The 144,179-nt window shown below is 39.9% G+C and overlaps 3 protein-coding genes and 1 pseudogene across 4 annotated transcripts; all 4 read left to right on the top strand.

Moving 5' to 3' along the window:
* The first annotated feature begins 35,132 nt into the window (after positions 1–35,132).
* Positions 35,133–61,806, top strand: LOC121396599 (B-cell receptor CD22-like). Of its 2 annotated transcripts, XM_041571701.1 has the most exons (14): positions 35,133–35,224; positions 37,125–37,189; positions 39,071–39,439; positions 41,917–42,225; positions 42,664–42,915; positions 44,391–44,645; positions 47,081–47,365; positions 51,046–51,303; positions 52,875–53,132; positions 55,455–55,551; positions 56,526–56,586; positions 58,843–58,964; positions 59,687–59,750; positions 60,453–61,806. In XM_041571701.1, the coding sequence occupies exons 2-14, from the start codon at positions 37,129–37,131 to the stop codon at positions 60,624–60,626; spliced, it is 2,565 nt and encodes an 854-aa protein (XP_041427635.1). In that variant the 5' UTR covers positions 35,133–35,224; positions 37,125–37,128; the 3' UTR covers positions 60,627–61,806. The 2 variants fall into 2 exon arrangements, with proteins under 2 accessions (XP_041427635.1, XP_041427636.1); XM_041571702.1 differs by lacking the exons at positions 42,664–42,915; positions 44,391–44,645.
* Positions 61,807–77,830: 16,024 nt separating this feature from the next.
* LOC121396063 lies at positions 77,831–80,810 on the top strand (annotated as a pseudogene).
* Positions 80,811–95,799: 14,989 nt separating this feature from the next.
* Positions 95,800–96,889, top strand: LOC121396181 (free fatty acid receptor 3-like). The gene has a single exon (XM_041570745.1). The coding sequence runs from the start codon at positions 95,927–95,929 to the stop codon at positions 96,887–96,889; it is 963 nt and encodes a 320-aa protein (XP_041426679.1). The 5' UTR covers positions 95,800–95,926.
* A 41,735-nt stretch (positions 96,890–138,624) lies between these two features.
* Positions 138,625–140,057, top strand: LOC108706101 (free fatty acid receptor 2). Its single transcript, XM_018242755.2, has one exon. The coding sequence runs from the start codon at positions 138,629–138,631 to the stop codon at positions 139,592–139,594; it is 966 nt and encodes a 321-aa protein (XP_018098244.2). The 5' UTR covers positions 138,625–138,628; the 3' UTR covers positions 139,595–140,057.
* The last annotated feature ends 4,122 nt before the right edge of the window (positions 140,058–144,179 follow it).

The following is a 144,179-nucleotide window of genomic DNA, read 5'->3' as shown; positions in this document are numbered from 1 at the left end:
AATTAGAACTTTTAGACAAAAAGCACTCGACGTATAATTAAAAAATACAGGAAAGTATAGGGTCTGGCCAAGAGTGTATCTCAATGTTAAAATGTCCAGGGTCAGTAAACATTTTGTAATGGAGAGTGATTGTGTATAAGAAAGGTTTTATTTGTAATATGGCAGCTTACTGTTTTCCTCAAATACTTAAACATTACTTTTAAAGATCTTCTAGGGCAGTGCTGTGGTACAAAGGGCCAGATTTTTTCTGGCCTACATAAACCAGTGTTGATCACTCCCTGTTTTTAAACCACACCCACTTTAAACCACACCCATGTTACCACAAGACCATGTCCACCAAAAAACCAAATGTTTGGTGCTCACTGCAGGGATATCACTTATCATTCATATGTGAAAAAGTTAAGTCATATTAAGACATACCCTTAAATCCATATGCCTCATCCTCCCCTGTGGATAACACAGCCCCCCCCAGCACATGATTAAACACCTTAGGAGCACCTAACAATAATTCTCAAATGCTAAAAAACACCCAGAACAAATACCAGGTTTATGTTCCACAAGCAGAGCAGGGCACACACAGGCAGAGTATGGCACACACAGGGAGCATAGGGCAGGCAGAGTATTACACAGGTAGCATAGGGCAGGCAGAGTATGACACACACAGGGAGCATCAGGCAGGTAGAGTATGTCACACACAGGGAGCATAGGACAGGCAGAGTATGGCACACACAGGGAGCATAGGACAGGCAGAGTATGGCACACATACAGGGAGTATAGGACAGGCAGAGTATGGCACACACAGGGAGCATAGGACAGGCAGAGTATTACACAGGTAGCATAGGGCAGGCAGAGTATGGCACACACAGGGAGCTATCCTATCAGGATTACTCTAAAATGTACTACATACAGTGACACAATGCCGTTGCCCTTCCAGCAGTTTGTATGAGTGTGAACAGATGAACAACGTGGGCAGTTTCATTCTGAGTCTCAGGTGTGAATAGTACAGGGCTTTACAGGTGTGAACCATACAAGTGTTACAAGTGTGAACAATGCAGGGGGGATTAAATGTGTGAATAGGGGATTACAGTCTGAATTTAAACAATGAAGGGGCCAGTTAATCTCGAGTGTGATACCTTTTAAATTTTACACATGGTAAGGAGACACAGCAGGCAGACTTTGATGTGGAGGGCCACAAAAGAAGGGGCCATTAGCCACCAGTTGGATCTAGGGTATATTTCTATTAAAAGGCAAAAAGAACTTACTTAAAGTGTTTCTCTGAACACTTTTGTATTTACATTAATTTGATAAATGCAACTAATTATAATATTAAAGAAACAGTAACGTCAAAAAATAAAAGTGTTTTAAAGTAATGGAAATATAATGCAGTGTTGCCCTGCACTGGTAAAACTGCTGTGTTTGCTTAAGAAACATTACTATTGTTTATATAAATAAGATGCTGTGTAGCAATGGGGGCAGCCATTCAAAGGAGAAAAAGCTCAAGTTACACAGCAGATAGAAGATAAGCTCTGTCTGTCTAATGGTGTTATCTGTTATCCATTAGTTACCTGTGCCATATAGCCGTTTTTCAATTTCCGCCATTGCTCCACAGCAGCTTGTTTATATGAACAATAGTAGTGTTTCTGAAGCAAACAGATCAGTTTTACCAGAGCAGGGCAACAGTACATGATATTTTCATTACTTTAAAACACTTACATTTTTTGGTGTTACTGTTCCTTTAATGAAATATATTAGACTGTTGGCTCAACAGCTATCTTCAATGGAGTGTGAATGACCATAACAGTCTGAGAACGTTTTAAGTAGTGATGTGAAGAATGGTCCAAAACCCAGGTTGACCCACCAGTTGGGCAAGTTTGGCTTGAAACTTGGCCAAACATTGCAGGTTTAGGTTGGGTGTGGATTGGGGACGTGCACTCTTCCACGGCTCCCAAAGATTCTGTGTCTTGGAAGCAGAGTCACACACACAAGTAGTGTACGGTACAGGTCCTACAATGGCAGCAATTTGCAGGTTAGGGTTCGACGCGGGTTAAGGTGGGGCACGGGTTTAGTTATTCCTGACCTGCACATCACTAGTTCTTAGCACATTATATGCACCCCCTGTATGTCAGTTAGCTCGACGGTTGCAGACTTTCAACAGAGCTGCTGAGCCAAAAGCCTGGTATCCGCAATCTAAAAATGAGAATATTTCAGAAACTGCTAAAAATAGAAAATAAATGTAAATCACAAAAGTGCTCAGAGAAGTTGACATCAAATCATTTTTAGGGGTTTAGGTCCCCTTTAAGGTAACATCATCTGCAATTAAAGCTATTTTATGCTCAGCTCACGGGCTGTGGATAACAAGCCGATTTGCTCATTAGTAATATCCAGAAGAAGCCATTATTATTGATTTTACTATAGGAATTATGCATAGCGAGAACTCCCTGATAACATTGGGGGTGGAGGAGAACGATTACAAGTGTACAGTTCCAGCGCTAAATAATTGTCCAAAAAAGTTTTAGTACCACCCTTTGGCCAAAATATGTAAGTTTAAGCGCCATGTCAAGGGCAGCCAATTAAGATACACTATAAGTTGTGATGAACTAATTTTTTGGCAGGCATGGATTCACAGTGAAATTGTGTATTCCACTATTTGAGAATTTTTTTGTGAAACTGTGGCAAAAATCTGGCGTGAAAAATTTTGCCAAAAAACAAAAAAGTCTCCAGGAAAAAAAATTTGACTCAAAAGCATTTAGACAAAGTCGCCAAGACGAAAAATTTGCTAAGACAAAAAAGTCGGCCATTGACTTTAATGCAATTGGAGTGAAAAAAAATTGTCGCATGTAAAAAAGAAATTTTGACAACCATTGACTTCAATGCATTTTGTGAATTTTTCGCCATTTTGCCAATTTTGATTCGCTCATCTCTACCTTTAAGGAAATCCTTGTTGTTAAGGCAACTAGAATACCAGCAAGTTGTATACAAATATCGTTGTTTAATCTGTAAATTATAGCATTGTGGTATTACTTCTTTTTGTCATTCAGCCTTAAAGGGTTTGTTCGACTTTAAATTAACTGTTAGTATGATATAGAGAGTGATATTCTGAGACAATTATTATTATAAAATATATTATTTGTGGGTTTTGAGTGATTTAACTTTTAATTCAGCAGCTCTCCAGTTGCAGTTTCAACAATCTGGTTGCTAGGATCTAAATTACCCTAGCAACCATACATAGTTACATCGTTAAATTGGGTTGAAAAAAGACAAAGTCCATCAAGTTCAACCCCTCCAAATGAAAACCCAGCCCCATGCACACACCCCTCCCTACTGTCACATAAATGATATATCCCCATATCTATACTAACTATAGAGTTTAGTATCACAATAGCCTTTGTATTATGTCTGTCCAAGAAATCATCCAAGTCCCTCTTATAGTCATTAACTGAATCATCACCCGGCAGTGCATTCCCCAACCTCACTGTCCTGACTGTGATGAACCCCTACTCTGTTCCTTTAAATGAAACTTCTTTTCCTCTAGTCTGAAGGGAGGCCTCTGGTACGTGATTCTCTTTATGGGTAAAAAGGTCCCCTGCTATTTGTCTATAATGTCCTCTAATGTACTTGTAAAGTCTAATCATGTCCCCTCACAAGCGCCTTTTTCCCCCCAGAGAAAACAACCCCAACCTTGTCAGTCTCCCCTCATAATTTAACTCTTCCCTCCCTCTAACCAGTTTAGTTGCACTTAGTCTCTGCACTCTCTCCAGCTCATTATATCCCTCTTAAGGACTGGAGTCCAAAACTGCCCCCATACTCCAGATGAGGCCTCACCAGGGACCTATAAAGAGACACAATTATGTTTCATCCCTTGAGTTAATGCCCTTTTTTATACAAGAACTTTATTTGCTTTAGTAGCCACAGAATGACACTGCCCAGAATTAGACAACTTGTTATCTACAAAGACCCCAAGATCCTTCTCATTTAATGAAACTCCCAACACACTGCCATTTAGTGTAGAACTTGCATTTATATTATTTTTGCCAAAGTGCATAACCTGCATTTATCAACATTGAACCTCATTTCCAGTTTGCTGCCCAGTTTTCCAGTTTAGACAAATCACTGTGCAAAGTGGCAGCATCCTGCATGGAACCTATAGTTCTGCACAATTTAGTCTCATCTGCAAAAATAGAAACAGTACTTTCAATGGCCACCTCCAGGTCATTAATAAACAAGTTGAAAAGCAAGGGACCTAGTACAGAGCCCTGCGGTACTCCACTAACAACACTGGTCCAATTAGAAAATGTTCCATTTACCACCACTCTTTGTAGTCTATCTTTTAGCCAGTTCTCTATCCAGGTACAAATACTATGTTCCAGGCCAACATTCCTTAGTTTAACCAGTAACCTTCTGTGTGGCACTGTATCAAATGCTTTAGCAAAATCTAAGTAAATCACATCCACTGCCATCCCAGAATCTGTTAGTTGATGTGGTCCTGCGATTCAGCAGTTTATCTGCCAGTGTATAGGGGTTTCCGACAGGTTTCCCCAATCGATATCTGGCCAAAAATCGTCCAGATATTGATCGTGGATTTTTGTGGCATTTAAGGACCATATTGGATAGTTGATGTGGTCCTACGACCCGACGGTGCCCATTCTCTTCGTTGTTATCCAATCAGATTAACCCAATATTGCCCCGCTATTGGTGGGCATATCAGGGAATGTATAATGAATGTATATTTTTGTCGTTTTTTTACTTGTTTAGCTGTTTCCTATTGTAGCTGCTTTATAGGACACTCTGTTGGGTTACACTGGGAATATTGAGTTAATGCAAATTCTAATTCGTCTGATATATGTGAATCAATTAAAAGTGTAATATTTTGTTTATAAATTGGCATTGTGTGGAACTGAGATTTTTCTTTGATGGGAAGCAGATCCAGATTTGCCAGTAACTTTATACTAACTTTATTTGACTATATGTAGCACTTGGCCACACCCCCTGCATAAATATATTTTTTATAATGTTTCTAATGCTTTTTGTCTCTTCATTTGAGTTCAGTGTCATTGTTACATAACGTGACAGTAGATCTGTTATGGGTAGATCAGGAGATAGACTTCTCAGAGACAGTCTTATCTGGGCACCACTGTTCTTTCTCACGGTGATGTACTTGCAGCCATATCAGATTTACACCCAGCAGACAGAAGGAAGACGTTTGGGTGCAAACGGGACAAGTGGTTCACCTAATTGGTCAGTAAATCAGTGAGTAGAAGCGACACTCGGAAGGAACTAGACAAAGCAACAAAGACTGATTGACACACCATTTGCCTAAGTTCTACGTGGATGAGAAAGGATCACTTTGAAATCTATGGACAAAAGCTCCAGTGTTATGGTGAGAGACACTCTGTATGCGGGTTCTTGTTACTTGATTGTTACTAGGTTTGGGCGAATTTGACCCGTTTTGTTTCGGCAAAAATTTGCCACCTGCGAAATGTCATAGACGCCCATTGAAGTCTATGGGTGTCAAAATTGTTTTGATGCCCAACGCCATACAAGTCTATGGGCGTCGTTTCCACAGCGAAAGGTAAAAAAATTCGCCCATCCCTAATTGTTACTATAATTGTTACTATAATTGTTACTATAAAGGGACGGGCCATTGTGATAAATTTTGTTCTTGAAATGTTTCGATTCTGAGAAACATTCTGGAGACACCAGACCTTAGTAAGTGGACAAACTATAATAACAATTGCTTGCATGGGATAAAGATCTGATAGAGGGACCTGTTATCCAGAATGCTCGGGACCTGGGGTTTTCCAGAAAAGTGATCTCTCCTAAATTGGATCTTCATACCTTAAGTCTACTAGAAAATCATATAAACATTAAATAAACCCAATAGGCTGGTTTTGCCTCCAATAAGGATTAATTATATCTTAGTTGGGATCAAGTACAAGCGACTGTTTTATTATTACACAGAGAAAGAAAATCATTTAAAAAATTTGGATTTTATGGATAAAATTAAGTCAATGGGAGACAGGCATTCTGTAATTTGGAGCTTTCTGGATAACGGGTTTCCAGATAATGGATCCAATACCTGTATATCTTTCTGTATAGAGTATTGCCTAACTGTGTTTTGTGCACCCAGGGGAGATATATAACTAACAAGTTTTTTTAATCTATTTTTTCTTTTTGTATTGAAGGCTAATATCTTGTGTTCATGGTTACTAGAGTTTTGACTGACACAAAGGGTCTAGGGGTGCAGCGTGGATGGTAAAAATGATTTTTTTAATTGATAGGAAAACATGAAAAAATATAGGAAGGCTGGTATTTTTTTCCAGAAAAGGTGGCAACCCCAATTACTATAAAGTGTAGTGAGTTTTCCCATCATGGAGTTCACCTATTCAAAACACAGCATCAAACACCCTCTTGCAGACAGCAGAAATCTGATAAACCTGCCAAGAAAGGGTGATTTTTTTATGATTCTTGGTTAAAAATGGAGGCCCAATTTTAGGTGAGAGACTCATGAGAATCACCTGTGTGCAAGTTTCAGGAATTCCTATACCAGCAATGGAGGTGTTTGGGGTTCTACCAGCATCTTGACACACCTTGTATTGAGCAGAGATAAAATATGGTAGGGGAAAAAGCCCACAATATAAATATATGCCATAGAAAAGGTTGTTGCTATGTAGGAAGTAGATCGTGTGACTGCTATGGAGCCTAGGAGGTACAGAGAACTCAGTGGGGCACCATTCCTTCTCTTCTATGACATACAAGTAAAGACCCCATATATGGTGGGCACAAGTTGAAAGTTTGATATATATATTTTTTTTATCTGTAATTGAGATAATGAACGCTCGCAAGGCTAGTTATTACTATGAGTGACTTCAATTATCCAGACATTGACTGGGGTAATGGGGTTGCCAAGTGAGAAAAAGCTAGTAGGTTTGTAAATATGCTGATATTTATAGAATTTGTGTGGGTGAGGGGCATTTAGGGAATAGTGATCATAATATGGTCTCCTTTGAGATTCTGTTACAGAAGCAATTCTATAAGGGAGGAACTAAAACACTGAATTTCAGACGTCCAAGCTTTGACAGTATAAGGGCATCTCTGCAACATATTAAGTAGGAAATGCTTATCACAGGGTTAAACACAGAACAAAAATGGGAAATCTTTAAAACGCTGCTTAATAAATATACTTGTCAGTATATTCCCCTTGTAAGCAAGGAACGTCGTTGCAAAACAAAACCGTTGTGGTTCAATAGAAGTGTTGAGGTGGGTAAGAAAAGACATGTTTTAAGACTTTTGAATTAGGTCAGGTACCAATAAATCATGCAAAAAACTTAAATCCATAAGGAAATTGCAGCAAGCAGTAAAAAGAACCCAAAAAAAACTACAGCATGTAAATAGTAAAAAAAAAATGAAGCTGGAAGGGATGGGACACTTGTTGTAAGAGGATAGGTCAGTTGGTTTATAAGAACAGAAATAAAGCAGAAATTCTGAACTGTTATTTTTCATCGGTCTACACAAAAGAGAAATCAAGTAATGAAGGATTACTTCATTTATAAATGATGCAAGGGAAATTTTAAAAGAGACTAGAGCATGTAAAGATAAACAAGAATCCGGGACTGGATGGTATTCATCCCAGGGTACTAAATTTTCTTAGCTCTGTGATTGCCAAACTCTTGCGGTCCGGCATGGTGCAGAAAGACTGATGGACTTTGCTAAAGCATTTGATACAGTGTCACACAGAAGGTTACTGGTTAAATGAAGGAATGTTGGTCTGGAACATCGTATTTGTACCTGGATAGAGAACTGGCTAAAAGATAGACTACAAAGAGTGGTGGTAAATGGAACATTTTCTAATTGGACCAGTGTTGTTAGTGGAGTACCGCAGGGCTCTGTACTAGGTCCCTTGCTTTTCAACTTGTTTATTAATGACCTGGAGGTGCCATTGAAAGTACTGGTTCTATTTTTGCAGATGAGACTAAATTGTGCAGAACTATAGGTTCCATGCAGGATGCTGCCACTTTGCACAGTGATTTGTCTAAACTGGAAAACTGGGCAGCAAACTGGAAAATGAGGTTCAATGTTGATAAATGCAGGTTATGCACTTTGGCAAAAATAATATAAATGCAAGTTATACACTAAATGGCAGTGTGTTGGGAGTTTCCTTAAATGAAAAGGATCTTGGGGTCTTTGTAGATAACAAGTTGTCTAATTCTGGGCAGTGTCATTCTGTGGCTACTAAAGCAAATAAAGTTCTGTCTTGTATAAAAAAGGGCATTAACTCAAGGGATGAAAACATAATTATGTCTCTTTATAGGTCCCTGGTGAGGCCTCATCTGGAGTATGGGGGCAGTTTTGGACTCCAGTCCTTAAGAGGGATATAAATGAGCTGGAGAGAGTGCAGAGACTAAGTGCAACTAAACTGGTTAGAGGGAGGGAAGAGTTAAATTATGAGGGGAGACTGTCAAGGTTGAGGTTGTTTTCTCTGGAAAAAAGGCGCTTGTGAGGGGACATGATTAGACTTTCCAAGTACATAAGAGGACATTATAAAGATCTATTTTTCCATAAAATGCATCATCACCCCCCTCAGACTAGAAGAAAAGAAGTTTCATTTGAAGCAACGTAGGGGGTTCATCACAGTGAGGACAGTGAGGTTGGGGAATGCACTGCCGGGTGATGTTGTGATGCTGATTCAGTTAATGCCTTTAAGAGGGACTTGGATGATTTCTTGGACAAGCAGAATATCCAAGGCTATTGTGATACTAACGTATTGTGATACTAATGTAAGTAGCCTTACACTAGTATGGTTAAAAAAATAAATAATTGACATTGCAGTCAAGCTGAACATTATACTCTCCACCCCATTCTCAACCTTTACAATATCCCTAGAGGATATGTTCCTGCATATCAATGTACAATGATGTGTAATAGAGATAAAGACTATAGAGAACATTGCTCATTACCTAGAGTAGTGTTGTGTGTCGTTTTACATGTAGTAGGACTGGTTGTGTGACATAGCACATGTTTAAGGTCCAGATCATACTAGAAGATGAGGCTTTGATCAGGATGGTGGTCTGTAAAATTCAATGGTGGATACACATATTATTAGTGCTCACCCCCTGGGGTTTAGAAATAAATTAAGTAAATAAACCAGGGTTGGACTACCATACCAGAATTTTCTAATTTTCACCATAGGGCTATGCCACAGCAATACCACTTAGCACTTACTATGTTTAATGTTTGTGAGAGTGGGCCTTCAATTTCAGTTTCTCTTGTGGGCCCTTGTGGTTTCAGTCTGTTAGACTGTTATAGACAACTACATAGCATCTTTATGTTTCCTTCAGAACCATGTATATTTGTTTTGTTTTTTTATAACAGGAGAGAAATAATTCATTTGAAACATTTTGGCCAATGATGATTCATTTTCTTAAGATCTGCTTCCTCCTTCTTTTAAAAGGTAAACAATGATTCCACCTTTATGAAAACAGCATTGTACTATTCACATACAGTAAATCGATCTCATGATATATTATACACTTGATGTAGGAATGTTCTGTGGAATAATTCACCTAGACAAGGGTTACTTGGGAGCACATGTCAACCCTAATTGTATCTTCAATGGACCACAACTATGAGTATTACCAGTTGCATCCCATTAAAAGTGTTTTCCTATACTCATTTTATTTATGAATCCATGAGTAGCCAATTGAAAACCCTGAAAAATGAAGTGAGCTGTGCAGGGGTGAGTTTAACCAAAATGTGCATCTCCTGCTTCCTTGAGCATATCCCGTCTGTTCCTATGCCAACACTATCAGTATTTTAGTAAGCAGCTAAGATATAGATGAATAAGAGGAGTTAATAAGAAGGAATGAGTAGAGTAAAATGTAGGGGAAACAAAAAGGTACTAAAAAAAGTAAGCAGCAAAGACGATGGGAGGAGCAGAAGAAGTAGAATAGAAAGCAGATGAGAAGTATGAATTAAGGATACATTAAAATAAACATCCCAAATGTTTGGGCTGACAGCAATTAAGATTTGAAAGACCTCAATAACAAAAAGGTAACACAACACAATCCAACAAGGCATTCTTCTACTAAATAGCTGCACATTAGTAGTAAACCAACTTCCTTCCTTTTATTACATCTAGAATCACGTGGGCAGCAAGAGGTCTTCTCCTTTCCTGAAAAACTGGAGGCACTGCAGGGCTCATGCGTGGAGATCCCATGTATTTTCAGTTATCCAACCCATCATGTGAGGTGGTATGTTTATGATGAAGACAAGCATCATGTGATTGTTAGCAGCGACAACACCACATCAATTTTATCTCATTACAAACACCGGACATCACTTGTCCAGTCTACAAAACACAGCTGCACTCTGCGCATAGACAATGTAAATGCTGAAGATGGGAAACATTATTATCCAGGAGTAGATAATGTTACAGCATATTATATCAACAGGAGGATGGTTAAAATAGATGTCATAGGTAAGCTTATTGCTCATAAGTTTAAATAAAACTGACTGTAACAACTTACCCTGGTGGTCTAGTGGGAGGGGGCCTGCAGGGATGCCTGCAGCCCCCTCGGCGGGGATGCCCGCCACGCTGTAATGTGTCCTCCAATGACCCTTTCCTGCCTGACTCTGTTTGTACTCTGCCTGCCCCGACCCAACTGAATGACTATGCTTTCTGTCTACGCCTTGTACCACAAACTTCTGCCCAAAGACTTTGCATTACCGTTGTGCCCCTTTGCTTGTTTAGAACCCCTCGCTTTGCACCCCTCTTAATAAGACCTGGCGGCATCCCACAAGCCGAGGTGAAAGGTGGCTGTTAAAGGCAGAAACAAGAGCCGAGAACAGGGTGCTTAACATCGGTTCTGAATTAAGGGTGCCAACCGTGACACTGACATAATCTTTAAAAATTAGACAAATTGCCCTACTGATTGGTGAGGCTTCTTTCATGATATCAATTGAACAGGTGGGCAGTTATTGCACAAGCATTATAGGGTGAACAAATAACCTTGATGCAGATATTTTCAAAGTTAAAAGGAGCAGTTAGCAGTAAGTCCAAATACAGGCACATGTCTGGGCAGGCAGCAATCAAGCAGAGTCAGTAGAACAGGCAAAGGGTCAGGGCAAGCGGCAGCCAAACAGGAATCCACAATAACAGGTCAAGGTCAAAATCAGGGAGTGAGAAATGTATTATTATTATTATTATTATCAACATGTACAGTATTTATATAGCATTTATTTTGCAGCGCTGTAAAGTAAATGTGTTTATACAACTAAGTCATATAAATTACATACACAGAACATATGGAGTTACATACAGTACATCACAACCAATACTGGTACAAAAGGTAAGGAAGGCCCTGTGCAAAAAGAGCTTACCATCTAAAGGAAAGGGAATAAGACACAAGATGTGCAGATCCCTTGTTCTAAACCAAGAACCCTTGTGCCTGACAGTTAAAGGGATACTGTTGAGGGACAACATTTTTTTTTACAAAAAGCATCAGTTAATAGTGCTGCTCCAGCAGAATTCTGAGCTAATTACAGATTTTCTTATATTTAATTATCTTTGAAATTTGGCAATTGCTAGGCATGATGTCAGTTTTCTAAGCACTCCCAACCATGTGACTTGTGCTCTGATAAACTTCAGTCACTCTTTACTGCTGTACTGCAAGTTGGAGTGATGTCACTGATATCACCTCCCCAGCAGTCCATCAGCAGTCTATCAACAGAACAATGGCAGCTAACCAGATAGCAGCTCCATGACACCTATGCTGAAGGATTTATTTGCCTGAACTTCCATGGGCTAATAGCACTGCTGCTACTGTAGTGAATTTTAGCAAGTGTGTGTAAAGGCAAAACTGCCTCACACAAACACAAACAGAGTCACTTGTATGCAAAAGCTCATTTAGATAAGCCACTGTCATTTTGGAACAAAGTGCTTTGAACTGATAAGACAAAAATTTAGTTATTTGGTCATAACAAAAATCGCTTTGCATGGCGGAAGAAGAACACGGCATTCCAAGAAAAACACCTGCTACCGACTGTCACATTTGGTGGAGGTCCCATCATGCTGTGGGGCTGTGTGACTAGTTCAGGGACTACTGGGGCCCTTGTTAAAGTCCAGGGTCGGATAAATTCAACCCAATATCAACAAATTCTTCAGGATAATGATCAAGCATCAGTCACAAAGTTGAAGTTAAGCTGCAGGGGTTGGATATTCCAACAAGACAATGACCCTAAACACACTTGGAAATCTACAAAGACATTTATGCAGAGGGACAAGTACAATATTCTGGAGTTCCCCGATTTGAATATCATGGAAAATCTATGGGATGATTTGAAGCAGACTGTCCATGCTCGGCAGCCATCAAATTTAACTGAACTGGAGAGATTTTGTTTGGACCAATGGTCAGAAATAGCCACATCCAGAATCCAGACACTCATCAAAGGCTATAGGAGGCGTCTAGAGGCTGTTACATTTGCAAAAGGAGCTCAGCTAATTATTGATGTAATATCTCTGTTGAGGTGCCCACATTTATGCACCTGTCTAATTTTGTTATGATGCATATTGTATATTTTCTGTTAATCCAATAAACTTTATGTCTATGCTGAAATACTACTGTTTACATAAGGCAAGTTATATATAAAAAAGGAAGTTGCTACTTTGAAAGCTCAGCCAACGATAAACAAAACTCTAAAGAATTAAGAGGGGTTCCCAATTTTCATATGACTGTATACACAGTATGCACTTGTAATTCATGGTACACTGGCTTCTATGAGCAATAACAACTGGATGCAGTGGGAACTTTAGCCCCATGGACAATAAATACACTGAGAGGCAGTGGGGACTTTATCCCAAAATACATTAATTGCAATCAGAGTAATGGTTTCTGATACCTCAGACCCCCTTACCCTATCAAAAAGTGCTTTCTTCCACCCACAACATTCAGACTTGTGCTTTCCCCCACAAGTAGAGAGCGTTGTTGTGAATTTATTGCATTTTTACTTTTTATTTTATTGCTACATTTAATATCCTTGCAGCACCCTATGGGAGTTTTGGGATTATCCATTCCGCTGGTATACATAGTAACAGGTCCGGACTGAGAATTAAAATAGGCCCTGGCCTCTCAGGTACACAGAGGCCCAATCAGCCTACATAGAGGCCCAAACAGCCCCAACCAGCCCACTAAATAGTGATTTTCTATGGGACCTTATAGCAGCCCCTCTGGCATTTGCCAGAACCCACAGATTGCCAGTCCGGGCCTGCATAGTAACATAGTAAGTTAGGTTGAAAAAAAAGACACACGTCCATCAAGTTCAACCTTTTAACTTTTTTTTTATAACCTGCCTATCTGCCAGTTGATCCAGAGGAAGGAAAAAAACCCATCTGAAGCCTCTCCAATTTGCCTCAGAGGGGAAAAAATTCCTTCCTGACTCCAAAATGGCAATGGGACCAGTCCCTGGATCAACTTGTACTACAAGTAACTAAGGACTCCTCCTGAGGCCAAATGCAGTTGTTATAGGAAAGACAATTTCTAGACTAGACAATTGCAATTAGAATGTCTCATGGTCTGTTTAATGAGACCTAGTCCTGCAACAACCAAGTATAATATAACAGATTTGTAAAAAAAAATATTAATAATAATCGTTCTGTTTATCCTTCTCATTAGTGGTCCTGTAGCCCTACTAGTAGTTCTTCATATTTCATACCCAGGTCTGTTGTTTCAGTCTCTAATAAACCCCCAGCTCTTTTAATTTTTTAAAACTGACTTTACATTTTAAAAAGAAAATACCTCTTAAAACATTTTTCAGATTCCCTTAAGACTTCTCTTCGAAAGCCGAGTGAAATTGTTGAAGGAACAATTGCAGTTGCTAAATGCTATGCAACACACACATGTGCCTCTAGCCCTCCGAAATTCAAGTGGAACAAGGAATCTGATTTAATTGAGAGAGAGACAGACACCCAAAGTCCCATTCAGCCGGAAGTAACAGAAACTTCAATAATAAACATGCATCCTAAAGCTTCGGACGACAGAACGGAAATTCAGTGTACAATTACATACCCCAATGGACAAACAAGCCAGCGATCGTTTCCAATCAGCGTTTATTGTACGTATGGAATTTGAAATAGAATTGTGTGAACAATAATCAGCTTTTGCTTAGGGATAGCATTTGAATGGATATTATTATGTATATATATATTATTTGTAGACTTGGCTTTCTTGAGTGGCACATTTATAAGAGTAAATAAGTAAAATATATCATTTAGTTTTTAAAATGTAAATTTGTTTAATTTTTAATAAATATAAATTATATAAATTAATACAAATGTTAAAAATAGTTTCAGTTCACAGTTTTCCCTTTTGCCAAACTCTAAACTCAAATATCCTTGGAAGCCAAAGTTACTTTTGAGACTTCATTCATTTATAAATAAGAAAGCTGAGCTACCCCATAGGTCAAATATAAAGATGTTTCCTACTGTTGGGCCTATTCATTAAGTTCGAGTGAAGGAATAGAAGAAAAAATACTTTGAATTTCGAAGTCTTTTTTTGGCTACTTCGACTTCGAATCGAATGATTCGAACTAAAAATCTTTCGACTATTTGACCATTTGATAGTCAAAGTAGTCTCTTTAAGAAAAAACTTCTACCCCCTAGTTCGCCATGTAAAAGCTACCGAAATCAATGTTAGCCTATGGGGAAGGTCCCCATAGGCTTGGCTAACTTTTTTTGGTCGAAGGATATTCCTTCGATCGATGGATTAAAATCCATCAAATCGTTCGATTCGAAGGATTTAATCGTTCGATCGATTATTCCTTCGATCATTCGATCGAACTATTTGCGCAAAATCCTTCGACTTCAATATTCGAAGTCGAAGGATTTTAATTCCCCAGTCGAATATCGAGGGTTAATTAACCCTCGATATTCGACCCTTGATACATTTGCATTTGTCAGACTTACAGACCTATAGTTTTCAGGCTGAGAACGGGATGCTTCTTTGAAGAGCAGCACCACATTAGCAATTTGCCAGTTTCTCGCCACCGTGCCAGAATCCTGATAAATTTTTTTAAAGAGGTTTGACTATTCCAGAGTTAAGCTTGTTTAGTACCCTGGAATGAACGCCTGGGACCCTTGTTTACTTTCACATGTCTTTAGATTGTAAGCTCTACGGGGAAGGGACTTCTTTCCTACTGTGTCTCTTTCCACATAGCACTTGAGCTCTGTGTACTGTGTATATTTATTATATTTATTGTGTGACTTTTCCTCCCTGTGTGTACTTTTATATATTGCATTTTGACTTATATTGTACTTTATTGCATTATATGGCACTGCTGCTCCTTAACAGCGATATACAAATACAGTTATATATATATATATATATATACATACATGTTCATGTCTTTTCCTCCTGAATGACCAGGCATTGCCATGCATTATTTATTTAAGTTAATTACATTTCTTGCTAGAAATAAACTGACGCACAATAAAACATACATTATACATGTAAGGACTGGAAGAATGTCCAACCTGCAGCCTTTCAGTTGTTAATGACAATAGCAGTGACATTATTTGTGTTCTGTTCTCATTTTCCTAATACCTAATATATATAAGGACTGAGACAAGAGGGAAGTGTTGGAAGGGTTACTGTCTGCTCTGCTCTCATTTCCCTACAGAAATAGGGATTGGTAACACTAGATAGGTACCTAATATATAGAGACAAGAGGAAAGTGTTGGAAGGGTTACTGTCTGCTCTCTCTCATTTCCCTACAGAAATAGGGATTGGTAGCACTAGATAGGTACCTAATATATAGAGACAAGAGGAAAGTGTTGGAAGGGTTACTGTCTGCTCTGCTCTCATTTCCCTACAGAAATAGGGATTGGTAACACTAGATAGGTACCTAATATATAGAGACAAGAGGAAAGTGTTGGAAGGGTTACTGTCTGCTCTCTCTCATTTCCCTACAGAAATAGGGATTGGTAACACTAGATAGGTACCTAATATATAGAGACAAGAGGAAAGTGTTGGAAGGGTTACTGTCTGCTCTCTCTCATTTCCCTACAGAAATAGGGATTGGTAGCACTAGATAGGTACCTAATATATAGAGACAAGAGGAAAGTGTTGGAAGGGTTACTGTCTGCTCTCTCTCATTTCCCTACAGAAATAGGGATTGGTAGCACTAGATAGGTACCTAATATATAGGGACAGAGGCAAGGGAAACATGATTGAGAGGTTACTGCCTGCTCTGCTCTCATTTCCCTACATACATAGTTTTTGTGGAAAAGCCCAAATGGCCTGTTATTAAATAAAATAGTTCCTTTTTAAGTTAATGATTCTTACATTTCCTTTATTTCAAACAGATCCACCAAAAAACACAACAGCTGTTATTCTCGGAGATTCTAATATACAAGAGGGAGATGACGTTACGTTATTATGTATCAGCAAGGCCAACCCAGATATACATTCCTACCAATGGTCCAAGGGAGTGGAGATTGTGAGGTCAGCAGGTGAAGGACAGAATATTACACTGAAGCATGTGAGATGGTCAATTGAACCCTATTTCTGCACTGCAAAGAATAAGAAAGGACAGGGGCAATCCGCTTTTCTGATCATTCCAGTAAAATGTATGTAGTACAATGATCCTGGGTATGTTAAAGGGTATTTGATGTTTACAATTTGCTTTGGGATTATTTGCTGTTGGCCTCCATTATTATTCACTTTTCTCATAATTGAATTATTTATATATAGTGATGGGCGAATTCGCGGTGAATTTGCGCAATTCGCCGGCAGCGAATAAATTCGCGAAATGCCCGCGAAAATTCGCGTCAAAATTCGGCGGCGTCCAAAATTTTTTTTTCAAAATCGGGCGCCGGCGTCGAAAAAACGGGCGCCGGCGTCGAAAACGGGCGCCGGCGTCAAAAACTAGACGCCGGCGCGATTTCGTGAATTTTTCGGCATTTCGCGAATTTCGCGCGAAATTCGCGAATTTTTCGGCGAAGCGAAACGGCGCAAATTCGCCCATCACTATTTATATATTATAGACAGGCACACATTATTACGTGGAATTCCTGCTTAGAATAGAAAAGGAAAGGATCCACAGCAAAAACAAAATTATTTCAAAAGAGTCAAATTATTGGCTCATCACCAGGAAGCAGAGCCAGGAGCTAAGAAGGTCCAAGAAACAAAGCAACTAAGTGGTTATACCAATGGTAGATGAGTAGTTCACCCAACTATTCTACCTAATAAAGTTTTCCAAGCACGTTATTTCATATACAGGTTTAGGATCCATTATTTGGAAACCCATTATCCAGAAAGCTCTGAATTATGGGAAGGCCAGCTCCCATAGAATACATCAAATAATGCAAAAATTTGAATGATTCATTATTTCCCTGTTCTCTGTTATAATAAAGCAGTACATTGTATGTCATCCAAACTAAAAAATAATTCATCTTAATTGGAGGCAAAGCCAGTCTGTTGAGTTTACTTAATGTTTACATGATTTTCTAGTAGACTTAAAGTGTGAAGATAAAAATTACAGAAATCTTCCGGGAAAACCTCAGTTCCTGACCATTCTAGATAACAGTTCCCATAGCTCTATAAGGAACAACTCTATAAGGACTAAGGACACGGTGATTTTGAGTAGTGTGTCTCCCTTTTTTAAGACTGTTGGGCATGAACACAACTCTTGATATCGTTCCTTCGTCCTTTGAATGGTTTAACTGGCATGATTGGTGATATGAAGTTGAAAATGCCCACTGGCACGTTGTCAAGCAATACTCATGAAATTACACTGGGTGCATTCAGTCAATTCCCATTCACATGAAAAAGATTAGGTGATATTGAGCACCCCCCCAACAACCCAAAGAAACTAGACAAAACTTTGTCCATACCCACCTATACCTTTACGTTCGGCTTTTCCTTCCATGTCCCGTCCATATAATAGTGCAGCTACAACATTCTTAAGGAAGGACCAAGCCCAAGCAGCAATTTACTGCAAAGTGCTTTTATTCACACAAAATGTTTTGGGTTTAGAACCCTTTTTCACTTGAAAAAGGGTTCTAAGGCCTAAACATGTTGTGTGAATAAAAGCACTTTGCAGTAAATTGTTTGGGCTTGGGCTTGGTCCTTCCTTAAGAATGTTGTAGTTAACCCAAAGAAACTACAAGACTCTCAAAATCACTTCATGTGCCACTATCCTAACCTGTTTTGATGCTCAATGGAGCAATGTAACATCTCATGAACCTTATCAGAGAGCTGCATCATCTGAAGATTGAAGAGAAGAAACAGAAGGTCTAAGCAAGGGTCATTAGACAGACTGAGGTCATGAAAGACAGAGTTTATAGAGGGCTATTAAACAGGCCAACCAGCAACCAAATCCAATAAACAGGTTGGGGTCAGTAGGTAGGAACAATCCAGCAAAAGGTCAAGCAGAAGTCAGAAACACAAGAACAAGGAAAAACTGTGTAATTGTGGGAGCCATGAAGGTTCTATGAGGTTTGCAGGAGAAGATGATTGTGTCCATAGTGTCTGTTTAAAAAATAATTTACTGCATAAACAGTAATCCTGATTAAACAGTAATCCTGAAACTGAGATTACCCATCATCTGATATGTTTCTCTCACCCATGAGCTTTTTTTTCAGATGCTGCAAAGGGAGTGCAGATTATTAAATATGAAAACAGAGATGGGACTACTGAACTAAGGTGCCAAGTGTCCAGCAGCAATCCAGATGTTACGCACTTCACATGGTTGAGGGATAATTTTCCTTTAATAACCCAGAATAGCCCAACTCTGTGGCTGAATAACTCTGAGATAAACTCTGGGGAATATGATTGTGTTGCTCACAATCTGATTGGAAATGCTTCCTCTGAGGTCAAAGTTTTTGTCGGAATGAAAGGTTTGTATTTACAGGGGGGACATTTTCGTACTCATTTAGCTCCAACAGCATTTTATTACTAAGTGTCACAATGTGTTACATGGGTTAATGGAAAGTAGTGATGAGCAAAAGTTTTCGGCAAGCTTCCCAGTGGAAATAACACCCAAAAATCCAATGGATGAAAAAAATTGTTGCGCTCAACAAAAAAGATTTGTTGTGCGTCAAAAAACATGTTGTCGTCCATTGACTTCAATGTTTTTTCTCCGTTTCGCAGATTTTCAGCAAAGCAAAACAGGTCAGATTTACCCATCACTATTGGAAAGGCAAATATTTAAAATAACTTTACTTCCTCATTGTATTATTTAGAAGAAATAGATCTTTGTTCTCTTACACTGGACAAGTTTGCCCCACTGTAGTACCAACAAACAATTGGCACTGATTATTGAATTGCATTAAAGGGATACTGTCATGGGAAAAAATTTTTTTTTCAAAATGAATCAGTTAATAGTGCTGCTCCGGCAGAATTCTGCACTGAAATCCATTTCTCAAAAGAGCAAACAGATCTTTTTATATTCAATTTTGAAATATGACATGGGGCTAGACATATTGGCAATTTCCCAGCTGCCCCAAGTCATGTGACTTGTGCTCTGATAACCTTCAATCACTCTTTACTGCTCTACTGCAAGTTGGAGTGATATCACCCCCTCCCTTTCCCCCCAGCAGCCAAACAAAAGAACAATGGGAAGGTAACCAGACAACAGCTCCCTAACACAAGATAACAGCTGCCTGGTAGATCTAAGAACAACACTCAATAGTAAAAACCCATGTCTCACTGAGACACATTCAGTTACATTGAGAAGGAAAAACAGCAGCCTGCCAGAAAGCATTTCTCTCCTAAAGTGCAGGCACAAGTCACATGACCAGGGGCCACTGGGAAATTGACAAAATGTCTAGCCCCATGTCAGATTTCAAAATTGAATATAAAAAAATCTGTTTGCTCTTTTGAGAAATGGATTTCTGTGCAGAATTCTGCTGGAGTAGCACTATTAACTGATGCATTTTGAAAAAAACATGTTTTCTGATGACAGGATCCCTGGGGGGTTGGCTTTTTAAAGGGGAAAAAACATTTTTCCTAGAAAAAACCTTGAATTTGTTAAAGTCTGATGGTGATAAAAGTCTGAATAAAAAAGTACTCCAACTCAGACCTGCCGAGTTCATGTAGAAGTCAATGGCAGACGTCCCGTTGATATCCTGATCTGCTCTGGGTTTTGTTCAATAATCCGAAAATGTTATGGTTTTATGGTGTCAAATCTGAGAAAGTTGCAGTTTTCGACGACAAATCTGAAAAAAAAATTACGATTCGGATTTTTCCACAGTTGTATTGAGTGAAATTTTTGGAAAAATGTATTGATAAATGGGGGAAAAGTCTGTGTGGATTTGGTAGGAGTATTTTTCAGAAAATAGTGAGAACATTTTGGATTTTGATAAATAACCCCCTTAATGTAAGTAAATCTCTAGTTGTAAAGGCTTCAACTACAGGAGGTAATATATTGTACTGTATATAATCAATACTAATACATGAGTATATCCACATGCGGTGCCATGCCACAACACAACAGCATTTCTTTATGGGGCAGCCGGGGAGCAGGTCTGGGCCGACAGAGGCCCATGAGGGCCAAAGCGCACCAGGTTTTTTCCTGGTGTCCCGCCTGCCCAGTCCTACCCTGCTGGCACTGTACATGTGGGGCAGGTTTGCAGATAAAGCACTATGGGAATGGTATACCAACATATGTGATAACCAGCATCAGTGCAATTATCATAAGCAACAAATAACAATTCGTTTTGGGTCAGTCTATTGCAAATTGTCAAATAGATCTGATTGGTTGCCATGGTCATGACTTATGGCAGGAGTATCTTTGTTAGGTGCTGATTATCAAATTGTGTCCAGTGAGTTTTACCTGTACTTGGTTAACACTGTGTTGTGTTATGTTTTGGGTAGCCGAGGATGAGTAAAGTATAACAGTGCTTTATTAGCAGGCTCATGCAGGCATTACACAACACTAACTTTCACTGTCAGGAAGTATTCACAGTATAAGTCTGAGCACAGTGACATCTGCAGGCCATTTGTATAAACACCACATGTTAAGCACAGGTTTTTTCCTGTATTGCATTATTTAGGATGCGTGCCTGTTGTTTGCAGCCTGTTTTCAGTTGCCTCCTACTCTATTAATTGAAACTAAATAGAGATTGGATGGATTTTTCTTGAACAATAATATTACTGTGTTTTTTCTTTGTTTTTTTTTTTCCTGTAGAGACTCCAAATGGCACAGACGCTGGCTCATCCCCCATGTATGGACTCATTGCTCTCCTCCCTATTCTGCTGATTCTGTTCTTTATTTTGAGGTATAGCTTCTATACACACAGAATCATACACACAAATATCTGTCTTTCTAGCCACAAAAACTCACAGATAAAATGATTAGCAGGGCTGGTTCGATTGCGGCTAGGGCAGTATCTGCATCCAGAATCCTGCGCGGCTCCATTTTCTAAAATCAGTTTGCCCCACACTAATCTGCTTTTGACCCACTTATTAGCTTCGTGGACCCGATCTGTGGCCTGACCCACTGCCCTAATACCCACAGCGCTCCCTGCTGAAATGATAAAAGCTACTTATACTGAGACAATTAGAGAAAAAGATCATTAATGACAACAAAATAAAATAGAGACGGAGACGAGAACCATTCTGACAATGTTACCCTCGTTTAGGGGGTTATTTATCAAAATCGGAAATTTGCTGATTTTTTTAAATAAAAAAAGTCCGACCAAACTAAAATCCACTATTTGCCTGTATTCATCAATAAAACAACTTGAAAAAAATCAGATCGGGGAAAAAACGTTGACTTTTTCGGATTAGATGCTGAATTTTTTGTGAAATCGGCTGAAAACAAAACCCAGCACAGACCATAATATCTTCTAATTGCAAATAGGACCTCTGCCATTGACTTCAACAGGACCTTGACAGGTTGAAGATGGAGTATTTTCAGATTCAGATTTCTTCCAGCCTTGGGGTATAATAAATCTTGAAAAATGTAAGGTTTTTTTCCACTAAAAATTTGCATTTTAGCATTCGGACTTAACTGTAAGTTGGATAGATTTAAGTTTAGGATACCCTCACTTTAAATATGAAACACACTCCAAAAGTCTGTTTGGATGCTTTACACAGAATCTTCAGGTCAGTCAAAAGCTTATGGACAAATGGTGCAACTCCAGCCCATCTGATACTCAGATACAATCCCCTGCAAGTGCTGGTTCCTCTAGTTTGGACTCCTCTTACACTCTGGGGTATATTTATTAAAGAGTGAAGTTCGAGATCACCACAGTCTGTTAGAGCGAAATATTGCCTCTCTCTTTTCATTTCTATGGCACTTTTAAAGGAGTACCAAAGTGTGAAGTTTCACTTTCACCCGTTGATAAATACTCTTTTTAAAATCCCATAGAAATGAATAGAGAGGTGTGAACATTCTAGCAGTCTGTGGTGGTCACTCTTTGATACATATTCCCCTCTCTGTCTCTCCAGACACAGTATCTGGTCTCCCTGTGCCAACCTGATCCATGTGGATCTTTCTGCCGCTCCACTCCCAAGCTGTGTCTGCTCCATTGCAGGGAACTGCTGCAGAAGTGGGGTAAGTGCAGGGATTCTGTACTACCTCCTTTAATTGAATTGAGAATGATTTTTGTGGATAACATGCTGTGTTACACTAGGAGGTGTCATTCAGTGGCGACTAACAGATTCACTGTTGCATAAAAAAGTGCATCAACTCAAGGGATGAAAACATAATTATGCCTCTTTATAGGTCCCTGGGGCAGTTTTGGACTCCAGTCCTTAAGAGGGATATAAATGAGCTGGAGAGAGTGCAGAGACTAAGTGCAACTAAATTGGTTAGAGGGATGGAAGACTTAAATTATGAGGGGAGACTGTCAAGGTTGGGGTTGTTCTGTTTGGAGGAGAAAAGGTGCTTGTGAGAGGACATGATTAAACTTTATAAGTACATTGGGACCTTTTTCCCATAAAAAGGATCATCGCACAAGAAGACATCCCTTTACACTAGAGGAACATCAATTTTCTGTTAAAACGGTGTAGGTGGTTCTTCACAGTGGTGGTTCTTCATGGTGAGGACCATGAAGTTGTGGAATACTTCCACCTCCTGACCAGGCAATATCTCCAGGGTTCCCGTTGTGCCCTACGTGAATATGTGCAGCTCCTAAAGAATATCGTGCAGACATCACTCACATCCCAAAACACTGGATATGAAAACGGGCAGACTTTTAAATTGTTCAGCAAAAATGTGTTTATTTTGTGATGAGTAGTGTTGGGCAAATTTGACCCGTTTCGCTTTGCCAAAAATTCGCCACCAGCGAAATGTCGCAGACGCCCATTAAAGTCTATGGGCGTCATTTTATTTTGACGCACGCCACCATACAAGTCTATGGGCATCATTTTTGCGGTGGGGGGAAACAGTGCACTGTAGGGGAACCATGATGCTTAGAAAGGGAGCACTGCCATTGAAAATAAGAATTTCCCACTTGTTGGCGCTAAATAAACGATGATGGTGATATAAATGCTAGGGATTATTTCCAGTGCAGTTGTCTAGAGCTGCATTTGCCACATATTTTGGGACTGAATGTTAACCACATATTGGAAGTTAACCTGAAGGTGCTAAATATTTGACATTGCCAAAAATGTTACAAGTGGCGTATGAATTTTAAAGGGCCGAATTAACACGAAAGGGGCTATTATCCGAATGCCAAAAACTCTTAAAATTCAAATGTTTAGTGGAAAAAAAAAATCTAATTTTTTTAGATTTATTATACCGTTATAATCCGACCTACCAAGGTTGTATATAAGGCAACGGGAGAGGTCCCTATCTTATTTGGAAGTGGTCTGCACTGGAATTAACCCAAAAATCCAACTTTTTCATACTTTTCGGGCAACAATCTGAAAATTGTGGGCTTTTCGAGGAAAAAGCCCGGAAAAAACAAGCAATTTTGGAAAAAACACAGAAAAAAATTGTACGATTTGGATTTTAGATAGATTTTTTTCGTGTTTGTCCCTGATCGGATTAATGCGTTCTGCATTGCATTCAGATTTTTAATTCATGTATTGCTTTATCTACTTTTCTATAGAAGATATAAAATCAAATGGTGTCCGTCAAACCAAGGAAGGAACAGTGAGGTAAGGAAATCTCCCTTTCATTCAGCCATGTGAATCTCAATGTAGAACAAATACTCTGTTATCCTTTTAGGGGTAAAATAAAAAAGAACCATTGGGCTGTGGTGTAAGTCAGAGAAATGTAACAGGAGCCAGGACTACCCTGAACTGTGGTAACGTTTTCAGTTTATTTTAGCTTCCTATAGATCTGCTACGACTCTGACGTGTTTCAAATGAGGGGTGGGTGTGTCCTAATAGTCCTTGGCAGAAACACTGTAGGAGGGGGACAGCCAATCACAGCCCTACAGTCACACAGGTTTCTATTCCCAATCAGGTTAGGCAAGCTGCTGATTGGTTCCTGTCCTGCTGAGTTCTGTCGGCTCCCCTGACCAGCCTGGGAAAGGAGGCAGCAGGAGGCGGAACAGATGTGCGGGACTTGCAGCGTTTTTGCATAAATTTCTAAAAAAATCAACCAAAACCACTATTCTTTAAAATCGCAATACTTCTAAATATTATAGATTAATACTAGTGATGGGCGAATTTGCGCCGTTTCGCTTCGCCGGAAAATTCGCGAAATTCGCGAAACGGCGAAAAATTCGCGAAACGGCGCCGGCGTCTCGTTTTTGCTGCCGGCGCCCGTTTTTGACGCTGGCGTCCGTTTTTTAGAAAAAATTTTTTGACGCCGGCGAATTTTTTCTGCGAATTTTCGCGGGCCTTTCGCGAATTTATTCGCTGGCGGCAAATCGCGCGAATTCGTGCCTGGCGAATAAATTCGACCATCACTAATTAATACACTAGCACATTCTTGTTTTTCACACTTTGGGCTCAATTCAATGTGATAGTCTACATTTTGTGTTTTTTTTAACTTTTCGTGTGTCCGCTATGCAATTCATTGCGCTAATGTCAGGGGCCTATCGGCTCCCACCAGGGAGTAGTCAGTTTCCAGGAGGAAGCTCAGGGAAAAAGGTCCAAGTTCGTGGTATCCTGAAAGGGGTAGGCGAAATCGTAGTCAGGTACAGACAAAGTAATCAATCAGGAAGGCAGCAAGGATCAGAAACAAGGTCAAGCAGGAGTCAGGAAACCAGGAAACTGTAGAATAGGAAGTTAGAGAAACCAGGAACACAAAGCAGGAATTCTTATATTCGGGCTTCGAACCCGTGACCTGGAAGTCTTTTTATTTCAAAGTTCACGCCGGGCGCGTGATGTCAGGATGCTGGCATCAGCCCACGTGGGTCAGGGGCGCCGCCATCTTGCTTTGGACGCCACCTATGTTTTTAGTACTAGTGATGACCGAATCTGTCCCGTTTTGCTTTCGAAATGCATCGAAGTCAATGGGCGTTTTTACGAGTGCTAGTTTTTCTGCGTGCAACAATTTTTCTCGCTCCAAATGCATTAAAGTCAATAGCCGTTTTTTCTTCTGCCAACTTTTTTGTCCAAATGCATTAAAGTCAACCGGTGTTATTTCTTATGGGTGTTTTTTACCGTGGCTAATTCTTTCCGCAGTTTTGCAAAAAAAAATCGCACATGGTGGAAAATTTGCCTTGAATCCATGACTGGCGAATAAATTCGCTCATCGCTATTCACTTCCTAACGGAAGTAGCAGAAAGGCTTACTTTTCACAATTCAATTCAACCCGAAACTTATTGTGTGAAGTCTTTTACAATAACTTCCAGTTTACCTTCCGCCATTTTGAACTGGCTGAAATGGCTACACCGCAGCTTGTTTATATAAACTATAGCTGTTTTTCTGAAGCAAATATATTAGTTTAGCCAGTGCAGGCCAACAGTACATTATATTGTCTTTCCTTTAAAAAAAACTTTTTCTTTTTTTTTCTTTTAAGTCTCACATCAAAAGTCTGGTTGCAGTTGGCAGCTAGAATGATTTACATTTTTGTCATTAAAATGAAGATCTTTAGTCATATTTTAACTTAAACATCTTACGTTTTTATTTTTTTTAGGAAACACAGGTCTCTGAACCCATATATCTTGAGATTAAAGAGAATAAACCCTTTAAAGAATATTCCGATATTAAGGTAACGCCAACAAGCAAAACTTTCAAAAAGCAGCCCTTGGTTGCCATGGGCTACGGGGAAATGTGTCCAGTGTTAGTAAATGAGCAGTTGTGTATTGTAGTCCTGGGAAACCAAACAGTATTAGTGTAAGAAACAAGGTATGTGGTTCCTTATAATAATACTGTGTATTGTAGTGCATTGTACCTGTGAGACCCTTTGATTATAATGTTTGGGTATCCTAGGTTAAAGGAGGTGAACTTTAAAGGGATTTTGTCATGGAAAAACATGTTTTACAAAATGCATTAGTTAATAGAGCTCCTCCAGCAATCATGCATTGAATTAGTTTTTACTAAAGAGCAAACAGATTTTGTTTAATTTTTAAATCTGTCATGGAGCTAGACATATTGTCAATTTCCCAGGTTCCCTCAGTCATGTGACTTGTGCTCTGATAAACTTCAGTCACTCTTTACTGCTACACTACAAGTTGGAGTGGTATCACCCCACCCTCCACCACCCTGCAGCCCTTCAGCAGAACAATGGGAAGATAACCAAGATAACAGCTCGCTGAAACCTGCATTGCTAGATATGCTCCAAGTGGTAGATATTAGAACAGCACTCAATAGTAAAAATCCAAGTCCCGCTAACCCAAGTAGAAGTAACGATGGCCTGCCTGAAAGTAGTTCCGTAGCAAAGTGCTGGCTCTTTCTGAAAGCACATGACCAGGAAAAATGACCTAAGATGGCCCCTACATACCAATATTACAACTAAACTTTTATTGGTTTAAGAATAAAATTTGAAATGTTAGAATGAAATAAGTGCCAGTGAGAGTGAGAGTGTCTTATACAATGAAATCAAGGTAAAGTCCAGTGATTTGATACAAACTATACAAATATGGAACCAGTATATGCAGTATATTATATTAGATGAGCTTACCGCTATATGGTGGGTCCGGGTACACATGCCCCAGACCTTCAGAAAATGGAGCAAACACCAGAAAACATCAGAAGAGGCTGGCACAGGCCTGGACCCAGGGCCGCTATCAGAGGGGGTACAAGTGTCCAGGGCCCGGGCCTTAAGGGGGCCCAGGCAGTGCTGCACTTTTGAAAGAGCCGGGCCCCCCTTTATATCGCCGAAGCCGTGCGGCCATTTCCGAAGTCCCGAACAGCCAAAATGAGGTAGTGCTGAAAAGCCAAACAGCCGAAGTCCCGAAGTGGTAAAAAGACCCAAAGTCACGAAAACAGACAAAATTAAAATCCTGAAGCGGCGAAAAGACCCAAAGTCACGAATGGAGGCGAAATTGAAGTCCTGAAGCCATGAGTTCAATTCTACTGAACACCAATTTGTGTTTACCAAGGACACTTAGTCATAGGCTAAACTTGTCTCCCATTGGCTTCTTCTCTTTTAAATATCCTGTATGTAGTATTCAATGCTCAGCCTATGACTAAGTGTCCTTGGTAGACACAAAACGCGTCAGGCTTGGTTCTTAAATATGGAGAATAAAATGTAAGCTTTTTAACCTTTTTGCAATCTGACTCCGGCTCCACTACTTTGTGGGTCCAGGCCTGTGCCAGCCTCTTCTGATGTTTCTTGATACTTAACAACCCAAACATAAATATGGAACAAGTTTGATAGATTTCAAGTCCAAAATGGATTTCTGTCAAAGGAGCCTTTCCTTTGATTTCAAATTGATTGCTTTGTTTTATTGAGGTGTTAATCTAAATAATATGCAAATTACATACATGGGCAATTAACCCTTGCAGTGATGGGTGAATCGGACCCTTTTCGTTTCTCTGAAAATTTGTGAAACTGGGAAAAATTTGCCAAATGCATTGAAGTCTATGGGAAACGTTGTTTTTGCCATGAGTTAGGAAATGTAGGGGGGAAGGAGGGGAGCCCCAAAAATTTTTTTGATCTTTTTCAGCCTATCACCCATAATAAAGAAAAAACGCCAGTGTTTTTGGGACTTAGAAAAATGTTTAACTTTTTTTGAAGCAATCCCTATCTACTCTATTGCGCTTCGCCTGGTCTGAGGTGGCGAAGAAAGTCTAGCGTAAAAGATAGCGTTCAGAACAATGCGCGCGTTAGTGAATTTGCGTAGTTACGTCCGTTGCGCAAATTTGCCAGGCATAAGGGTGCGAAGTAACACTAGCGAATCTACACCAGCGCCCGTTAGTGAATTTGCGAAGTAACAAAAATGCCCAACGCTAGCAAATTCACGCTAGCCTTAGGCGCTTTGGCGTTTAGTGAATTTGCCCCTCTGGGTGTAAAAAATTTCACTCATCACTAACCCTAATGCTTCTGAAATGTGATGCCTAGGGGTAGATTTATCAAGGGTCGAATTTCGAGTTTATGGGAGTTTCTAAAAACTCCCATCAACTCAAAATTAAAAAAAAAACGACCAATCGAAATTTATTTAAAAAAAAAATCTAATTTTTTACATACGGTTAATTATGATTGATTTGCAAATTTGAATCCGATTTGAATCAAATTCAATCGAATTGGATTCAAGTTTTTTCACAAAAGTCCACCAAATGGCTCCAAATTCATTGTAGGAGGTCCCCCATAGGCTAAACACCAATTCGGAATTTCAAAATTCAAATTTTTTTTAAAATTTGAACCTAATTTGTACTATTCCCTAGTCGAATTACACTAAAATAAACTCGAAATTCGAATTTAAAAATTCTAATTTTCAATTCGACCCTTGATAAATCTGCCCCTAGTGATAATTTTATAGCTATTGGTACAGTTCTTCCCTCTGCTGTATATTACAGTAATGTAGGACTCACCGAGGTTTTCTGTGACCCTATTTCTCACTTATGCCATTAGAATGATGTACCCCTAAATAAAAATGAATAGTTATTCATTTCAATTAATTTTCCCGGGGTTCCCAGTCTACTGACAATCTCTACAAAGCGCTTCATTTACAAGACAATCAACCATATGGCGAAATCAAGGTAAAACAACTGGGCCGGTTTGATATATCCCATCATTTAAAGAATCAGGACAAAATAGTACAATGTCAAGTTTAATAATAAAAATGTAAATTTCACAGACTGTGACTCTGTAAAGGAATAGATATAATTAAAATTATAAATTATAAAATAGATTAAAAGGCAACCAATATTGTATGACCCCTTGGGGGATATCAAAATAATACTCCAAAAACCAAGGTAAACGCCAAATTCATCAAATCTCTATTTGTAGCAATTTGATTAATTTGGCTTTTATCTTAAGAGTAATAAAAAAAAAATTTATAGTAATTAATTTCAATTAATTTTCCCAGGGTTCCCAGTCTACTGACAATCTCTACAGAGCACTTCAATTACAAGACAATCAACCATATGGTGAAATCAAGGTAAAACAACTGGGCCGGTTTCATATTTAACCCTAACCCAACGTGACCGCAACTATTCTGTCCTTGTGTTTTCTTAAACATGCCACTGCTGGAGAATCAACAAATTATTCAGTAGTTGTGGGTAAAACCATGAATTTTTTTTTCAAGCTATTGTGGTTTTCTATTTCTCATGCTCAACTGTGGCTAAATCTACCGCTAAATGTTATGTATCTCATTTTTTTTCACAGTCTGGAATCCCTCCACAAACTGACCCTAAGGGGCCCATTCACTAAGCTCGAGTGAAGGAATAGAGGAAAATAGAGGAAAAATACTTTGAATTTCGAATGTTTTTTTGGCTACTTCGACCATCGAATTGGCTACTTCGACTACGACCTTCGACTTCGAATCGAACGATTCAAAGTAAAAATTGTTCGACTATTCGATAGTCGAAGTACTGTCTCTTTAAAAAAAAACTTCGACCCCCTAGTTCGCCACCTTAAACCTACCGAGGCCAATGTTAGCCTATGCGGAAGGTCCCCATAGGCTTTACAAGGTTTTTTTGATCTAAGGGATTTCATTCGATCGATGGATTAAAATCCTTCGAATCGTTCGATTCGAAGGATTTAATCGTTCGATCAAACTAGTATTCCTTCAATCGTTCGATCAAACGAATTGCGCTAAATCCTTCGACTTCGATATTCGAAATTCTCCATCTCATGGTCTCCCATCAGTCTTAATCATCTCCATCAAATCGGTGGCTTTGGGAGACAGTGTGCACATACCTGTGATGTCACTTCCATCAAGGTCACTTCCAGATCGACTAAATTTTCTGGCTAGGGACGAGCTTGGAAGGTTGCCAGATCTTTTATAGTTAATAAGAATTAATTCGATTTTAATTGCCATCAAGTACAGGTACAATGTTACTGTGAAACAGAAAAAGGTAATCATTTTTAAAAATGATAATAATCGAAGCTATGGGAGATGGCCTTCCCCTAATTCAGAGCTTTCTGGATAACAGGTTTCCAGACGCAAGATGCCATAACCATAGAGAACTTTCAAATGCTCCCTAAAGACCCCACCTGTTTAGAGAAGCATATTCAATGTACAGGCATTTATTTATGTATCATAATCATCAATCTGTTTTTAAATTCCTTTTGTTTCAAATTTACCCATAACCTTTTAGATTGTAAGCTCTTGCAAGTAGGACCCTCTGATCTTATTCTGTAAACTCCTTTTTGTCACATTATTGTAAGATCCCTGTAAGTTATACATTAATGTAAAGTGGTGCATAATTTGCTGGTGCTATATAAATAAATGATGATGATGAAGACACAGATATATATATATATATATATATATATATATATACATATACAACACACTGGGCTAGGTAGAAGAGTCTTGCAGGTCTGATAGAAGAGACTATGGGGGGCATGACTATAGTTGGGGGTCTCTCTGTTTTATCTAAATTTCAATTTACTTATCACTAGCGATAAGCATAATTTCATAAATTTCATAATCCATAAACTCTATATTCTCCATAGACTCCATAGACTTCTTCTGTACTTCAGCAACCACAAAGACCAACTTCAAGCTGCCTCCACATGTCTTCATCTACATCTTATGAACAGATCATTTTTCAGGTTAATTTTTTTGTTTAATGGTTGGTAGGTTCTGTGCTTAAAGTGTTAAACCCAAAAATGGTTCACCAGTGTCCTCCCTGGGGATAAAAATGCAAAATATTATATAAACATTTCTGGTAAAAGAGAAGTATTTCCTCTTAATTGTGTTTAATGCATTGCTGGGTACAACCAGTTGTTATTTCTTTCCAGCTAGTTCTACAGATGTGTGCAGCATGTTGACAATTAATATTTAAAAAAAACTTCTAACAGCATAAAGTCCACATGGGTTACATATAACAACATTAGTTCCAAAGATACATTAACATTCAATACATAATAGGTCATTACCTTTAGAATCAGGTGGTGATTTAGGATGAAGAAAGGCACATCTATCAAATGGGACCTTGACCGACCTAACTGCTAGTTGATCCAGAGGAAGGCAAAAAAAACCCATTTGAAGCCTCTCCAATTTGCCTTAGAGGGGAAAATGTCTTCCTGACTCCAAAATGTCAATGGGACCAGTCCCTGGATCAACTTGTACTATGAGCTATCTCCCATATCCCTGTATTCCCTCACTAAACACCATCCAACCCCTTCTTATACCTATCTAATGTATCAGCCAGTATGACTTCCACATCTTCACAGCTCTCATTGTAAAAAAAATCCCTTCCTGAAAATTTAGGTGGAACTTCCTGTCTTCTAATCTGAATAGATGCTTCAGATGGAAGGACCTACTGGAGAACAAAGCATCAGATATGGGATATATTAGACCAATAAAGGTTAATGACCAGCTATAAAGCAGATCAAGACTTACACTTGACTCACACAAGGCTGGGCCTTTGCCATGTGGAAGGTATGAAGGAAAGGTGTAGTTGAACTACAACTCCCATAGGCTGCTGTGCTATAAATTAAGGACACCAGAGGGTTCTTGCAGCAACAAAACTGAACAAGTTTATTTGTCCAAAACAATAGATCCAGAGGGTTAATACTCACTATTCCACAGAGGCAATGGCAGATAAGATGTTAAAATGCCAGGCAGAGACAGTAAAATGTGGCACCATGTGAAAGCAGGCAGTTTAAGGTGCACCTCTAGGATGGAATGCCCCATTGTGGTCCGGATCCCATACAGTGGAATGATCACGGAGAATAAATCTAAAGCCTGATTCCCTATCCAACTGTGGCTAGAGGTTGGGGAGAGCTACTCACTACTACAATCCTTGTAGGAGCACAGGCTGCTCGTGCTGTTTAACCTCTCTATCTTACTCTCCTAGAGAGTACTATTAAAGAGTTAACCTGTCTCTGGCTAAGCCTCATTCACTGGGACCCTGCCCCCTGACTTATCTCTAGAGGTACTGGCCCCTCTAGGGCAGAACAGCTGGGCCTTGGTGCACCCAGACTCCCTGGAACACATTTAGCTGGGTCAGCAACCAGAAGCCGAAGAGGAAGATCCACCCCTAACCAGGCACTATGTAAGGAAGTGGCCCTAGGCCCGTAGACAAATAACCGAAACAGATAACTAGATACATGGGCATCTGTCCAGCAACTATGGAGATAGGGAAGTGGATTTAAAGCCATGGGGACATATTAAATCTATGGGTCCTACATATATATTTATACATAGCTATCTTATCACCCCTTAAGCGCCTCTTCTCCAGCATGGACAACCCCAACTTGGCCAGTCTTTCCTCATAGCTAAGATTTTCCCTTTACCAGTTTAGTTGCCCTTCTCTGTACCCTCTCTAATACAATAATGTCCTGTTTGAGTGATGGAGACCAAAACTGCACGGCATATTCTAGATGGGGCCTTACCGGTGCTTAATAAAGGCAAGAATGACCCTCTACTGTTGTGAATCACCTTCTGCACTTTGGGCTGCTGACTGGTATTGCTTTCTATAGTCAAATTTACTAATCACAAATATCCGCGGGTACTCAAGGGACTAAATCAGTCCAATTAAGGGTATACAAATAAAAATCTGCCCGGTGTAACTATGTTGAAAGTACAGCAAGATGGCTCAAGAGCAAAGGGAAAGTATTTTCTTAGCTTTTGTTTACCTTTAAAAAAAATTGTTTTTCCTTACTTTTTTATCTTTAAATCATTGATAAGAGCTTTTTCAGCAGAAACAATTGTATAACACCAATAAAAGCAGAGTGACTGGTAACAGAGTTAGTTCTATTATTTATTCAGTCACTACTTCTGTTATTATTTTGGTTGGTAAGAAATCTCGCAACACAGGAATCTCCCTATTTTTACCATGGACCACATAGAGGTTACTAAATCACAGTCCTTATCTGGACCACTCAGGAACATTTTTATGCTTGTGTTGCTTCCCAACTCTTTCTATATTTCAATGTGGCTCATATGTAAAAAATAGTTGGGGACCCCTGGTCTAGAGTGTGGCCTGGGCAGAGTCATGGCATGTCTGTAGTTGGAATGGGCATGGCCTGGGTTAATAGGGGGTATGGTTAAGATGCATCTGGTTTTTAATAAATAAAGTTGCCATCTCTGACTCATAACTTGGGCACCATTTAGATGCTAAGGAATCCCAGGAACTGGCACAGGAGACCTCTGGACTTATCTTATGCCCATAGTTGGCTATAAGAACAGGGTTACCTTACGCCTAATATCGTTATAATCTGCACCTTGCATCTAAAGCAATTGCAAATGATGGACACACTACAGAGTTCAAGCAATGGTCTCCATGGGTACATTTTAAATCTGAGTGAGCTTAAAAATTAATATATAATAAAACTAACTGCAAAAACAAAAGGTATTTTTATGTTAGGAATGCACTGTTACCCTGAGAATAGTCAGTACTGTATTTGATCCAAAGTCAGTATTACATGAGAGATACTCATGTATGAGTAGTTGTGCGTGTAGGAGCCAGATAAAGATCTATGGCACGGAGCAACACATAGTGATGTGATTTATAGTCCAGGCTGCAGAATGAGGAAGAAAAAGAAATATTTGCAGATATACAGCTACGAACAATAGAATTCTACCTGTATCTGAGGATTCAGCACTAACAATGGCCAATGTTCGGATGCCTTCAAAGGCACCTGATCAAAATTTTCCGGCCAGCCCAATTAACGAGACGTCCGATATCCAATATTTCGGCTCTGCTCCCACCATACATAAAACGAATATTGTACAAAAATTTGTTTTGTATGATATTATTGGTGTGTCTATGGCCACCTTTAGTCACATTATCAACATTGTAAGGGCTGGCACAGGCCCAATAGAAAGAAAGGGAATTCTAGGTGTGATATCAGTGCCCAGTGGATTTAAATGACTTTGCAAATTAGTTGGTCTACCTTTCTGCTGGTCACTCTTCCCATGGTAGGTGGTAATTAATCCTGGTATTGACCCATGGCTATGTTACCCTGTATTGTGCCTGACATTTTTAGCCTTTGAAGTGTTGTGCCTTGGGCATTTTTCCTGCCTGAACACATGATACCATGTGTTCCCCAATCAGCACCCTCCTTGGCACCCAGTATCAACAAGTAAAATTTGTTTGTTGAGCTTTGCCAAAATCCACTAAATGGCAAACATTGGCCAAAGTACAGTGGCGCCATTGGGAAGGGGTTCTTAGCTGTGCAATAGATACATTGCCCTACATTATGCGACAACTGTTCTTCATAGAAATAAATGACTATTTTATTTTATTGGTCATTGACCATTTTATTGGCTTTAGTCAGAATATAGTTTAGCAAATACTAAGTACCAAAGTAACATTCACTTGGCACAAAGATGTACTGCAGGCTAGACTACTTGGACGCAACAAACTATCTCCAAAATCATTTCTATGATCTATCATCTCTTTTTGGTTTAGCCCTTTTTTATCTTTTGCAGAAGTCTTAGTTTGACCTCAGGGCCCATCCAATGATATCCCTTATCATTGCTGTAAGCAGCTATGGTGCTGTATTGTATTAATGCACAGACAACCCAAAGTTCGTGTATTTTAATGCATTCTGTTTAGTTGTTATCTTTCTCAGTATCTGACTCCCTTTTCATGCAAAGAAGGGGCAAGTTCTGTTCAGGAAGTTCAGAAAGGAAGACGGGCTTTCTGTTCTGCTTTGTTCACAGCAGAGTGAGTTTGGTGACAACTCTGTGGTTGAAGAAGTTGAGCTCTAATATTTGAGGCGAAGGAAATTTAAGAAGAAGGAATCACTGTAAATGAAGGTAATGGGAATCTTGCAGTGTTGGGATATGTATTGGGAAACAAGCTGTATAGTATATGCGAGTGTGGGGGTGGGATCATGTTTGAAATGTTTCCATCTATTGATTAAGATAGAGACCACCATTCCCCTGTAAGGACTGAATTACTGAGGTCCATATTCAATCCTTGAATCAGGAATGTCAATAACATACTATTTGCTTTATGGAGGTTCAGAATGTTCACCTTTTCTACATATTCAACTGAATGAGCTCATGCCAAAAAGGGTGAATATTTTCCCTATCCCTGGCACCTTTTGAGGCACGGCTGCTGCAATGGCATCTCACTTGGAAATGTTGCTAAGACTTGATAGGCTACAGTGCGAATAACACTATTAACACTAATGTGTGTCTTCTGTGTGTGACTCTTTATGTGACATCTCTAGAGGGAGCAAGTCTGATGAGCATGACAAGGCTGGGGTTTGATTTGTCTTGGGTGAGTGGCTGGATTAGGTAGGTTATTCTTTATAGTGTGCTGGTTAAGGCTTTGGTGTGTAATTCATGTATCTGGACAGGAAACAAAAGTGCAGATAAATAAGATTGACTGCTCAGATCAACCTATGCCAATATGTTTAATAAAGTCATTGAATAGTTTGCCTATAAACAGGGCATTTTATTCCCTCTGTGACATTACCATGCACAGAATATAATACATGGGACTGTAAGGGAAAGCTGGAGACTATTTAAAATCAGGGTGCTGTGACTATGCAGACACGGCCTCCGCTGCACGGGAGAAAGATACATTAGTATCACTGTACAGAGGAAGTCTAATTCACGCTTGAAGAACCAGGCTCTGTGTTCCTCTATTTTGCATTAACTTGTATTATTTTCCACAGCACAAGCCAAGCATGGCAGCACTTTTCATCTTAGCTCCTTCCCTTTTCTCTTTTAGAAAGCAGTTGGGTAACATATACTGCTTTTAAAACCATCACCTGCGTTATATCACATTGCAAGTCAAACAGAAAATCTAATCTGTTTATTTCTCTTAATGAATTTCCATGACTGATTCCAGCCCATCATTTGTGTATTATGTCTACTGACAAATTAATTTCTACTTTTCTCCCCCCTGTCATCCATAACAAGTATCATCCCAACACAACCAGGCTACTTTCAGATCCACCCATAAACCAACCAAACACAAAAAAGCCCCACCTTTTTAAAGGTTTAGACTACCCTAAAGCAAATGGAAAAGGAATGTTGGTAGGTAATTTGTGTGGCGAAACCAGGCTTCATGGTTAGCCTGACATAAATACGGATTCCATTATTGCCACAGGCTATTGTATTCAGCCATTCATTCATGTTTTTGAAACCTCAGATAACTATTTTATAGTCTTACACATTTTAGAAGGTGTTTATCATTCTTTAAAATCCACCAGTCACTCCCGACTTTAAGATAACATTATAATATTACAATTCACAGGGGAGGAAACATTAAGGCATGAGACAAAAGGCCAAGTACTTTTAGATCAATGATCTTATAATTAGGGATGCACCTAATCCACTATTTTGGATTCAGCCGAACCCCCGAATCCTTTGTGAAAGATTCGGCCGAATACCGAACCGAATCCTAATTTGCATATGTAAATTAGGGGTGGGAAGGGGAAAACAGTTTTTACTTCCTTGTTTTGTGACAAAAAGTCACATGCTTTCCCTCCCTGCCCCTAATTTGCATATGAAAATTAGGATTCGGATTCGGTTCGGCCAGGCAGAATCCAAATCCTGGCCAAATCCCGAACTGAATCCTGGATTCTGTGCATCCCTACTTATAATATTCTAAACATTAATTCAAATAATTTCATTACTAGTGCTGGGATTGTTTCTGTTCTGTTTATTAAACATTGATTACCTTTATGTTTCAATACTTTAGGATCATGGATAAAGACCTGTTTTACAATGTGCTGATTAATGGATTGATACTAGTGCTAAATGCAGGTAAGTACAATTAAGTACCATTACACATCATGCACCATAACTGGTACAGATATAGGACCTGTTATCGACAATGTTCGGGACCTCGGGTTTTCTGGATAATCGATCTTTCCATAATTTGGATCTTCATACCTTAAGTCTACTAGAAAATCATGTAAACATTAAATAAACCCAATAGTCTGGTTTTGTCTCCAATAAGGATTAATTATATCTTAGTTGGGATCAAGAACAAGCAACTGTTTTATTATTACACAGAAAAAGGAAATTATTTTTCAAAATTCAAATTAGTTGGATATAATGGAGTCTATGGGAGATGGCCTTACTGTAATTCTGAGCTTTCTGGATAACGGGTTTTGGGATAACGAATCCCATATCTGTATGCTGTGATATGTCTTCATGACCTTCATGATAATACTGTTATTTGCTTTATTTATAGGTTTAGGAATACAGGCATAGGATACATTACCAGAAAGTTCCGAATTATGGGAAGGACATCTCCCATAGACTCCATTTTAAACAAATAATTAACATTTTTAAAATAATTTCCTCTGTAATAATAAGACAGTACAATGTACTTGATTTTAAGTACCAGGGCTCCTTTTTCTTAAACTTGCAGTTCAGTTAGTTCCAATCCTGTAATCAGACCATGGGCCAGATTCAATTCAGTGAGAAAAAGGTTTATCACATGAAAAGTCATGGATAAGATTCAATTTGAGATGCAGTTCAGAAAAACATATCTTGCTGTTTATCATGTGAAAACTCTATTGAAGCAAGAAAATTTCCTGCATTACTCCTCGGCACTTCCTCTGAGGAACTCCTGAGTATCTAGGCAAGAAACGCGTAAGTCCATCGCACCCACTGCACAATAATTGTACCACTGTTTTAATAAAACCGCTTTTAAAGAAAACAATTGGTTCTCGATGGAGGTCCGGAACAGCGCAGAGTAATGCGGGAACTTTTCTTGCTAAAGAAGTATTTAGGCTTGGAGTAGCTGACATCTAGCGAGGGCAGCGTCTGGAAGAGAGGACAGGAAAGCTGGGTAAGACTGCATCTAATTTATTTGTTTATAGAAAACTCTATTGAAGTCTATGGGGAATAAAAGCTGGAACTGAATTAGGAGAAAAGTTATTTCTCCTGGAATTGAATATTGTCCATGACTTTTCATGTAATAAACCATGAGATACCTTGATGTCCAAATGTAGCTTTACTCTTGAGACACGCTCTCCGACACGACTTCTCCTTCTCTTTCTTCTCTCCTCTATTTCCATCATTTCTATGCTGTGCTTAGTTAATGTGAAAATCCATAAATGCATAAATAAAATCAATAAAAAACCCGACTGTCCTCACTGTGAAGGACCACCTATGCTGCCTCCAATGAACGTTCTTTTCCTCTAGTCTAAAGGGGGGCACATCCAGTGAGCTGATCCTTTTAATGGGAAAAAGATCCCCCACTGTCTATAATGCCCTTTAATGTACTTATAAATGTAATCATGTCCCCTCTCAAACAAGACAGTCTCCCCTCATAATTTAACTCTTCCCTCCCTCTAACCAGTTTAGTTGCACTTAGTCTCTGTACTCTCTCCAGCTCATTTATATCCCTCTGATATCACTTTCAGTATTTCCCAACCTAGGAAAACCCACATGATACAGACATATCAACTCTCCAGACCTTTTCAGTAATCAACCTGCTTTACAGTAACAGTCCAGTCACCTGTTTCTTGTGATTTGCACCTGAATGAATGTTAGCATATACTCCCTTGTACTTTACAGAGCTGTGTAATATGTTGGTACATTATATATGCCTGATATAAGAACAATGTTTATGTATAAAAATTGTTGTTCCTTCTGGTACAAAAATCATATCTGCTTTATATTTTCTTGAAGGTTTTTGTCATACAATATGGAAAGATGATCCCGTGTATTTCCCAGAAAAGATTACAGCCTGGAAAGGTTCCTGTGTGCTGATACCATGCTATGAGAAACCTAACAGTCGTATCAAAAACTTTCTATGGTATCAAAACCCAGTGTATGATAATAACCAATCCAAATGGACTGGGACAATTGTTTATCAAATTAAAGATCCAGTGAATGTGGACAGTCATAACATGAGGATTTCCAGGTATCAGGAATCAGGAAAATGTGGAATTGTACTGAAAGATGTGCAGGAAGGAGACATTGGGAAATACAAGCTGAGGATAGAAGATGAAGATAATTTGTGGATGACAAAGAAGAGTGTGTCTCTGAATGTCTCTGGTAAGTACCTTGTACTTGTGTTCAGTCCAATGGAAAGTGATAGGGGACTTATACAGTCCAGTCGTCTGATTGGCTCACAGGTGATTTTATTGCCCCTGCATACTTTGATGTCCCACCCATCTACAGAAAAGGAGCACAGGCAGATCGAACTAAAATGCAGTGCCGTATTGTGTTACAAGAATCACCTGTGAGAAAGAGAGAGAAGCCTTTTCTAATCTTCCTCCTTTCTCATACATCAATATATAGAAGACTTTTGACTGGTGATCACTGGAGTCATTTATCAACAGTGCTCACATGATGTTCTAAGGCAACCAATCCCATTGTAACTTTCATTGTTCTTCCTGCAGAGGGTTGAAAAACAGGTTCTCCGTGATTGGCTGCTATGAGATACTGCTCAGGTGCAAATTTGCCTTTAATTTGACTGCTTAAATTGTTTAAAAAATAGTTTTAAACAACACACACCTTGGTCTCCCGCAGTTGGTTAAGAATTTCCAAATAATTGCAGAATGCCAAGAGGTATCCATTTACCATTGTTAGACATAGTGCCTCTACCCTTCTTTGTACTGAATGAAGCCTGAAAATGCTTTACAATGACAATGAAGTGGGAAGCGTGGTGAATGGGGGTTATTAGATGGGGAGTCTGTTTAGGAGGGGGGCTTAGTTCTCCTTTAAAGCTTCCAACTTCAGTTACAGGAACATATTGAGTCAGATTGATACCAATTAGCTGGGATTCTCATTGGAGGGTTCCTTAGCATTTTTATTTGGAAGAGCTGGGTAAAGGTTTAATTGTATTATATTGTTTTAATCAAACAACCCTGATTTTAGTGGGCTGTGGCTCCCAGAATTCTCTCCCACTCAAATAAACAAGGTGAGTGATAGATTGTTTGCAAGAATACACAGAAAGTCTGTTACACTTATATGGACAAGATATTGTATATTGTGACATGGGTAAAGGGGAATCCCTCATAGATGCATTGGACCCCCATAGTTTATCACTAATCAGCCGTCTAAGGGGCAAATACACTAATCGCGGCGAACGCTAGCGTCAATTCGCTAGCGTTTGGCATTTTCGGTACTTCATAAATTCACTAACGGACGCTGGCGTAATTTCGCTAGTGTAACTTCGCACCCTTACGCCTGGCGAATTTGCGCAATGAACGAAACTACGCAAATTCACTAACATGCGCAGTGTTCTTAACCCTACCTTTTCCGCTAGACTTCCTTCGCCACCTCAGACCAGGCGACGTGCAATAGAGTAGATAGGGATTGCTTCAAAAAAAGGCAAAATTTTTTCTAAGTCCCAAAAAACGCTGGCGTGTTTTCTATATTATGGGTGATAGACTGAAAAAGATCGAAAACATTTTTGGGGCTCCCCTCCTTCCCCCCTACATTTCCTGACTCATGGCACCTTAACTATACAGTGGGCACATGTGTAGGGCAAAATAAAAATTTTATTTGATGTTTTGAAGGTTTTCTAGGCATTTGTAGTGCTGATACGTATTCCTCCATTGTGATTTGAATTTGGCGCCGTATGCAAATTAACCATCGCTAGCGAAACTTCGCTTCGCGAATTAACGCTAGCGCAACTTCGCAAACTTACGCTACCCCTGTGCGCAACTTCGGATTTTAGTGAATTTGCGGAGCGCTGGCGAAAATACGCCTGGCGGAACTTCGAATCTTAGTGAATTTGCCCCTAAATGTGCTGTTTTGCCCTATTCATCTTGCATGGCTGCCCCCATAGCTACAAAGCAGCTTATCTATAAACTGTAATAGGGTTTCTGTGGTGTTACTTGTCCTTTAAAGGAGAAGAAAAGCTACCAAGACAGTTTATTACCAATTGATAAGCCACAACTAGTGTTGGGCAAATTTATTCACCTGGCCCGGAAAATTTGCCGGCGTCAAAAAAAATGGACGCCGGCGCATTATAATTGCAAAAAACGGACGGCGTCAAAAAAGAGACGCTGGCTCCGTTTCGCAAATTCGCCCATCTCTAGCCACAACAGTGCAAACTAGAACACCATTTTTATTCTTTAGAATGCTTTACCATACCTGAATAAACAGCTATCTTTAGGATAGCAGCTGCCATATTAGCTTGCTGTGACATCACTTCCTGCCTGAGTCTCTCCCTGCTCACTTATAGCTCTGAGCTCAGATTACAGCAGGGAAGGGAGGGAGAGAGGAGCAAACTGAGCATGCTCAAGCCCTAGCCCTGGAGGTTTATGCTGAAAACAGGAAGTCTGATACAGAAGCCCATGAGTACACAATAGAAGGAAAGAAATGTGCTGTTTCTTTTGACAGAGGACTCAGAGCAGCATTACTTTGAGGCTTTACTGGTGTATTTATATAGACCTTTCTGATACAGCTTACTTAGTTTTAACTTTTCCTACTCCTTTAATGCCAATGCGTATTTACACTTGTAATGTTCATCTGCCTAAGGGAATACATTCTTTGTCTCAATAATGATTTTTCTTCCATAGATTCTACGCCAGAGTTTATGATCAAACCTGTGGAAGTGGGGAGAGAATCCTGGAAGCTCACATTGTCCTGTTATATTAATTATTACTGCCCTGATGATTCCATAAGACTGTCCTGGGCTGGAGATGTGAAAGGCGACAAGGTGCAAATCATTCCCAAGATCAAGGAATCATTAGATAATAAGGAGACAATAAGAACAGAGACAACACTATCTTTTAACCCAAACTGGACAGATCACAATAAAACAATAGAATGTGTCCTTACCAGAGGGAATAATAAAGTCATTAAGACTGTTGTGTTGAATATACAGTGTAAGTACATTCATATAAATAAGATAAAGGGGTATCAGTAACAAGGGTATCTGCTGTGTAACTTTACTATTTAGCGACTGACACATGCACCTTATTCTTCATACAACTGCACTGTGGCCATTGACTCAAGGGGCTGTAGGAACTCTGGAGCTATCGCCTGGTTCAGAGGTGACAGTAACTCCAGGGGTCTCCTGAATCAATAGGCCAGTGTTTAATTCAGAACAGGAAGCAGGAAGGACTGAGCAGCACCAAGTACAATTATATGGAACGCCTTTTGCTACTGAGAGGCCCAAAACTGTGCTAGTGGTGACAAATGACAACTTATATTTTATTATCAATGACCCAGTGGTTGTTTTGTGTGTTTATTTGAATGTTCCTTGTATGGTTTTCGTGAAATCATTCGATTTACTAGGACTGACTGTAGTGTTTTCCTTTCAGATCCTCCCAAAGGAGTCCGTATACTGCCTGAAACGTCTACTATAACAATAAGAGAAGGGGAAGAAGTACCACTGGAATGCTCTGCAGAAAGCAGTAACCCTCCCATAGTCAGATACTGGTGGTATAAATCTAATAATAAAGTTACAGAGGATAAGTCTCATTACAAGGCCCGTGAGTCAGGAACTTACTATTGTGCGGCTGAAAATGAAATCGACAGAACGCGTTCTACAAGCGTGACTATAAATGTGCAATGTAAGTACCAGGACAGTATATGAACTACAGGCACGAGACCTTTTATCCAGAATGCTTGAGACCTGTTATCCACAATGCTTGGGACCTGGGGTTTTCTGAATAAGGTATTGAAATCATTGAATTACAGAAAGACCACTTATGTTTGCTTAAAATGAAAAACCCAATAGGATTGTTTTGCCTCCAGTAAGGAGGAATGGATCAAGAACAAGGTCCTGTTTTATTTTTACAGAGAAAAAGTTTTTAAAAAATGAAGTTATTTGATTATAGTGGAGTCTATAGGAGATGGCCTTGCCATAATTTGAAGCTTTCTGGATAACGAGTTTCTAGATAATGGACCGGGAGATCGGTATGTTGGCGCATGAGCAGTTGGAGCAATTTGCCGGTTTTCGACAACTGCGCATGCGCCGAAATTGAGGCAGATTGCCGATCTCCCAGTCAGCTTACAGAAGACCCGGAAGATGGATGCCGTGGAGTCCGCTGGCAGAATCTGCGACGAGAGGTAATTATAAAGCATGGGGCATTTCCTGGGGGGGGGCAGTTAGCCTGGGAGGAGGGGGTTCTACGTGGGTTGGGGGGTACAAGGTTTTTACTACAGGGCTTCCTTCTCCTTTAAAGTGCAGCAGTGTTGTGGACCCTCTACATATGCAGTTTTAATTTCTGCTCTGCATTTAGATGGAAAAGTTGACCCAGGAAAAAAACAAGTGGGCCCGACCCTTTTGGGCCCATGCCAGGCCAGATCCCTTCTCCTGAAGACCCCTCTCTACAAAAAAAAATGTTTTTCAGGGCTGAGAACATGCATGTGGTGCCGTTCGCGCATGAGCACCTCCATGCGTGCTCGCCAAGAGGCGCATTGGAATAGGGGGGCTGCAGGGCCCGAGGGAGCCCTGGACAGCAGTCCCGGTGGGCCCCAGACCCCCTGTCTGACCTTGTACAGTATGACATATCTATTTAATGACTGTATTATATCCAGTGTAATGTTTCATGCATAGGTCACGGCACGTTTGACACCTACAGTATCTAATTCAGAAGCAGCACCCGGTACACAGAAAACCCCACCAGTAGCAACTGAGGAGAGACACCCTGTGATGGTGTAGGAGCAGTTAAGTTCATGTTAAATAGACGAGTTAGTGCCCAAACATTTTTTAAAAAAAACATTGTAATAGGACATTCTATCTATAATCTCAACATTGCCTGTACCTCGTACCAGTAAGAACTATAGCTTATCACTTACCAGCTGTAGAAAAAAACATTTGGTATTATTGGTGGTTAAAAGTGAAGGATGAACTTATATTCTATTTCATACACCGTTTTTGAGTAACTTGTGGTATCGCTGCTGGATAAGGCTGAGACCTTAACAACTGCTGTCAGTGATTGCAGAGATAGATCATGATGGAACTACACAAAAACAACAGTATCATTTATGAAATTAAAAAAATTAAAAAGACTGTGTCTGAGAGCTTTTTACCATTTTTCAGATGCTCCAAAGGTAGAACTTAAAATCTCAAGCCAAGAAATAAGGGAAGATTCCGATTATACACTGACCTGCTCAGTTGATGCAAATCCTCAACCTGAAGACATCTCTTGGTATAAAGACCGTGAAAAGATCTCAAGCAAAAACAGCAACACTCTGGAACTCGATAATATAAGAGAGCAGGACTCTGGATCATATGAGTGTGAAGCACGGAATAGTCTTGGAACTAAGAGATCTGCTGTGTATGTGAATGTCATGTGTAAGTATTAACATTAAATATCTATATTGAACTCTGTGCCTATAGCCTGTCCAATGGGATTTTTCCTGGACTCATGAAAGTAACATGATAATTCCCCTGAGTTAGTGATCCCATCCCCAGTGTCCTATCATCTCTAGCAATCAAATTCTTCTGGTCCTGTATTAACTGAGGGTTCAATTCCCAGCTTACATGCAAAAAACACAATGCAGTGACCCATAAAAAACTATCACACATTTGCTTTCATTTTGGAAGACCTTTAAGGGTTGATTGACCAACATTGCTGCTAAATTGTAAGATCACTTACCCTTTAGGACAACTCCTGCTATAGTTAAGAGCTGAGATGCAAACATTTTTATTTACTATGCTTTCCAAAACCAAGAAAGGACGGCACTCCAAGAAAAGCAGGTTTATCACAGGATCCTGCGAACAACAATCGCCTTACGCGTTTTGGGAACAAATCCCTTAGTCATAGGTGATTGTTGTCCGCAGGATCCTGCAATAAACCATCTTTTCTTCAGAGTGCCGTCCTTTCTTGGTTTTGGAAATTGTATGCACAGTGGGGATGCTGTGGACAGAGCACCTGGACCAATGTGGGTGGACAGTTAAGTGAGTTGCTATGCCACCATTTTCAATCTAAATATAATTATGGGCCCCCGGCTCTTGTGGACCCCCAGCTCTTGTGGGCCCCGCCAGCCCTGACCTGCTCAAGGCACTAATCTTCCTGCCGTGACCTCCTTTCTTTGGGTTGGTTGCAGTAAAAACACAGCGCACATGCAAGTGCAGTGCATCGCATCGTGGGGGTGGGCTGGTAGAGGAGAGTTGTGGCAGGGGGCCCTGTTACAGGAGCCTCCAGTCCGACCCTGATCCTTGACCCACTTCAGTATTCGAAAAGGTAAGCAAATGGCGCTCACTGCACTAAAAGAGTCAAAATTCTCATTTAAAAATCAGAATTTCTGGTACCATGAGTGTCTTTTTGACACCTGTATTCGTCTGCTGCACCCCTGGGCATAAGCCCCGAGCAATAGAATTCTTGGAAACCAAAATTAATTCTAAAATCTCACATTCGTCTAGGCCAGTGATCCCCACCCAGTGGCTCGTGAGCAACATGTGACCCCTTGGATGTTGCTCCCAGTGGCCTCAAAACTGGTGCTTATTTTTGAATTTCTGGCTTGGAGGCAAGTTTTAGTTATACAAAAACAATGTATACTGCCAAACAGAGTCTCCTGTAGTTTGCAAGTCCACATAGGGGCTACCTATTGCCAATACCATTTCATATTTCGCACCCCTAGCAACTTCTTGCATGATAAAGCACTGCGTATCTTGACAGCGCTTTATAAATTAATGATGATGATGATGATGTTGCTCTCTAACTTATTTTACATTTAAATGTGGCTCACAGGGAGAAAAGGTTGGGGACCCCTGGTCTAGGCAATAGGATTACTAAGAGACTAACAGACTAAGTAACATGCTATTGCATTTACTGCATTTACATTGCTTTACTGCAATAAAGGTGAAATACTCAATCTGGAGGACATGGCGATAGACATCAAATAAAGCACATTGTACTGGTTATTTATATTATACATTTATTCATGTATAATATAACTATTTATAGGAAGAGTTTAACCTTTTATTAAATGTAATGTGTTATAGTTGAACATATTCCATTCAATTTTTTTCAGTTGGCCTTCTCTTTTTTATTTGGAATGGTTTTTGTATTAGCTTTCCTGTGTGTTTCCAGCCTCCAAAAAAAATAATTTGTCAGGGTCACTGACCCTCTCAATTAAAAAAAACTAGAGAATTTTAAGCTGCTTATCAATCTTTTCAAGCCCTTTCCTATCCATATAATTCTGAAAATATTGGTTGATAACTACCATGACAATAAATCCATAGTTACCAGTTCACAGATGAAATTCTTAGCCTGAGAATGACAAAAGCGACTAAAAAAAAGAAGAATAGCTATAACTTGTCTTGGACTAATGCTCCTAAATCATACTAAAAGTAAATAATAAGGTAAACTGCACCCTTTTTGTATTACATACATAATAAAGGCTTCTGGGTTAACAGTCTACTTATTAGAATGTAGATCCCTTTGTCATTGGAGAGGTTCTTCTCAGCCTATGGTGTCCAGCGACCTCTGACATTAGGGATATGGGAGAGACAAGACCATTGAGAGGAATGTCTGTTCTTTAATTTCTGACCTCAGAAGTTTATTGATTTCTATTGTTTTTATGTTGCAAGAGATAACAAACCCCTTTGGTAAATGTTCAACAAACATCTAATCTGAAATACTGACCAAAACAGAGTAGACCTTTAATATTGGTTTCTCTTCACTTTAACCTTCACTGTCACAAGAAGGACAAACATTTCTTACCTTTGCTATACTGTCGCAAAAGCTGCTGAATAGGGAAACAGTAACAATATATATTTTCTAGATCCTCCAAAGAACCCGGAAGTTGTTCTTCAGCCAAAAAAGACATTCTATGTGGAAGGGAGTAATGTTCAATTAAGATGTAGTATCAACAGCAGTAACCCCGAAGTATCACAGATCACATGGTTTAAGGACGGGAACTCGTGGGCCTATGAGAAAGGAAACAACAAGCCAAATGATTATATTATCATTGATAGAATCAAAGAAGAGCATCGTGGAAGTTACACGTGTAAAGCTGCAAATAAAATAAGTGCTACTTCTTCCAAGCCTGTTTCCATAAATGTCCTCTGTAAGTATATTTGTACTTATATTATTTATAAACTACTGGGTGTGTGGGTCTATATTGAAAGAGCCAAATGGAATAATGCTAAACATTTGCTCCATTGCTGCTAAACATTTGCGCCATTGCTGCTAAACATTTGCGATAGCAGCCTGGTCTGGTTAGGCCGTTGACATTCCTCCACCAGCATTCCCGTCTTTCTCATTTAGGGCCTTCATTCTCAATGTGGCAGGAGAGTGTATTATTATAATAACAATAGCAAGATATTGGTACAATTACCATACCTCCCAACTGTCCCAATTTTGACATCTCAGCCTGCAGTCCCGGATTGTTACTGAAATGTCTGAATTTCTCTTTGATCTCCTGCACTCAACAGCCAGAAAAAGATACAACGTTTCTAAAACTTGATTGGCTTTTGGCAAAGAGCCCAGAATATGTGGCAGGTGCACCTAGATACATGTGTAATAATTTAGGATGAGCAAAGAAGCAATTGTAACAATTAAAGATAAGCAGGTCTCTCTGGGAAACCATGACTTGCAGCTTAAAGGGCAATTCACCTTTATTAGCAAAACTTTATACCGTATATACTCGAGTATAAGCCGAGTTTTTCAGCCCCCAAAATATGCTGAAAAACTCTACCTCAGCTTATACTCGGGTCAAGCGCAAAAACGGTCGCCGGCGTCTAAGAATAGTCACCGCGCCTAAGAATAGTCGCTGGCATCCAAGAATAGTCGCCGAGAATAGTCTCCAAGAATATTCGCCGGCGTCCAAGAATGGTCGCCGGCGTCCAAGAATGGTCGCCGGCTTCCAAAAACAAGACGCCGGCACCTCCAATGGGAGCAGAAACCCTCAATTTTTTGATTGAAACTTACCAGAAGCTGCTGCATTTCTCACCCTCAGCTTATACTCGAGTCAATAAGCTTTCCCAGTTTTTGGAGGTAAAATTAGGTACCTCGGCTTATACTCGGGACGGCTTATACTCGAGTATATACGGTAATAATAAATCACAGCAATGTGCTCAAACTTTCATAACCTGCCAAATTTTGTAAAATGGACATGATAATTAGGGGAGGTCTAGCTGACACCCAACTGCTGCATGAAGAGATAATGAAGAGAAACAGATGCTGAGAGAGGAATAGTGAAGATAAACTTGACGATTTTAAAAACGATGCAGAATATTTAATTGATTGTATTTAGAAAGTTCCTTATTTCAGAATGTTGAAGCTTATATTACATTTTCATTTCCGCAATAGTTCCCTTTTAAAGTCTGACTGGTATAATTTCTAGTGCTCTGTGTGTGTAAGTCCTGTGTGTACCCTACATGTTTGGTGCAACTGCGCTGCAGCTATTGATGTGGGGAGCAGTGGGAACCCTGAAGCTTCGGCCTGGTCAAGAGGTGGTGGTTCCACTACATCAATCGGTGTAGCAGCGTCTGATTTAGAATGGAAGGCAGGGAGGACTGAGTGGGGCCGTCGTTACTATACAGAAGTGCAAAGAGCACAGTTTGACACAAGTTCCTCTAATGAAAGTGGTTTAATGTCACAAGTCACTGCGGGGAAAAGTGCAAACTTACTTGGCTGTAATTCCTTGTGATTACTAACACTAAACACAGCAGTTTGAAATTCCAAAAAAAGTTTTCTTTTTCCCCAGATATCAGCGTGTGTATTCACACTAGTCACGTTATTGCAAGACACTCTTCACAGTTTACACCCTCAGGTTGGATAATTTCACCCAGACAATTACATTTCCTTCCCAATCTATTTTCAGCTCCTAGTGCCTTTCTAGGGTCCAGTCAACACAAACCCCCTCCCACCTTTACAAGACTTAGCCTGGGTCACCAGACTTGCCAGATTTCTTCAATGGGACTTCAACACCTTTCACCAGTTTCTTGAGAAATCCAATAGAGCTTTCCTGTAGCCTAAATATCCACTCCAGCCCTGATTGGTGGGTTTGCTGCTGGGACACTATGCTCCACTTACTCCTATTTGGGACTCAAGCTGCCCATTCTGGCTGTCCTACCTCACCTCACACTACTACAGTGTGTTATTACACAAACTAGGCCCTGAACTTGCTACATTTCCTACCTCTTCCTCTTGGGGCTGGTCAGGTGACTTCCTGAGTAAATCTTCATGACCAAATCTCATCCGAGGTTCCTCTTCTGTACCCTCTCTAGAGTCTGCCCTCTGGAACTTTCATAAAACTCTATTAAAATATTTTTATTCAGTAGCTCCCTCAAGAGACTTATATACTCCAATTACATAACTCTGTCTAATGGCCAAAACTATCTCCTGTTTAGTAGCCAGAACAAGAACTTGGTAGACCAACCAGCCAAACTCACTTATGATCATTCAGAAAGCTCTATTGCACGTGGTCTGACTATAACTCTTTGCCTTTTGTGGAAGGTACAGACACAAACCATTCCTGTCTTTTTAACACCTGCCATTCTGCACTGTGACAGAGTTTCCTGTGGTAAATGGAACATTTTCTAATTGGACCAATGTTTTTAGTGGAGTAAATTTGACTAAATTGGAAAACTGGGCAGCAAACTGGAAAATGAGGTTCAATGTTGATAAATGCAGGTTATGCACTTTGGCAAAAATAATATAAATGCAAGTTATACACTAAATGGCAGTGTGTTGGGAGTTTCCTTAAATGAGAAGGATCTTGGGGTCTTTGTAGATAACACGTGGTCTAATTCTTGGCAGTGTCATTCTGTGGCTACTAAAGCAAATAAAGTTCTGTCTTGTATAAAAAAGGGGATTAACTCAAGGGATGAAACATAATTGTGTCTCTTTATAGGTCCCTGGTGAGGCCTCATCTGGAGTATGGGGGCAGTTTTGGACTCCAGTCCTTAAGAGGGATATAAATGAGCTGGAGAGAGTGCAGAGACTAAGTGCAACTAAACTGGTTAGAGGGAGGGAAGAGTTAAATTATGAGGGGAGACTGACAAGGTTGGGGTTGTTTTCTCTGGAAAAAAGGCGCTTGTGAGGGGACATGATTAGACTTTACAAGTACATTAGAGGACATTATAGACAAATAGCAGGGGACCTTTTTACCCATAAAGAGAATCACGTACCAGAGGCCTCCCCTTCAGACTAGAGGAAAAGAAGTTTCATTTAAAGGAACAGAGTAGGGGGTTCATCACAGTCAGGACAGTGAGGTTGGGGAATGCACTGCCGGGGTTGATGGATTCAGTTAATGACTATAAGAGGGACTTGGATGATTTCTTGGACAGACATAATATCAAAGGCTATTGTGATACTAAACTCTATAGTTAGTATAGATATGGGTATATATCATTTATGTGACAGTAGGGAGGGGTGTGTGTATGGGGCTGGGTTTTCACTTGGAGGGGTTGAACTTGATGGACTTTGGTCTTTTTTCAACCAGATTTTACTATGTAACTATGTTATAAAGGTAGCTACAATCTCAGCAATAAAACAAGGCAGGACTGCTGCTTTTTGAAGAAGGGAAACAAGATACGGAAGACTAGTAAATCACATTGTCAAAATGTCCATTGTGCAATGTCAATGTGACATTTCTAAAGAATGCCCTACAGTGTTTTATATTTAGGAACATTTCACTTGACCATTGCTTTTCCTGATAATCCCCTCAGTGATAAATGTGGACAGATTTGCTTCTTGCCTTGTTCATTCCTGAATTGTAACATTGCATTTCCCTACACACAGATCCCCCCAAGGAGGTAAAAATTAAGCCCCAATCCCCAGTAGTGGAAGGAAATTCTGCATCGTTACACTGCTCAGTAGGAAGGAGTAATCCGACAGTCAGTGAATATCGCTGGTACAAGGACACAGTCCTACAGTCCTACAGAAATAATCAGATTAAGTTTCCAGGAATAAAATGGACGGATTCTGGCAACTATACATGTGAGGCAAGGAACGACATCGGGAATGTCCTGTCTCAACCAGTTCCACTCAATGTCCAGTGTAAGTATAAAAAAAAAACCAATTTAAATTGCACATTTTATTTTGTTTCGAATCCTTGCTTTTCAACTCACTTTTTCTGTCTACCCCTCCTGCTTTCCTCAGCTATGTTGCCCCATTATCCGTCGCTGAAACTCTTTCTATGTTTGCATTGGCCAACTTATTGTATTATAAAAAGCACTACTTAGGTCTCTACTTGGGAATCTACTTATTCAGCCAATAAAGGTGTGCGTGTCCTACTTGTACAGTGCCATGGAGTGTGAACTACTATTTAAAGGGGTGGTTCACCTTAAATTTAACGTTTAGTAAGTTAAAGGATAAGTAAACGTTTAAAATAAGTGAATGTAGAATGGATGAGGGGGGCTATTCTAAGCACTTTTGTCATTTGAATTTATTATTTATTTTGTTTTTATTCCAAGATATTAAGGGATACATGTACTGTTAATATGAATGAATTTTGTTACAACAGCGCCACCTGCTGGTCAGTTTCCCACCAGTCTGACCAGCAAGTAGTCAAGGAAGTTGTCAGGGGAAAGAAAGAGGCTGCTCTGATGTTCTTCCAGTCTGACCACCAAGTAGTCAAGGAAGTTGTCAGGAGAAAGAAAGAGGCTGCTCTGAGAACATCAGAGCAGCCTCTTTCTTTCTCCTGACAACTTCCTTGACTACTTGGTGGTCAGACTGGTGGGAAACTGACCAGCAGGTGGTGCTGTTGTAACAAAATTCATTCATATTAACAGCACATGTATCCCTTAATATCTTGGAATAAAAAGTGCTTAGAATAGCCCCCTCATCAATTTTACATTCACTTGTTTTAAACGTTTACTTATCCTTTAAAGAATGGCCAGTTCTACACAACTCTATAATAATCTTCATTATTTATTTTAAGTAGCCACCTGCTGGTGCGTTTCTAACCAGTCTGACCAGCAAGTAGTCAAGGAAGTTGTCAGGAGAAAGAAAGAGGCTGATGTTCTTCTGCTTAGGAATAAAATTAGAAACCTTTCTCACATCTTTCCTAAGCAGAAGAACATCAGCCTCTTTCTCCTGACAACTTCCTTGACTACTTAGTGGTCAGAATGGGCAGAATGGCGCTGTTGCAACAAAATTCATTTATATTAACAGTACATGTATCTCTTAACATCTTGGATCGGAAAAATAACGAATAAATAATGAATTTACATTAGAATAGCACCCTCATATTTTAAAGGTTTGCTTATCCAATAAATGCCATGTGTGTATGTATCTATACTCTTTAAAACACAGGCCAACAGACAGGTAACTAATACTCTTTTACTTATGACTATTAGGGATGGGCGAATTTGTGCCGTTTCGCTTTGCCGCGAAATTCGCAAAACGGAGAAAAATTCGCAAAACGGTGCCGGCGTCTCGTTTTTGACACCGGCGCCCGTTTTTGACGCCGGTGTCCGTTTTTTTTTTTTAAAAAAAATTTTTGACGCCGGCAAATTTTTGCCTCGAATTTTCATGGGCGTTTCGCGAATTTATTCGCTGGCGGCGAATCACGCAAATTCGCTGTGAATTCGCCCATCACTAATGACTATTCCTGTTCTCTCTTCCAGACGCCCCTGTGAATGTAATGATCTCCTGCACTCCATCCAACCCGGTGCCTGAACACACAAAGGTGACATTGACTTGTAAGGCCCAAGCCTATCCCACAACCATTACTTACGCCATTTACAAAGATGGAGTCCTTCTCCAGAATTCCCATAGTTTGGTTCTGCATGATATTCAGTTAAATAATAAAGGAAAATACCATTGCACGGCAAGAAATATTTTCGGGAGCCGAAAGTCAGATATTATCGACATACATGTTTCATGTAAGTTACTTCTTTTATCTAAATCAGTTTAACTAGATTAAGGAGCGAGTTTTTCCCAAACCACCCTATTTACACTGGGGAAGACACCCAAGGCCAAGGCCATTATGGATTGCTACAAGCAGGTATTTTCCCCCATGGAAGTTTTCCTTAGTAAACTGAGCCAGGAATTTTGGGGGTGTACTGCAGAAAACATAGGTGTCATCTCCAGAACATTGGGAGCCTTGAGAAGACATAATGATGATTTTTAAAAACATGTAAATATACCTTTAATCTGTAAAGCATGTTGGATCAAACAGGTGAAACCTTAACAATAGTGAATATCTACAACCCTTATTGGCTGGCCAATTACTTATATGCTTTGATGCATTCTATAATCATACACTTCTTATTTAAAGGAGTTGTTCACCTTTGAGATAACTTTTAGTATGACGTAGAGAGTGATATTCTGAGGCAATTTGCAATTAGTTTACATTTTTTATTATTTAAGGTTTTTGAGTTATTTAATAACTTTATTCAGCAGCTCTTTGCATTTTAAGCAATCTGGTAGCTAGGGACCGAATTCCCCTAGCAACCATGCATTGATTTGAATAAGAGACTGGAATATGAATAGGAGAGGCCTGAATAGAAAGATGAGGAATAAAAAGTAGCAATAACAATACATTTGTAGCCTTACAGAGCATTTGTTTTTAGATTAGGTCAGCGACACCCAATTGAAAGCTGCAAAGAGAGAAGAAATAGGCAAATAATTTAAAGACTCAATAATAAAAAATAAATAATGAAAACCAATTGAAAAGTTGCTTAGAACTGGCAATTCTATAACATACTTAGGGGCACATTCATCAAGGGTCGAATATTGAGGGTTAATTAACCCTCGATATTCGACTGGGAATGAAAATCCTTTAACTTCGAATATCAAAGTCGAAGGATTTTGCCCAAATACTGCGATCGAACGATCGAAGGAATAGCGATTCGAAGGATTTTAATCCAACAATCGAAGGATTATCCTTCGACCAAAAAAACTTAGCCAAGCCTATGGGGACATTCCCCATAGGCTAACATTGGGTTCGGTAGCATTTAGGTGGCGAACTAGGGGGTCGAAGTTTTTTTTTTAAAGAGACAGTACTTCGACTATCGAATGGTCGAATAGTCGAACGATTTTTAGTTCGAATCATTCGATTCGAAGTCGTAGTCGAAGGTCGAAGTAGCCCATTCGATGGTCGAAGTAGCCAAAAAAACACTTCGAAATTCGAAGTTTTTTTTACTTCGAATCCTTCACTCAAAGTTAATGAATTGGCCCCTAAATGTTACCTTAAAGGAGAACCACCCCTAAGTACTGCAGAAGATATTCGGATTACCGAATAGCCTTTTTTTTTTAAGATACTCCAACGCATTTCCAATTGTTTAAAAATCGCCTTTGCAAAGAAACCCCTCAGTTGCACAGTATTAACGCCTATTGACACAATCTGCAATGGGAACCTTGGAGCTACCACCCTCAACCGAAATAGTCCCACTTGGGTATCATTCCTCAGAAGAGTCCAGATAGATATCATTTGAACTCATATGGAACCACAGCAGAATGTTTGGGTAGTACCTCGCTGAATTTCTATACAAACCCAATCATTTTGTTGGGCACCGGATATATTTTGTGCATGTGCTATTGATTTTCATGCTTATAAAGGATGCACGTGACAACCACATATTACATCAAACAGATGAAACTTTTCCGTTGAATGCAGCTTTCCAGTCCAACTAATATAAACTTACCATAAGCATCCGAGACTCACAGCTACAATGTCTTCACTTCTCCAGTCTTCCCCACTAGGTTTAAGTCTGCCATATGCATTAGTTTGCTCTAGAACAGGGATCCCCAACCTTTTGAAGCCGTGAGCAACATTCAGAAGTAAAAGGAGTTGGGAAGCAACACAAGCATGAAAAATCTTCTTGGGGTGTTAAATAAGGGCTGTGATTGGCCATTTGGTAACCCCTATGTGGATTGTCAACCTACATTGAGGCTCTGTTTGACAGTACATCTGTTTTTTATGCAACCAAAACTTGCCTCCAAGCCTCGAATTCAAATATAAGCAGCTGCTTTGAGGCCACTAGGAGCAACATCCAAGAGGTTGGAGAGCTCACGAGTTACTGGTTGGGGATCACTGCTCTAGAACAATGTCTAATCCATTTGTAACACTGTAGTGTTTTTTTGCACAATGTATTGACTTTAGTTTTAGCCTTTGAGTAAACAGTATAAAACATGTATATGATTTAGCAGGACAGTTTATGCATTTAAAGATTGAAAGTAAAGTACAATATGTTTTCTTGAAGATGGTTTAACCTCGATATTCAAGTATGTAGGAGCTGCCCTTGGGATCTTCTTTTCTCTTCTCGTCTTCATCATTATGGCGATCTACTTCAAAATCTGGTAAGTCTATAGCTTGACTAAATCTAATAGCCAGTGACTAGGATGGACGAAATGTTGTGCCTCGTTTTTCCACGAAAAACAAAAACTACCCATAGACTCTAATATTCACGTAATACTGTGCTGAAATCTTCTTCTGCTTGGGATAGTGCATGAACAGCACATGATTATTTTATAAAATGTCTGTACTATGCAGGGAAAACCTGGGAAGAATGAAGAATATAGTGGCATTACACTAATTTGTGAATAGTTCTGCGGGGGTGGGGTGCCAGCTCAGGGTAACAGATAAGTCACTATATTGACAGGGTGGTGCTTTACCTTTAACCTTTCCTTCTCCTTTAAAGGAGAAGGAAAGGTTAAAACTAAGTAAGCCTTATCAGAAAGGCCCATCTAAATATACCAGTAAACCCTCAAAGTAATGCTTCTCTGAGTCCCCTGTCAAAAGAAACACCACATTTCTTTCCTTCTATTGTGTACTCATGGGCTTCTGTATCAGACTTCCTGTTTTCAGCTTAAACCTCATTGCCCTGGACAAGAGCATGCTCAGTTTGTTCCTCTCCCCCCACCCCTCCCTTCTCTACTGTAATCTGAGCCCAGAGCAGGGAGAGACTCAGGCAGGAAGTGATGTCACACCACGTTAATACTGCAGCTCCTATCCTAAACAAACAGAGAGTTTCTAGAGCTTTTTACTCAGGTATGGTTAAAGCATTCTACAGAATAAATATGGCATTCTAGCTTGCACTATTGCAGCTAATCTATTGGCAATAAAATGCCTCCGTAGCTTTCCTTCTCCTTTAACTAGGAGCAGATGTACAACTAATGGAGGTTTAATACACATGGAACACATGACCACACCTGTTCCCATAATAATAGGAATGTTGTATGAACCAATAATTCTCCATCTGTATGTATTAAATACAGATTTTAAATAGAGATTACAGCTCTGTTATTATTAATATTACTGTCTTTTATTCCAGGAAGAAGGTGTTTCCATTTAGATCTGATGATAGTGAGTCTCATTTCATTGTGATGAAGAAGGTAATGAGCATAAAGCATAGAGTGAGATATTCTACTGGTTAGTCGTACACTGGGTGGCATGTGCTATGTACAGTACTTGGCTCAATTGAAGGTAATTGAAGGCCGATTGAATGCCTTTAGTGTGACTCTGTATGAATTGGTATGTTGTGGTAAGTGTTGTATTGGTGATCTATACAAATGGGTAAGTCATTCAGTTGCAGTATACAGTAGATATTTAGATCACACTTTGACTAGCAATTTGGTTAAAATATCTTAAAATTAGTGATGGGCGAATCTCTCAAGAGAGACAAGACAAGGGACACTTCCTTGAAGATAACAAGGTCCAAATCTTGGATAAAGAAAACCGCTGGTTTGAACGAGGCGTGAAAGAGGCGATTCATGTCAAGGTGGAGAAACCATCCCTGAACAGAGGCGGGGGCCTTCAACACCACCTGTCTGCTACATACAATGTGTTCTAACATCTGTACCCCGCGGTTTCACAACACTTCACACATCCATTCATGCAACTCTCACAAGTAACACCTGTATCTAGGAGTCGCATGACACATTGGATAATCCTATCACAACTACACAGAATCAACAACTCTGTGAGTTTCAGATGTCACCTCTCTGAAGAGTTACAATGGGCCATTGTGATTGGATTAGTGGAAGAGTTTATATGCCGAGAACTTCCCACACCAGTCAGTTGTACTGAAGAAGCTTCTCGGATGAGTAGTGAAACGTCTTCATTGATTACTCAGCAAGTCCAGTTGTTTTTAGATTGACCTATACTAGATATACTATGACCTGGATGAATGAAAATCTTCATAGTCATATTACTTCAACCGTTTTCACCATAACCACATGCATCTAACATTACACAGGAACAGACATTCAGACTTGTATAATATTCACACAGGCTTGTTCAAGTTTAACCCTTTATCCAGAGGACTGATACTTGGGATGGCTGGGTCAGGTACTCACACTTGTCTCCAGTCACCGGGAATTCCTATTCCCCCCCTGTCTCAGTAATCCAGCACTCCCTGCGGTGCCCCTTTACAATTCCGACCAGTCTTTTTTCCACTGGCAGACCACTGGCCCGAAGCCCATCAAACCCTACTATTGACCTAAATCCTATCCTCTTAGATCCCTATCCTGAGGAAAATCCCCTGGGCCTCTACTCTAGTTATTGGGGCATTAGGTGGTCCATGCTCACTATCCTAGCTCAGACACCTAGTGCCTACTATACTCCCTTTTACCTACTCTCAGCCTGCTTCTATTTCTTTTTCAGATCTCTTTTCTTCCAGTCTTCCGTTCTCTGCCGTTCCCTCCAGACTAAGGCCATAAAACCAAGTTTTGGTCCCATTTTTATATATCTAGACTCACCATCTCCCTCTAGTGACGGGGGAGTAAATTGCATCCACACTTCTATTACCTTCTTACACCACCTAGTGGCTGATTTATCAAGTTACACTTAACACCCCATATTGCAAATTAGTGTTGCCACCTGTCCGGTATTGACCCGGACAGCTCGGTTGTTTGAAGGGCTGCTCAGGTCAAAACTGCCTGCCCGGTTTTCCAAATTAGGAAAACCGGGCAGGATTCCCTATGATTGACACAACAATCCTTCAATCGCCAATTGCCGCATCATAGCCTCGTATATCACTTCCCGACCCCCTCCACTTCACAGTCCCGCCCCCTCTGCATCATGGCCCTGCCGCCTGCCTGGACTTCACTGGGCTAAAAGGTGGAATCCCTATCTATTTAATATAAATGAACCCACTTTTATACCCCACACAGTTCCAAACAGCAATGTGCACACAGTCATTTTCACTCATCATAACATACATCACCCACTCTACCCCCTTACACTTGGTAAAACATACACGTTGCTTCAACTTTCCAAAGTCACCTGAAGTTGCATTGCAAAGAAACTTCCATCGACTTCGGAAAATAAAGCAACGTGTAAAGCATTCGTGGGAGATTTGTCACTTGTTGTAGTGCCTTTTACTACAGGTGACAAATCTCCCCATGTGCCATTGCCCTAACTGGGGATAATAGTGGTTCCATCTAGATTACTATCTGCCTTTTCTGTTGATGTCAGGAGTTAATAGACCCCTTGTGCTGTGCTCATCATCAGTAGAAGTGAACTCCGTTTATCAGATCTTAGACAACAAGATATATCAAATTTCAATTAAAGGCCTTATACTGTACGTTTGATGAACAATCTGTACTGTTTGTCTTTTTTTTTCATCCTTAATTTTCTTTCCGTAAAAGTCCCACCCTGAGTTGCCGGACAATGCGGTGAGACAACCCCCACCAGCAAACAGCGACTTGGATCAGCTGAACTATTCTACAATCCAGTTTCCTGCACAACCAGTAGGGGGAGCAACATCCAGGTCTGTTGTGCTTATTTATAAAGCATATCTGTCCAATAAGGGGAACATGCTCTAAAACTTGATTTTACACAATATTAGGAAGCATGTAATACCAATAACATTATATACACAAACCTCCATGTGCTAGGCCCAATCGTACCTTAAATGACAAATAGCCATACACTATAATTAAGATAAAAGGCAATATTTATTTCCCACCATGACACATGTATTTAAAACCATTTCAAGTAAATTAGAATAAGCAGCGCTGCATTGGGGATAGGGATCCTTCTACCCCAGTTATCTGTAACTGTTGATTCAATAAATTAAGGTGTATAGGACTGCATGTAGTTTGTGTTCCTTTATATGGGATGGCTAAACAGCCCCCAACCAGTGCAGTATAATGCCGTGAACAGAACCTCAGTCCAAATGAATCCTTGAGTAATTATACATATAGAGAGGATGACATCGGTGTATGAGGCAATTCTAATTGATCATTCCCACTAATAGCGTCCCTAGGTCCGTGCTCGAGAACTAATCAGTCCCGTGGGATAATAAGGTTGTGCCTGGGGATCGGTGTGTAAGAGCGGAGCCGGTCTGGGCGTTTAAAATTGTTACGTATATCACAGAGAACTATGTGTAGTCTCTTTTGGGGGCATTACCCCTATGTGTTTGCAGCCACTCATTCTGTGCTATATTGCATAATTCAAATTTAATACTTACATTGTCTTTTGCTTTGACAGGACCATCCCCCATGATCATGGTGTAATATACAGTGTGGTGCAGAAAACACATGGTACTTCCAAGGTAACTTAGAGTTGCGAGTTTGTTTCATTAGCCCATGATTGCGGAGACATAGGCAAAAGCTAGCCCTGATAACATCAAAACTAATTGCCTTCAGTAAACAACAAAAAAGCTGGAATGAACTTGTAGCAATCCAGTTGGGGACGTGGGGTAGGAACAAGAATGTACAACATGAATAACGATGCATAACTTTCTAACCCAGGCCTGTGTAACTGGAGGAAGGTGGGCCAGATGGACCCTCCAATCAATTTTTCTGGCCTCTACTTAGCTCAAGGGCTCCATAGATTTGTATGACATTATTATTTTATTAATTCAGCCCTTGAACATAAATCTGCTATGTGTAAAAACTGGCTCAGCTTTAATCTTACCCAACAGACTTATTCAATGAAGAACCAATATAGAACCTCAGAAACATTGTACATTGAGGGTGGAGAATGGCATTTATAGAAGATAGGTTAGAGAGATGTAAAAAATAACAGCTTGTTACATGCTCTAAAAGTGAACATTAATATTTAAAAAAAATATGAAGGAATTAAAGTTGATGTATACAAGAACCACTTTGAAGCCTTATTATCGGCCAACATTTGCCACTTATATCTGGTATGTTACTTAAAGTGAGAATGTCACCCAAAGGTCCAAACATTTGTATTTTAATTTCTGTGTAAGATTCTTTCAATTAATACAGTTGTGACCTTACATTTGCAGGTACATGAATATGAGAACATGAACACAACAAACAGACCCCAGGGAGAGAATCCTGATGAGATTCACTATTCAACAATTACTAACCTACCTAGAGGTGGTACAGTGCACCCCAGTGCTCCAGAGGTGCAATATGCAATGCTCAACACCAACAACCAACAGAATATCTATAGTTAGTTGCAGAGGTCCCAGAAGCTACAAACAGCTGTCGGTGTAATCAGCACAATGTTCTTTTGTTATGTTTCTGTCATGTTTCCCCAAAACAATCCCTAAATACAGTATTTTTATATTATGTCCGGACTGTATTTCGTTGCACTTGTTATATGCATTGAGTAAAGATTTTAATTGTTTTAATTTGTTCACTGCGGTGTGCTTGATGTTTGGTAGAAATAGGTTCTATGATTCTGACAGTTCCCATGTCTGTCAGTAGATAGGTCCTTATAGGTAGCGTTTGGCAACATTAATATTCTTTGTCTGCTTATGGAGTCATAGACAAAATGTATTACACAACTAGGACAAGAGATAAATAATAGATTCAGCCATTCAGATTTCTTGGAACAAAAACTATCCACACATCTTCAGTACCAACATTTCTGGTAGCAAAGCCCCTTCCTCATGAATCACTTGTTGGTAATATAATATAAGAGAAAAGCAGAGGCTTTGCATATCACACCTGCCTACTATGTGTTGAAAGTTGGCAACTATGCTGATGTCAGATGGTCATGGCTGGAGATGCTCAAGAAGACCATTAAGGAGGCAATGGGCTGAACTAGAATACTTCCAGTGGAGTGGAGTGGACAACTTTAGCAGATGGCAGAACTATAACATTTATGAAGCCTGAAGACGGGGGATTAGAATCTTTCCCTGAGTTGAAGGCTAAACCAAGCTCATGGGTCAATGATCAGATCATAATGATTCTTATTCAGTCCCGCAAAAGGACAGCATTAACAGTCTATGGGATTTTCTAATCTACCCCAGATATCTGGTTGATACTAATCAGATGGTTGGGCAGACCATTTGGCCCATGGGCGAATAAGCAATGATGGAGATGCTCATTGATAAAGACCACCTAAAACAGATGAGGAAGGGAAGAAAAAGTAAATTACAAAATCACAGGGGCCTGACATTATAGTTGTGGCTTGCTAACCCCCAAATGCCCTCTGCTGTTTACACTAGAACCATAGAAAGTTCTAAAAATTGGCTTATTATTGATAATATATTATATGTTGTTATTTATAAAAGGCTAAGACTTGTAGGATCGCATCTGACTTTTCTATTGTAAATACTTCATACTTCTTTTCTGTGTTATTGAGACACAAAGGCTCTGTGTTCATAAATAAAGCAACAGTTACACTATGCTGAGAACCTTTTCTCTGATTCTTGTTCTATATGTAACGAAAACTAACCCTGGTGGTCTAGTGGTGCGGCGGGGACGCCCGCCACATTGCTCCTTTCCTCCTTTCCTCCTGTGCCGGCTCCTTCCTAGAGCGCGCGCGGCGCACACTTCCGGATTTTATAGGCGCATGCTCGCTGGCGTGATGACGTCAGTGCGCAATGACATGAAATTTAAAGGGCCATTTTTACTGTTCTCATTGCCTGTGATAGGATTTGATTCCTGGTGGTTTCCTGAGCCTTGTGCTTGTTCCTGTTTGCTTGAAATCTGTTCTGATCTCCTGTGTTTGACCCGGCCTAGCTTTTGACTACTCTGACCTCTGAAAACCTGACCCTTGCCTGAAACCGACTTTGATTCTGCTTGTCCCTCCTGATTGACTTCCTGGTTTGACTCCTGCCTGTTGATTGATTCCGATTCTGCCTCATCCCATCTGATTGATTAACCGTTTTTTGACCATTGCCTGTCTGACGATCCTTGCTACCTGCCTCGATCCTGCCTGTCTGACCACGAATTTGCCTATTCGTGACCTTTGGCCTTAAAGACGCTATCTACAGTCGTGCCCCTCTGCCTAACCAGAACCCTCATCTTGCACCTCTCATTTAAGGCTCCTCCCGAGGCCCAAAGGCGGTCACACTACTGGTGAAGCACGAGCCGAGACCAGGGTACTTGGTGTTTGTTCTGGTGTTGGGTGCCGACCATGACACTATAATAAGCTTCTGGTGAGTTAAAATTACCAACTGCTACCAATTTGGTCGAGCTGGCCCCTTATGTAGCACTGTGTATGTCCCGCTCTGCCCTAGCAAACTAGCAACAATTTGAAATTCAGAGTGTAAGATAAATAAGATATGGCCTCTATAGAATTATGAGGACTAAAAAGTAATAATAACAATAAAAATATAGACTTACATAGAATTTTTTGCTGCAATGGCTAGTTCTGGCAATTTGGCTGAAAGGGTCTTTGTAGAAATTAGGTTCTTTATGGTTAATTGCTATGCTAGTGTGTCTCAAAATAGACCTTTAGATCATTTCTATTTTAATGGTTGAGGGACTGGTGGTTTTCATGTATGTCTCATATGAATCACGTGTATAAGCTTCATTGATCATGAGGTGCATATTCCCATTTGGCACTATGAAATGGTAACAGTGAAGGCTATCTCTGAATGTTTACAAACATTGCCGGGTTCAAAGTCCGAGCCCTTTTACTGATAACTATTAAATATCCATAGTTACGTCAAGGAACTGGTCCTGAGAAGCTGAAGTTTGTTTCCGCTTGGTTATTGTTTTATGAAGCACACAATCCTCGTTATCCTGTTACTCAGCTTTTCATTTGATAGTTGTGACATAAGGGATAGAAAAATTAATGGCACAATAAGAGATCATTATGATGTGGTTGAAATGGCTGTTCGGTATCTGCCAGCATTTTATAAAGATAGAGATTAGTAGTGATCCTGTGACAGGGCAACTGTTTATTTGGTCTGCAACCATCTGTCTTGTATCTCTGCAATAAACGATTATGTCCATCTTAATGGTAATATCCCATTGATAGTGCAGGGGGAGTGATTAATAGACCATGTCCCACAAGTGTTTGGGTGCTTCTGGACAGATCCTGACAAGCTTTTTGGATTCATCTCTAAGCCATCCTTATGCTTAATCCTTACCAAGGTCAAGCTGGCATCCAAGTCTCTTACACCTCTGGAATTTGAAGTATACAGTAAATATAGCCATGGGAATCCCAAATTGACAGCTCAAGCTATCCCAAAAGGTTATCTCTGCAACCTTATGATTGATATTTACCTGTTTTGCCTTATGCAGTGGTGCAGTTAAACAGTCATCTTTGGTAATTAATTTTTCCTCCTGTTTTCAACTTTAAAAAGAGGAAGATCATTTTCACTCCTCAGTACCACAGCTCAGTACCTGTTGGTGGCAGTGACAATATAACACTACTAATATGCCTTATCATAATCTTCATGCAATACAAAGGTGCATATTTTTTTCTATAAAAAGATGCATTTGGGTTGACACCAGCAAATTCAGCAAATTCCATGACACTTTTAACAAGGGCAGTAATGATATTTCTAAGTTGAATTGCACATTTGGTTTATATTCTAGGTTCTTGAGTAATTTTCATGGGCTCTTTTGAATTATGAGGGGAAAAGTGGGCAACCCTGTCTAGTTTCCTATGAAGAAGGAAAATGCCATGATAAAAAAATGTAACTATATGAATAAAAATACTTGAGTTCAATATTCTTAATGTGTGACTGAGAATGTCACAAATTGAGCAATAGAACATCTCTTCCACCCACCACCATCATGGTCATTGGTAGAAGTTACAATATTGCTCAAGAGGCTTTAAAGACTGTCAGTTCTTTAATAAATTACCTTTCTGGCCTATTCAGTTTAACAACAAACAGATCTGGAATAAACAGATAAAACAATGTTCTAGCTGTATATAAAGTTAGTTGCTTTAGATATTATCTCCTCTAAGATGTTATTGGTCTGCTTATGTGGTATGCCTATATGACCATATACTGTAATTCCTGATTCATTTTGACCAAGTTGGCTATGTCCTTAAGCGTCAAGCAGCGGACTGTGCTAGGTTGTTTTTTTTTGTTTGTTTTTGTTGCAAATTTCAACATTTACATTCATTAAAAACTCCTGGCATGTTATTATCCATTGATTTGAAAAATGCCGTAATCTATCTCCTGATATTATTTGTTCTATAGATTACAGAGATGGGGTGTTGGTGATATATTTTAAAAATGCTTTTAAATAATTCCCCATCAACATACTTATGATTGGGATCCTTTAGATCCCATTCTATTAATACTGAATGACAAAATCAAACCCTGAGAATCTCACCTGCACCAAGAAATAGAGGGGGTTATTTCTGCTCCCTTACTTGCTCAACATTCTATTAAATGGGTCTTTATTAATGCATTCGATCTCTGAAATAGATTTTAGGGTTTAATTAGTGTTTACAGGATTTTCTAATACATTTAAGGTATGAAGATCCAAATTACAGAAAGATCCATTATCTGGAAAACCCCAGATCCCAAGCATTCTGGGTAACAGGTCCTATTGCTTTCCTCTGGTCTTATCAGTAGTCCTCTTATTTTTTGCACTATCCTATGGAAGAAGAAGTGACAATTTTTTAATACTGAATTATTTATGTTTACACATGTAGATCAAATACCCTCTAGACTTTTTTTATAGGAGAAAACACAGTGTGCATACTACTTCTCCGAGTTGCACAATAATCATGGATTCCTCCCAAGGGAACATCTTGAAATTATTGCTGTCCATTCCAATTAAAGATCATGTCACACAATGCAGTTTTTAATCCAAAGTATTTCAGCTTGTGAAAAAAAGGTTCCTCACCATCCACGTGCCACCCCATTTATTATGTACCACCAAACATTAAAATCACTGCCAAATACTCTTATCACATTTCAATGGAAAGCATCAGTGCCATATTGGGACCTTCCAGTGCAATATGTTGTCTCCCACTCTTTCTCTGGAGCAGGGATCCCCGACCTTTTGAACCAGTGAGCAACCTTCAGAAGTAAAAGGAGTTGGAGAGCAACACCAGCATGAAAAAATGTTCTTGGGGTGCCAAATAAGGGCTGTGATTGGCCATTTAGTAGCCCCTATGTGGATTGGCAACCTACATTGAGGCTCTGTTTGACAGTACACATGGTTTTTATACAACCAAAACTTTCCCCAAGCCCAAAATTCAAAAATAAGCACCTGCTATGAGGCCACAGGGAGCAACATCCAAGGGGTTTGAGAGCAACATGTTGCTCACGAGCTACTGGTTGGGGACCACTGCTCTGGAGTATACGTTTTCTTTTTGATTCATTCTTGGCCAGTTTCCAAGCACCTGTCCAAATCAAAAATGGAAAGACCAACCAGAAGATTCAGGCTGAGAATCCCCCATCAGCCACCTAGGCATTAATCTTGTGTGTATTCTTTGTTCCACCACCCCTGTACAAATACATGCAGGGCCATTTATAAGGTCCCTCTATGGAAAATGCCAGAACTATGGAAATGTCATGGACCCTCCCTTGAGAGGGGAGAATAGTAGATTTAATTACCAGCCAATGAAGGTTTCTTTCCCCTTCTTTGTGAGCTGATGTCTACTTTATCAACCTGATGGAGCTGTATATGTTCTTTATCTATATAATAATAGTTTTTATACACTATATCAGTTTTTGTGCAACTGGAGAATGTTCCAGTTCTTCATAAAGGGATACTAATAAAATGACATACTTAGCAACAACAGAATAGTTGCTCAGAATCTTGGTCACGTGCCACTCATACAGTATGTACAGTACCTGTTTGTTTGGTACCAGCCTACACTTTCTCCATTTGGCCCCGTTGAGTAGATTAGTTTTCATGTGACAAAATCAAACTCTTGCACATCAGATCACTGGCAGAGTTACAATACTCGTGTTAGGGCACATTATGGAATCACTTAAGAATTTATTGCTTTATAGAGCGTTAGTTAATGCAGACTTGTTAAGTGGGCCTGTTAGAGAAATTGTTGGAGAAGATCAGCAATCTTTCTGGACCATTTCCCTTGCACTTAGTACAGCAAAATAAGGCATGGATTGGCTTGAAGCCATGTGTTTAATGCTTAGTCTGTAAATAACCGGAAAAGCTTTAGTCAGCGTAGAGTAAAAGACACTTGACAGTCTACGTGCAAAGTGAAAGATGGAGATTGTTATTTTGGGAAACGCTGATCCAATCAAGAAGACTCACCTTGAAAGCAAGGGAAGTTGGAGAGTCTTATTTGTACTCATATGACTTTGATCATCCAATTAAAGGAAAGTGCCTTCACCTACTTGGTTTCTAACCAGAAATGGATGTGAGAAGTAAAATGCTTGTTGACAACCTGTCGCTTGCCGTATACGTGCTAACCATATTTCTTGGATTGCCCTCGAATATAATGGTACTTTGTATTTTCTTCAAGGAAGCAAGAATCAGGTTGACCCCCAACCTCATCTACATGATCAACCTTTGTGTCTCTGATTTGGTTTTCATCATGATTTTGCCCATAAAAATCACGGAGATCTTCTCGAGCACATGGACTCTTCCTCAGATCCTGTGTCCTCTCTACAACCTCATCCACTTCAGTACCATTTATGCCAGTGTTTGCTTCCTGAGTTTCGTGAGTGTTGGTCGGTACTTGTGCACTGCTTTTCCTATTAAATACAACATTTACAAGAAGCCTAGGTACTCATGCCTCATCTGTGTTATAATATGGGCAATTGTCATTTTTCATGTGGCATTTGCGTTCCTAGTGGAGACTTCACAAAATGGAAGCATAGCTTTATTTCTTACCAACTCTGATAATACATGGTTGTGCTATGAAAATTTCTCCTCTGAACAACTGGCGTTGCTGCTGCCAGTGAGGCTTGAGATGTCTATAGTCTTATATTTCTTTCCTTTGGCCATAACCCTTTTCTGCTACATGTCCTGTATCCGAATCCTCATGAGATCCCGCATGCATGTCAATCTAAAGAAAAAGGCAATGCGTGTGGCGATCACCACTTTGGTGGTATTTATTGTTTGTTTTGCCCCATATAACATTTCTCACGTGGTGGGCTTTATAATTCACGAGAGTGTTTGGTGGCGGAAATGGGCTCTTTTACCCAGTACGTGCAATGCATTTCTGGATCCTCTCATCTTTTATTTCATTTCGTCGTCAGCGGATAAAGGTTTTTATCACATGTGGAAGTCCCTGCAGTTAAAGTACAGTGTTTCAAGGAGAAAATTTTCATCCATGTTCTCAAGGGAGCAACGGGAGAGTTCAAGAACACTGGGGGTGCCAGCCATCTCAGCTACAGTATAAAAAGGCCACTTGGAAATACCTTCATAAGTATGTCTTTGGGGGTGGGGAACTGTCTTCATTGTTGTATATTGATAAATGGAATATAATTGACCTCTATGAGCCTTTTTTAATAAATACTTAATTTAGAGAAAAAAATTGTATTTTCAAAATAATACCTATTATGAAAGTCATTCATATGGTAGGCAAAATAATTTCTACTATTGAAAACAGGGAACCCCCAATAATCCAATAAGGTTGGTACTAAGATAAATGTTAAGATAAAAGTTAACAGATTCGCAGTCTTTCTTAACCGAAAGATTAAATTAAAAAAAATAATAATCATATTTCATTTGTGTTGCAGTAAAGCATCTAAGAATAGTATGGGATGGAAAACTATCATGTCATAGTAAGGCAACTGGAAATTAGATAACAGATGTGTTCGGCCGAGGCATCTTTGAAAAGTTACTGACACTGTTGATTGCTTTATTTTCCTTTTCCCACCTTGTATGAAGTTATCAATAAAGCAGAGGAGGTGGTACATTATAATTATTTATTTATTTGTGTAAATACCCGAAAATACATATATTGTAATACGATGGTGAAGGTCTTCTGCAATGAGAAAATCATGTCCCTCTTTGGTTTATTAAATGTAAAATTGGCATGAAGTTATTAATATGTAAAAATGTCCTACAAGATAATGCCTAGATAATTGTGAAAAAACACATGTACAAGGATACTGTATGATAATGCATCCTCTGTAGCAATTTATAAGGCATTATAAGTCACCAAGAAGTTCGTTGACCGTTTAATGGTTCAAATTTTATAAAGGTCACCGATCTTCAAGTTGACTTCTGCTAACCTTTAAAAATTTAGAAGTGGGGTACAGTTTCTTATATAATTTGCAGTTCACCTCTATTAGTATCTGACACCATTCTTTTAGAGCAGCTTATTGATTGCTATGGTGGCATTCAGCACCGTGGACCAACTATCAAAGCAGAGGCAAGAATCCATGCGGCTATCTATCAGTTTTGCTATTAAAGCACCCAAAACTGTGTTCATCGTTGGCTATAACAATGGGAGGCACATTTATCAAGGGTCAAATTTCAAATTCATGTGAGTTTTTTTAAATTCCCTCAAATTCGAATGAATTTCGAAATTCGACTTGGGGAAATTTGTTTAAAAAATCTAATTTGTAAAATGATCCGATCGATTCCGATCAAACTCAATTCAAGTTTTTTCTCCGCAAAAAAACTCGAATGTCAGGAAGGCTACAAACAACTCCAAATTGACCCCTTGACCTCTCCCATTGACTTAAACAGTAATTCGGCAGGTTTTAGGTGGCGAATAGACAAATTCAAATTCTTAAAGGGCCAGAGTATGATAAATCTCAAAAATCGAATTGGAATTTTTTTAAAAAAAACTCGAATCGAGTTTGGATAATTCACTAGTTGAATTTGACAGTTTTGACCATAAAAAAAATTAGAAAATTAAAATTTTCAATTCATGCCTTAATAAATCTGCCTCTTAGAGTCTGCCAGAGAAGTGATGATGTTTACTTTGGACTATGATGGATACAAGAAAGGGTTGCTGGGGTCTCCCAAGGCCCAGGCCCACTAGGAGATTTCCTTGAGCTTGATTCCTGGCAATACTTTGCATCAGTGTTTCTCTTGCTGTTCTTCAGCATTGCTCTCGGTCTACTCTGTCATATAACAAGTAAAGGTGGCCATACACGGGCCGATAAAAGCTGCAGACAGACCGAGTCGGCAGCTTATTGGCCCGTGTATGGGGGCCCCCGACGGGCTTCCCCGATCGAGATCTGTCCGAAAGTCGGCCAGATCTCGATCGGATGGGATCTGTGCTCTGATAAACTTCAATCACTCTTTACTGCTGTACTGCAAGTTGGAGTGATATCATCCCCTCCCTTTCCCCCCAGCAGCCAAACAAAAGAACAATGGGAAGGTAACCAGATAACAGCTCCCTAACACAAGATAACAGCTGCCTGGTAGATCTAAGAACAACACTCAATAGTAAAAACCCATGTCTCACTGAGACACATTCAGTTACATTGAGAAGGAAAAACAGCAGCCTGCCAGAAAGCATTTCTCTCCTAAAGTGCAGGCACAAGTCACATGACCAGGGGCAGCTGGGAAATTGACAAAATGTCTAGCCCCATGTCAGATTTCAGAATTGAATATAAAAAAGTCTGTTTGCTCTTTTGAGAAATGGATTTCAGTGCAGAATTCTGCTGGAGTAGCACTATTAACTGATGCTGAAAAAAAACATGTTTTCCGATGACTGGATCCCTTTAAAAAACACAATGTAAAATTGCTCACAGTGCATTTCTAAGCATTTTTACAATTTAAATTCATTATTTAATTATATTGAAAAAAATTATGTTTCAGAGCTATTTAAGTTTTTATTAACTGCCAATATATGAATTTTGTAACAACATTGCCACCTGCTGGTCAGTTCACATAACTGTACAGTTAAAGACAGGTGTACCTTGTGAACTAAAACAGAGAATTGTTCTGAGGTCTCCTTGCTCAGGAAAGAGATCAAAACCTCAGATGCCCTTTCCCATCTCTGTAGCTCTGAAACTAAAAAAAATAATGTGTACATTGCAAAATTGCTTTGAAAAGTAACCTGAGTAATTTTATTTAATTTTTTTTACTTATGTTTTCACATACTGTAGAATATAATATGTATATATAACAGGCACAAAGTATAAACCTCAAGATCCCAGGGCTGTATTTTCATCATCTCCATCCAGACACTAGACCGGACAGACCTTTTTTTTCCAACAGTCACAGGCATCTGACACTTTAGGCACAGCCCATGCACTGATTGACAAACAAAGAGATAACCACCACTAGCCCTCAGCTCTATGCAACTATACAGACTCTGTGGTGTCATAAGACTCATAAAATACTATTTATTGACTGGAAGTAAAGATTGCCTCAGCATGTACAAACATTTATAATAAAGTTTACGCCATCTGTTCTTTCAGTGAGACTCTTGACCCACCCATAGTGGATATATAAAGATCAGAACAGTATTATGATTTTGGCCATTTCAAGTAACAATGTGTGGAATGGGCCAAAATGTATGGGACCCGCGGTTTTGAGCTGACAATTTGATCACCGCTTTCAATTCAGGTGTCCAAGGTACATATCTCCCAGAATGTTCTGCAAGACTTAGCAAATGAGGAGAATAACAGAGGCCATGAGTATTGAGAAATCAGAGGAGTTGCTGTGAGCGGGGAAAAGGGGAGTGGCTAGAAGTGAGAAACCTATACAGGAAGTAGGAAATAGGAAGAAGGAAGTGTGGGGAGAGTTGCTCATGCAGTGAGGTTTTGAAAGTCCTGAGGAGAACAAAATCTGATTGTAAAACTGTAATTGTGTGGGGTAAACTGCCCTAATGCAGGCTGGGACTTTACTGAAGAACAAGACCCAAATAAGCAAATGTCTTGCTTCCCCTTCAAAGAACTTCTTAATTTCAGTTGAGGACTTAACATAATATTTCAGAGATATAAAGTGTGGTACGGGCAGGGCCGCCATTAGAAATCACGGGGCCCCGTACAAAATAATTTTCGGGGCCCGCTGGGCCCCGCCCACACTGGCACCCAAACCCCACCCCAGATCCTGCCCACTCCACCCAAGCCCCACTCCATCCCACCCAAATGCCACACAGACATCAGCGCTAAAAAAGTAACCCCCCACACACAGGTTATAAAAAACAATTGATGGTCAGGGCCCCCTTATAAGTTAAAAAAAAAACGTTGGTGCCAGGACCCCCCTTACAAGTAAAAAAAGAAATTGGGGCCCTAAAAAATATTTTTTAAAAAAACATTGGCGCCACGTTAGTGGAGGGGCCCCCCCTTACAAGTTAAAAAAAATTGGGGCCCCAAAATTTTTTTTAAAAAAAAAACATTGGTGGCAGGGGCCTATAGAATATTAAAATAATACATTGGTGGCCAGGGGATTAAATAAAAACAAAAAACCCACATTGGTGTTCAGTAGAATTGAACTCGTGGATTCAGCACTTCAACTTCACCTCCTTTCGTGACTTCGGGTCTTTTTGCCGCTTCAGGAGTTCGGCTGTTTTCGGCACTTCCGTACCGCACGGCTTCGGCGCTCGCAAGGGGGGCCCGACTCTTCTCAAAACTGCAGCACTGCCGGGCCCCCCTTCATGCCCGGGCCTGGGACACTCCCCTGTCCCCCCCTGATCGCGGCCCTGGGTACAGGTAAAGGTAAATCAGCATCACAAGGAGGCCTTGTCTAATACAAAACAGCAGGGGGCGTTATCATTACACATTCATAATATTAGCGATGTAAAAACACATGAATGTAACATTTGCCTGTTCATTCACCTGCCAGAGCGCCCCCTGCTGCTTCTCTCTTATATTGACTTTACTTAACAGAATTAACTGCATGAACAACAAAACAGTAGCACAAGGAACCATAATAGAACAAACTGCAATGGACAGTAACATTATATTCAACATCCCCATAACAACAGTTTAGTGCAAAAACAATAACCAGCCTCCAAACACCTCCCCAAAGGCCGAAGTGAGGAAATAATTATAAAGTGGGTTGCCTGGAGTTGAGCACAATGGATTCCGTGCCCCTTGCTCGACTCTTGTTGACCTCTGTTTTCCCTGACACCCCTGTTCCTTTAACCAGCCTGTATGCATTCCTCCCATCAGATTGTGAATCTCCCAGAAAGGCCTCCTTGTTATTCTTCAGACTTTTCCAGTTATAGGACTGTCACAGTTTACATGGGCTCATGTTGCTTAGGTGCCATGAGGTGCCATGCTTCTGCTGTCCTAGATGGAAAGCACAAAGTTTTAAATGAATGGTAACACCAAAAAAGTGTTTTAACATATTGAATATATAATGGCCTTTTGCCCTGCCCTGGTTTAACTGGTGTGTGTTTGCTTCAGATACTCTACTATAGTTTATATAAACAAGCTGCTGTGTAGCCATGGGGGCAGCCATTCAAGCACAGGATACACAACACAGTAGATAACAGATAAGTACTACTATAGTTTATATAAACAAGCTGCTGTGTAGCCATGGGGGCAGCCATTCAAGCACAGGATACACAGTAGATAACAGATAAGTACTACTATAGTTTATATAAACAAGCTGCTGTGTAGCCATGGGGGCAGCCATTCAAGCACAGGATACACAGTAGATAACAGATAAGTACTACTATAGTTTATATAAACAAGCTGCTGTGTAGCCATGGGGGCAGCCATTCAAGCACAGGATACACAGTAGATAACAGATAAGTACTACTATAGTTTATATAAACAAGCTGCTGTGTAGCCATGGGGGCAGCCATTCAAGCACAGGATACACAGTAGATAACAGATAAATACTACTATAGTTTATAGTTATAAGCTGAAAAAGGAGAAAAGGCTCTGGTTACACAGCGATAACAGAGAAGCTCTGTAGTATACAATGGGATTCTTCAGAACTTATCTGTTATCTATTTTTATCCTGTGCTTGAATGGCTGCCCCCATGGCTACACAGCAGCTTGTTTACATAAACTATAGTAGTACTTATCTGTTATCTACTGTGTATCCTGTGCTTGAATGGCTGCCCCCATGGCTACACAGCAGCTTGTTTATATAAACTATAGTAGCACTTATCTGTTATCTACTGTGTATCCTGTGCTTGAATGACTGCCCCATGGCTACACAGCAGCTTGTTTATATAAACTATAGTAGTACTTATCTGTTATCTACTGTGTATCCTGTGCTTGAATGGCTGCCCCATGGCTACACAGCAAGCTTGTTTATATAAACTATAGTAGTACTTATCTGTTATCTACTGTGTATCCTGTGCTTGAATGGCTGCCCCCCATGGCTACAACATCTGTTATCTACTGTGTATCCTGTGCTTGAATGGCTGCCCCCATGGCTACACAGCAGTACTTATCTGTTATCTACTGTGTATCCTGTGCTTGAATGGCTGCCCCCATGGCTACACAGCAGCTTGTTTATATAAACTATAGCTGTATTTCTGAAGCAAACACACCAGTTTTACAAGTTCAGGGCAACAGTACATTAGATAAACAGATAATTGTCATTCCTTTAAAATATGTTAATTTTTTGTTGTTGCTGTTCTTTTAAGTGTTTCCAGTGCGGCCTTTGACCATCATTTGCTTGACTTTTCTTGCTCTCTAGGGTTGCAAAAGTCAGGCAAAGGAGCAGGGTTATAATGTTTGGAGAGAACTGTGACATCGGGGACATGCCAATGATATACAGGGACAGGACAATGACTTTGTGGGCAAGGCTATAAAAACACACTGTGAAAAACAAGGCCAGTTCAAACCCAACAGGTGGCAACTCAAGCTCTGTTTCATAAAAAAGTGGGGTAACATTTTTTCTTCTCACTGAGCCTTATTATTGCAGACCAGGGTACGGAACCATTGACACAGGTGTTTGGCCACCAGCGGAGATGAATTTTTTCAAGCCTTGGGTCAAGGGCCCAGTGCAACATATCCAACCATGGTTTGGGCTTACCACGTGTTTGTACAAGACACTAGGGATGTAGCGAACGGCGGAAAAAATGTTCGCGAACATATTCGCGAACTTGCATCAAAAATGCGAACGGTTCGCGAACGTCGCGAACCCCATAGACTTCAATGGGAAGGCGAATTTTAAAAGCTAGAAAAGACATTTCTGGCCAGAAAAATGATTTTAAAGTTGTTTAAAGGGTGCAACGACCTGGACAGTGGCATGCCAGAGGGGGATCAAGGGCAAAAATGTATCTGAAAAATACATTGTTGACACAGCGCTGCGTTTTGTGCTGTAAAGGGCAGAAATCACACTACGTCACTCAGGTGATGTTTCTGGACACGGAATGTGAAAAAGCTCACACAGCTAGGTGGCACTTGGTTAAAGACTGGGCAAACAATGCCTGCAAGGGCAACGTATACAGTAGTGGATACGGAATATATTATTGCTGCTGTAAAAACATCACTCAGGTGATGTTTACGGACACGGAATTATTATTGTTATTTAGACAGAATGTGAAAAAGCTCACACAGCTAGATGGCACTTGCATACCTCCCAACTGTCCCTCTTTTGACCACTCAACCCCCTGTCCCTCTTTTGTACTGGAAAGTCCCTCTTTTCTCTGCACTGAACAGCCAGAAAAAAAAACAGTTTCTAACTTAATTAGCTTTTGGCAGAGAGCTCAGAACAGCTAACAGGTGCAAATAAGATACTTTGTAACAATTTTGACTCTGGTTGGTGCTGGTGGTGGTGAACTACTAGGAGGCGCAGCACACCAGTCCCTCTTTTCTCTGAACTGAACAGCCAGAAAAAAAACAGTTTCTAACTTAATTAGCTTTTGGCAGAGAGCTCAGAACAGCTAACAGGTGCAAATAAGATACTTTGTAACAATTTTGACTCTGGTTGGTGCTGGTAGTGGTGAACTACTAGGAGGAGCAGCACACCAGTCCCACTCCCCAACACAGCTAGACTAATAGCACTGGGCTCTTACAGTAGCAAAGTAAAAAAAACAAAAAAGAAAATAAAAGCAGTCCTTACAAGGACTATTGGGTTATTACAGCAGTCAGCAGATGAGATCAGAAGAGATCAGTGCCCACAGCAGCTACATACAGAGCACTGCAGTAGAAGGTAGATTACTAGCCAGCAAAGCTACCTAACCTAAAATGTCCCTCAAATCCCTGCAGAGTTCTGTCCCTACAATACAGAGCAGTATCAAGTAGATTACTAGCCAGCAAACTTACTATCAACTGTCCCTCAAATCACTCAACAGCTCTCTCCCTACACTAGCTCTTCCAAGCACACACAGGCAGAATGAAAAAACGCTGCAGGGCTTCAGTTTATATATGGAAGGGGAGTGGTCCAGGGGGTGTGGGGGTGGTCCAGGAGGGAGAGCTTCCTGATTGGCTGCCATGTATCTGCTGGTCTGGGGTGAGAGGTCAAAAATAAGCGCCAGCTAAGGCGAACCCAAATTGGCGAACGTCGCGCGACGTTCGCGAACATTCGGCGGACGCGAACAGCCGATGTTCGCGCGAATTAGTTCGCGGGCGAACAGTCCACGACATCCCTACAAGACACCATGAACAATAATATAATAATAGGAATACCCATGACAATGCTTTCGCACAAAACCACCATCCTCTGTCCAACGTGCAAATTTCAGAATTCCAACAAATCATTCCAGTCTTTTCCTAGCACTGACATGGCCATCTTGTTTTTTTCTCAGACCCTGGCTCATTCCCAAACTATTCTGTATTAAGGTAGAAGAAACAAACAATCGTTGTAAGGCACACTAACACCTTACCTTCTATTCTGGGCTGGTGCTCCCCTTTAGAAAGTCTACCAGCCATGGATATTTCCATGTTGAACAGGATTCTGCCATCTTGCCCAGGATCTCAGGTGTCTCCTGCACAAGTTTATACTTGACACTATCTTGGAAATCTTGGAAAAGTTCTTTACTGTGAATATGTCAAGAATGAACACAAGAAGGAGATAATTGGAATCCGGAAGCAAGATGGTAGCAACCTGCTCTGTGCAAAAGTACATTGGTCACTGCGCTTTTTAAAGATAAGTATCAGTCTGGGGTTGGAGTTAATTGATTAAAGTCACGTGAGGGTACTAACAAATTAGGGTCCCCAAAGTCTGCACACTTCCTTACATGCTCTGCACTTAAAGATTTTTGCATTAACAAATAATGGAAATTTAGTTGTCAAATCCAATTTTCCAACTGGTAATGTATGTGCTAAAATGCGCTTTATGGAAAAAAAATTAATTCAAATGACTGCAAATTATTTGTCAGCAAATCTTTCCCTTTTCCTGAATCTGTCCAGCCAGTGGGTGAGTCACTGAAAGAGCAATTGATTAATGGCTCGTGGCTAAATTGTTGTGACAGAGCAATGGAAAAGCCATAACTTAGATAGCATTGTGCTCATGAACAAAGTCCATTTGTTGCATTTGTTTTGGGGATTACAAATAAATATAACAATGGGCAGGTATAGAGGTTCTCTTATCATTAAGGTGGGGATTTATCTATTAAACAGAATTAGTTTGTTCCCGATCAGAGCTGGAGTTTAATGTTCTGATCAAATCTGTTCTGGTTCCCACAACAAAAATTCCAAATGCTGGTGAAACATCAGTGGCAAGCTATGCCATATCAATATGATAGACATGGAGGAGGGGACAAGGGGAGGCGACAATGACTTCTTTTGGTTTGTTGCTCTACAACAGTGATCCTCAACCAGTAGCTAGTGAGCAACATGTTGCTCTCCAACCCCTTGAACGTTGCTCTCAGGGTCCTCATTTTTGAATTCCAAGCTTGAAAGCTAGTTTTAATTGCATAAAAATTAAGTTTAGTGCCAAGTAGAGCCCTTATTTGGCACCCCAATGGACTTTTTCATGCTTGTGTTGCTCCCCAATTCTTTTTACATTTGAATGTGGCTCACGGGTAAAAAAGGTTGGCGACCCCTGCTCTACAACATTTTTACATGAGGAAGGAGTCACAATAAAAGATGTGGTAGCCCTATAGTTTGCCAGTGACAATTGCTGCACTTGCATGTGCTGGTGTGATCCCATCCCTTTATAACTTTATATTTCTTTTCTTTTATGGTAGCACCAATGATATATCCATCACATTATATGGTACCTTCCATCTTTTTTGCCTCTACAAATATTAGGCAGTCCTTATAGCTGCAACAGCAACCGAGTTTGTTGTGGTCAGAAATAATATTGTTGCTGTGGAATTGCCTGAATATGACAACAGTGAAGAAGGCCCAGTGAGTAAATAACTGACGTACAATTTTGATATATGTTTGTAAAAAAGGTGCTCTTGCCTTCTGTATCATCTATCTGGATGGGTAGACCAATTCATCTTATCACTGAATACTGGCACTCTATTTTCTGCCACCACCTGGCATCTAGCCTGGCTATTCGAGTGCCATATTTGCTGCCTGCCCTAAAACTCTGCTTTCATACTGGATACAACTTTGTCCCAAGGATACACCTTTAGCTCCATAATACAACACATGTCCACATGATTATGGTCCTGTCTCATGGATATTGCTTTTCCCCATGTATGGCATTTCTTGCCAAAATGCTGCCCCCTCACCCTCATTTCTCCTCTGCTTACACGAGAATGGAACTGCGCAATTACACAATTAAACTAAAGGATCCAAGAAGAAGTGGCTCGGCCCATGATAAAAGAAACACAGACAGAATGAGTACGAACAAAGGTTTTTATGCCATGTTGACTCCATTAGACCTTACACTTTATCTGTAGTGAGAAGAATATGTGGTACAGCTGTATATATGTACAGGCCATGTGATAGAATAAAGGACAAAACATCCTGAAATAAATTAATTTGAGAGCTTTACATTATTTTCTCATTAGAAATATCTTATTTGTCAAGACATAACCAGTTTTATATAAGGCTGCTTTTCTGTTCATAAGCTATGAAGAAATATCTTGTCAGGAGATGCTTCTCTGGTCAATAACTTAATTTATCATCTGTTGTAATGGGTGATAAAGAAGTCCGTGCATGACAAGTGATTGGTGCCAATAGTGCCTGAGTTGAAGGTAGGTCTCAGTAGAAGAGGACAGTGTTAGAAATGATTTGTAATAGCTTACAGTTGATGTGAGTGATAGTATTAGGGTAGTTGGTTGAGCTGCCTGTGGCTCCAGTCACAGGCAGTAATACCATGAGCAAAACATGTATATTTGGGAGTAATGCAAAGTCAAAGATAGAATTTGCATATCATATTCATTTCCCCTTTTTTCTCTATGTGGACCTTCATGTGTCTTTTAGGCAAAGCAAGAATACAGTCAATGGACATCAAAAAATTTTTTTAGCTTTCAGATCAAGCTAGCAGTGGAGTAAAATCCATCAAGCTATGGCACAACTTTGCTCTGTAATCTGTAATTGCACAAGTCTAAACACGATATGTAATTGATAGGTTACAGCGCTTGTTGCATAACAACCAACAAGAATTATGATAGGATCATAAAAGTCATCGTTAAAACTTTATAGGAAGTGAAATTATTAATTTTCATGTCAAATGGTTTCCAATAGAAATCTGCTTTTTAGGCTTGTGTCAATCAATTCTAAGGATTTTTCCTGCTTCAGTTGCATAGAGAGTGCCTAAAGGGTCGTTGTCAGACCAGAACAACCACATATGGAGCCACACTAGCGAAGAGGAAAAACAGTCCAAATGGAGTTGAATCTGGAGAACTAATGAGAAAAGCAGTCTGGATGAGTTTCTCACTAATTTTACAAAAAAATCTTGCTTATGGGACTTGTTTTATTCTGGTTTTTTTTTTTCAATTTCTTAAATTTATGCTCCAGGTAATGATTCATTTGTTTTATTTATTTATTTTCTCTTAATGTTGCTATTAGATTATGTTCATTTTATTTTGATACTTCACATACTGTACATATTGTGCTTATAAATATTCTCTATGCATTACAAAATTACAAAAAATCATGAAGCAGAGTTAGACAGCAGGGATGGTCAACAAGATTTCAGTAGCATTTAGCAAATCATCCTTCTTTGTATGGGTAGAACATTGTAATAATGATATGTGGCTGAATACATCTGCATTTTGGAGAAACTGGAGTACATTATAGAGAACATACATACTATACTGTATACCTTGAAGGTTTTGCCCTGGCTGGGATAGAACCTAGGTTCTATTGATAGATACAAAAACAAACAGAAAATAGATCTTTGGATAGATACAGTAGATAAAACGACAGATTATGCTAAAGAATTTGGGGGTATGAGATGGCTCTGATATGTTTTTAAACATCACCTTCAATATGTGGCTCCCTGGTGGGGATCTCTGACCTGGAAGGCAGGACCATATTGGCTTCCAGCTCTCATGGATCCAGTTAGGCGATGAGTGCCAAGGTCATTGAGTCAAAGACAGCAGTGTCCAGCCCAAATTGTGCCAGTGCATTTACATACCAGGGAAAGGGGAGCCTTGTGGGGGTTTTTTTGTATATTGCACATTTTTTGCATTTGTAACTTTGAATTCCTCAAAGAATTCATGACTTTCATGAGGAAGGTATAGTGCTAATGAATAATGAATAAATACAATCAATAACAGAAGTAAAGAGAAGTACATTGGTTTCATGATATTATTTAGCATATCTTCTGCTGTATTGACAGTACTAAAAGCATTGGATTCATCTACCAATCAACAGATTCCCTTGGTACTGTTTTTCTGTGTAGTGATATTTGTGACTGGAGTTCCATCCAACATCCTGGCTTTCAATACTTTCCTAGTCAAGGTCCATCAGAAACGTACCCCAGTAGGAATCCTTCTTCTCAACCTTCCGGTCTCTGATCTTCTTCTCCTGTGTCTTCTCCCTTTCAAGATGGTTCAAGCTGCCTCAGATATGCACTGGCCAATGGCATTCATTTTATGCCCCATTGTAGCCATGGCATGTTTCTGCAGCATCTACGTGAGCATTCTCTTTCTAGCAGCAGTGAGTGTGGAACGGTGAGTCACCTTCCCCATGATGTTCAAAGTCAACAGAAACACCAGCTACACTGTTGGTGCCTCTTGTTTGATTTGGATTTGTACAGTTTTCCAAGGAAGCATCTTATTTGTTGACCTGCAATTCTTACCCGGTAATGACACAAATGAGGACACCAGTAATAAAAACTACTCTGAGGAGCAACTGTACATTATTCTGCCATATTGACTAGAATGCTTTTTTGTCCTCTTCTGCTTTCCCTTCCTCATAACCACCTTCTGCTACTTCGTCAGGGTGTTGATGTCCATGCCAAACATTGGAAGCCGGAAAAAATACAGAGCTATAGGGTTGGCTGTGGCAACTCTATGCAATTTTGCCACCTGTCTTGCCCCCTTTAACAGTTCTCATATCATAGGATTCATCCAGAGACAGAGACCATATTGGAAGGTCTACACATTAGTGCTGAGCTCACTCAATGCAAGTCTTGATCCCATTGTGTTTTATTACTCTTCCAATGCGATGCAGAGAGCCTTTGCCAACTGTGCCAGAGGCATCAGAAAGAAGATGGCTGCCTTATACTCCTTATGTGCCAATGCAAAATGCTCAGCACATGACCAATATGTTATTGGATTATAAAGAAAGGGACAGCTCAAAATTTAACAATGAAAAATTTTTTGAAATAATAGCAGAGCTGAGAGCCTTCATTAGAGAAGAGGTTCCAAAGGGAAATTTAAGAATATAGTCGCCTCCATGATCATCAAGTTTAAAGGGGATATCTAACCCAAAACTACCTCTTTCATAATAAAAGAAAATATAATTCTATGATTTGGGTGAATAGCACCTTTAATAATGTTTCTCGGTGGACAATTTGACACAATTATATTTTCTCATTAGATATTAGAGATGAATGTAAAATATTTTAAAAACACACATAGTCAAGAGTTCTTATCTAGCGAACAAACACGTTGGCACCACAAGTCAAACAGTTGCTCCAGTGAGTGTGTGGTCTGACCCCCTATAAAATCAAAGTACAGTAGTTAAATAGTGTATAAGTAGGTATATAGGAAGGAAGGGATCTGCCAGAGAGTTGCACATAGTGGTATTTCACTGGGTAAGAAAATATGTTAACAAAATTGTAAAAAAAAAAAAAACAGTAGGACCTTGCTTTTATATACCCAGATTATATCCTGGCTATGACATCACTTCTTTATAGTCCGGCACAGGTCTTTTTTCCACCAAATGTTGTTTTTTCCTGAATGTTACATAGATTTTTTTCATGGCCAAGGGGAAACGTAAAAATGGGGTTCTACTGTAATTAAAGGGATCCTGTCATCGGAAAACATGTTTTTTTCAAAACGCATCAGTTAATAGTGCTACTCCAGCAGAATTCTGCACTGAAATCCATTTTTCAAAAGAGCAAACTGATTTTTTTATATTCAATTTTGAAATCTGACATGGTGCTAGACATTTTGTCAATTTCCCAGCTGCCCCATTCATGTGACTTGTGCCTGCACTTTAGGAGAGAAATGCTTTCTGGCAGGCTGCTGTTTTTCCTTCTCAATGTAACTGAATGTGTCTCAGTGAGACATGGGATTTTACTATTGAGCGCTGTTCTTAGATCTACCAGGCAGCTGTTATCTTGTGTTAGGGAGCTGTTATCTGGTTACCTTCCCATTGTTCTTTTGTTTGCCTGCTGGGAGGGGGGGAAAGGGAGGGATTATATCACTCCAACTTGCAGTACAGCAGTAAAGAGTGATTGAAGTTTATCAGAGCACAAGTCACGTGACTTGGGGCAGCTCGGAAATTGACAATATGTCTAGCCCCATGTCAGATTTCAAAACTGAATATAAAAAAATCTGTTTGCTCTTTTGAGAAATGGATTTCAGTGCAAAATTCTGCTGGCGCAGCACTATTAACTGATTCATTTTGGAAAAAAAAGGTTTTCCCCATGACAGTATCCCTTTAAGGAAATTGCAATCTTGAGAAATCTAGCAAATCTCCTTACTGTATACTGGTGATCCCCAACTGGTGGCGCCGGAGCAACATGTTTCTCACCAACCCCGTGGATGTTGCTCTCAGTGGCCTCAGAGAATGTGATCATTTTTGAAATCTTGCATTGGAGGCAATTTTTGGTTACATAAAAACCAGCTGTACTGCCAAATAGAGACTCTTGTAGGCTGCCAGTCCACATTAGGGCTACCAATTCCCATTCACAGCCTTTATTTGGCACCCCAGGGACTTTTTTTCATGCTTGTGTTGCTCCCCAACTCTTTTTACATAGAATGTGGCTCATGGGTAAAAAAAAGGTTGGGGACCCCTGCTGTAAACCATCATCCAATAACTCTGTATAGTGATTTCATATACAAACATTGTACATGAAACTGTTCTGCATTAACCTTATAAATAACTGTATGCTCACTATAATCATGCTTAGCTCTACTAGTCCTCTGGAGGGCAGTACAACACAGGGTATCTCTGTTGGACGCAACGCTCAGGGCACTGTATTCCACTATATTCCACATGGCAACGGGCCACTATGAGGAAATGATTGACAAGATTTTATATATTTACCTGCTACTGTAAATAAGGAGCATCATCAAGTATAGAATATAGTGAATTTTTTTTTTATTTGTATTTAACCATATTATTATGTGAAGACACAGTTATAGAGATATGATTACTTAAAAAAGGTGACATCTAGTGTCACATCATTTTGTTAGATTACATCATGCAGCATGCACAGATGAAGGTGGCTTCCATTTTTGGCAAGTGAGGACCCACATTAATACCTGACTGACTATCCAAGTTTCTATGACTTGAAGCCGTTTGTTGGAGATAATTTCCTAGTTCACACCTAGTGGTGGGATTGCTAAACCAGTGATACACTCAGTGCAGGAAGAACAATCAGCAGCTAGAATTAGTCTTCTTAACACAGGAAGCCTTAAATCATACTTTTATTTCTATTTAGGACCATCAGCATTAAAGCATAGAAATGCTGTATTTTATAGACCAGGGGGCCAATTCATTAACTTCGAGTGAAGGATTCGAAGTAAGAAAACTGTAAGAAAAAGTGTTTTTTTGGCTACTTCGACCATCGAATGGGCTACTTCGACCTTCGACTACGACTTTGAATCGAATAATTCGAACTAAAAATCGTTCGACTATTCGACCATTCGATAGTCGAAGTACTGTCTCTTTAAAAAAAAAACTTCGACCCCCTAGTTCGCAACCTAAAAGCTACCGAAACCAATGTTAGCCTATGGGGAAGGTCCCCATAGGCTTGGCTAAGTTTTTTTGGTCGAAGGATAATCCTTCGATCGTTGGATTGATATCCTTTGAATCGTTCGACAGAAGACGTCGCACTCGGCACAACTACACAAGTTAAGATTTAGCGGAAGGTCCATAGATGGTACCACGCATGCACTGAACTCTGTTTGGCTTGAATTATCCATCATAGTGGTTAATTCTGCTGGAGAGATAATGGAGATATTAATGGTGTTCCTCACATGTACAAGTGCTGTTTGGATTAAACCAGGAACATGTTCCCAGCCTGGTTTCAATTTCAAGTTTCCGCTTTATGGGATGAACAAGGGATGAGTCTTTCTCTAGAAATTTCCAATAAGAAACCTCTCCATGATCGCCCTTGCTTCAGTGATAGAGCAAACTAGAAATAACCAGCACACAGGAGTCTTATTGTTGTGATCTTCACACAAATGGACCCCCTCCTACAAGCTTTGTATATATTCTAATACAAATGTTAACAATGGGGTGATGTCATAAAAGGTGCAAACAGAGGGCTCATTTTGGTCACAAAATGTTTGCTGTTGCTTCACAAATCGTTGCCATTCATATAAGGCATGTGTATGTCAAGCTGCTCCTTTCAATTGTGTATTTTAATGTAAACAGCCAATGTGCCCCACCAGTCTGCCCAGTTGAATCACACACACAGTGCACCTATTGATGATGGGGGAACCTGGAGATACAACTGAAGGTGGTGGTCTCTCCAGGTTTCACATAGAAATCACACACTTTAGTTCAAACTGCTTCAGATTGTTACAAAAGACACACGCAATTGTGTTGCACTGACTACAGATGCAAGATGTGTCTGTCCCAATTTTGCCCAGTGCATGAAAAAGGACTCAACAATGCTTGTGTTTTGTACACAAACCAGGTATAAGTTGAGTTGAGCAGAGGTTGTGTCACATCTGACACAACTGGACACAAGTCTAGTGCACAATACTGACACAACCTGGAGCTTCTGCCGGTGGGAACCATGGAGCTATTGCCAGGTCCAGAGAGGTTCCTCATTGTCAATAGACCAAGTTGTTGTGTCGTTTCGCTTTCCCGGAAAATTTGCGAAATGGCAAAAATGTTCGAAACGCATTGAAGTCAATGGACTTCAAAATAGTTTTGACGTACGACAATTTTGACACAAACGAGAATTTTTAAACGCACAACAATTTTGTATGCTGCAAATTTTCGTGAATTTATTCGCTGGCAACGAAATTTGGAAATTCGCCGCAAATTTGTGCCTGGCGTATTTATTCAGCCATCACTACTTAGCAGCCCAGGTTGCCATTTTGTCCACCTTCCATTTTCTGCAAACACCTGTGCATTAATTAGAATGACCTCCCTTCTCCAAGCCATCACTGAACAATTTATATCACAAACATCCTCATGACAATAATAACACAAGTCATAGCATCTGCATCATCCTTAGCATATGATGGGATGATATCTCTTTTTTTAAGGAAAAAGAAATTCATTCATTGCCGTGGCCTGAGTTTACTTTGCTTCTTGCATTGTTTGTATTTCTGTTCAAGAAGTGAAACCTTCCCCGGCTCCTGGAAGGAAACTACAACTAAAATAAAGGCTAAAGTTCAAAGGAAAATGGTCTTACGCCTTCTCTACATGAGACTAAAAGCTCTTTTACAGTCAATTTTCCCCATAAGAGTTTCAAGCCTGTTTCTGTGATGTTACTTTTTATAAGAGGTGTAAGAGGCAAATATCTCCCGTAATGAAATAACAAACACTCATGCTGAATGGACTTTGATCTCATTAAGTAGAATGCAGGCAGATAAGGTTGCTGCAAGGTGAGTTTCAACTATAAAAGAAAGTATGTAAGGACTCATTTACCAATGATAGGGATGTAAATGCTGGAGCCCCATAGAACCCATACAAGGAGCACTTTTGTCTGTTGGAGCTGTAAGTACAAACTGTGCTCTTCACATTGTCTAGGTCCCGTGGTTATCTCCTACCATAAGGTTCTCCAGTGCCTAGTGCTCATCAGCTTGCACAGTCTAAATGGCGCTGAAGCAGAAGGTGTTCTAGGAGATGGCCAACTGTTGCTCATCCCTTGTGTATCTTGTATGCCCACTGGAGAAATGTCCAATATTATGCAAGTGCCTTCTGTCATTGGTACAAATTCAAGGCAGTTTTAGTCCATTAGCATATTAGTGTTGAAGACCTCCTGTTTCAAGCAGTGACAGGCACAAACGGGGGAGGTGGGTATTTCCCACAGAAACACAGGGGGGGAATAATGTGCTAAAAATTACAAATACCGCACAAACCTTCAAAAAATTCAAGTTTTTTGGACAGTTACTAAAAAAAATTCAGAACTAAAAATTCAGAAAACCTCTAATCAAAAACAGAAATATTGTGAGTCAGAACTGATTAAAAATGATGGTCCAATAGGATCAGCGAAGGTCCCGTTGACTTCTATAGGACCTTGTAGCAGCGTGACAAGCTACTGACTGACCAGCTGGGTCTGATTAGCATCTCGTTAAAGCCCAGGCTGGTGAGTCTCTCATAATGTCTGAACGGCTCTGACTAGGAGAGACACGAGGAGAGAGTTGTGGATCCTGACACAAAGGATCCTATGTTTCTGTGCACACACAGTCATACATTTAAAAGATCTGTAATTTGACTGTTTTTTTGTTATCATTGATCTGCCAGTGCTGCCTATTTTTGTTGCTTTTGAATAGAAAACTGCCTTTATTTTTACCTGTTTACTGCCGGCTGAAATAAAAGCCATTTTTCTTTGAGACTTTTGCTGTCCTGACGCTTAGGGGAAGATTTATCAAGGGTCGAAGTGAGTTTGAGGGAATTTTCGAAGTCAAAAAATTCGAATAGGATACTACGGGGCAGATTTACTAAGGTTCGAATGGTAAATTCGAATTTAAATTTGAATTTTCTATTTTTTTGTGTCAAAACTCACAAATTCGAATTTAAAAGCACCAACATGAATATACATTTGACTGTGAGATTTATTACACCTCAACCATGGAAAAAGTTCTAATTAGAATATTTGCCACCTTAAACATGTCGAGTTCCTGTACAAGTCAATAGCAGAGGTCTGTTGACCCATTTGAAGATGTTATTAGCCTTCCTGACATACGAGTTTCTTTCGGAAAAAAAACCTCAAATTGGGTTTCATTCGAATTCGATTCAAATTTGATTTGAGTTTTTGGCTCAATGACATTCATTTGAATTGAAGACGTTCGAGTTTTTTCATAAATAATATAATATTCGAGTTCTGAGTACATTCAAATTTATTAGAGTAAAATCAAATTCACATAAATTTGAAATGTGACCTTTGATAAATCTGCCCCTTAATAAATCTTGAATTTTTAGAGATTTAAAGAAATCTAGATGTAGAGGATCGCACAAATCCTTCCCCTGTTTTTCTGTCTGTGACATCATCCAGCTCAGTTACAGACTGGAGAGCCATCCGATTGGCTGGGTGCCCCAGTGCATCCTTGGGAGAGGGATAGTGCCTGACTTTTTTTCAGACAGAGCTCATAAAGGGACCCCTGCTGCAGCAGCCAGAGAGATCCAGATCTGTGGAGAGTGACACTGTGTTTTTCTCTGCTTGAGAAAGTAATTGAGCATTAGGGAGAGCCAGTTTCTATCTGCTGCCTGTGGATACTTTTGCTACTGTGTGTTTCCCCAGGGTGAGGACAGGTCTTGCTCGTGTACCTGCCATGTGGGAACGGCTACTACTTTCAAAGGGAAAGGTACCTTGGGGCAGGTATCGCTACCTGGGCACATAAGGACTCTTGGGGAAGGGACATTGAACTGACCGGAGTGATTTTGAATTTATTCACCCAGTGTGGGATAGTGGCATCGAGAGACTGTGCCAGGGGTTGATAGTCCACACAGGTTCCCCAGAGTAAAGTGATATTGTGTGATTTACATTTACAGTTTACATAAAGTTTATATTTGTTTTATTTTAAACTGTGTGTGTTTTATTTTTCCTAGTGGAAACCCCTTGAGTAGTGAGCCTCAGTGTTCCCTAGGTGGAGGCACTGCACTGTAAATCCCAGTTCCCTTTTCATATGCAAAAGGGACTCAGGGCCCTGGATTGCCAAGGGTTGAAGAGATAGTAACCAATTTAGGGTTATATAGAAAAAAAACTAAATTTTTTAGAGATTCATGAAAAAAAAAGAAATTCAAATGATAGTGAATAAACCCCTACTTGTGCCACTGTCATTGGCCAAATCAAATCCAAGTCTTAGAGGCCCATTTATCAATATTCTGATTTAAAAAAAAACTTACTTTCTCTAAAATCACAACTATCCACATAATAATATTAAGACCTCAAAAGCCTTGAAATTTTCATGTAAATACAAATAAAATTTGGAGAAGTACTAATCACATTGACTTCTACATGACCTTCACAGCTCTTAGATGACAAAATTTTGCATTAGTGGTTTTTGTGGTTTTCCGTTTGATAAATCACAAATTTTTCAGCAGAATTTGGATTCGGCAAAATCCTCGTGTCTAGCTGAGGCTACTACGAATCCTTAAAATCATGTGACTTTTTTCAGAAAAGGGAAAAAAAAATTGCCACTTCACGTGCGGCTCTTTTTTCCCTCCCCGTCTTCATTTCCATATGCAAATTAGAGTTTGGGTGTGGTTCGGCATTCGGCCAAATCTTTCACGAAGGATTCGGGGGTTCAGCAGAATCCAAAATAGTGGATTCAGTGCATCACTAACCAAAATAAAAAAAAGTTAATTCAGAAATGGGAAATAAAGGGATCTTGAGACAAATTTCCTAGTCTCAATAGCTAAGAGTTGAGTGGGAGATGAGCACTGAATGGAGCCAAACAGATTTGGGGTGAGTGGGTGAACCACATAATTCTCCCTCAATTTTTTTTCATGGTAGGAAACAGCTGCTGATGAAGACAGTATTAGCGCAGGATAAGTCTGGGGCGCAGGCTTTATGTTATATTATACCACATATCCACAACTGTAGGAACGTGTCAGAGTAAAGTATAGGCCACATACACTGCATTGCTCACACACCTATATTTGTTTAAGAGAAACTAGTCATTGCCCAATGCTATAGTGCTTCTAGGAGGTAATAACTTGCCACTGTAAGGGGAAGAAGGAACACTTGCTTTATGCAAAAAAAAAAATATTAAGCAGACACTATTTTTTTCATTTGTCTTTTCTTAAAAAAACAACTGTGTGGAAAAACAACTTGATTGGGAGCAAGTTTATCAAAGGCCATGGACATTTTTTCTACTTTTCATATTTTATCATTGGTGGAAAAACTGATTTGTCAAGAGAAAGATATCTTATTCTAGAAGTTGGTGTCCCTCATTGTCCATCGACTGAGGATTGCCCTGGGAAGTCTATACAAATATTTGGAACCACCCACTGTGTCTGATGAATTGGAGGGGAGTCTGAGGAACACTAATTCAAACAATTCCCCCCAATGAGAATCTTGTTATGCAATATCATTTATGTTAGGGCAATGTTGACTGAACTGGCTTTAGTTGGTGGCAGTTAGAAGTGGGCCAGCTAGCTGAGCACTTGAGGCTCCACAAAAGAAGAAGGAACAGTTGCAAGGTCAAAGCACTAGGTCGTTCTCTCTGTTCCATTTATAGTGGTAGACATTTGATGTCGGCCACACACCCCTGAGGAAAGAAGATGCTTAGGATGCTGGGCAGAGGGACAGGCCAAGCAGGATAAACAACAAGAAAAACAGGGCTATCCAGCACTGATTGATTAAGTACCCCTGTGGGTACGAAACGCGTAGGGCCCAAGGAGATGCAAGAATTTTTTTAACTTTGAATAATAAAGTCATTTTTTTTACTAATACTTTTGGCCCTGTGGATTTCTCTGAGCGCCGGATAGCCCTGTTTTTCTTGTCATATATCCTGGTTCGCCAATCCCTGAAGCTGAGGGGCTGGTGCACCTGGACCACATGATCCACTTGGTGAGCTATTTACATCAATGTTCTGGAGCACCTTTTAGAGGGACAGGCCAAACACACTAGGAAACCTGGCCCTTGTCTTATTAGTAATACTGGGATTGAGAACATCTCAAAGACTAGTGTGAAGCTCTATTAGTGATTGTGAATAATGTCTCTTCTTGATTGTAACACTATTCACCACTGAAGTGTCCAGCCAAAGGGTTTCCTTGAAAAGGTGGCATGAGAGTCTAAAGGTTCAATTCCAACATAGAAAAATAAATCAGTTCACCAGTTCCCCTCATTGCATGCTCCCTTAGTAACAAATGGGACAATATTGACTTGAATTTTGAATATATATATATATTCCTTGGTTGCCCATGCATCATTATAAAGTCTCATAGTCTCTTCTTCATCCATCACAAACCTGTGCCATCTCATGTAGAACTTAACCCTAAATTTCCATAAATAATTCAAAGGGAAAGTCGTCAAGCTAAAGCTGTGCGTCCTCTTTATGTAGGGAGATCCAGTGCTTTTGGGGGGGGATAGGATCCTGGGTGCCAGAGGTGTTTTTTCTGTATCAGCCCTTTTAGTCCTATTCTAAAACTGACCCTACTTGTGTCTCATTGACCTCACCGAGTGCTACGGTGCTCAGTTTATATATTTACTGTAAATATATTGTTATTACTCAACCACAGAAAGCAGTGTCAACATTCTGTTAATTGGCTCATAGCTACAATGTTAAACGTAGGTTTCTTAATTTATTTTGCGATAAGTATCAGCGCTACAAATGATGTGTAATTAGTGGCACCTGGTAAAATGACAGGAGCAAATATTAAAGAGGGAACAGATGGTTAGAGAACAAAAACATTTTGTATAGATGTAGATTGATAGCATCAGTAATTTAATAAAAGCTATGGTGTTTATAGGCAGGGCCACTGAACATGACAACAACCCTTATTATGGCAGTGCAAATGTGGAAACATATTTTTGTTATAACAAAATGGGGGAAAGTTGTGCTCACCACTAAAATTGAATTCATTAAACAGGAGTGCAATGAGACTGTGACCACAAAATTCATACAAAGACAAGAGTTCCTCTGACTCACCCACAATCCAAACACTATGAAAAATTAAGACATTTTCAAGCTTCCAAAAAGTGCCCTCCCCTAAACAAAACAAGGCTTATTTTTCCATACTGCAATGTATTCAAGATGGCCATCTTCATCACAGTCCTCTGACATTTGTTCCAATAAAACTAGTGATGAGTGAAAAATTTTTGCCAAGTTTCACCATGAAAATGTAGCCCACAGACACTAATGGGTGAGAAAAATGTGTTGCTCTTCAAAAATTTGTCAAGCATCAAAAAAATTTTGCCGTTTCACGAATTTTTGGTGAAGCAAAATGGGTCTCATTTGTTAAAAAGGCACCTGGTCCTTTCTTGAACCAATCTGACAATACTGTACAGGGTCATACTGGGGGGCCGGGGCCCACCGGTGCTGTTGTCCCAGGGCCCCCCTCCAGACCCCTGCCCTCCGCCGTGAGTTTCTCTTTTTGATGGGATCTTTTTTTTTCTATTTTTTTGCAGATGACAATGGGGTCAGGTAGAGGGGGATTATAGATGTGGCAGGGGAGGCCCCTCAATACTGCAGCCCTGGTGGACCCAGAGCCCCCTAGTCCAACACTGGTAGAGACCCACAGAGATTTCACATGTTGGGTAACATTACTAATCAGCTCTTATGTTAAGGGGCATATTTGTCAAGGGTCGAATTTCAAATTTGAAAACTTCAAAAAGACCAAACGAAATTTAGTCAAAGATTTTGTCGGATTAGGTCAGTTTTTGATCGAATAGGTCCGTATTCGGCCGAATTCGAATACGAAATGAAGAACCTTTGATTCGAAATCAAAGGTTTTCCCAAAAAAATTGACTCCAAGTGGGTTCGAGGAGGTTTTAGATGGCAAATCGTCGAACTCGAATTTTTAAAGAGACAGTACATGATAAATTTCAAATTTTCAAATTTTTTCAAATTCAAATCGAATTTGGACTATTCCCTAGTCGAAGTACACAAAAAATAGCTTGAAATTTCAATTTTTTGAATTAAGAAATTTCGCCTCGAACTTTGATAAATCTGCCCCTAATGTTTGGACAAAAATCAAAGATTTTTTGTGGAAAAACTTTGACTTGAATTCGATTCATACGATTCCAATTCTATCGAAAACTGACCTATTTGGCCAAAAAAAAACGACTTAATTTCAGTTGATCTTTTTGAATTTGAATTTCGAGATTTTTAAAATTCAACCCTTGATAAATATTCCCCTATGTGTTTGTATTTTATTGGTGCCTGGTTTCAAAGGACATCATCTGACAAACTCAATAAAAACACAAGCTGCCATGATGGTTTGAAAAATAAGTTCTGCAGAAACCAATGCAGTCTGCGTAATGCATCAGAGAAGTGATCAGCCTTGCATCATGAGTTTTCCGTGGTGTCGCTTCTATAAAGTGGTGGGGGCTCTATACCAAAAGCTGAGGTTTCTCCTGTTTAATGTATAAACCAATGTATTATATTGTATTTATTTATTTATCTGAGAAATTGCTCTTTGTTTTACTTGACATTTTATGGGACATCCTATATATATAGAAGATGCCCAATAAGAAAATGCATAACCTGATTAGGTTAGGGTTCTACCTTGGGAAATAGGAATATCGTACAGATAAACCCATGTCAATGAGATTTAAGAATTATTTTTAGAAATATAGAGAAGTCATAAGCCATGGTTATAGGCAGGATTTCATTTCCATTTATAAGTCAAGCCATTGTACTTTACTACATTATACAATTAATACTAAGGGGGTTATTTACTAAACTCTGAATGCAAAAATCACAAAAAATCTGTGATTTTTTTTATATAAAATCAGACTTTTAAAAAAAATCACAAACTTTTCAGAATTTATTAAACCCAGAGGATGGAAAAAGTCTGAATCAGAAAAGTCGGCATCTCAGTCCTGTTGAGGTTGCATATAAGTCAATGGGGGAAGTCCTGATTATTTTTGATGTGCGCTGGGTTTCATGCAATACCACAAAGTTTTCGGAGTTTTCGGGTGAAAAATTGTGAAAATCGGATGAAAAATCTGGAAAAAAAAATCGCAAAGTAAAAGGGAAAATGTAATAATAAATAAACACAAAAAATCTGAGCGGAGTTTATCGGAGTTTGTAGCAGAAAATATTGAGATAAATTCGAACTTCGATAAATAACCTCCTAAGTATCAATAAATATTTCTGCAGAAAATACTGTGACAAATTAGAAAAGCTTATTTAATTCAAAAGGTTATAAATATGTTGTAGAGGAAGTTATAAATGTTGTACTAATGATATTATTGATCTGCTCATCATTTTAATATATGTGGGGAGGAGTATGAAAGGAGTAGCACATCATAGCACCAAAGTACACAACTCATACAACTCACACAAGGAACCAATCTAATAAACCTTATTACTGGTATTTAATAACAGGAGATATGAGGAGGTGTCTGATTCTACTCTAAGGCTGGCAGAGAGCATTACATGTTCCCGTTAACTGATCTTAATTATTCTGTTGATGGTTAAAATCAGAGCTTTTAGGCTACAGATCTCATTTCTGCTTGGAAGAAAAGCTTTATTTTTATGTTGTTTGGATGCTGCTTGACCTTGGAGCCACAGTTGCTGAACAGAATACCAGAAAAGGAATTGTTTTATTCTACAAGAAGAAGGTATTGCTGAGAAAATGAAAACCTTGTTATGGATTCATGGGAAATGCCAACTATACAGTAAAAGGTTTGAATGATATTATTAATGATGAGTAACAAGGAAATTTCCTAAAGCTTCTTTATCTCTCTCTCTCTCTCTCTCTCTCTCTCTCTCTTTCTCTCTATTTATAAAAAAAAACCTCCAAATACTTTAGTGTCTGAGTTCATGAAGATAGATTTCCTGAAGCTTCTTTATATCTTTCTCTCTTTTTATAGAAAAACAGATATTTTACTGTCTGAGTTCATCATTTGCAGAGCACATATACAGCACAACATGCCTATCTCTCAAGATAAGAATTATTAGAGGTATTTTCAGTGAATTTGTTTGGTAAAAGGAATTGTATGTGTAGCGCTATAGTAAATTTAAGTGGCACTGTCTCTACTAAGAGCTTACCCATATATATACAGTATTTTTGCACTGGATGAGACCTTTCTCTCACGGGTGAAGCTCTTGGTGTGGTGGCAGGGTGTAGTGGGACTGTAACAAAGTGCTATGAACAAAACAATAATTGGGCGCCAGTGGTTCTTTATGCTTAGTCAGAGAACATAGTTTATTCAACAGAATAATCCACATAGGAATACATAGGAATCATCAAGAACATAGAGCACAGAGGATAGCATATACTCACAAGCACAAGCAGGCAAGGGAACATGTACAACAGCAATGAAGGTACACTCAGCTTTCAGCCTTTTCTCTAAGTGGAACCCAAGGGAATCTCTACATCCCTAAGTCTGTACACTTAGTCCCTACTTCTGGGCAATTAGTACCTGGGATCTTAATCCCTCTGACTCTCCTCGTTGGAGCCTTAGGCTGCTCAACTAAATAACCTGTTTATCACTACTAGGGGTAGATTTTCTAAGTGGTGAAAATTCGCCAGTGGCGGCTTCGCAGCCATCGCAACCCTTCGCCAGACGAAAATTCGTTCAGACAGCGCTAATTTAATAAAATGCTAATTTTCTCTAGTGTTACTTAGGCAATTTGAGCAAATCTTAGCGCAACTTCTTAGAGGTCTTCACTCATATGGCGGGAAATTTAAAGTTAAATGGACGTATATGTTGTGCAAATACATTACCTTACCACCAATCCAGGGAATCTTAATAAAGACAATAGAGTTGTTATATTCCCCTACACATGAGCCCACTGTATAGTTTATGTTCCATATGTTAGAAAATGTATGGGGGAACCCGGTTACCCAAAAAAATATTTAAGGACTTTTGCAGCCTATCACTCTGAAAAAAGGAAAAGACGCCAGAATTTTTTGGACTTAGAATCTTTTTCCACTAAAAAATATGATGTAAGTGACAGAAGATTGAGGAAGATCTATGCACTCCATTGGTTTGAGGTGGCGAAAGCAAGTTTGGCGAAAGACGTAACGTTCAGTAAAATCCGCATTTTAGTGAATTTGCGGAGTAATGTCCATTTGCCAGAGCAAAAATTCGCTTGGCGATAGAGTGTGAATGACCACTAGCATTTGTCTCTTTCGCTAGCGAATTAGGAAATCTGCAAAGTGCCTGAAAGTGGTAACTCTGGTGAATTGTCGCCAGCGTTAGTCGCTTCGCCATTTAGTAAATCTGCTCACTAGAGTGACCTATTAGAGAATATAGCTTATCCTGTACTAGGCCTAATGTACCTAGGTTCCACTACCCATTCCCTTCCTGTCTGCTTAGTAAGGGCTAAAGTAATGGACCCTGAGTGCATGGCTACCAAGGGTTTTATACTATATCACAGTGCCATCTACTGGTCACTATTGTGAACACCAAGGGCATAGTTTAAGGCAGAATAATGAAATAGGTCCCCCATTAGGATTCATTTAGGCATCTAAAACATTGGGGATTTGCCTGCCAATAGTATTAAGGGTGGCTAATTTACCAAATCCCTACATTTGTATTTTTTATGAAAAATTGATGAGATTTCTGGCTGTATTTCAATACAGAACCTGACTGTTGTCTGAATCTGGTGGAAAAATAGTACCGCATCTAATAGTTTATAAGGCTATCATTTAGGGGGTTATTCCCCCTATTATTTAGCCTAAAGAAGCCCTGCTGTAATACCATGTAGACTTTTCTTGTGCCCAGATGGTATGTACACTTCAATTCAGTTCCACACCATGATGAACATGGGAGACAGCTGAACTTATTCCTATTTTACCATGCAGCCTGGAATTCACATGCCACAAGGAAAACACTCATTACATGGTTTCATGTAGCATAGATGATTTTAAATCAGTCTTAGAGAGTGTGAAAAGATAAGGGGGTAATGAACCTGAATAGATAAGCTGGAGAACGGTGGTTTCCCTGTTTGATCAAACATCTCACTGCTGTACTTCTTACATATGATTATTGGTGTAATTTCCTAAACATCCCCATGTTGTGTTGTGCTTTGTACTCTTTCCAGGTCTGTTTCTCACCTACAGAAAAATTGTGTATGGGCTGAACAACTGAACTAACAAAGCAAACTACTCAAGAGGACGTAACACACAGAACACAGGTAGCAACATATGGCAATTTCATATAAAATGTATGAGCAGCCCATAAAACTTTCTTAGTAAATATTTGACTTTAAGTACCTCCTCACAGGCTGTTTTACTTCTTGACAAGAGAGAGGCGTTTGTTAGATCTGTGCGTTTATAGGTTTCATGTAAAAGCAGAATTAACCCTGCTACTTATTTAATTTTTCAGTTTCTGGGTAACAACGGGCAGAAGAGCACACACGGAGAGGAAACTGTTGTATATTCTTTGCCTCATTCCCCTGGAATGAATTTGGTGAAAAATGGAATACTTTGATGGAGCACCGTGGCTTTTTTTGATGGTGTATATTGTTACATTTGTAGCAGGGCTTCCACTCAACTTGCTGGCCTTTGTTACACTCATCAGAAAATTCAGGCAGCAGCTAGTCTCAATAGACATCTTACTCTTCAACTTGACTGTGTCTGACCTGTTACTATTGGCTTTCCTCCCATTCCGAATGGTGGAAGCAGCTTCTGGGATGGAATGGTTTATGCCTTATGTTTTCTGTCCCTTGTCATTTTTTATGTATTTTAGCAGCATCTACATTACATCGCTTTTCCTCATGGCTATAAGTGTAGAGAGGTATCTGGCCGTGGCGTATCCTATCAAATACAAGCTTCTAAAAAACCCATTGTATTCAGTAGTGGGAAGTGTCGTCATCTGGATCCTTGGGACCATGCACTGCAGCATTGTCTACATTGTGGAGCATTTTGTACCTGATAACACAAATAAAACCAATGCAACACGTTGCTATGATCAATTCTCACCAGAACAGCTCAATATTCTTTTGCCTGTTCGACTGGAGATGTTTGTAGTTCTCTTTTGTATCCCTCTCCTTGTTACTGTCTTCTGCTACATCAACTTTGTCAAAATCATGGTGGCCCAGCCCCGCATTCAGAAGGAGAAGAAGAGAAGAGCCATTGGTTTAGTGGTGGCCACACTCATCAACTTCATCCTTTGTTTCATGCCTTACAATGTATCACATGTGGTGGGCTTCATGGAGGGTCAGAGCCCACTCTGGAGAACATATGTTCTTCTTCTAAGCACATTCAATTCCACAGTGGACCCTGTGATTTTCTACTTCTCTTCTGCCTCCTTTAAAAATATGTTTTTAGAGGGCCTGCTCCAGGTAATGAACAAAATACATTTAGAAAGCTGTTGGGGCTCAAGTATGGAACGTTGCAAGAAAGCAAAAGAGGAAACTTATGAAAGTCATGGCTCATAAAGCAAGGGATGTCTGGATAACTCAAGGCTTGAGTTGTTACTTCTCGACTGCAATAAAAGTCTTCATCACAAGTATAAACGGAGTTTTGCATTAGCGACATTAATACAACCACAAGATACTAATAGTACAAAACACAAATGCTACATTGATGGTACTCCAGCTGTTGAGAACTGTTGGTGGATACTGGTACCTGGAGATTTATGGTGTTTCTGTGCCATCAAAAGAGAACCTGAAACATCTGATTGTTATTTCTATCCTCCATCCCTAATGCTTTTTTTGAAGCATAGACCAAGACTAACATTTATAACTGGAATGACATTATGAAGATGGAAACAATCTAAGCATATTACTCAAGGTAACTGGCCTGGAAGCAAAAGGGGCAGCATAATTAATGTGGTATAATGAAGGAGCACAGCACTGCAAGATGGAAACTTCTCCCAGGTAGTTCATTTTTCCTTGATAGATTTATAAATCAGGAATAAGGAAGACATTCATTTCAGAACAAATATTAAACTGACTTAAAACAGGATTTTCAAGAAATATACTGTCTTGACAAACCTTGGTGATATTAGGTTCTGGTGCTGGCCATGGTGTTGCCCCATTCTAATACAAATATGTGAACAGACCATCCAGCTATACAGTGGAGCCAGGACACCTCTAATGGAAGTTCAGCAGTCTAGTATCCAGTAGGATCTGCATGGGCACAAATAGACAATCACATCATGTACAACAAAAGAAAGGTCTGCTCAATACAAAAAAAAGATTGTACTGATACTGATGATACTTATTGTAAATGGGGTAGGCTTGTTTAGGGGCAAAAGTCTGCAAGTTAGACCACCAGACAACACATTGTTCTTACAATATATATTAGTACCCTAATGAATAGACTACCCATTATAATAGTAGTACACAAAAATATGACAAAAATAATGATTTTTTTACTGCTCTTCTATCTTTTTATGTATATAGATGATACAATTTGTTTTCATTATCCATAATGACTTGCCAATTTGTTCAAAGCTGGTTAAGTTTGAATAAAATAATTGTTTTTGCCTAATTTATCTTATGTCGGAAACTCTGCTTCTGTGATTTCACTGGGAAGGTTGGCTACAACGTGCAATGCAATATGTCTGCCACAATGATCCAAATGATTGCCTTGGGACTTTGGTTTGATTCCATCCAGGGCTCCATCTACATAAAGTTAATATATTCTGTATGTTTGTGGGGTAAATTCTAGTTTCCTCCCTCAGTACAGAGATTTACGTGTAGCTTACTTGCTCCGCTATTAAAATGACTTTAGTCTATGTATTTGTGATAGAGAATTAGCCTATAAGCTCTACTGATCAGAGACTGATGTGAATGACAAGTTCTGTAAAGTGGTGCGTCTGCTGAAGTATATAAATCAAGTGTAATAATTAAAATAATACATTTATGTGCTAAATCTCCTGTGTTGTAGCCAAACAGATGAGAGATGATAATGAACTTTAGCACAGATGACAGCATTATTAAAGCTTTTTCCAACTGTGAAGCATCTCTCTAAAACTGAAGAGGTGAACATTGTACAATATGTGTCTGTGACACTATATTTCAGTATATGACAGTATATTATAAGCTACTATGTCCTCATTCTTTGGGATGAGCTGGGTGGTTGGGGCTCCAGGCATTTGTACATAGGGTAGAAACGTAGAAAGAGATAAGAGAGATAGGGTAGAACTTCACTGTATATTTGTGGTGGTGTCTGTTTGATTGAGACACATTCAGCTAAACCCCAGAGGAATAAGGGCTCGTATGATAGTTCACATTACATGGGGGAATTATACAGAGGCCTAAGAACAGTGTAGAGGTGACTTGTAACAGAGATGTCAAAGAGGGGAAGGAAATAATTAATGATGGTACTGGGGATTCTGTCAGAAAGTCCACTCATTCTTTACTTAGTCTCTGCAGCAAAGGGGATTGAAACTCGTTATTTGAATTTCTGTTCTCTATACAAGAGCATCTGTAATGATCCATTATTGAGGATGAGGACAGAGAATCTGAGCAGATTCACTACAGGGACAAGCAGCTATTGGTGCACCACAAGGGTACAAGGGATAATCTAATCTAAAGTTTAAGATAGACATATTGTGATTCAGCAGTACCTGTAATGCAATAGTCAGTATTCCAATGAGTTTAATCATACGAGCTCCTATGGGAAATGGGTACTAGTTCAATATGTTGCATAATGGAGTACTAAAGCAGAAATGATACAGTATTAGAGTAGTGGAGAAGTCATCACCTCAGCTTTGAGGCCACTGAGAACAACATCCAAGGGGTTGGTGAGCAACATGTTGCTTGCGAGCCACTGGTTGGGGACCACTGCATTAGACCCTCTTTCATCAGGATGGGTCTTCATTAAGTGGAAGAAGCACATGAGGGTGTTGTTGCATTAAACCTCCAAACTGGTGCTTCTTTGCTAACAAAATAACTCAAGTCTTTATTCAATTAAAGCACCATGGGTTGCAATACTCACAGCACATGTACTTGAAATCATGCCAGGTACAGTCATAGGTGTTAGTAGATCCAGCAAAGTATGGCACCACGGTAGGAATAGCTTTGAGAGTTGAAAGTTTCACCTCCTAGATTGTCAGTACCTCATGTTGTCCAGATCCGCTACAGTAGACGTGGAACAGGGATAGAACAATAACCTGATTCCCTTGTCAGTACTGTGGTCCCTTCACTACAGGCAATAAGAGCCTGGGGAAGAGTAACTCCCATCTATCCTCCTTGGTGGAGCACAAAGCTGCTCTTGCTAAATAAAGCTCACAGCTCTTTCTAGAGAGTTCTATAACAGTTGCTATCCGGCACACTGGCTAACCACAAGGTTGTTGCTCCCTGACTTCAAGGGGTTGTACCTTTAGGGACTAACACTTCTTACACTCAATGGAAGAGACACCAAGATCAACTGGTGAAGGTCAAAGAAGAAGGACCACCTCTTGTTATAGTGAGGCAAAAAATTGGCCTAAAGCCAATGAGAAAAAAAATGTAAATGTATATGAATGGTTACATGGGCTTTTACCCAGCAACATGCTTTATGTAAAGTTTATCTCCAGGTTGTATTCTTATACACACAAGAAACATTTTCTCCTCTTTCCTTTACTGTGGAACACCTAAAGGCTCATCTTTCTGCTCTTCTCTTTAATAGACTGTATGCAATTATATGACTTTAGAATTGTGCAGATAATATTGAAATATACTCCCCCCCCAATATAAACCACATAATTGAGTCTCATAGCTATGACATCTGTATGAAACAACAGCCTTTCAGACTGGTCTTAAGACAACAGAACTGAATGTTTTTGCTTTAACATGTCACTACTGGCACAATTACTCCTTGTTTTGCTCATCACTACAACGGATCATCGGGCAGACTTTGGATAATCTCTTACTCCAATTTTCCCTTCTTGTTGCAAAGCCTGTTAAAGCCTCATGCTATTTTTCCTTCATAAAAGTGTGCCCCTTTCTCTTTGAAGTACTTAGCAAAGCGTTCATCCATGTACTTATTCTATGTTACCTAAACAATTATAGCTCTGGAAACTCTTCAATGAACCTCTTTAAAATTAGTCTCAGTACTTATGAGCCAAGGGCCCCTCCTATTTGCAATTTACCCAACAACTTAAACCTAGAGGGTAGCACTGTTGAGAATAAGTCTATTATTTAATTCCTGCCATTCAAACTCTCTTCTTTTAGTAGCTAGGTGTTGATGGGAGGTGCTGTTCAACAAAAGGCTCTCAAAATCCTTCGTCCAAACTTCTTAAACCCCTTCCTTGTTGAACTCTTTGATTTTGCCAGACAACATGTGGCTTAGCATCAAAGAGGAGACCACAACCACAATAGTCAGATTTAGTTCTATGGGTGGTGGAAATAAATGCTAACACTAAAGAAAGTAACAAATGAAATTACCCAAATACCCAAGTATTAAGACTTGCCCCAAGCTTGTAGGCCTCCTCCTGTTAGCTTACATGATGGGGTCTGTAGATGCTCCTTCAATAACATCGACCCATAAGGCTTCAGAGAAACAACCAGAGCACCCAAATGAACCCGTCACAGACATAAGGAAACATGTAAACTCCTTACAGATATTGTCATGGTACAAATCAACCTCACACCTCCAGTGCTACATGGCAGTAGTGCTACTGTTCTGACACTTTTATAGAAATGATTCGTTTAAATAAAACCTTTTTTTGATGTGCTGATGTATGAGAGTTTTACTTACATGAAAGGACTTTGCCATGTGTATTCAAGAGAACAATGAAGCCCTGTGACTGGAAGAAAGTACTGTTCATTTGCCTTATGCAAAACAAGGAAAAACATCATACAATGGTCCTTAGTATCCAAGTATCTTATCTACCTGGCTACCATTGGACATCAGAATATAATTGCTTATGATACAAACAGGGCTGAACAGTATCATTATAATTCTATAAAATTCAGCTAAAAAAGAAGGATTACATGGGAAAGTACATTTATTAAAGGTTGAATTTCTAATTCATGTGAGTTTCTATTAAGTTCAAATATACTTGAAATTTGACTGGGTGGTTATTTATGAAAAAAAAATGAATATCTAAACTCCCGACCCGAAAACTCAAATCCAATTCAAATCAAATTTGATTCAAGTTTTTTCTTCAAAAAAAACCCCAGAATGTCAGGAAGGCTACTAACATGTCCAAATAGGTCCCTAGACCTCTCCCATTGATTTATACATGAACTTCGTAGGTTTTAGGTGGCAAATAGTTGAATTTGAGTTCTTAAAGTGCCAGAGTCTGATAAATCTCGAAATTCAAATTCGAATTAAAACTCAGAGTTTGAACAATTCACAATTTGAATTTGAGAGCTTTGACCGTAACAAAAAATGTAGAAAATTTGAATTTTCAATTAGACTCTTAATAAATCTGCCCCCATGTGCTACTGTAGTTTTCAGACCCATCCAACAGCAGCCCCAATGCCTTACCCTTTAAACAAAACAGGGATTGTTTGTCCATATATTGCAATATATTTAAGCTGAACAACTACGTCAAAGTCATCCCATATCTGGCCAGTCCTACACTCAACTTTCATCTGATTCATTAAGAATTCAATTGCTTAATTATACATTTTACCAATGGACTAAGGGTTAGATATGGGACGACTTTGACGTAGTTGTTCAGCTTAAATATATTGCAATATATGGACAAACAATCCCTGTTTTGTTTAAAGGGTAAGGCATTTTTTAGTAGCAGTATGCACAAAATGTCTCTGTCTTAAATATATTGATAATGGGTTGAGTGCAGAGGACTCTTGTATTTGACTATATGTATTTTGTGGTCACAGCCTCATTGCTTTGTTGCATTGTTTTTAAAAAACTTCGTGGTGAGCACAACTTTCCCTTGTTTGTTATAGTTATACAGGAGCAGTGACCAGCTCCATGTTGTAGCTCCCACCCTTCCCAGCTATAGTCAGGTGATCCTACTGGTGTCTAATAAAAGGGCAGCCAAGTTTGGGAGGTTTACTTTGAAAGCAGCAAGTAAGTTGCAGGTAAAACCAAGTCCCTTTGTAAAATGTATAATGAAGCAATAGAATTCTTAATGAATCAGATGAAAATTGAGCATAGGACTGGCCAGATATGGGATGACTGTGACGTAGTTGTTCACCTTAAATATATTGCAATATATGGACAAACAATCCGTGTTTTGTTTAAAGGGTAAGGCATTTTTCAGTAGCAGTAGCACAAAATGTCTCTGTCTTAAATATATTGATAATGAGTGCAGAGGACTCTTGTATTTGTTTATTACCCTCCAGCAACTGCCAGACATGCTGCACAGGGACAAGAGCTCCTGCCCCTCCCTTCACTCTAAGTTCAACCTGTAGCTGGACAGGCAATGGATTTCAAACCATAGGGGGAAATAACCGTATGGATCCCTACACACATTTATTTTTTTTTAAAAAAAGCTGTTTGGTCCAGTTAATTAGTTATATTTACATTGGTTCTTAGCAAAAACCCTATCAAAAATTCACTCATACAGCTGCTGATAAGATTAAAGTTATGTGAGTCATGATTCTTAGATAGGACTCTGGAGAACCAGTTGTTTCAGTGATTCATTTATTCAAAATTGCACTTATGTGAGTCATGTCAACCACTGAGAGCCACCAATTTCCTGAAGCAATGACTGATGGGTTCAGCTCTTCCATTGAGCACATAATGATGGCAAGTAGATTCCATATGGATGGCACAATGACATCACCATCACCTGCCCTTCCCCTGTTTTCATAGAATGTCTGAAATATGATGATTATATTTTTTGCTGATTTTTTTTTTTTGGAAAAGAGGAGTGTTGACTTAGGGTTCCAAGTTAGTAATCTGAGTCACTGGGGGCCTAACTAACTGGCACGCCCAGGGAATTGGGGTTTTGTTGTGCTTTGAATAGATTAGGAAGGATAGTAAAGGAAGGAGAACTCCAGCAGACTCTCTGCAAAATTTATATTCCAGGTTGTGGTTTTACAGAGAGTCTGCTGGAGTTCTCCTTCTAGAGAGCAACTTAATTGGAAGCAGAACATTCAATTCCAGATGTACAGATCACCAACAAGCCTTTACTTTAGGAGTGTACCTGTTTTCTTTGTTAAAGATTACATAATCAGGTGAGCATCTCTGGGTAGTTGTTAAAATTGAATTTGTGGTAGATATGATTTGCATCTCTCTTGTTGCTGGACCCAAAGTATGTTGATTTAGTTGCTATGAGACCAGCTATTGGATAGACTGTGACTATGTTTTTAGTTTAAATGCTCCAAATTCTCAGACAACAACCTCCAGTTCTACCTAAAGGAATCACAGTAATCTTTGCGTAGAAGCGGATTGCTGTGTATATATTGAGATTTGTATAAAGACACATAGTCATACATTCACAGAGGATATGGGTCATATCGATGACTCGCTGGTAGTGTTGGGCGAATTTATTCGCAAGGTGCAAATTCGCGGCAAGTTGACACGTTTCGCCGTCGTCTAATGAATTTGTGAAATTTCCACTCAGGAAAAAAATTTGACACCGGGGTCAAAATTTGTGTGTCGCAAATTTTTCGCCGTTTCACTCATTTCGCTGGAAACTCACAAATTTTTCTATGAAGTGAAACTGGAGAAATTCACCCATCACTACTCACTGGATGTTTGCTGAAGAACAGGTAAGTGCTAACAAGATACAATGTCTTATCTTTAACACTCTTTGCAGGTAATTCAACCAACTGCCATAAAGGCATAACAATTGGATCCATTGGACTGTTACAGAATGTCACCCACATGGGCAGTTGGGCATTCCACATCGCTCAGTCCTGATATAATTAGACGGCACAAGAGGGGAAATCAGTCCATAAATCACAGTATGACTGAGATAATTGCAGCAGGAAAAAAACACACTATATTAGGGTTAGCAACTCACAAATAAAAGATTAGATTAAAAACTGAACAAACACCTTTTTTGTTTGTTCTCTCACCGAATAAGACCTTTACGTGGTATCCATTTAATAATTAATCTGCTCTCGTTGGCAAACAATTGTTTCCAAAGAGAAATATAAAGACAATATCAACTACATTCTCCTATGATCTGGGCCCTGTCTGAATGCTGTCTAATAGGAAAAACTGTCTGTAGATTTCTTATTTAAGTTGGCTATTTATAAAAGTCTTTTTTGTAATAATAATAGTAATCATCATCATCATGAGCTATTTTCCCCAAACTATTCTAAAATGTTGCTTTATATCGGTGAGTTAAATACAAATCATTGAAAATAATAATAATACAAATCATTGAAAAGTACCAATTTAAGTCATCAAAATACTATAAAATAAGAAATCCTGAATATTTTGCATGCAAGTGTACATCAGTTAGCAGCATATAGGAATAATAAAAAGCTTATAGCTTCTATATCATACAAGGTCACAAATTCAGGTTACCCCTAAACCCCACCTCTACAATATACAAGCTCTCAGATTTTAGAATTTAAAAGGGGCACAAGGGGTAGGGGAAACTTTACGCAGAGTGCACTCTAAACATTTTAGCAAACCACAAGGATTTTATTAAGGTCATGTCCATTTTCTTACCAAGATCAAGTTGAAGAACTCCAACATAAAACTGTCAGTACACTAGGGGGCAGATGCATCAAGGGTCGAATATCGAGGGTTAATTAACCCTCGATATTTGACTGGGAATGAAAATCCTTCGACTTCGAATATCAAAGTCGAAGGATTTTGCGCAAAAACTGCGATCGAAGGTCGAAGTAGCCCATTTGATGGTCGAAGTAGCCCAAAAAACACTTCGAAATTCGAAGTTTTTTTACTTCGAACCCTTCACTCGAAGTTAATGAATTGGCCCCTAGAACTCAGAGTTAATTGATCCAGGGGAAAATGAAGATGCAGGGGTGAGGGCACCCCAGGTAATTATAGTTTTTGAGGCCACCTCTTTACAATGTTCATCCTCTAATTTCTAGAATAACATGTACTGTAGATAAGTAGATCAGCACATCTGATAGATTTATCCACCCATTCTATTTTTATAACACAGAAAGGTTTGGGTGGAGATCTTGTTTTTTGAGAACTTTGACTTTTAAGCCAACAGTGGCCATCTTCCCCACAGGCAATGAATTCATCCAGTACTTTTTATTTACCCTACACTGATAGACATCTGTTGCCTTTGTTCTCCTGTTTCTCCACCAGAATTGATTTGCAAAAAAAAGGATATGCGGCACATCAGCGAATGGCTTCCTTTGATTGTGTATCTTGTAACTTTTTAATCTGGGTTCTCCCTAAATATCTTGGCCTTTGTTACGTTCATTAGAAAATTCTGTCAGAACTCATCTCAGTAGACATCCTTTTGTTCAACTTGACCATATCTGACCTGGTTCTTCTGGCTTTATTCCCATTCCGCATGGTGGAAGCAGCTTCTTATATGAAATGGCTCATGCCTTATTACTTCTGCCCCATATCTCATTGTGTGTATTTCAGCAGCATCTACTTTAACTCCTAGCTGGTAGCAATAAGTATAGACAGATACCTGGCTGTTGGTTACAATTTCAAGTACAAAGTTCAAGCACATGAGTGCCAAGCTGGTACCGGGACCGGCAAGGTTGCCTAGGGTGCCTGGCCCGGCTCTGCTTGCAGGAGTGTAATCTTGAGCTTGAAAAGTCTCTTTCTTGGTCTAAGGCTTCAGTTTTGGTTAGCTCTACTGAGGATTCCTCTATATAAATGTTCCTTAAGAAGATAGTATATTTAGCAGACAGCAGCTAATAACGTTCATAGTTAGCAGATAAGTGATTTATACAGTCTCTTAAATCAGCTGCATCATTATTGGAATGTGAAAGAACGGACATGCAGTGCACAGTTCTATCCCATAGTTCTGATAAATTACTTGAAAACTCATCCCTTGTAGCCTCATACTTTTCTCTGTACATTTGAGATGGTTTTATTATGCGATTGGGCCTGACACTTTGCTCTGCAGTATACATGGGGTTTTCTCCCTGGATGTCTGAGCTCTGAGCTCTGGTGCTGGTGCACTTGCTTAGCTTCAGTTGGAAATGAATGTAAAGAGTCTTGCTGAGACCTATTACACTTAAAAATGGTTACTGTCTCTTTAAGAAAGTTCCAGCAGTGGCAGGAGTGTGGGGCAAACTGCAGCAGTGTTATAGCAGGACCCTGAGAGCAGTGTATACAGCAACTTAAGCAGCACAATAACACAATCCAGTTGCATAAACAGTTCTGAACATCCACAGGGAACAGCATGTGCTTGTATAACCATGTGCTTGCAGGGAGTTGTTAGACTGCATTAAGCTTGGTGCTTGCAGGGAGTTGTTAGACTGCATTAAGCTTAGTGCTTGCAGGGAGTTGTTAGACTGCATTAAGTTTGGTGCTTGCAGGGAGTTGTTAGACTGCATTAAGCTTAGTGCTTGCAGGGAGTTGTTAGACTACATTAAGCTTGATGCTTGCAGGGAGTTGTTAGACTGCATTAAGCTTAGTGCTTGAATGGAGTTGTTAGACTACATTAAGCTTGGTGCTTGCAGGGAGTTGTTAGACTGCATTAAGCTTGGTGCTTGCAGGGAGTTTTTCGACTGCATTAAGTTTGGTGCTTGCAGGGAGTTGTTAGAGTGCATTAAGCTTAGTGCTTGCAGGGAGTTGTTAGACTGCATTAAGTTTGGTGCTTGCAGGGAGTTGTTAGACTGCATTAAGCTTAGTAGCAGATTGAATATAAATGACTTGCCAGTAAGTGGAGACTTGATGGAACATACACTGTAACAGCAGGTTATAGAATTATATTATTTTTGACTATTCTGACTCCAATTGCTGTGATAATGGCTGATTTCCCCGTATATCTATCTATAAATCTATCTATTTTAACAACCATCATTTATGTATTAACTATCTCTATGTTTATCACCCATCTAACTATCTGTTTCTCTTCATTGTTTCTTTCTATCAGTCTATCTATCTATCTATCTATCTATCTATCTATCTATCTATCTATCTATCTATCTATCTATCTATCTATCTATCTATTTATCTATCTATCTATCTATCTATCTATCTATCTATCTATCTATCTATCTATCTATCTATCATCTATCTATCTATCTATCTATCTATCATGAATCTAGTTATTTTATCAACTGTCTATAATTGATCTGTTAACTATCTCTACTGAATCTGAATTCTGATGAGTAAACTTGATACAGAATACACTATATATATTATAATTATAAATAAAGGTTCCTTTATATGAACCACTAGAGGGCGACATTTGCTTAACTATCTAAGGGGACAGGAGTTGACGATTGCTCATTTACTAACCAGATGAAATGTGCAAAGTGCGAAATTTGGATGCAAATCTGCATTTTTTTTACCCATAATATCTGGAGCTATAGTAAAAGCCCCCCCATGTCTAGACTGAGATTCAAAATAGGTCCTAGAATTACAAGTGCACTGGCCCATGAGATCTTTCAGCAGTTTATATGGAGACACCCACCTCCCTACAGTCACAGTGAGGCACTGCTCTTTCACATCCACTGAATCGCAGAATAAACAACCTGTTTGTGAGATGGATTTGAGCCCAAGGAATATAGACGGTGGCTTCTTTCGTTTGATGTTGCTGCTTCCATGGAACAAGTGAAATATTGAAGCCCCCAATACCTGAACAGTAGGGTCAATACAGACAGAACATTCTATCCCTTCTTCTATAGATGATAAAAGAGCAATGTTGTCATATTAGTGATGAGCGAAATTGTTCGTCAGGTTTTCGGAGTGAAAAAGATGCCCATAGACGCCACGGGTGAAAAAAAACTTGTGACTAGTCAACAGATTTGTCTCCATTAAGTATCATAGTATGTCAATGTATCGTCTGCTACAGACACACAGATGGAGGAGTAGCTCTTACCTTAAGCCTTTAATAATAGAACCATGAATTGGAGTGTGACTTGCTAACCATGGTTGGATGGGACAGCTTGAAGGCCAATTAGAAGGCGTTAATATGTATCTCCTGGATACTTCTGGAAGCCCATGGGGCAAATTTACTTACCTCCGAATTTGCTCCAGCGTTGCTTCGCCGCACTTCGCCAGGCGTAGATTCGCCAGGGCTGCACAAATTCATGAAGATCGTTTGCGAAGTTGCGCTAGCGATGTTACGATCAGCGGTTCGAAGTTACACTAGCGATCGGAAATTTGCATACGGCGCGCAGTTAAAGTACAATGGCCTAACAAATTACACAACACAAGGTCAATGAACCTTAATAAATGTATTCTAATACCCTACACATGAGCCCACTGTATAGTTTAGGTGCCATATGTTATCAAATGTAGGGGGGGGAAAATCGCTCTTTTTCAGCCTATCACCCTTAAAAAAGACGCCAGCGTTTTTTTGGGACTTAAATTTTTTTTGAAGCAAGTCCTATCTACTCTATTGCACTTCGCCTGGTCTGAGGTGGTGAAGACAAGTCTGGCGCAATAGGTAACGTTCAGTAAAATGTGCAAGTTAGTGAATTAGCGGAGTTACGTCCCTTCATCATAGTAAGGGTGCAAAGTAGCGCTAGAGTAGGTCCACTTCGCTAGCAAATTTCCACCAGCACCCGTCAGTAAATTGGCGAAGTAACGAAATTACATCACACTGGCGAATTTGCGCTAGCGTTAGCCGCTTCGCGCTTCAGTGAATTTGCCTCCATCTTGGAGTTGGGGATCACTAATCTATGGGTAGCATCGGACTGGGGGACCTAGGGCCCACCAGGACTCTTGCCTCAGGGACCCCAACAACCTCCCAGGTCCCCCAATGCAGCTGCAAACTCCCTCTGTTCCCCCTGTGCATAACTTTTATTCTTGCAGCTGCTGCGGGGTCAGATAGGGAAGTCTTAGTGCCGGCCCAGTCCAACCCTGTCTAGGGGGAAGTTGGCTACAGTCAGTTGAAAATGAATTTCTTGAGAAAAATAACATCTAGTAGTCCCTGCAGTTCATTCATTTAGTATGTGTAATTTACTGTAAGTGGAAGGCAGAGTATAAAGTGCAATAAACAAGGGTTTCACGACACAGGGACCTGCTGCTGCCCTGGTGAATTCACACTTGACCCTTTTTTGCCAGCAATGTATTCGTGAATGATGGAAGGTCTTCTTCAATGAACCCTTTAATGGTCCCATGCAGTTCTAATACTCAAAGCAAACTTCTGATGGGTTAGTGCGGCTTCACTGCTTAAAGCAAAAATCAGATTGTTTGCATCACAACATGGTTTAAATTTCAACGTCAAGCACATAGAATATATATATGTATATACTGTATCTATAATCTCTATGTATATACCGGCACTCACCAAACTTTAAATCAAGTTCCGGGTGCTCCCCATTGAATGTAGATAATAAAAATATATTAGGAGCAATCACAGATGTGACATAAAGTGAATTTATTCAAATCTCACAAGATCCCCCACATCAATGCGTTTCAGTTCTCCTTGAACCGTCGTCAGGACTTTATACTATATATATATAGTTCTGTATTGAAATAAGCAATTCCTGGACCAGCACTCCCTTTATGATGTGGTGTTTATTAGCTATACACATATATTACAGAAATCTGACGTTTCGGTCCATTTTAACCTTTGACCTTTTTCAAGGATATATATATATTAACCATGAGATACAAAGGCAAAAAAGGCAACAGGTTACATTTAAGGAACAGTAACATCAAAAAATCAAAGTGTTTTAAAGTAATAAACATATAATTTAGTGCTGCCCTGCTTTGGTAAAACTGGTGTATTTGCTTCAGAAACTCTACTATAGTTTATATAAACAAGCTGCTGTGTAGCCATGGGGGCAGCCATTCAAGCACAGGATACACAGTAGATAACAGATAAGTACTACTATAGTTTATATAAACAAGCTGCTGTGTAGCCATGGGGCAGCCATTCAAGCACAGGATACACAGTAGATAACAGATAAGTACTACTATAGTTTATATAAACACGCTGCTGTGTAGCTATGGGGGCAGCCATTCAAGCACAGGATACACAGTAGATAACAGATAAGTACTACTATAGTTTATATAAACAAGCTGCTGTGTAGCCATGGGGGCAGCCATTCAAGCACAGGATACACAGTAGATAACAGATAAGTACTACTATAGTTTATATAAACAAGCTGCTGTGTGGCCATGGGGGCAGCCATTCAAGCACAGGATACACAGTAGATAACAGATAAGTACTACTATAGTTTATATAAACAAGCTGTTGTGTAGCCATGGGGGCAGCCATTTAAAGGAGAAATGGCTCAGGTTCTGCAGCAGATAGCAGATACACTCTGTAGAATATAATGGTATTATCTGTTATCTACTATTAAACCTGTGCCATATAGCCTTTTTTTTTCAATTTCCGCCATTGCTACACAGCAGCTTGTTTATATGAACTATATTAGTGTTTCTGAAGCAAATAGATTTACCAGTGCAGGGCAACACTACATGATATTTTCATTACTTTTAAACACTTTTATTTTTCTGTGTTACTGTTCCTTTAAGCTGCATTTTAATTATGGCTTATGAGACTTTAAAAGCTATCGGACAGTTAGGTCTTAAGGTGGCCATACACGGATAGATCCGCTCGTTTGGCGATGTCGCCAAACGAGCGGATCTCCCTCCGATATGCCCACCTTGAGGTGGGCAATATCGGGCAGATCCGATCGTGGGCCCTAGGGCCCAACGATCGGATCCTAGCATTCACAAACGGACGGTCGGATCGCGGGACCGCATCAACTAACAGATGCGGCCGCGATCCGACGGGGTTTTTAAACCCATCCGATCGAGATCTGGCCGACTTTCGGCCAGATCTCGATCGGGGAAGCCCGTCGGGGGCCCCCATACACGGGCCAATAAGCTGCCGACACGGTCTGTCGGCAGCTTTTATCGGCCCGTGTATGGCCACCTTTACTCAAAAGTGCCATTTAATTGGTAACAGAAACAACTGAGCCGCATATCTTGTGAATCCATCAAACGCTTTCCGTTCACAATACTATTAAAAACCTCAGTGCCCAGAAAGGAAGAAGATTTGTCCACAGGAACATAAAAAAAAGAGGAAGTGACTAATGAAAAACAAATATCACAAATGACAGTAAATAAAGTTGCTAAATTGACAGATCTGCTGATATGAAGTTGATAGAAAGATCCGATATAAAGGACATTGACAGGTACAAAGTGCCGTCGATATGAATCTCTCTCGAAAACTTTTGAAAGAGAGAAAACTTGAACGTTTTCCAGCGTTGCCATCAAATCAAATTAAAGATGAATAAGGTGATATAATGTGGAGCAGCTGTCGTTCCCTCTGAATTAATGGGCGTCTAACGAGGGAAATAACTGATTGGGTTCAGCAAAGATTTTTCCAAAAAAAATTCAGATCCGATATCACTACTGAGGGATGTCACAGCTGCAATTTTGGCATTTAAGAGGCGCTTTTATAAACATTCTGGTTTTGTTGTTTTTAGAAGCTTCTGAAACCTCATTTTCTCTAAAACCACAAATGCCTTGTCATTTATTAAAAGATCCAAACATCAAAAGAATGAACGGAAAAAAAAAAACTGCTAAATGAAAACCTCTAAAACTTTCAGAAGGTTTTTTTTTGAGAAGTTTTTTGGACAATTACAGTACAGGTACTGGACCTGTTATCCATAATGCTCGGGATCTGGGTTTTTCCAGATAATGGATCTTTCGGTAATATGGATGAAACCTTAAAGGGATCCTGTCATCGGAAAACATGTTTATTTCAAAACACATCAGTTAATAGTGCTGCTCCAGCAGAATTCTGCACTGAAATCCATTTCTAAAAGAGCAAACAGTTTTTTTTATATTCAATTTTGAAACCTGACATGGGGCTAAACATATTGTCAATTTCCCAGCTGCCCCCAGTCATGTGACTTGTGCCTGCACTTTAGGAGAGAAATGCTTTCTGGCAGGCTGCTGTTTTTCCTTCTCAATGAAACTGAATGTGTCTCAGTGGGACATGGGTTTTTACTATTGAGTGTTGTTCTTAGATCTACCAGGCAGCTGTTATCTTGTGTTAGGAGCTGCTATCTGGTTACCTTCCCATTGTTCTTTTGTTTGGTTGCTGGGGGGGGAGGGAGGGGGGATGGTATCACTCCAACTTGCAGTACAGCAGTAAAGAGTGATTGAAGTTTATCAGAGCACAAGTCACATGACTTGGGGCAGCTGGGAAATTGACAAAATGTTTAGCCCCATGTCAGATTTCAAAATTGAAAATAAAAAAATCTGTTTCCTCTTTTGAGAAATGGGTTTCAGTGCAGAATTCTGCTGGAGCAGCACTATTAACTGATTCATTTTTAAAAAAAAATGTTTTTCCCATGACAGTATCCCTTTAAGTCTACTAGAAAATCATATAAACATTAAATAAACCCAATAGGCTGGCTTTGCTTCCAATAAGGATTAATTATATCTTAGTTGGGATCAAGTACAATCTTCTGTTTTATTATTACACAGAAAAAGGAAATCATTTGTATTATTTGGATAAAATGAAGTCAATGGGAGACGGGCATTCCGTAATTTGGAGCTTTCTGCATAACAGGTTTCCAGATAACGGATCCCATACCTGTACTAGTGAAAAAAATCAGAAAACCTCTAAATTCTGATTAGTTAAAAAAAAGGTCCAATGGGATCAGCGCAGCTCCGACTTCTATTGGACCTCGACTGCTACTTAATAGTGATGAGCGATTTTCTCCCGATTCGTCTGGAAAATTTGGAAACCTGCGAAACGGTGAAAAATTCACGAAACCCAAAATTTTCCATCCGGGAAAAGTCTCTTGCACCATTTTTGGGCGTCTGAATAGTGTTGGAAATGTTTTTTTGACACCGTCAAATTTTCTGCAGCGAAACACGGAAATTTGCCGCAAATTCGCACCAGGTGAATTTATTCGCCCATCACTACTACTTAACAAAGATGATGTCTCAAATTTTTGGAATTTTTGAGAAATAAAAAAACTAATTTTTTAGAGAAAGTTGATAACAGCTTTAGGAGGATTATAGTTGGTAGTGATGGGCGAATTTATTCGCCAGGCGCGAATTCGCGGCGAATTTGCGCGATTCGCGGCAGGCGAATAAATTTGCGAAACGCCCGCGAAAATTCGCCGAAAAAATTCGCCGGCGTCAAAAAAAAATTTTCCGAAAAAACGGACGCCGGCGTCAAAAACGGACGCCGGGGAAAAAAACCGGGCGCCCGGCGTCAAAAAACGGGCGCAGGCGTCAAAAACGAGACGCCGGCGCCGTTTCGCGAATTTTTCGGCGCAAATTCGCCCATCACTAATAGTTGGGCATCCCTTTCCAAACCTTAAGCTTTTTTTTACTGAAGTTGGCTATTAAAAACCCATTGAAACCAGAGCTGGGGACAGAACTAGGGGAAGGCAGAAGAGGCCTGAGCCTAGGAGGCAACGCTGGGCACTTGCCTGTATATCCCTAATCCTGGTCCTCAAGTCCCCTGGCTTGACCCTCTTTTCTCTGATCCCCAATCTCTCCACCCCAAGGGGGGCGGGGGTGGAGTGCCGTTGCTGGCCAGGTTGTCTAGGGCACCTCCATCGTACAATGGCAATCTTCCTACTCTATGAACCAGTTTTAGAAAGGCATGTTCCTGTTTTAGATAATAACCCAATGCACAAAGTGAAGTCCATACAGAATTGTAAGAACTTGACTGGTCTTAACCTATGGAACGAATTTCATTGCCAAAGTAAACCAGTCCAGATCCCCAACATCAGTGCCCACTTGACTGATACTATTGAGGTTAGTTGGAATTCCACCAAACCCCACCAGTAATGTTCCAACATCTAGTGAAAAGTGTTTTTTTAAAAAAAAAAAACTAGAAAATAGAGTTTGTTATGGCAGCAAAAAGAGGACCAACTTCCCAATAATATTCTTGGGAATGAGTTGCTGGGCAGGGAGTTGTCCATGCTTTTGACCTTATTGAGTATTATAAGTGACGTCACAACGGTTACATAATAATCTCTTTCATATAAAAAAGAGGGCAGGATGTAAAAAGGGGGGCACTAGATGTACCATCACCCAATCTCTTCTAATACACATATAACGACACAACAGATATTTCTATATTTTGGTCACAAGTACATTCTGAATTGGAAGATAAAGACTGCCTCTAAGTCTTTACTCTTGGGCTACTCTACATACTAAATATAGAAAATCACCGTAGGTGGGTATGATCAATAATGGAAGCCAATCAAAAGGCTTGCTCCTTATCTTGTCTTGTCTTGTCGAAAACCCAGATACCCCATATTACCATAAACAACTGGATTGCATTCATATTCATTCATATTGCATTCATATTCCCAACAAATGTTCACATCTTCATCATCACATCATCATCAAACCTTTTTGAAGACTGATTTGATTTTAATGGTCACCAGCACTTATTCCCAGGGCTCCCTATTCATGTAATTTACTTACTAAACTACTTTTGGCCATCCCATAAAGCTGTATTCATTCCAAACCCACACATCCAAAAACATCTTTCCACGCGCCCTGGCTCCCGCTATGTAAGAAGGGTTTTCATCATTGTCATATTCAGGATCAAAAGTTTCGTTCCTGGATACTGTTAATTGACTTTATTTATTGACGGTTTTTCTAATGTAATTTTTCGCAATTTATTAAACCACGATGGTGTTATAAGTCCGAAAAGAAAAGTACTCCAACTCAGACCTGCCGAGTTCATGTAGAAGTCAATGGCAGATGTCCCTAAGATATTCGGATTTGCTCTGGGTTTCCAAACAGTTTGCGGTATTTGAGCATCAAATCTGAAAAAGTCTCCTATTCAGGCATCGAATCAAAAAAAGTCACAGATTTGTATTTTTTTATGATCTTATCGATACTTTTCCAGCACAAACATTTTTTGGAAAAAAATGTATGATAAATAGGAGGGGGGGGAGTCTGTGCGGATTTTGGTCGGAGTAGTTTCCAAAAATGAGAGTGAGATAAATTCGGATTTTGATAAATTACTCCTGTGTTTCTCTGTCTGTGGGTTACCTAGCACAAGAGCCAAATAAACAGATGTGGGTGAAGATGAGTTGACTCCCGTCAATAACCCATTCATCCACCAAGATGAGGCAAATTTCAAGTGGTTTATTTATTGATTTGACAGAATGGCAGAACCCATTGCATTACTACTTGACCTGACACCCTGCTTTTACACCCCCACCTGCCTCCATTACAATGGTCTCCACACCAGCACTTATTCTACCCTACCCATTTCCCATCTTTCTCATTCCACCTCCAATTGCACCTTCAGCACCCCAATACCTGAGGCATGTGCATCTGATGCCTACCCCTAGTTCTAGCCCTAAATTTTTCTATGCAATAACATTTGCTACTATTGAGTTTTTATACGTCAGTCAGCGAGTTCAACCACCATGTTGGAGAACATCTCAGCAGGTGATTAAACATGCGCAGGTTTAATTGGAAAAACATGACACATAACCTCATGTAGAAAGGAGATAACATTATCTACTGGGAATAACATGATGTCCTGACATAACCTCAGCAGAGAGTGATCTGAGGACAAAGAGGAAGTGTAAGCCATTTTGTCTGTCACTGGACTTTAGTTCCCACGGGTTCCAATCCACCCCATGCCTTGAACTTTGATGTTTGGAAGATAATGTTCCTATATATTGGGAAGGACCTTTATTCTGTAGGCAAGTTGAGAGGTTTATTAATACTGTCTCCTCAATGATTCATGTGCTCTCAATGACTGACCCACACTCTGATCCCAAAGCTGCTCATACATGTACCAATAAAATCATAGAAAACAAAGCATTTTATCCAATATCTTTGAGCGATGGATAATGGTCGGTTCCTTGGAAAAGGTAATCTGCCATTGGACCATGTTGGCCAGTGCTTGGTGTATCAGCATAGAAAGAGATGAAGAGGAGCAGCAGCCTCTCCTCACCTCCAAGATTTACTATTGTTAGGGTTGTGGGTCCAAATCAATGGAACAATATCAAGGTAGAACAGGTTAGAGCAGATGCACACCCTCAACAGCCCTCAAAGATCGCAGCCTGGTGCTCAGTAATGGAGGATACAGCAACCTCCTGAATATCGACAGGAACAGAGATGCCGTCACTCAAGGCATATGTTTGTATGGAAACCCTTTCTTGTGCAGAAGTGAGAGCCAGTATCTCTGTTCCTAACAATATAAAGCCATACTGTGTATAACCTCTCATGCTATATCCATCATTTCCGTATCCAGACCTACCAGTTGGATACTATGGGGCAAATTCACTATGCGCCGAAGCGCCTAACGCTAGCTAGCGTTGGTCATTCTCGTTACTTCGCAAATTCACTAACGAACGCTGGCGTAAATTTGCTAGTGTTACTTCCCACCCTTACGCCTGGCGAATTTGCACAACAGACATAACTACGCAAATTCACTAACGCGCGCATTGTACTGAACGCTACCTTTTACGCTAGACTTCCTTCGCCACCTCAGACCAGGCGAAGCGCAATAGAGTAGATAGGGATTGCTTCAAAAAAAGTTCACATTTTTTCTAAGTCCCAAAAAACGCTGGTGTTTTTTCTATATTATGGGTGAGAGGCTGAAAAAGATCGAAAAAATTTTTGGGGCTCCCCTCCTTCCCCCCTACATTTCCTAACTCATGGCAACTTAATTATACAGTGGGCACATCTGTAGGGCAAAAAACAAAATTTTATTTGATGTTTTGAAGGTTTCCCAGGCATTTGTAGTGATTCTACGCATTCCTCCATTGAGATTTGAATTTGGCGCCGTATGCAAATTAACCATCGCTAGCGTAACTTCGCTTAGCGAATCAACGCTTCGCAACCTTACGCTACCCCTGAGCGCAAATTCGGATTTTAGTGAATTTGCCCCTATGAGTGCCATAAATATATAGCAAAAGCCTCCGCCATAAATATATAGCAAAAGCCTCCCCGGTGGAAGAAAATCTTCAGAGGGGCCTGGTGCACACCGCAATCAAGACGCAACCCCTACATGTCCGGTTGTGTGCCCACCCCTGTGGTTACTGTCCCCTCTCCCCATTCCTTCTCTCTCAGGTAGGATAGTGTTCGGGAAAGGAGATGACCCTACTACTATAGAGGAAGCAGACCCCATGGTCTAAGCCCTTTGAGCCCCTCTATGACCGCTGGGTCTGTTTCCCCCGATAGTTACGTCACTGGATATAATTTAATATCGACAAGAGTATGGCCACCCTATCTGTCTGTCATAGGTGCATAGAGGTTTATAACTACCAAACAGCAGACACCATAACTATATGTAGACTGGGGTACAGAGGGACCCAGATGGTGGATCTGTTGTATAATAGTTCCCCTCCCTAATCCCTTCTACAATCACCATCCATTGCAAATGTGTGAGCAGCAGAAACAGAGGAAGGTGAGCTGAGGAGGCACTGCCTGAGGGTACACCTTCAGTTTCTCAGGGGGGCCTGGCCTCTTCCATTTATGCAACTGTTCTTATTGTACAGTTTAAGCAACCCAAATGGCAAGGCTGAAGAATGAATTTTACTGAATTCTTTTCTTTTGCTATAGTGACGTTCTACACTCAGTTTCCCATTCCCAGCTTTGTTTATCTTTCTTGTGAAATATAATCTTCCTGTATTTCCTTTTTTTCTCCTTTGTCCCCTCCCTTGTCTGTATACTTGCAATTCAATAGAAATATTGGTGCATCCGTTGGCTTTATTTCTGCTTCTTGCAGAGGATAGTGAGGCACGTGACTGGCTCTTGTTTAAGTTTGTTTAAGTGACAGGAGCCCAGCTGAGCGGAGGAGCAGAGAGATTGTGGCGTCAGCTCACAGCGTCCTCCTCGGGACTTATCTCATGCACTTCTCTCATGCAGGGAACATGATACCCAAACTGCTGCATCCTAACAGGCTTATTGGATAAAGAGCTCTTATCCCATAATTACAGGTTGTACAGGACAAGAAGAAGAATTGGGATATAATCCCACTTTACCTAAATACCACCCCAGGAGGAGCAGTTTGGGATATGAAAATGCTTTCTTTCACTTTTTTTGTTTGGACTTGATGTGGTGCCCTGGAATCTTTAAGCTCCAAAAGTATTTGGTTTTCCCCTCCTGGACTGAAGGCAAAGGTGATTCTCTTATATTCTCTTATATTATATTCATTTATTTTGGAATATTTCAGTGTGTGCTGGATTGCCTTTACTGATTGTCATGTCAAAGATAAGATAGAATTGCTGGGACGTGCGTGTATTTTTTTTTTTTAATTCAAGTTTATTAGAAATGTTAACAAATAAGTAGATAAGAACGTGTTTACATTGAGGGTGTTCAGTTATTTCACATATTATATCTTACATTCACATCATTTAAAATGGCAAATGCGTATTCGGTAAGAGCCTCCGATCCTGATTGTAAAAAAAGGTAAGAGAAAAAGTGATATGGAAAGAAAGAAAAAGAAGGGGAAGGACCTAAGAAAAGAAATCTTCTATCTGTTATGAATAGTCTTATACCAAAGCATATTATGGGTAGGTATTCCGCGCTTATTAAAGGGATACTGTCATGGGAAAAAAAATTTTTTTCAAAATGAATCAGTTAATAGTGCTGCTCCAGCAGAATTCTACACTGAAATCCATTTCTCAAAAGAGCAAACAGATTTTTTTATATTCAATTTTGAAATCTGACATGGGGCTAGACATTTTGTCAATTTCCCAGCTGCCCCAAGTCATGTGACTTGTGCCTGCACTTTAGGAGAGAAATGCTTTTTGGCAGGCTGCTGTTTTGCCTTCTCAATGTAACTGAATGTGTCTCAGTGGGACCTGGATTTTACTATTGAGTGCTGTTCTTAGATCTACCAGGCAGCTGTTATCTTGTGTTAGGGAGCTGCTATCTGGTTACCTTCCCATTGTTCTTTTGTTTGGCTGCTGGGGGGAAAAGGGAGGGGGGTGATATCACTCCAACTTGCAGTACAGCAGTAAAGAGTGATTGAAGTTTATCAGAGCACAAGTCACATGACTTGGGGCAGCTGGGAAATTGACAATATGTCTAGCCCCATGTCAGATTTCAAAATTGAATATAAAAAAAACTGTTTGCTCTTTTGAGAAATGGATTTCAGTGCAGAATTCTGCTGGAGCAGCACTATTCTCTGATTCTCATTTTGAAAAAAAAATTTTTCCCATGACAGTATCCCTTTAAGTAAGTCTTTCTAGAGGGTACGATCACTACAGATGACTCAATGTGAACAATGTAGCTATAGTGCCAACCCGAAGCATTTGTCCACCGGATCGGATCCAGGAGAGAGGCCAGTCCCCGTCCGTTTGTCCAACAATATGAATTTTTTTTAAAAGTGTCTTCTATCCAAGGAGCTTTAGATTACCAATTAGTGCCAATATCTGTATTTACCCACCAGTGCCAGACTAAGCCAGTAAATGTGTTTGGTAGATCTATTCTTCATGTATAAGCTAATTTATGACTGTAACAGGGCTTTGTATTGATCTGATTCCTTTAACCGTCGCCAGTAAAACCATTTCTGGTAATGTTTCTGTGTCTCTTGTTCTATTTCCGATACCTTGTGTAACCAGTCCATGATTTTAGGTGGTGTGTGTTGTTTCCAATTTAGAGGTATTAGCGGCATGTAGCCTAATTGGTATAACAGTCTTTCGGTATACACGTATTGATCTGGTGGTGTAATGAAGAAGCAGGTTCATTTGAGATCTCGGTATCTGTTATGTCTTTGATACGTTCCCTTATCTGAGACCGGTAGTCTGGAAACCTTGGGCAACCCCAAAAGATGTGAGACCAAGTACCTATTTCTTTGTTACACCTCCAACATGTGGGCAAGAGTGTTCTGTATATTTTAGCTAATTTAGCCAGAGTTCTATACCATTATTTTGTAGTTTAGCTCCTGTTTTTTTCCAGTCTTTCACTGACATTGTAAGATCTAGTTCTTTCTCCCTTTTAGCTTTGAATGAGTCGCTCGGGTGAGGTTTTAATGTTTTGCATACATTTGTATAGGTAAGAGATAGTTCTCTGAGGTGGATCTTTTAATCCCCAGAAGGATTCCACCTGTGTGGGTGGTGATTTCGTTGTAAGGTGTAAGTGGTGTGTAGTTATAAAGTGTCTTATCTGTTTGAATCTAAACCTATCTAGTGGTGTGGGGTGGTTGTTAGGGAATAACATGTCCCATATGAGGACGTTTGAGCTTGTGACCCAAGTGTAAATTCCTTGGTGTCTTTTAATGGGCAGTTGCTATAGGGGAAGGAATCTGATCCTGGTGGGAAGGTGGAATTACCAAATATGGGAGTATATCTTGAGGGTAAATTTATCAATTTTCCTGTTTTGACTCGTTTATGCCAGATTTGAAGGGTGTTGAGTGTCTTTCTTGTCTGAGATAAGTCTTTCAGCAGGTGATAGTCAAGGTAATGCCATGAGTTGTGTCTGAGTCAATTCTTGCTCTACTCCTACCCATAATTTACATGAGCCATTAAAGGCCCAGTCTAAACATCTATTGATTTGTGCCACTTTAAAATCTGCTTCCCAATCTGGCAGTCAAAGGCCTGCAGTTTGTTTTGTTGCTGTAAGCTTTGATGTGGCTATCCTGGGGTTTTTATGGTTTCAGATATACTGTATTGTCAATCTTTTTAGTGTCTTTAAGGTGTGTGGGAGGGGGGTATGGCATTGTTTGAAACAAATATAAAAATCTTGGGAGGATATTCATTTTGGTTACATTTATCCTACCTAGCCATGAAAGGAAGGGTTTCTCCTAATTTTTGAGATCGTCTTACTTTGTTGAGAAGTCCATCATAATTTGACTTTATGGTTTGGAGTATGTATGGGAACATTTTTAGACTTAGATAGGTAATGTGAGGTTGGGCATATTTAAATAAGAATTTTTTTTATAAGATCATTATGTTCCTTTTTGGGCATGGCAATTTTTAATGCCTCTGATTGGGCTAATTTTATCTTAAAATGACTTAGTTTGTTAAAATGGTTACATTCTTCTAGTAAGTTAGGTAGGGACACAAGTGGGCCTCTGAAAAATAATAAGTCATCTGCATAAGCAGCTATTTTGTGGGATGTCCCTCCTACCTCTAGTCCAGAGATATTAAGATTTCTCCTGATATGGTTTAAAAAGCTTTCAATTGATATTGCAAATAAGAGGGGTGATAGAGGGCATCCCTGGCAGGTGCCGTTGTGGGTTTAAAAGGGATTAGACAGTGTTCCATTAATTTTAAGCCTTGCTGAGGGGGCTGTGTATAGGGTGAGGATCCATGTGAGCATTTGAAGACCTAGGCCTAATGTCTTTAAGGATTCTTCTAAGAATGTCTAGACTGTGCAAACAATCTGTTGGTGTTGTCTCTGGCTTCTCGTCCAGGGACAAATTTAACCTACTCTTGGTTTATAAGAGTTGGGAGCAGGCCTTGTATCCTTTGTGTGTTTACTTTAGAGTATAATTTCAGGTCAACATTTAAAAGAGTTATGAGTCCATATCCTCCTGGGTCCTGTGGGTCCTTACAATTTTTGCGAACAAGGGTTATATGTGCTTCCAGAGCTTCTTTGGGGATAGCTTTATCAAATGAGATGGAGTTAACCGCCTCTGTTAAATGTGGTGTTAGAAGCTCGCCAAATTCCTTGTAGTAAGAGAAGGCAAATCCCTCAGGACCTGGTTCCTTCCCTGTTTTCGCTTCTTTTATAACTTGTAAAAAAACTTGTTTGTGTGTATTGGGGAGATTGAACATGAAAATTACTGGTGCGTTATCTGACCAGGATATTATATCTTTTGCCGCCTTTTCCAGTATCGGTAGGTCGCTGTTTTTGATAAAAATATAATCTAGCCTGCTGTGCTGTAGACATTATGTGGGTGAGAGAAGTATGAGTAATCTTTTGTTGAGGGGTTTAATAATCTCCACGTATCAATTAGGATATTATTTTTGTTTAAATTTTTTTGTAGAGAGAGCATTTTGCTGGATAGATTTGAAGTGCCTGATGAAGTATCTAATCTTGGATCTAAAGTAACTTTACAATCTCCCCCTATTATCAATGTGCCTTCTCTGAAATCGTTCAGACATTGAGTAAAATCCGTTAACTCTATTAGTTGCTCAGTAGGTGGTAAATACGCAGATGCTATAGTATATTTGATTCCATTTATGTTCCCTTTTACTAATACATATCTGCCTGAAGAATCTGATCTCACATCTGTGGTGAAAAATCCCAAGGTGTCAGCTATGATCACTGCAGTGCCACGTCTCTTAGAGTAGAATGGCTTACTCATATGTAATGTAGAAAACCCTTTAGGCTAAGGCCACACTAGGCGATAGCGCCGCCGACTTTTAAAGCCGCCATCGCTGGGAAACTTTTGCGCTGGCGTCTATGGGAAATGCGCGTAAAATCGCCAGCGTAAAACACACGCGGCGATCTTTTTTCTTGATTGTCGCTCGGAAATCGCCTAGCGAGGAATTTCGAGGGACAGTAGAGAAAAGATCGCCCGCGTGTGTTTTTTTACGCTGCGCCCCGATTTTACGCGATTCCCCATAGACGGCCAGCGCAAAAGTTTCCCAGCGATTGCTTAAAAGTCGCGGCGAAAAGTCGGCCGCGAGTCAAAATCGCTGGCGCTATCGCCTAGTGTGGCCTTAGCCTTAAACCGTAAATTGGGAACCTGTCCTGCTTTTAAGTGTGTTTCCTGGACTAGCATAATTTGAACCTTCTGTCTTTTCATTTCCTGACTTAGATTGTAGAGTTTGAACAGGATGTTTAGACCTTTTACATTCATTGTACAAACTTTTGCGTTAGCCATCATAAATTTAGGAAAGACGAGAGCTGGCCTCCTCCTTCCTTTCCCCAGTTACCGTGAAGCTCATTTTCAAAGGTAAGTCAGCTAGAAGAACAAGAAAAAGGATGGATCAAAGAACATGACATTTTCATTAAGGGGCATATTTATCAAGGGTTGATTTTTGAATTGAAAAAAACTTGGAAATTTGAATTCAAAAAGACCAACCGAAATGAAGTCGAAGTTTTTTTTGGTCAAATAGGTCCATTTTCAATTGAATAGGTCCATATTCGGCCAAATTAGAATTGGACGAATCAAAGGAATAGCACATTCAATCGAATTCGATTAGAAGATTTTCCCAAAAAAAACTTAGAGTCCACCAATTGACTCCAAATAGGTTCTAGAAGGTCTCCCATGGGCTAAAACAGCAATTTGGTAGGTTTTTAGATTCAGGCATCCCCAACCATTTTGAAGCCGTGTGAGCAACATTCAGAAGAAAATATGAGTTGGGAGGAGCAACACAAGCATGGAAAATTTCTTGGTGGGTGGCAATCAGAGTGCCGTGGATTGGCCATTTCGGTAGCCCCTATGTGGATTGTGCCAGCCTACATTCGAAGCTTTGGTTTGGCAGGCCCCTGGTTTTTATGCAAACCAAAACTTTGCGTTGAGGCCACTGGGAGCAACATCCAAGGGGTTGAAGGAGCAACATGTTGCTCACGACGCTACTGGTTGGGGAATCCACGGTTTTAGGATGCGTCGAAGTTTGAATTTTTAAAGAGACAGTAGATGATAAATTTTGATATTCAAATTTATTTATTTATTTCTAAATAAATTCTAATCAAATTTGGACTATTCCCTAGTCAAAGTACATAATAAATAGCTTGAAATTCGAATTTTTTTCATTCGAAAATTTACCTCGACCTTTGATAAATCTGCCCCTAAGTGATAACAAATGGTATGAAAGGTAAACACCAATTCCCATGTGAGGGTTGCGACACGGTCTTATTTCTTTGGTTCCCCTCTAATGCGGGTTGTGTGTGGCAGGGCTGAAGGGGGATAGTCTCCCGGCCCGTGCTCCAATGATAGAGTATGTTAGTTCACAGCTATAATATGAAATAGGTGGGTATTCGAAAAATTTTAAGTAAAGAGGGGGGGAGGAGTAATAGTAAAAAAAAAAAAAACCAATAATAATATACTGCAAGTATTAATTGACTACTACTGTGTCCCCAGTGATATAGCTCTTTAGCTCCTCTATATAATATTCTGTTTAGGAGGAAGTATCTGAGGGAGTATATTGAAGGTCAGCTCAGGTTCTCCTCTATTTCTGTGAAACGTTGCTTAAATCACACTAGGGTGTTCCTGTTGGGCCTGTGTGTTGTCTAGCTCCAAAAGTTGAAAACATTTCCTTGTGTGTGATAAACCTGATGTTGGTATAGTAAGAACTTGCAAAAACTGGGCTCCCTTCCCCTATTGGACATCCTCTAATTCTTTTGATGTGATGCTCCATATATTAGTGCCCCATGTACCTTGTGCCTGTGAGTCATTTGGCTGCAGACTGCATTCATAATTCCTCTTCTAATTTTTCTTTGTTTCTGTAGTTTATCCCTTATTATCAAGTATACGCTGAGCTTTTAAGTTTCATAAAAGACCATAAAGCCCATTGACGTTCAACGAATGAACTCATGCACCCTATACACGTGGAATTCAGAAAGTATTGGCTCTGTGGGGTCCGACTCTCTCTCATCCTGTTCCAAATATGTCTGTTAGAAGTAGGATATACCATTGTATCCAATGCCCATACTTTATAAGGAGAGTGATTTACCATTTGGATGCAAAGACACACAATATTGAAAAGTCATCAACCAGTACAATACATTGAATTGCACAAAGAATAGAAAAAAAATATATAAAGTTGTATTATTTTATCAGTGCTACATCCCAAAGTTCTGCATGTAGACACGCATTCCTTCTCTGCGTAAATATTTATATGAGTGGGAGCAAATTACTCAGGCCAGTGTACTTGGATATATTGGACTTCGAAATAAGGGTGGGGGTCAATGAAGCATCGCCATTTATTTATATCCATATATTTGTATAATGATTTAATATACATAGTCTTACTAGGGGACACTTGTCTGTTAAGGCTTAGGAGAGATAGAATTATTCTAATGGACAGAGTTGCTACATGATTAGTAAAATAATCTGTAACTTTAGTTCCTAGGTTAGAACCCCCTTTAAACTATCTTTTTGTTCCTTCTATCTTTTCTTGCCTTCTGTCTTCCTTCTATCTCTATATTACATAAGAGTGAGTGGTATGGCAATGGACAAGAGGTTTTACAAACCTCTAGTTGTGAAGGATTATCCTCACCACTCAAGTACAGCTTGATGTAAAAGATCTCCAGGGACAACACAAGTTTGACTCCTGTCCCAGTCTGTAGTCCCTACTCCTAGGTTGATTGCACTTTAAAAAACTAATTCACACTGCTACAAACTCCAAATACATCTCTCACTAGCTACCTTGTCTAACTCACATCTCCTATGAGTGTCTTCATTCACTAGGCCCTGTCCCTTCAACTTCTGGTCTCTTTGGGGTCCAACGCTTGATACGCGGGCTCCCAGCACTTCCATCCTTGGTACTAGATGGAGACCAAAGAGGAAGGGTCATATTTTCCCTTCCATTATAGAAACTAATCCCAAGATTCCTAAGACAAATGGAGACCCCCCTTCGCACAAGGTATAGCTAATAGAACTATTATTAGCCCCTTCAATTATTACAATAATAATGACTTTTTAAACTTTATTTTAGGTTTTAATACCTTGAGGGTTTCTTACAAATTCCCAAAAATTAGAGGACCTGTACATTGGAGGTCTTAATAAACGAGAGCTGTGACGATTCTTCATTTTTGCATGTTATATATATAATATATATATATATATATATATATATATATATATATATATATATATATATATATATATATATATATATAACAAGGGAAAGTTGTGCTCACCACTAATTTTAAAAACATTAGGTGGGGGTGCAATGGGGCTGTGACCACAAAATACATATAGATAAATACAAGAGTCCTCTGCACTCAACCCATTATCAATATATTTAAGACAGAGACATTTTGTGCATACTGCTACTAAAAAAATGCCTTACCCTTTAAACAAACAGGGATTGTTTGTCCATATATTGCAATATATTTAAGCTGAACAACTACGTCAAAGTCATCCCATATCTGGCCAGTCCTACACTCAATTTTCATCTGATTCATTAAGAATTCTATTGCTTCATTATACATTTTACAAAGGGACTAAGTTTTACCTGCAACTATATATATACCATAGCTTGGTAAGTCTTTGACTGGGCACAAGAGAACCAATTGTCCAGCTGCTGCTTAATTATATGGATGGACGTAAAAGGAATAATAAAGCCGTTGATGACAGGCATATTGTTGATTGACTTTTATCTTGTTGCTGGGACTAAGAGGCTAAAGACTTCTCCCTAGATGACCTTTTGCTCACAAGGTTATTTTGGGACACCCATCTGCTTCTGACTTCACTTTGGAACCTTTTATTTAATTATTATTATTATTATGTCTGAGTCAATGAAATTGTTTTAGACCAGGGCTACACTGGCAGCTAACCTGTCCTATCTGATGTAGCCTACAAAGTAAGTGGGGTAGTGGGCCTACAAGTATATCAGCAGAGAAGTCCTGGAATATTGTTTCTGATATCCCCGTTTAGCCCAGTGAGGCAAGTTCTATAGCACTGCCGCCTATTGGTGCTGACATGGATGGTTTGGCCAACACTAGTTGAGACGAGGAGCTCAGCATTGTACATAGCAACAGGGGTCATTTACTAATGCACATGTGTTTGGGTGATCTAAAAAGCAATAGAGAAGACATACTGACACAATTCATTAAGACACTTCCAATGCATCCATCCTTCCTCTTCTGATGAATGGTGAACTACTAAAGGAGTTGTTCACCTTTAAATTAACTTTTAGTATGATGTAGAGAATGATATTGTGATTCAATTTGCAATTTGGTTTTCATTTTTATTATTTGTGGTTTTTGCGTTATTTAGCTTTTTATTCAGCAACTCTCCGACTGGAATATGAATAGGAGAGGCCTGACTACAAGGATGAGCAATAAAAAAAAAATATAGCAATAACAATATTTTTGTAGCCTTACAGAGCATTTGTTTTTTAGATGGGATCAGTGACCCCCCCATTTGAAAGCTGGAAAGAGTCAGAAGAAAAAGGCAAATAATTCAAAAACTATAAAAAAAAAATAAGGCTTTAAGGCTGGGAATCCTTGGCATTTCTGCCATCCTGGACCTGATAGTAACTCCAGGGCTGCAACAGTCTATAGGTTACAATAGTTGCATCCAGGGCTGGATATAGGGGTAGGCAGACCGAAAAAAAACGTTTAGAAGCAACCACTCAATGAAGACAATCTTCCACCAGGCAGATTAATTCAAAGTGAAAAGTTTATTGTGTCCACAGTCTTATGAGTTTCTTGATAAACACTTAATCACATAATCACTGAGCCTATGATTGTTTATCGTGAAACGCGTAAGGCTGTGGACATAATAAACTATTCACTTTGAATTTATCTGCCTGGTGGAAGATTGCCTTCATTGAGTGCCTAATCCAAAAAGTTTTTTTAGTTAGTCTGCCCCCCGTGCTGATGGCTCAGGGCACCTGGGCCTCTTTCTTAGTGTGGTGAGTTATCTACTTCTACTTGCAGAGCCTAAACTACAGATTTACTATAGGGGTAGGCAGAGTAGGCACGTACCTAGGGCTCAAAGCTGGGGGGGGCGCCAGCCACGCACCTTCTCTGCTTCTCCTACCCCCTTAGTCGCTGATGTAGCCGGTGTTGCAATCTTTTTGCACACATGCGCAATGTTCCTTTCGTACCGCATCTTTTTCTTCGCAGGTTTTTGCGCATGTGCGAATGTGGGGCACTACCACCATCCAGGCCGCCTGGACCGGCGCTGGTTGCATCAGACTTGCGTTCAGTGAATCTTATGCAAGATACATGTAGTTGTGATCCAAAAGTGACCCCACTCTGGAATTGCATTTTATGGCAAAACCCAAAGGCAATTGTATCTGAGATGGTTGCAGATAGGAGCACTGAAAGGGAAAAATGCAGATTTGTGGGTAAAAAAAAGCATGATGATTTGCATCAAGACAATCAAATGACAGGGGCACATCTTTTTCAGCCATAGGAAGACCCCCAAAAGTGCTCCCCAAATAAAACACAGCACCCATCCCCTGTCCATAAGAAGCTTTGACTGTAGCTGTGCTTCTCATTAGCTGAATATAGAAAGTGTGAGGAGAAAGCCACCACATGACATTCCATCTATAGCTGGAGAACTAAATGTAGCAGGGTAAGCCCTTCCCCAGAAAGATGATGTTTATTTTTGGACACTTTTGTTCCCCAGAATATAATTGAGTAATATTTTTTTGTGATAAAAGCAGCAGAGTAAATCATTTTTATTCTCCTTTTTGTCATTATTACAAGGACAGCCTGCACAAATGCCGGGCTCCTCAGATGTGCTTCCCTCCGTATAAACAGTGTGTCCATAACCGAGTGCTTGTTTATAATTTCTGTTAATGTTCATCCGAGAAGCTGATGTTCCAGAGAGGAGCCTCGTGGACAGGTGGATATGAATGTTGGGCCTTTGGAAAGAAAGGACATGGAAGAATTATGTACCAGCGATAAATGTGACAGTTTGTAATTGTTATGCTCTTGGGTAGAGTCCTGCACGGGCGCATTTTTTGGAACACGTACCCGACCCGTACCTGCAACCTACAATCCGCAACCTGGAATAGAATGCAAAAGGAAGCGCACACATAGAGTAGTATTGTCTCAATTAAGATAAGCAATTAAGCCCCTAGAGCCACAGAGTGTTTAAAAATGGTGCCTGGAGAGCTATATTGCAGAAGATCCACCAGTGTGATATTTCTCAAGGTTCCCGCCTTTCGGGTATATACTCACAAGATTTCTTGGATTTTTGAATGCATATAGTAATGTTGTTCTTCTTCACCTTATAAGTTTTCTTCCAGTCATCCACCAAGTAATATAATGAAGATATAAGCAAAATATAAGTATAATATTGCTTTAATAAATATTAAAAATCACCATAAAACAAACGATTTTCTACTCACAAAAGATCACGCAGATCATAAAGCAACGTAGTACCCAAAGCAAAATAAAAGTCCAGAGTTCTCTGGGTCAGGAAGGTTTCTCCTGTTGCGTCTGTGAATCCGCAACCTGGACCTGCAACCCGCATTCTTACCTGCTTGGACCCGCTACCCGACCCACAAGTTCCTTATCCGCAACCCGGACCCACGACCCGCTGAGGAAGTGCTGTCATTGTAAACTGGAAGTGACATTATCAGAATTAGGTGTGATCAGAAAAAATCACTATTATGAAGACCCGCGGCCCTACCCGCTACCTCGCAGAACTGCCGACCTTCTGTCTATACCCGCACCCGGAACTTCTACCCGCAACCTGGAGGGTACCGCAGGTTTTTGCAGGTAACCCACTGCAGGACTCTACTCTTGGGTACAAAAAGAACAATGTGCCCGTGGCATTACTAAGATTCATAAGTGCCCCCTACATGGGAATACGGGAACTGCTTAGGTAAAGGCTCATTGGGGCTCATTTGAGTTTTTGACATGATATGAGAAACTGTGGAGGGGTCCAGACCCACCGGGCATGCGCAACAGGGGCCCACACACTCCTCTTCCGGGCTCCTCTCGTTTGGGGCTGGGGAAGGTCTGGAACCCGACTTCTGTGCGTGCAAAAAAAAAACGTGAATTCAAAGCTGGGTTTTGCAAACACGAATTTCCAAGACTTTTTTTTATCTCAAAAATTCAAATTTATAAAAAAATATCTAAAAATATTGAAAAAATTTTGGCATTTTTTATGAGTAATTCTTTTTAAATAGGATATAAGGAATAATGGGGCTAGGGAATTTTGCAGGTATGGTTTATTTGTTTCGCAATTGAAAGCAATGGCGTTTTGCATATTCCAATCAAAAGAGAAAATTTGATCACGAAAAAAAAAACACAATTGAGTTTATTCCCAATTTTTTCCTCGAGTTTTGAGAAAAGCTCAAATTTGGAAATGAATATATACCCATGTATGTCGTACGAGCTTACGTGTTATTCCTAGCTACATGTTCATGTACAGTATCTATTGGACGACTATAAGAGATCTACCTGCATTCTTTTCAATAACAATACATTCCTTATAATAAAGGAGCCCTTGTAAATATAAATGCTGTGACAAAAAAGCAGGTCATATCCAATGGGAATATTATATCCATAAGTGAGCAGCAGACTGGGTCAGGTTATTACCAGCACAGAGACCGTAGCTAGGGACTGATACAAGTAGTACTATCTTATCGTTGCCACTGTTTGCTCTACTGTTTGGCGACATGGATCAATCTCTAGTCCCACTTACATAACAGAGTAATGTATCAGGATGGTTTGTGATTGCAAAGTAAACTCCAAGTGCAAAGAAGTGGCCTGTTGTGGATAACATGATCCCATGCGGGTAATGCAGAGCTTGTTAGTTTTTGGATAATTTGGCTGGTAAAATGCCAGAATGGACTTACAGTAACAACATGGGAGGATGGGGCTGAGAGAAGGCCACCGGTCCCGATTTAATCAAACAATGATACTCTATAATACAAAACAAGGATATAGCCACAGTCTTAATCCTGTAACTGATGCCAAACAAGGTTGGACTTGCCTTTACTAGGAACTAGGTCTCCTGTGCCAGATCCCTCGTATCACACGGTCTGTTTGGAAAGAGCAGCTAAACCACAGTCTAAAGGGAAACCTTGCCAAGAATATATTTCCCCATAGCACAGAGAGATGGAATGTCCTACAGTATGCTCACTCTACCTGGTGTACCAGAATTAGCAGAAACGTTCTCCAGTATCTTGATGGCCTTAGAGGACTGCCACAACCACCACACCCGGGCTAAGCCAACTGGGCACCCTAGGCAACCCGGCCAGCCGGTCTGCTACCACTGCATGCCCGAACGTGCGCGTGCACAACTGACTATGCGCTCATTAAAGAGGGGCAGGTGAAGGAGGGGAGGGAGGGGTGAGTGAGTGAAGGAGGGGAGAGGGGGTGGAGCAGATTGAAGGAGGAGAGGGCGAAGTAGGGAAGGAAGGACCGGATGAAGGAGGGACGGATCAGTGAAGGAGGGAAGGGAGAGGCATATGAAGGAGGGGAGGCTGAAGGAGGGGAGTGAGAGAGGGTAGGGTAAAGGGGGGAGAGGGTGAAGGAGGAGAGTGAGGGATGTTTAAGGAGGGGAGTGAAGGAGGGGAGGCAGGGAGGGGAGGATTATGGGCTAGGGGTAATCAGAAGACAATTAAAGGGGAAGTAAAATCTAAAGTAGAATAAGGCTAGAAATGCTAAACATAAACATGAACTTACTGCACCACAAGCTTAATCAAACATATAATTTATACTTTCTAAATTGGCCACAGGGGGTCACCATCTTGTAACTTTGTTATACATCTTTGCAAGACCAAGACTGTGCACATGCTCAGTGTGGTCTGGGCTGCTTAGGAATCATCATAAATGATCAAAACAGCACAAGTCAAATAATATCAGCCAGAAGCTGATACAGCAAGACTGATTAATAATCAGAATATACAGACTGCACTGGGTCCTGTGTTGTCATGTAATCTAATGTGGATTTTATAGTTTTTGTATTGTTTAATACAAACTTTCTCCAACTCTGCAGAACCAGTGGCTACAGAAAAATAATCCTCCAAATAGAATCCCAGTTCATCTGTTTAAATCTGGCTCCATGATCTTTGTCCCTGCAGTTGGAGTTGGAAACAGTAAAGGGGATGTAAAGGCAAAAATAAAATCCAATACAAATCTCTACACCATCACTGACTGCTCCACAGGGAAACAAACAAAGCTGCTTGAGTTCTGCATGGCTGGGAAGTAAGGTGGGGGCTCCCCCTGCTGTTCATAAGTATGATTGTTTCCCTGCAGAGCAGTTAGGGACTGTCTGACAATTCCTATCCACAGCAGTAAATGAAGGGAGAATTTCACTGCATACAGTCGGGTTTCTTTTAAAAACAGTACACATTTTTTTAATTAAAGTATATTGGAGATAGGTTTCTTTTTCATTAAAGAAAGTAAAAATTGGATTTTTGCCTTTACCTGTCCTTTAATAGGTACCTGCCAAGAGCCTCCTTATGTTTCCGCCCTAGACAGGTGCCTCTTCTGCCTACCCCTAGTTCCAGCTCTACACCATATACAGCCCATGCAAACGCCTTCATTGTATGCAATAAAGAACTTGCCCCTGAGACCCTTTAAATTTAAAGTTACAAAAGCACCACAAGAATTGCTTTTTAGGTCATCTGACCCCACCAGTTATTGAAGTGCTTGCAAGATGCTCTGCCTTTTTGTCTGAAGCCCTATCCAACACATGGGACCGATATTTTAACTTCCATTTTAGCGTTACAAAGATGTGGCCAATTCAAGTTTAATCAGTTCACGTTAAAGGAACAGTAACACCATGAAGTAAAAAAAAGTTTTAAATGAATAACAACATAAAATAGTGTTACCCTGCACTGGTAAAACTGGTGTGTTTGCTATAGAAACACAAATATAGTTTATATAAACAAGCTGCTGTGTAGCCATGGGGGCAGCCATTCAAGCACAGGATACACAGTAGATAACAGATAAGTACTACTATAGTTTATATAAACAAGCTGCTGTGTAGCCATGGGGGCAGCCATTCAAGCACAGGATACACAGTAGATAACAGATAAGTACTACTATAGTTTATATAAACAAGCTGCTGTGTAGTCCATGGGGGCAGCCATTCAAGCACAGGATACACAGTAGATAACAGATAGTACTACTATAGTTTATATAAACAAGCTGCTGTGTAGCCATGGGGGCAGCCATTCAAGCACAGGATACACAGTAGATAACAGATAAGTACTACTATAGTTTATATAAACAAGCTGCCTGTGTAGCCATGGGGGCAGCCATTCAAGCACAGGATACAAAGTAGATAACAGATAAGTACTACTATAGTTTATATAAACAAGCTGCTGTGTAGTCATGGGGGCAGCCATTCCAAGCACAGGAATGCAACAGTAGATAACAGATTAGTACTACTATAGTTTATATAAACAGGCTGCTGTGTAGCCATGGGGGCAGCCATTCAAGCACAGGATACACAGTAGATAACAGATTAGTACTACTATAGTTTATATAAACAAGCTGCTGTGTAGCCATGGGGGCAGCCCATTCAAGCACAGGATACACAGTAGAATAACAGATAAGTACTACTATAGTTTATATAAACAAGCTGCTGTGTAGTCATGGGGGCAGCCATTCAAGCACAGGAATACACAGTAGATAACAGATTAGTACTACTACGTTATATAACAAGCTGCTGTGTAGCCATGGGGGCAGCCATTCAAGCACAGGATACACAGTAGATAACAGATAAGTACTACTATAGTTTATATAAACAAGCTGCTGTGTAGCCATGGGGGCAGCCATTCAAGCACAGGATACACAGTAGATAACAGATAAGTACTACTATAGTAGTACTATTTTTGGTGTTACTGTTCCTTTAACCAAACAAGATTTTTCACTGAAATGTAAACCTTAAAAAATGAATGTAGAATGACTCAGAGCTCTCTTCTAAACATGCATAAACTGCTGGTATAATAGATTTGAAACAGTGCCACCTGCTGTTCATTTTGGCTGATATGAGGCAATTGGTAGAAAATTAGCTTAATGAGAAAAGCTCACTATCTTCATTTTCTAAGCAGAGAAACATCATTAGAAATCCAATTCCAGCTGACTGTAGCCAGCCAATGACCAGCAAGTGACCAAATGAAGAAAATTCAACATGAAGGCTACAATATGTCATTTGATTTATGTGAATAACCTTTTATTAGCAGTCGGCAATTGATTGGATGATCCTGTTAACTATAAAGTTGGTATAGAAGTAAAAGGGCAACAAGTATGGAAACTTTTATCCGGAAACCTGTTATCCAGAAAGCTTCAGATTATGGAAAGGCCGTCTCACACAGATTCCATTCTATCCAAATAATCCAAATTTTTAAAAACGATTTCCTTTTTCTGTGTAATAATAAAACAGTAACTTGTACTTGATCCCAACTAAGATATAATTAATCCTTATTGGAAGCAAAACCGATCTATTGGGTTTATTTAATGTTTATATGATTTTCTAGTAGACTTAAGGTATGAAGATCCAAATTATGGAAAGATCCCTTATCCAGAAAACCCCAGGTCCTGAGCATTCTGGATAACAGGTCCCATAACTGTATAAGGAAATAATTCTAATTTTTAAAATTGCTTTCCTTTTTCTGTGTAATAATAAAACAGTAGCTTGTACTTGATCCCAACTAAGATATAATTAATCCTTATTGGAAGCAAAACCATTGGGTTTATTTAATGTTTATATGATTAATATATCTAATAGACTTGAAGATCCAAATAACAGAAAGATATGTTATCTGTTGTCTGAAAACCCAAAGGTCTGGGGCATTCTGGATAAAAGGTCCCATACCCATATGGTGTTAAAGGGGACCCGTCACCCAAAAAAAATATTCCAAATCCTATTTTATCACATTAGTCAAGCAAAATGAACTTTAATGACACTGTATAAATTATTTGAATCTTGTTTCCTTCAGTCTGGGAATTCATAATTATAACAAGCAGGCAGGAGCCATTTGTGGACACTGTTATTAAGACAAGTCTTGTATCATCTCAGAATCTTGTTTGTGCACCAGAATGGGGGAATCTGATGTCCATCCCCATGTCCTGGCTACACAATTAAATGGTGAAGAGAACGGGGGGAATGTGGGGAGAGCAGCGACATCTAGGAAGTGCTGAATGGAAAGTGAAAGTAATTGCTTGCCTCGCCTCTTTGCTTAAAGGGGAAGGAAACCTAGTCGGCGCAAACCCCCCACCCCCCACCCGTTTGTTGCCACCCTCCCTCCTCCCCCTGGCCTACCGTCTCGCTGGGCAAATGCCCCTAACTTGTTACTTACCCTTCTGCGCAGGTCCAGTCCAGGGAGTTCACGACGACATCTTCTTCCACGCGATCTTCTTCCTGCTGTGAACGGCCTTTTGGCGCATGCGCAGTAGGATCATTTCGCCGGTACGGATCTACTGCGCATGCGCCAAAAGTCACGCGCATGCGCAGTAGATCGTACCGGCGAAATGATCCTACTGCGCATGCGCCATTCAAAGCAGGAAGAAGATCGCGTGGAAGAAGATGTCGTCGGTGAACTCCCTGGACTGGACCTGCGCAGAAGGGTAAGTAACAAGTTAGGGGCATTTGCTCAGCGGGACGGGTAGGCCAGGGGGAGGAGGGAGGGTGGGCAACAAACGGGTGGGGGGTTTGCGCCAACTAGGTTTCCTTCCCCTTTAAGGCATAGAGGAGGTGCAGGCAATATTTGATTGACAGCTGAGATTTTTAACTGAGTTTACAACAGCTATGAATGCTTTAATAAAAAAAAGAATTTGGATTTCATGTTTCATTTGAAAAGGACTTTTATAATACAGCTTTTTATGTCTGGATGACAGGTCCACTTTACACCTGGAAGAATACCAGGAATTTAATTTAAGTTCTCCTTGGTTGAAAATATCCACCTTCCCACATTTGATACTTTGGGGCAAATTCACTAAGCGCCGAAGCGCCGAACGCTAGCGTTAATTCGCTAGCGTTTGTCATTCGTTACTGCGTAAATTCACTAACGAACGCTGGCGTAGTTTCTCTAGTGTTACTTCGCACCCTTAGGCCTGGCGAAGTTTCGCTAGCGACGTAACTACGCAAATTCACTAACGCGTGCAGTGTACTGAACGCTACCTTTTACGCTAGACTTCCTTCGCCACCTCAGACCTGGCGAAGCGCAAAAGAGTATATAGGGATTGTTTCAAAAAAAGTCAATTTTTTTTCTAAGTTTTCTAAAAAACGCTGGCGTGTTTTCTACATGATGGGTGATAGGCTGAAAAAGATCGAAATTTTTTTTGGGGCTCCCCTCCTTCCCCCCTACATTTCCTGACTCATGGCAATTTACCTGACACTGGGCACATGTGTAGGGCAAAATAAAATTTTTATTTGCTGATTTAAAAGGTTTTCTAGGCATTTGTAGTGCAGATACATATTCCTCCATTGAAATTTGAATTTCGCGCCGTATGCAAATTAGCCTTCGCTAGCGTAACTTCGCTTTACATAGCGAATCAACGCTAGCGCAACTTCGCAACCTTACGCTACCCCTGAGCGCAACTTCGGATTTTAGTGAATTTGCGGAGCGCTGGCGAAACTACGCCTGGCGAAACTACGCCTGGCGAAGCGCGGCGAAGTTGCGCCTGGCGCAACTTCGCATCTTAGTGAATTTGCCCCTTACAAAGACAAGCTGTATATTAGTGTTTGTTACTCAGTCTTGATTTATACATGGGCTACATTTAAAAATAATAAACTCATTTTGTTCCTTAGCCGAATTGGGAAATTGCCCGGCAACAACACATGCTCTACTGCGTTCTTATATAATGTATCCATGCAAATTGTCCAATTACAAGGCCGGCATTTGATTGAAGACAGAGTATTGCTAAGTTTGTTTCCGAGAGGCACAATGGCGACCTCGGGTCGGAGCAGGCAGTTGTAGGATTGCTTTATGACAATTAAAGAGAGATGAGTTTCCAAATCTGATCCCCTGACAATGGCTTCATATCCGGCCGTGATTGGCTCATTATTCAATGGCTGGAAGAAGATGGACATGGCAGGCTTTTTGTACTCCACCGTTCTGTGCACCTTTTCTCTCACACCTTCCAGATATCACTGATTCATTTACATGGAGTCTGTATTTGTGTAACTTTGACGACAATTGTTAGACATAAAATCACAAAAAAATCAATTAATAAAACACAATGTATTAAATGTAATAGGATCTGGTTACGTCTGTTAGAAACAATTGGACAGGTAAGAAAAGCCCCAGCATTGGGTTAATATTTTATTTATTCCTCTGTCCTATGGGCGTTCAGTATTTTGAAAGGGAATAAAACAATGATATCCCATGATTAAAGAAAACCGTCTGTCAGATATTGCTGGTCATGTCCCAAAAAGTATTTCGGCTCTTCAAAAACACTCACTACTTATTATGAACCCTATTAATATACACTATTTTGCAAAGAAACACGTCTTCCTAAGCAGAATTACCACTGCTGTCCTGCTATTCCTGCCACTATGTACCACTTCAGTCTGTCCTGCCTCCCTGCCTGCCCTATCCTGCTCCAGTCTGTCTTTCTTGGACCTCCCACTGCAGTTCATCCTGCTTGTCATTCCTGCTCCAGTCTGTCCTGCTTCTCCATTCTGCACCAGTCTGCCATGCTTCTCCCTTCTGCTCCATTATGTCTGCTTTTAAACCCTACACCAATCTGTCCTGCTTCTCCTTCCTGCACCAGCTTGTACTGCTTCTCCATCCTGCTCCATTCTGTCTGCTTTCTTGGACCTCCCACTGCAGTTCATCCTGCTTGTCATTCCTGCTCCAGTCTGTCCTGCTTCTCCATTCTGCACCAGTCTGCCATGCTTCTCCCTTCTGCTCCATTATGTCTGCTTCTCAACACTACACCAGTCTGTCCTGCTTCTCCTTCCTGCACCAGCTTCTCCTGCATCTCCATCCTGCTCCAGTCTGTCCTGCTTTTCCTTCCTGCTCTAGTCTGTCTTGCTTCTCCTTTCTGCTCCAGTCTGTCCTGCTTCTCCTTACTGCTCCAGTCTCTCCTGCTTCTCCACCCTGCACTAGATTGTCCTGCTTCTCCATCCTGCACCAGTCTGTCCTGCTTCTCCATCCTGGTTCATGCTGTCTGCTTTTTAGCCCTACACCAGTCTGTCCTGCTTCTCTTTCCTGCACCAGCTTGCCCTGCTTCTCCACCCTGCTCCATTCTGTCTGCTTCACAACCCTACACCAGTCTGTCCTGCTTCTCCACCCTGTTCCATTCTGTCCTGCTTCTCCGTCATACTCCAGTCTGTCCTGCTTCTCCTTCCTGTACCAGTCTGCATTGTTTCTTCATCCTACTTCAGTCTGTCCTGCTTCTCAACCCTGCACCAGCGTGTCCTGCTCCAGTCAGTCCTGCTTCTCCTTGTGCTCTGTCCCACTCCAGAGTATGTTGCATTGGCAATAGAACACATGCTTCCCTTTACCTTTCTCTATCGCACACACACTTTCAAAAGCAATTGACCTGCCTCTTTAGTTTAGACTAGAGCATGGGAGGAAACTGAAGTACCTGGAGGAAACCAAAGCAGTCACAATGAGACTATAAACAATTCTTAGAGCCTTAGATGTACTACATTTATTTTCTTATCAAGAAAAAGTACTTTTTTCATTTTGTAAAATTCAGTATTTTTTTTTTATTCAAGGGGCATCATGCATCAAGAGACCCACAACAAGCTGGTCCTGTTCGTCTACATTTTTACTTTTATCACAGGTCTGCCTTCTAACTTGTTGGCATTCTACACGTTCCTAATGAAGGTGCGCCAGAAGGCAACGCCCGTAGACATACTTCTCCTCAACTTGACTGTTTCTGACCTTATCCTACTAATGTTTCTGCCTTTCAAGATGGATGAAGCCGCTTCCAATATGACTTGGAGGCTACCGCAGTTCCTCTGCCCACTCACTGGTTTCTGCTACTACAGCAGCATCTACATCAGTACCCTGTTCCTCACAGCTCTAAGTGTGGACCGCTATATCGGAGTAGCTTACCCTATCAAATACAAGCTTAACCGCAAGCCTATGTATGCTATAGTAGCAAGCATCAGCATATGGATTCTGGCTTGTGCTAATTGTAGCATTGTCTATATTGTGCAATACAAAATTCCACTGAGTACAAACCTTTCTGACAATTTCACATGTTATGAACAATTTTCCAAGGAACAGCTAGATGTCCTTCTCCCAGTAAGACTGCAATTAGGCTTGGTGCTCTTCTTCCTCCCATTCGTAGTAACAGTTTTCTGCTATGTGAACTTCATCAGAATTTTAATGTCTCTTCCCAACATAGCGGCCAAGAGAAAGAAGAGAGCCATAGGCCTGGCAGTGGCCACTCTCACCAATTTTATCATCTGTTTCTCTCCTTATAACATCTCCCACATTGTTGGCTTTATACAAGATAAAAGCCCATCATGGAAGGTGGGTGCTTTGCTACTTAGCACATTTAATGCAAGTTTGGACCCAATTGTTTTCTACTTCTCTTCTTCAGCTGTTCAAGAAGTGGCTTGCAATTGTATCGTTGGAATATCAAGAAAAGTTAGGACCATCTTCCCCCGCAGGTCTCTCTGCTCTTCATCTTGTGATATTTCGTTCAAGGAAAGTAGTGTGGATAGATCTTCAACATAAGGCTTTGGAAGCTGAAGGCATCTCAGTAATATAAAAATAATTTCTTACAAAAACTTTGCTTTGTAAAAAGCCTGCAAAACTGGTTGGAGGTGAAAGCCTCACGTCATTAAAAATGGTCTATATTTAATATACAGGACTATAAATAAAGATGTAGAGACATTGAACAGTAGGTTCTATGCCAAATCCTGACTGGTTACAAAGATACTGAAATTCCTGTACACACCTTGATGGTAACGTTTGGATCTTCCCTATTAGTTTATGATCTTCTTCTTCATCCTAAGAACAATTTACTTACCCAAATGATACCGCCTGACCTAAAATATAAGTAACTTGTCTCAACATTCCACAATGTCTTTTGGGTTTATGTTGAAAGAAGAAAACCGTTATGACTATATGTACAGAATTATTTTTTTATGAAAACTTATTAGGGGGCGTATTTATCAAAGGTCGAATGATAGAGTTTTTTTACTACAGAGCTTAACTGTTATCTGCTGTGTATCCTGTGCCTTTTCTTCTTTTTACAGCTTAAATGGCTGCCCCCATGGCTACACAGCAGCCTGTTTATATAAACTATAGTAGTACTTATCTGTTATCTACTGTGTATCCTGTGCTTGAATTGCTGCCCCTGTGGCTACACAGCAGCTTGTTTATATAAACTATAGTAGTACTTATCTGTTATCTACTGTGTATCCTGTGCTTGAATTGCTGCCCCTGTGGCTACACAGCAGCTTGTTTATATAAACTATAGTAGTACTTATCTGTTATCTACTGTGTATCCTGTGCTTGAATGGCTGCCCCCATGGCTACACAGGAGCTTGTTTAAATAAACTATAGTAGTACTTATCTGTTAACTACTGTGTATCCTGTGCTTGAATGGCTGCCCCATGGCTACACAACAGCTTGTTTATATAAACTATAGTAGTACTTATCTGTTATCTACTGTGTATCCTGTGCTTGAATGGCTGCCCCATGGCTACACAACAGCTTGTTTATATAAACTATAGTAGTACTCATCTGTTATCTACTTTGTATCCTGTGCTTGAATGGCTGCCCCCATGGCTACACAACAGCTTGTTTATATTAACTATAATAGTACTTATCTGTTATCTACTGTGTATCCTGTGCTTGAATGGCTGTCCCCATGGCTACACAGCAGCTTGTTTATATAAACTATAGTAGTACTTATCTGTTATCTACTGTGTATCCTGTGCTTGAATGGCTGCCCCCATGGCTACATAGCAGCTTGTTTATATAAACTATAGTAGTACTTATCTGTTATCTACTGTGTATCCTGTGCTTGAATGGCTGTCCCCATGGCTACACAGCAGCTTGTTTATATAAACTATAGTAGTACTTATCTGTTATCTACTGTGTATCCTGTGCTTGAATGACTGCCCCCATGGCTACACAGCAGCTTGTTTATATAAACTATAGTAGTACTTATCTGTTATCTACTGTGTATCCTGTGCTTGAATGGCTGCCCCCATGGCTACACAGCAGCTTGTTTATATAAACTATAGTAGTGTTTCTGAAGCAAACACATCAGTGCAGCACAACATTACATTATATTTTCATTAGTTTATGGCCGATTCCAGCATTAAAACCACCTGAGGTGGCATTTGTGATACTGCCCTCCGTCCTTGCCACCTGCACTTACCTATATATGGCCAGTGGGGTTCCAGAGAGACTGCATAACTAGCGTAGAGAACGTAATTGAACTCTCTGCACTAGAAAAGTTGAATTTCCAGTGTAATTACCAGGTTCTCACTTTTTGCCTCATAGCAGAAATGCCCCAGAGAGTTGTCATTTCCATACTTTCAGCTTTGTGAGTTGGCTGAAAGACAGAAGGAATGGAAGACTGAATGACTAAATTATAAGTAGAAGAAAGGATTCTTAGCCAGCTGAATCCCATATAGGATACATTCTATACCAGCCCAAATCCACCATCGCTTTGAAAGTGAAGATCTATGCCTCTAGAGATCCTCAATGGCTTAATTCTCTCAATAGGAACCCTAAACACTGAGCATGTGCAGTGTCACTGACACTCAAAGAATGGGAAGTTCCACTATACGACTCTGAAGGCACGGGCCACTGCTATTATAGGGCTGCGGGACCTCTCAGTTGGTACAGTAATTTTTGAGTCATGGATCTTTTTTTAGTCATGGTGTTTTTTAGGCTTTAGTTCTCTTTATCTAGTTTGCACCATTATTTTTATCTAGTTTAGTAGGTATGTTTATATTGGCTGGTAGGGTTGCCTCGCCTCCCGTTGCTTCAAAAAGTCGCAAGTCTATCTTTCAGGACCTTTGCAGGTATCGCCTCCAGACCTCTAAAGCCACAGCTACCAAAATAACTCACAGTTGAGCATCAGCTCTTTGTTGGGATACAAGTCTACTGTGAAACCACAATGGTTGACCTTTATGGAATTTTAAGGAATAAAATGTGTTGGATTTCATTGATGTTGCCATGATTCTACCCATCAGTGTAGCTCTGGCAGTACCCACCAGCCATCCATACATGAGAAAACAATGGCTGCATCCTGGTACCGTATATACTCGAGTATAAGCCGAGTTTTTCAGCCCCCAAAATATGCTGAAAAACTTTAACTCGGCTTATACTCGGGTCAAGCGCAAAAACGGTCGCCGGCGTCCAAGAATAGTCTCCAAGAATATTCGCCAGCGTCCAAGAATGGTCGCCGGCACCTCCAATGGGAGCAGAAACCCTCAATTTTTTTATTGAAACTTACCAGAAGCTGCTGCATTTCTCACCCTAGGCTTATACTCGAGTCAATAAGCTTTCCCAGTTTTTGGAGGTAAAATTAGGTACCTCGGCTTATACTCAGGACGGCTTATACTCAAGAATATACGGTATGTCCCTTCCTTGAGCTTGATGAATGATGAGCAAAAGTGAGAGCCTTGAAAGTCAGTTGCCAGCTTTTGTGATGTATGTATATTTGTATGACTATGAAGATTTTCATTCATCCAGGTCATGGTATATCTAGTATAAATAATTCTGAATAAATTCGCCCATCACTAGTGTGGGAAGTTCTCGGCATATAAACTCTTCCACTAATCCAATCACAATGGCACATTGTAACTCTTCAGAGAGGTGACATCTGAAACTCACAGAGGTGTAGATCCTGTGTAGTTACTGTGATAGGATTACCAAGGTATCATGCAACTCCTAGAAACAGGTGTTATTTGTGAGAGGTGTATGAATGGATGTGTAATGTGTTCTGAAACTGCCGGGGTACAGATTCGGGATGCACCGAAGCTACTATTTTGGATTCTGCCGAACCCCCGAATCCTTCTGGAAAGATTCGGCTGAATACCAAACCGAATCCGCTTCCTAATTTACATATGCAAATTAGGGGTGGGAAGGGGAAAACATTTTTTACTTCCTTGTTTTGTGACAAAAAGTCACATGATTTCCCTTCCCGCTCCCAATTTGCATGTGCAAATTAGGATTCGAATTTGGTTCGGCCGGGCAGAAAGATTCGGCCGAATCCTGATGAAAAAGGCTGGATCCTGGCCGAATCCTGGATTTGGTGCATCCTTAGTACAGATGTTAGAACAGCATTGTATGTAGCAGACAGGTGGTGTTGAAGGTGTTCAGGGATGGTTTCTCCACCTTGACATAAATCGACTCTTTATGCCTCAATCAAACCAGCGGTCTTCTTTATGTACGATATAGACATGTTATCTTTAAAGGAGTTGCATGATGCCTTGGTAATCCTATCACAGTAACTACACAGGATCACACCTCTGTGAGTTTCACCTCTCTGAAGAGTTTCAATGTGCCATTGTGATTGGATTAGTGGAAGAGTTTATATGCCGAGAACTTCCCACACCAGTCAGTTGTACTGAAGAAGCTGCTCGGATGAGTAGTGAAATGTCTTCATTGATTACTCAGCAAGTCCAGTTGTTTTAAAATTAATTACTTATACTAGATATGTATATTTGTAAATATATATTTTAATTGCAACCATTTCTAATTTGAAAAGTGCAATTGTCTTTTTTTAAATACTGTATACATTTACTGGATATATTTTAATGGCTGAAATAAAAATAAACCAATTTTTTTACACAGATACTGTATATATATATATATATATATATATATATATATATATATATATATATATATTATATATACACTCATTTAAGCCTTTTTATCTGTGTAGATGTGGCACAAGCTGCATTTGGCATGGCAAGTAACATGGCAGATATGTCAGAGATGTTCATTTTTCATAGCCTACTTTCATTTACTACATCTTCCAGTGTGTCAGCTAGCTTTATGTTAGTTCTTAGTGATTTTTTCACTCCCTACGTTGAAAGATCTGTTCCATGTGCACAGTCAGACTATTATCCCACTATTACTATAGGCACCATCTCTCCCTACTATACCTGCTATCCCACAGTCACACTCCCTTCCCAGATACTATTATCCACTGTTACTATAGGCACCATCTCTCCCTACTATACCTGCTATCCCACAGTCACACTCCCTTCCCAGAGACTATTATCCACTGTTACTATAGGCACCATCTCTCCCTACTATACCTGCTATCCCACAGTCACACTCCCTT

This window comes from Xenopus laevis, chromosome 7S (assembly GCF_017654675.1).
Source record: "Xenopus laevis strain J_2021 chromosome 7S, Xenopus_laevis_v10.1, whole genome shotgun sequence".
Classification (NCBI taxonomy): Eukaryota; Metazoa; Chordata; class Amphibia; order Anura; family Pipidae; genus Xenopus; species Xenopus laevis.
Note: the sequence above shows the minus strand (reverse complement) of the source record. Positions and strands in the feature narration are given on the sequence as shown.

What these genes read in the sequence shown, in the direction of transcription:
- LOC121396599 (XM_041571701.1), top strand. Translation starts at nt 37,129, where the DNA reads ATGGATAAAGACCTGTTTTACAATGTGCTGATTAATGGATTGATACTA. An exon ending in TGTTGTGTTGAATATACAGT is followed by an intron (nt 42,226 to 42,663) that starts GTAAGTACATTC and finishes TTTTCCTTTCAG; the next exon opens with ATCCTCCCAAAGGAGTCCGT. An exon ending in ATTTCATTGTGATGAAGAAG is followed by an intron (nt 56,587 to 58,842) that starts GTAATGAGCATA and finishes TTTCCGTAAAAG; the next exon opens with TCCCACCCTGAGTTGCCGGA.
- LOC121396181 (XM_041570745.1), top strand. Translation starts at nt 95,927, where the DNA reads ATGGAATACTTTGATGGAGCACCGTGGCTTTTTTTGATGGTGTATATT.
- LOC108706101 (XM_018242755.2), top strand. Translation starts at nt 138,629, where the DNA reads ATGCATCAAGAGACCCACAACAAGCTGGTCCTGTTCGTCTACATTTTT.